The sequence below is a fragment of the Bos mutus genome, chromosome 12 (genome assembly GCF_027580195.1).
Source record: "Bos mutus isolate GX-2022 chromosome 12, NWIPB_WYAK_1.1, whole genome shotgun sequence".
NCBI lineage: Eukaryota > Metazoa > Chordata > Mammalia > Artiodactyla > Bovidae > Bos > Bos mutus.
The window spans coordinates 17,695,820-17,839,998 of NC_091628.1; the positions used below are offsets into that span (position 1 = coordinate 17,695,820).

Sequence of the window (144,179 nt, forward strand, 5' to 3'; positions counted from 1 at the left end):
CCCCTGCACTGGAAGGTGAAGTCTTATCCACTGGACTACCAGGGAAGACCCAATACTCCTCAGTCTTGAGGGAAACAGGTACTGAACGAGAAAGGGAAGAACATTTTGACAGAGAGAGTTACTCACAAACTCAAGAGAGGAAGTCAGTTTCAGGTGGGGAACTCAGTTTGAAAACAGAATGTATTCTCAGAGTCTGTGGTTGCCATGGAAATAATGCTCTCAGATGCCCTGCTATAAGGACATCTAGCCGCCCAGCTGCTGCACTCTGGAACTACCACCATTTTCCCCCAAAGCTGTAACCAAAATCTAAGTCCATGTGCCCGATGAGCAGTAAGGCCAAAGGATACCAAAACATTGGAGTCTGGAGTAGAGAACGGTTTATTGAGGGCCCCTGCAAAGAGATGGCTGGCTCCTGCCTGAAAAACTCTGAACTCCTAGAAAGCTTTCAGCAAAGCCCTTTTCTAGGAAAGGTGAGAGAGGGGCGTGGGTAGTTGTTGCAAACTTCTTGGGGTCAGATCCTGTGTTCTTGGGATCAGCTCATGATCAGATCACAATATTCCTATAAATCTTCACCAAACAAACGTTATTCTCTGTTCTGACAAGAGAGGGCAAGGTCCCAAGGCACAACTGTCACCCTCCAAGGTCCAGGCCTGGTTGAGAAGGGGGAGGGGAGGGTCCCTGCAGGGGTGGGTTACCTGACCCCAAGCTTTTACCCAACACCCAGTCTGGGTCCTCCCAGCAGTGCCCAGGCCTGGCTGAAGAGGCAGATCTCAGCTGCCGGCTCCCTTAGAGCCAAGGCCCCAGATCCGGTCCAGCTGTCATTGCTGAGGGAGGCAGGCGTCCAAGACCCAGATGGCCCTGAGGCTCCTTAGGCTGTGCTACAGCAGGGACCAGCGCAGACTGTGTCCCTGCAGAGGATCGCTGTCATTAGGTCACAGAGATGGGGATGGGGAGAGGGTCACAGCCGCTTCAAGGCCCAGGCTCGCCCAGTGGAGGTTCTTGGCGAGGGCTGGAGCCCTGCAGGTCACAGCCTCCAGCCTATTCCCAAGGTTCCTAACTCACCTGCTGGCCGGAGGCTGGCTCCAGGGAGAAGGCCAGGATCCTCCTCTTACCTCACTCTCCTCCTAATGACCACCACTCCGACGACAGTTCACTGAAAAGTCCACTAACGGTCCCTGCTTGACAGTTGGTGTCTTGGGGGAGCAGCTCACTGCAGCACCGACCAATGGCTGAGCACAACTACTAGCCGCTGCTCTAAACATCGTGCACCCCTAGTCTCGCGATAACCCTTCCCTGGTAACCGGCTAGGAGGGGTAGGGTGCAAGCTACCCGATCTATTACAAGGCCATAGGTTTCACCACTTCTCCCAGCCAACAACTGAGCACAGGGGGGCTACTGGTTGAAGACTAACTCGGGCTCCTTCCTGCGAGACATGGCACTCCTCCAACAGACACCTGGGCTTGAGGTTCCCCATAAACCTGACCAAACATTTGTATTGACTCTGCAGACTTCCCCCACCGCCCTCCTTCCTGATCTCTGTCTCAGGTGTTCAGCTTGCATGCTATATGAAGTCTGCTCTACTCCATGGCCCCTGCTCCCTCCCCCGTTAAATCTCTGTACAGCTATCCAGTCCTGGCTTCAGCTTCTCAACAGAGCAGAATTAAAGCAGGGGAAATGCCAAAAGCCGAACTCCAGTCTATGGCCTCAAATCTGTTTTTTCCCACCCCTCTCACAGGAGCTGCTGTACATAGGCAGAAACAAGTGGTCACCATAAAATAATTACAGATAATGAAACCCCACTCTCTCTCAGGTGTCAAGATAGAGGACAAGCTTATCCATAACAGAAAAAAAAAAAAAAAGCTAGATATGAAATTCATTTATTTATTTTTGGCTGCACCAGGTCTTCATTGCTGTGCACAGGCTTTTCTCTAGTTATGGTGAGGAGGGGCTACTCTAGTTTCAGTACATGGGCTTCTCATTGTGGTGGCATCTCTTGTTGCAGAGCACAGGCTCCAGGGCTCGAGGGCTCAGTAGTTGGGGTGCAAGGGCTTAGTTGCCCTGCAATAAGTGGAATCTTCCTGGACCAGGGATCAAACCAATGTCCCCTGCAATCTGCCCTGCAGGCAGATTCTTAACCACTGGACCACCAGAGAATTCCTGCAATTCATTTTTTAGGGGACCAGTTAAGAGATAATTTTTCTATTTCTCAAATTCTTTGACTCTTGGTGATATTGTTTTAAAGGATTGCTTTCTGCTGGTGTGTCTGAAATAAACAGTGACTTGCTTCTACTCTTCTGGCTTCCTGGTCAGTGGAAACTCTGCTCCTGCACTTGGTAATAGCAGGAGGGAAAGAAGCATCCTGTGATCTCCTTCCCAAGCTCTCCTCCCAAACTAGAAACTGTTGCAATAATCAAGTCCCAGTGTGGACACAGAAAAAAAAAAAAAAGGCAGATGTTAGGCATCCTCAGCCCCACTGCCAAAGTGAAAGTGAAAAAAGTGTTAGTCGCTGAGTTGTGTCTGATTCTTTGGGACCCCATGGACTGTAGCTGCCAGGCTCCTCCGTCCATGAAATTCTCCAGGCAAGAATACTGGAGTGGGTTGCCATGCCCTTTTCCAGGGGATCTTCCCAACCTAGCGATAGAACCTGGGTCTCCCACATTGCAGGCAGATTCTTTACCGTCTGAGCCACCAGGGAAGAGGCTCCGCCACTGTCAAGGTGGAGGTTAAAAAGTGTCTTTTAGACAAAGACCATTGGATTGCATCTCCCAACAGTTCAATGTAAGCCTGGTGAGAGCTCAGCTCCAAGAGACTTCAGAGACATAAGCCAGAAAACTCATGACCTTGTCACTTATCTCAGCAGTGTGAAAGACCTTAGGATGGAAAAAGAATCTTTTATTGGCCAACTGGCAACTACATTGAAGTGAGACATTTTCACTTGACAGTCCTTTCCGTAACACTCAACCGATAAAAGATATTTCTATATTACTAGGACTGCATGGGAGGCAAACTGAAGGTATTTATAACAAAACATCCATTTTTGAAAAAAAAAAAAAAGAAAAAACAAAACAAAATAAGAATCTAGAAGTCTTAGGAGAAAATCTTGATTGAAATCAAGAAACTTCCATCCATCCATTTTATGTAGCACGTATTTATTGAGTACTTCCTAAGTAAGTAGTTGTGTAAATCAAAAACTCTTTTCTTCAAAGAATTTATAACTCAAATAATGTGGGGCATGGTGAATGGAACTAACATTTATTAAATAAATAAGATACGTGTGTCAGACAAGACATATACATGTGAACGTTTCAACAGCAGTACAGCAAGAGAAGTCTCCAATTTTGAGATATTTACAAGCAGTGCAAAACACAAGGTACTGAGATTGAAGTTCCTCGAGTTGTAGTACTAGGCACGGTAGCAGTAGCATAGCTCTTGGAATTTAGAACACAAAATCACCAGCAGCACCCCATATCTCCTCCGTATTCGGAGGGTTAGGGCTCAAAATTCTGTTTTTGCAAACTTCCTGGGTAATTCTGATTCCCAGTAAAGTTTGAAAAACACTGATATAAATAAAAAGAGCTCTGACCCTCCAAGAAGGTGAGGGCAGAAGTGGTCAGAGAATACAACTTAGGATCTAAGTTAGACTTGGGAAATGAATCAGAGAAAAGGACCCCAACTCAAGGTAGAGTCAGAAAGTACACATGCTATTGAACCCCCGCCAGTGTTTTCTCCTGGATCTTAGAAAACTTGCTTTATTTTCATAACAAGGCAAATCGTTCATTTTTAGCTGTAAGGGTGGATTTGAGACACTTGAAGTATGGTTTTAAATCTTTTTTTTTTTTTACTGCGACAGGTCCTAGTTGCTACACACAGGATCTTCACCCACATGTAGGATCTTTAGTTGCAATACGCAAGTATGGTGGGATCTTTCCTTAGCTGAGGCACATGGGATCTAGTTCCCTGACCAGAGATCAAACCAAAGCCCCCTGCATTGGGAGGGCAGAGCATTAGCCACTGGACCCCCAGGGCAGTCTCTAAACTGTGGTTTTATTCAGTGGATAACTCAGTCTAGTCCTGGCCCCTGATACCTGATCCAATATAATCTCTCAGTGAAAGTAGTTGGAGCAGTTCTTAGCATCTTAACAAGATGACATTAATTCCTAACGCTGCAGATGAAAGGCTCTCCCAGCCAGCCCCTTTCAGGCTGGGATTATCTTGATTATCTTCCAAACTCTCTTCAGTCTCTTTTACTCTCCCCAATAGTGATTTTTTTTTTTTAAAGGAAAATACCATGAAGTACAGAAAACAGAGAGCATGAATTTCAATCTACCATCCCAGGGAGAATTACACATTTCAGAAGATTATTTAAAACTTGGATAGCAACTTGTTCTACAGTTGCAGCTGCAACTTAATAACCAATCACAGCAAGACACTGTGTGGGAACTTCCAGCACTTATGCAAATAGTTTTAAGGCTCATCAACCTGCTCCCCCAAAATGCCTCTCTTTTCCCAGCAAAATTTGCATTTCATCTGCCAATGTCCTACCCTCCTCCACACCCATATTTCTTTCTAGTCCTTCTCAAGGTCCCCTGTAGAGTGAGAACAAGTTACAGTTAAAACTGTATAGTTAAACTTATACAGTATGACAGGAATATGTTTTCCATTCCAAGTTACCCAGTGAAATGGGACAGAGGCCTCCTACATTAAGCAGAGCGCATTATAATTCTGCTTGTTTATTCATTCTATGAACACTTATGAATACCTCCTGTTCAGAGAGGCTATCCACCCCTAGTCCCAAGCATCCTGTTTGTTCTTGCTGAGTGTGCCAGACCACAAGTCTCTTCCCTCTCCTGACACTGAAGATGATGAAAGGGTAGCCAAGTGTAACTACCATGTAACTACCTATTCCCCCAGGGAAGGGAAGTAGCTTGTTTCTTGCTGCAATGTTCACTGCTTGCTCAAGAAGATGATCAGTCTTTGGCCCCGGGCACCTCAGTTGTGGTGTGTAGCACCCTTCCTCCTCATCACATGGCACAAGAGCCCTGGAGAACTGGTCCCATCTAGGTAATGCCCCTGCTGTTTCCCCACTATGAGTAATAAACCATATTGCACTGATCCCTGAAGTCTTGTCTACTTTTAGCACCCAGAGAGTGGCAGGAGGTTTGCTCCTTGCCATTTGCTATGAGACTGGGGATCCTCTGTGACATCTGCTCTGTGCCAGGACCTGTGATAGTCACTGTTTCTCCACATCCCGGCACAAAAGAACCATGGACCCTGTACCCTCGGCTGCACAAGGCACCGTAAGGGATGTTGGATGGGACTCAGACTGATGAGAACATCTTCCAGATCTTTTGGCAAGGCCTTATGACAACTGAGTCCAAAAGAAAGAGAATGAGGAGATGCAGTGGGGTCCATCCTTGCGGGAGACATGGAGATGGGTCACCCAGACTCTCCTTCGAGGAAAGGAGGGAAGTGCTGTCAGCACAGAGATTCCTGCTGTTTGTTCCTCCAGACCTGCTTGAGCTGCAGAGTCACCACAACCCCATCCCCACCCCTGAGACCATGTCCTCCCCCAGGCAGACCATACCCAGTGACTGAGCAGCACAGGGGTATAAATGACAAGCAATTGTAACCCAGTGTGGGACAATGGTGACGGAGAATTTTTAACATTAGGTTCCTGAAACCTGCTGTTATCCACTCGCCACTTAAACCCTAACATGTCCCCTCGACATGTTCAGTTACCCAATTGCTGCTCATCCTTCATTCATGCCCTTAATTTCTCTTCACCTTTCACCTCAGTTGACCTTAACAGTTCAGTATCCCCATCAAGAATCTACTAGAAAAGAGCCCTTCCAGCTTGACCCAGCTACCACAAGTCTCTTCAACATATTCACTCGTTCATATATTCATTCAATCGTTAAGCAGTAATGATTAAATGCCAGGCAGTGCAATAGACATACGGTAGATACAAGAGAAACAGGATTGCTTTCATGCGGTGGGAGGACAGAGAATGAATAAATCAAGAAGCAAAATAACTCTGAAGAATAATATGAAGAAACTAAGTAAGATACTATGAGAGATTATGATAGAAAATAAAAATAACTGGGACAAGGGACATTCGATCCTTTCTAAACAAGTGCGGTTCCTGGATGGTGGAAGCAATCCCAGACCTGTTGAGTCAGAATCTACATTTCAACAAAAAGCTATCAGAGACCTCCCTTGACCAGCACTCGGACTTACACGCCCTTAACTAATATAGAAACAAAGGAGGGCAAGAGGATTTTCAGGTGAAAGCTAGATCATGATCTTCGTTGTGAACAAATATGGAGCCCTGCCTCAGGAGGAGGGAGCCCAGAGTTGAAGCTGTAGATTTGGGAGCTAAAGTTTCTAGAAGGAATCAGGGTATGCCTTTCTGGTCTGCTCTTCAGTCATCTGCCAGTCAATCTGATGAACCGGTGGTTCTCAACTTTACCTGTACATTAGAACCATTTGAGAAGCTTTGAAAGATTCTGACTCTTGGGTCTTGCCCCCAAAGATTCCGATTTAAGCAGTCTGAAGTGGAGCCTAGGATTTTTTTAATATATATAATTTATCTGTTTTATTTTTGTTGTTTTTTTTTTTTTTTTTTTATTTTATTTTTAAACTTTACAATATTGTATTAGTTTTGCCAAATATCGAAATGAATCCACCACAGGTATACCTGTGTTCCCCATCCTGAACCCTCCTCCCTCCTCCCCTCCCCATACCCTCCCTCTGGGTCGTCCCAGTGCACCAGCCCCAAGCATCCAGTATCGTGCATCGAACCTGGACTGGCGACTCGTTTCACACATGATATTATACATATTTCAATGCCATTCTTCCAAATCTCCCCACCCTCTCCCTCTCCCACAGAGTCCATAAGACTGATCTATACATCAGCGTCTCTTTTGCTGTCCCGTACACAGGGTTATTGTTAGCATCTTTCTAAATTCCATATATATGCGTTAGTATACTGTATTGGTGTTTTTCTTTCTGGCTTACTTCACTCTGTATAATAGGTTCCAGTTTCATCCATCTCATTAGAACTGATTCAAATGTATTCTTTTTAATGGCTGAGTAATACTCCATTGTGTATATGTACCACTGCTTTCTTATCCATTCATCTGCTGATGGGCATCTAGGTTGCTTCCATGTCCTGGCTATTATAAACAGTGCTGCGATGAACACTGGGGTACACGTGTCTCTTTCCCTTCTGGTTTCCTCAGTGTGTATGCCCAGCAGTGGGATTGCTGGATCATAAGGCAGTTCTATTTCCAGTTTTTTAAGGAATCTCCACACTGTTCTCCATAGTGGCTGTACTAGTTTGCATTCCCACCAACAGTGTAAGAGGGTTCCCTTTTCTCCACACCCTCTCCAGCATTTATTATTTGAAGACTTTTGGATCGCAGCCATTCTGACTGGTGTGAAATGGTACCTCATAGTGGTTTTGATTTGCATTTCTCTGATAATGAGTGATGTTGAGCATCTTTTCATGTGTTTGTTAGCCCTCTGTATGTCTTCTTTGGAGAAATGTCTATTTAGTTCTTTGGCCCATTTTTTGATTGGGTCATTTATTTTTCTGGAGTTGAGCTGCAGGAGTTGCTTGTATATTTTTGAGATTAGTTGTTTGTCGGTTGCTTCATTTGCTATTATTTTCTCACATTCTGAAGGCTGTCTTTTCACCTTGCTAATAGTTTCCTTTGATGTGCAGAAGCTTTTAAGTTTAATTAGGTCCCATTTGTTTATTTTTGCTTTTATTTCCAATATTCTGGGAGGTGGGTCATAGAGGATCCTGCTGTGATGTATGTCAGAGAGTGTTTTGCCTATATTCTCCTCTAGGAGTTTTATAGTTTCTGGTCTTACATTGAGATCTTTAATCCATTTTGAGTTTATTTTTGTATATGGTGTTAGAAAGTGTTCTAGTTTCATTCTTTTACAAGTGGTTGACCAGATTTCCCAGCACCACTTGTTAAAGAGATTGTCTTTAATCCATTGTATATTCTTGCCTCCTTTGTCAAAGATAAGGTGTCCATATGTGCGTGGACTTATCTCTGGGCTTTCTATTTTGTCCAATTGATCTATATTTCTGTCTTTGTGCCAGTACCATACTGTCTTGATAGCTGTGGCTTTGTAGTAGAGCCTGAAGTCAGGTAGGTTGATTCCTCCAGTTCCATTCTTCTTTCTCAAGATCGCTTTGGCTATTCGAGGTTTTTTGTATTTCCATACAAATTGTGAAATTATTTGTTCTAGCTTTGTGAAGAATACTGTTGGTAGCTTGATAGGGATTGCGTTGAATCTATAAATTGCTTTGGGTAGTATACTCATTTTCACTATATTGATTCTTCCAATCCATGAACATGGTATATTTCTCCATCTATTAGTGTTCTCTTGGATTTCTTTCACCAGTGTTTTATAGTTTTCTATATATAGGTCTTTAGTTTCTTTAGGTAGATATATTCCTAAGTATTTTATTCTTTCCGTTGCAATGGTGAATGGAATTGTTTCCTTAATTTCTCTTTCTGTTTTCTCATTATTAGTGTATAGGAATGCAAGGGATTTCTGTGTGTTGATTTTATATCCTGCAACTTTACTATAGTCATTGATTAGCTCTAGTAATTTTCTGGTGGAGTCTTTAGGGTTTTCTATGTAGAGGATCATGTCATCTGCAAATAGTGAGAGTTTTACTTCTTCTTTTCCAATTTGATTCCTTTTATTTCTTTTTCTGCTCTGATTGCTGTGGCCAAAACTTCCAAAACTATGTTGAATAGTAATGGTGAAAGTGGGCACCCTTGTCTTGTTCCTGACTTTAGAGGAAATGTTTTCAATTTTTCACCATTGAGGATAATGTTTGCTGTGGGTTTGTCATATATAGCTTTTATTATGTTGAGGTATGTTCCTTCTATTCCTGCTTTCTGGAGAGTTTTTATCATAAATGGGTGTTGAATTTTGTCAAAGGCTTCCTCTGCATCTATTGAGATAATCATATGGTTTTTATTTTTCAATTTTTTAATGTGGTGTATTACATTGATTGATTTGCAGATATTGAAGAATCCTTGCATCCCTGGGATAAAGCCCACTTGGTCATGGTGTATGATCTTTTTAATGTGTTGTTGGATTCTGATTGCTAGAATTTTGTTAAGGATTTTTGCATCTATGTTCATCAGTGATATTGGCCTGTAGTTTTCTTTTTTTGTGTGGCATCTTTGTCAGGTTTTGGTATTAGAGTGATGGTGGCCTCATAGAATGAGTTTGGAAGTTTACCTTCCTCTGCAATTTTCTGGAAGAGTTTGAGCAGGATAGGTGTTAGCTCTTCTTTAAATTTTTGGTAGAATTCAGCTGTGAAGCCGTCTGGACCTGGGCTTTTGTTTGCTGGAAGATTTTTGATTACAGTTTCAATTTCCATGCTTGTGATGGGTCTGTTAAGATTTTCTACTTCTTCCTGGTCCAGTTTTGGAAAGTTGTACTTTTCTAAGAATTTGTCCATTTCTTCCATGTTGTCCATTTTATTGGCATATAATTGTTGATAGTAGTCTCTTATGATCCTTTGTATTTCTGTGTTGTCTGTTGTGATCTCTCCATTTTCATTTCTAATTTTATTGATTTGATTTTTCTCCCTTTGTTTCTTGATGAGTCTGGCTAATGGTTTGTCAATTTTATTTATCCTTTCAAAGAACCAGCTTTTGGCTTTGTTGATTTTTGCTATGCTCTCTTTTGTTTCTTTTGCATTTATTTCTGCCCTAATTTTTAAGATTTCTTTCCTTCTACTAACCCTGGGGTTCTTCATTTCTTCCTTTTCTAGTTGCTTTAGGTGTACGGTTAGGTTATTTATTTGACTTTTTTCTTGTTTCTTGAGGTATGCCTGCATTGCTATGAACTTTCCCCTTAGGACTGCTTTTACAGTGTCCCACAGGTTTTGGGTTGTTGTGTTTTCATTTTCATTCGTTTCTATGCAAATTTTGATTTCTTTTTTGATTTCTTCTGTGATTTGTTGGTTATTCAGCAGCGTGTTGTTCAGCCTCCATATGTTGGAATTTTTAATAGTTTTTCTCCTGTAATTGAGATCTAATCTTACTGCATTGTGGTCAGAAAAGATGCTTGGAATGATTTCTATTTTTTTGAATTTACCAAGGCTAGATTTATGGCCCAGGATGTGACCTATCCTGGAGAAGGTTCCATGTGCGCTTGAGAAAAAGGTGAAATTCATTGTTTTGGGATGAAATGTCCTATAGATATCAATTAGGTCTAACTGGTCTATTGTATTGTTTAACGTTTGTGTTTCCTTGTTAATTTTCTGTTTAGTTGATCTATCCATAGGTGTGAGTGGGGTATTAAAATCTCCCACTATTATTGTGTTATTGTTAATTTCTCTTTTCATATTTGTTAGCATTTGTCTTACATATTGTGGCGCTCCCATGTTGGGTGCATATATATTTATAATTGTTATATCTTCTTCTTGGATTGATCCTTTGATCATTATGTAGTGGCCATCTTTGTCTCTTTTCACAGCCTTTGTTTTAAAGTCTATTTTATCTGATATAAGTATTGCTACTCCTGCTTTCTTTTGGTCCCTGTTTGCATGGAAAATCTTTTTCCAGCTCTTCACTTTCAGTCTGTATGTGTCCCCTGTTTTGAGGTGGGTCTCTTGTAGACAACATATGTAGGGGTCTTGTTTTTGTATCCATTCAGCCAGTCTTTGTCTTTTGGTTGGGGCATTCAACCCATTTACGTTTAAGGTAATTACTGATAAGTATGACCCCGTTGCCATTTACTTCATTGTTTTGGGTTCGAGTTTATACACCGTTTTTGTGTTTCCTGTCTAGAGAATATCCTTTAGTATTTGTTGGAGAGCTGGTTTGGTGGTGCTGAATTCTCTCAGCTTTTGCTTGTCTGAGAAGCTTTTGATTTCTCCTTCATATTTGAATGAGATCCTTGCTGGGTACAATAATCTGGGCTGTAGGTTATTTTCTTTCATCACTTTAAGTATGTCTTGCCATTCCCTCCTGGCTTGAAGAGTTTCTATTGAAAGATCAGCTGTTATCCTTATGGGAATTCCCTTGTGTGTTATTTGTTGTTTTTCCCTTGCTGCTTTTAATATTTGTCCTTTGTGTTTGATCTTTGTTAATTTGATTAATATGTGTCTTGGGGTGTTTCGCCTTGGGTTTATCCTGTTTGGGACTCTCTGGGTTTCTTGGACTTGGGTGATTATTTCCTTCCCCATTTTAGGGAAGTTTTCAACTATTATCTCTTCAAGTATTTTCTCATGGTCTTTCTTTTGTCTTCTTCTTCTGGAACCCCTATGATTCGAATGTTGTAGCGTTTAATATTGTCCTGGAGGTCTCTGAGATTGTCCTCATTTCTTTTAATTCGTTTTTCTTTTATCCTCTCTGATTCATTTATTTCTACCATTCTATCTTCTAATTCACTGATCCTATCTTCTGCCTCTGTTATTCTACTATTTGTTGCCTCCAGAGTGTTTTTAATTTCATTTATTGCATTATTCATTATATATTGACTCTTTTTTATTTCTTCTATGTCCTTGTTAAACCTTTCTTGCATCTTCTCAATCTTTGTCTCCAGGCTATTTATTTGTGATTCCATTTTGATTTCAAGATTTTGGGTCAATTTCACTATCATTATTCGGAATTCCTTATCAGGTAGATTCCCTATCTCTTCCTCTTTTGTTTGGTTTGGTGGGCATTTATCCTGTTCCTTTATCTGCTGGGTATTCCTCTGTCTCTTCATCTTGTTTGAATTGCTGAGTTTGGGGTGTCCTTTCTGTATTCTGGCTGTTTGTGGAGTTCTCTTTATTGTGGTGTTTACTCGCTCTGTGTGGGTTTGCACAGGTGGCTTGTCAAGGTTTCTTGGTTAGGGAAGCTTGTGTCCGTGTTCTGGTGGGTGGAGCTGTATTTCTTCTCTCTGGAGTGCAATGAAATGTCCAGTAATGAGTTACAGGATGTCTATGGTTTTGGAGTGACTTTGGGCTGCCTGTATCTTGGAGCTCAGGGCTATGTTCCTTGCTGCTGGAGAATTTGCTTGGTATGTCTTGCCCTGAAACTTGTTTCACCCAGGGAGGTTTACAGCGTTATATGGAGAAGGGAAGAGTGAGGAGGGAGTTAGAGGTGACCCAAATGAGATGAGGTGGAATCAATAGAGGAGAGAGTGGGCTATTCAGTAATCTCTTCCTTATGTGCACTCCACAACTGGACCACTCAGAGTTGTTCACAGAGTTATACAGAGAAGAGAAGAAGGAAGAAGGTGGCAGAGGTGGCCAGGAGGATAAATGGGGGGAATGAAAAGGAGGGAGACAGATCCAGCCAGTAATCAGTTCCCTAAGTATTCTCCACCTTCTGGAACACACAGAAATTCACAGAGTTGGGTAGAGTAGAGAGGGGTTAGGGAGGAGACACAGGCGACCTGGTGGAGAAAAAGGAGAGTCCAAAGGGAGAGAGAGCAGTTAAGCCAGTAATCTCGCTCCCTAGTGAAAAATGGGTACTGAAGATTGGGTTCTTAAAGGTACAAAATTGGTAACAAATACATAAAAGCAAAAAATTAAAATCTAGAGTAGAGTTTGGAATTTCAAAAATATGATGTTAAAGAAAAGAAGAAGGAAAAGAAAGAGAGAAAAAACGAACAAACAAAAACAAACAAGGAAAAAAAAACAAACAAGGTTGCGAAAATTATAAAGGAAAATATAGGTACAAAATTGATAACTAATACCAAAAAGCAAAAGTTAAAAATCTAGAGTAGAGTTTGGAATTTCAAAAATACAATGTTAAAAAAGAAAGAAGAAAAAGAAAAAAAAAAAAAACAGAACAAAGTCCCATAAATTATAAAAAAAAAAAAAAAAAAATACAGGTACAAAATTGGTAACAAATACCAAAAAAGCATAAATTAAAAATCTAGAGTAGAGTTTGGAATTTCAGATATACAATGTTATTTAAAAAGAAGAAGAGAAAAAAACAGAAAAAAAGAAAAAAAAAAAATAAAAAAGGGTCACAGAAATTATTAAAAAAAAAAAAAAAACTATAGGTACAAAATTGATAACAAATACCAAAAAGCTAAAATTAAAAATCTAGAGTAGAGTTTGGAATTTGAAAAATATAATGTTAAAAAAAAGAAGGAAAAAAAAAAAGGTCAAAAAATTATAAAATATATATATATGTGAAGTTTGCTTTAAAAAAAAATAGGGTCTTCTTTTTTTTTTGCAAAAAAGTAATTGTTATAAAAGTGGAAAATTAAAGGAATAACAGAGGACTTTAAAAAATTTTTTAATTAAAAATAATAATTAAAAAAAAAAAAGAAAGAAAGAATGATTGTACAAATAGTAAAAATATATCTAGGACTTTCTCTGGTTTTATTGTGAGTATTGTGGGTTCAGTTCATTTTTGGCTAGTTCCTTGATCCGACTTATATGTCTCAAGATCTATAGGCCCCTTCCTATGTAGTTGGTAGTAACCACAGGGTTTTAATCTATTGCCTGTAGCTTCCAAGGCAGTTCCCTCTGTTATAGCTTCTTCTGTTTGCTGGTCTCTTCAGTGTCTGGTTTCCACCCTGACACAAAGGGGACCATGGAGGACACTTTTTTTTTTTTTTTAGGCTCACTTGTTCAGTCGCGCTGAGGGGAGGTAGGGAGGGATGCTGCAAACAAATAACACTGGCGTGTGCTCGCAGTGCCTCAGCCACACTGGGTCTGCACCCCACCCCACCCCCCCACCCCGCCAGTAACCATCCGTGGCCGGCCCTGGGCTGCCTGTACTTCCCAGGTCCAAACCGCTCAGGTTTGGGCACTCGGGTAGTCCTCAGAGGCGCAGACTCTCGTTTGGGCCTGCGTTTTGTGCCCTTCCCAGATCCGAGCAGCTCAGGTGATGAGGTGTTTGGCGCGCGCGATTGCTGCAACTTATCGCTTCCCCACCGCTCGGTTATCTAGGTGTGCACCGGCACACCTTCTCAGGCAGATGTTGACCGTCCAGACCCCCGAGAAGTTTTAGTTAGCAAAGAAGCCTGCTTACAGTTTTATAGACAATGTCTCTCTGGGACTGCAATTGTCCCCTTCCGGCTCTGGCTGCCTATTACCGGAGGGGGATGGTCTGCCGCCGGCTATCTCTGTTCAGTCCTTTGTTTCGTGCGCGGGCCTGGCAGTGTCATAGGTTAGGGCTGGCTTTTCGCCTGGTAGATATCCCACAGTCTGGTTTGCTAGCCCAAATTATTTCGCTCAGATAGCGCTCAGGGTATTCAGGCCAGATTCTTGCGATGCAGCCCGCGCCGCGCCTCCCTGCCCACGCCGCGCCTCCCTGCCCAGCCCCCACTTGCTAATGGCGGATGCAGGCGTCTGTGCTGCTTCTCCGCTAGGGGAGTTACCGTAGGGCTCGCAATGTGCGAGTTTTAATTGTTTATTTATTTTTCCTCCCTGTTATGTTGCCCTCTGTGCTTCCAAGGCTCAGCACAGATTCGGCAGTGAGAAGGTTTCCTAGTGTTCGGAAACTTCTCTCTTTTTAAGACTCCCTTCCTGGGACAGAACTCCGTCCCTCCCTCTTTTGTCCCTTTTTTTGTCTTTTATATTTTTTCCTACCTCCTTTTGAAGACTTGGGTTGCTTTTCTGGGTGCCTGATGTCCTCTGCCGGCATTCAGAAGTTGTTTTGTGGAATTTACTCGGCGTTTAAATGTTCTTTTGATGAATTTGTGGGGGAGAAAGTGTTCTCCCCGTCCTACTCCTCTGCCATCTTAGCTCCTCCCTCCTCTGTTTTATTTTTGGCTGCGCTGGGCCTTCGTGGCTTTGCACAGGCTTTCTCTAGTTGCAGCAAGCAGGGGCTATTCTTCACTGTGGTGCGTGGGCTTCTCATTGCGGTGGCTTCTCTTGTTGTGGAGCACAACTTCTAGAGCAAAGGCTCAGTAGTTGTGGCCCACAGGCTTATTTGCTTCATGGCATGTGGGATTTTCCTGGACCAGGGATGGAACCCATGCCCCCTGCTTTGGCAGGTGGATTCTTTTCCACTGTACCACCAAGTAAGTCCTGAGGCTGGGGATTTTTAAAGGTCCCCAAGTGACTTTGATTTGAAGAGAAGATTGACAGACACTGTAAATCAACAATAACGACAAAAATGGGCCCATGCTCAGCATTTGAGACCTGCGGTAAGCCTCTCCTGGTAGGAAATTGCTCTACACGATTTTTACTGTCATCTGTGGAGCACACTAATCTGAATAATGTTAATTTCAGTTGCCCAGTCCACAAATATCTCTTCCTTGAAGTCACATAACAGAAGAATTATTCAGAAGGTTATTGAAAAACCCCTTTCCAGGAAAGTAGCCACTGCTGCTGCTAAATCGCTTCAGTCGTGTCCGACTGTGCGACCCCATAGACGGCAGCCCACCAGGGTCCCCCGTCCCTGGGATTCTCCAGGCAAGAACACTGGAGTGGGTTGCCATTTCCTTCTCCAATGCATGAAAGTGAAAAGTTAAAGTGAAATCGCTCAGTCACAGGTAATCATATTTTAACTAATGTTCTCCACAAACATGGTCATTAAATAAGCAAGGAAGTAAATTAATAAGTTCTTGTCATTTGGTGCAAAGTGATGAACCGTGAAAAGATCAAGTGATTTTTACAACTTGAAATTATGTTGCTTTTGGTCAAGAATTTATGTAATTGGTTCTTTTCACTTCAAAGCAGCATGTCAAATTTTAGCCTGGCATGAAAATAACATCACCCAAAAGGCCTACGGCAGTGTGGTCCCCCATAGCACTACTTAAGCAACCAAGCAGTCTGAAGCTAGAATTCTAAATTAACCTTCAATATTGAAAGTGAAAGTGAATGTCACTCAGTCGTGTCTGACTCTTTGCGACCCCATGGTCCATGGAATTCTCCAGGCCAGAATACTGGAGTGGGTAGCCTTTCCCTTCTCCAGCAGATCTTCCCAACCCAGGACCTTCTAAATCTTGGTTGAGAATAGCCCTCCAAAATTGAAATCTATCTTAAGTTATCCATGAGTAACTTTTAGTGACTTAAGTCCTTCAGTCATTCAAAACTCTTCATTGTAGTTTTTGGTTTCTGTTTTTGTTTTTTAACTCATCAACATAGTATACAAGGGATGATATTTGAAGGAGAAAATCCAAACAATTTATGTGGACGCTTGTACTTCTGGGCTTCTCAAGACCCTTTCTAATGTGGGGATGGGGGACAACACACAAATGGAAGACAGCTCTGCATCCTCCTCAAAGACAGAGGGATATGCACTCTTTCAGAAACCTGGCCCCAACGGCTCAGCCAATCAGATGCTCCCACCTGAGACCTCCAATCTTAAGGGAGTGACTCAAAGGCTCAGGGTTGATGAAATGTGATGAAGCCAAGGGAACCCTGAGATGGTTTTGGCTGGTTGAAGCCTGAGAATTGGAGAACTATAGTTATCCAATTCTTCATTTTTTTCTTCCCATACATCCCTTAGGCTGGTGGTGCCCCAAGTGTGACGGGGCTACATTTGGTTTTCTGGCTATGATAAAGCTCCAGAAGCAATGGATAAATATATATATAATATTGAAAGTCTTCAGTATTTGAACTTCATAAGTCTAGGTTTTATTGACATTCAGTTACTCTCTCAGTTGATGTGATGTTTTTCCTGTGATCATTAACAGAGCTCTATTGTTTAAAAAAGGAATTAGCAAACAGAAGTACTGACACAGTTAAAGTTTAACCTGCAAAGTCTTTTTTTAGGGAATCTCTGTGTTACCAAATGAGGCCTGTGATTTTGCAATCACAGGCAAACAGAATTTCCAACACTATCTATGTCTAAAATGGATTCACACAGGAAGGAACAAAGAGAGAAGGAATAATGGAAGGAAGGAAAGGAGAAAAGGGAGGGACAGAAAGAGGGAGGGAGGAAGAGAGGGACAGTCAAAGTCAAAATAGTCATTTATAATGCATGAATAACAGCAGCCATTAAAAATATATATAAATATATATATGTATATATCAGAGTCATAAGGTTCAGCTCCTTTTATTCCTGCCACCACTAAAGCAATCTCCTCTACTTGCACATAGAGGTTCCTAAGAGAAAGAAAAGCTTCCCTTTAAGCCAGAAAAGCTCTCTCCTGGGTCCTGGCACCTCTCTGTCAAAAAGGCAGCATCTTCTGAATCTGGAATCTATTCAATTTAAAGGTATCATGTGTTATAATCACAGAGTCACCCTCGGGTATCACCCAGGAGTGAGCGGTGGAATAAGGAGAAAGGGCAATGGTGACATTCAGAACCCAAACAGGGTCTAGCCAGGGGCGTGTGTGTGTGTGTGTGCATGTGTGTGTGTGTGTGTGTGTGTGTGTGTGTGGTGGGGAAGGGGAGGTGTCAATTTAAAAGTCTAGGCTTGTGTTCCACTATAGAACCATACTTCTGGGAATATTTTTAAATTTTAACTTATTTATTAAATTTATAGTCCATGCTCATAATATCAAAATTTAGAAAGCTCTAGTGGCACCCCCCTCCAGTACTCTTGCCTGGAAAATCCCATGGATCGAGGAGCCTGGTAGGCTGCAGTCCATGGGGTTGCTAAGAGTCGGACACGACTGAGCGACTTCACTTTCACTTTTCACTTTCATGCATTGGAGAAGGAAATGGCAACCCACTCCAGTGTTCTTGCCTGGAGAATCCCAGGGACAGGGAGCCTGCTGGTCTGCCATCTATGGGGTTATACAGAGTCGGACACGACTGAAGCGACTCAGCAGCAGCAGCAGCAGTGAAGCTTACTAGAAAGCTCTAGTAAAGGCTTCCCCAGTGGCTAAGCAGTAAAAAATCCACCTGCAATGCAGAAGACTCGCAGGTGATGTGGGTTCAGTTCCTGGGTTGGCAAGATCCCCTGGGGAAGGAAATGGCAACGTACTTCAGTATTCTTGCCTGGAGAATCCCAGGGACAGAGGAGCCTGGCAGGCTACAGTCCATGGGTTCACAAAGAGTTGGACACAACTGAACAATTAAACAACAACAAAGTGCAGTCGTAAACAATAGGTCTCCTCATTTCTGTCTCCTAGTAAATCCACTGCTTTCCCAAGAGAGTTTGTAAACTTCGGGGATATTTTATACATCCGCAGGCAAACCGTGTGTGTGTGTTGGGGGTATTACACATGTGGAATATACTCTTAAAGTGGAAACATACTATACAGATTGTTCTGCACGTTGGTATTTTTCTTCCTGTTTTACTGAGATGTAATTGACATACAGCACTGTATAAGTTTGAGGTGTGCAGCATAATGGTTTGACTTACACACATTGTGGAATGATTTTTATCTTTCCTTAACAAAATATTTTGGAGTTAATTCCATACCAATATATAAAGATATATGCTTCATTTTTTTCTTTTTTTAAACTCTTTATTTGTATTGGAGTATAGCCAATTAACAGTTTCAGGTGGACAGCAAAGGGACTCAGCCATATATATATATGTATCTATTCTCCCCCAAATTTCTCTCCCATCCAGGCTGCCATATAACACTGTGCAGAGTTCCCTGTGCTATGCCGTAGGACCTTGTTGGTTATCCATTTTAAATACAGCAGTGTGTACCTGTCCATCCCAAACTCCTTGATTATTACCTCCCCGCACCCTTCCCCCCTGGCAACCATAAGTTCAATTCTCTGTGAGTCTATTTCTGTTTTGTAAACAAGTTCATTTGCATAATTTCTTTTTAGATTCTGCATAAAATGACATGCTTCATTTTTAATGGCTGCAAAATATACCATTGTGCACATTTGTAATATTTGTTTTAATCCATCCCTTCTTGATAGACATTTAAATGGCTTACGTATTCTCTGAGGCTTCCCTGGTGGCTCAGAAGGTAAAGAATCTGCCTGCAATATGGGAGACCTGGGCTCAATCCCTGGGTTGGGAAGATCTCCTGGAGAAGGGAAAGGCTACCCACTCCAGTATTCTTTCCTGAAGATTACACATTGGTAATATTTGCTTTAATCTATCCCCTCTTGAAAGATATTTAAATGATTCAAATATTCTCTACCATGCTGCAATGAAGGATTGCCTACATCTGTCACTTTACACTTGCATGAGCGTAACTGTAGGATAAAGCTCTAGGAGTGGCATATGCAGGCCGGAAGGCGCATGCATTTGTAATGTATATCCATGTTAGCAAATTGGTATCCAAGGAGTTTGTACTCCCACCATCAATCTGTAAGAATGCTTATTTCCCACACCCTCTTTAACTGACACTATCAAAACAGTTTTATATTTCCTAATTTAACAGGGGAAAACGGTGTCCTAGAATTCACCTTGCATTTTCTTACTAGGAGTAAAAAGGCATTGGGCATTTGTGTATATGTTTGAACCATTTCTATTGCCTTAAACTGTCAACTTATATCCTTTGACCATTTTACTATGGGCTTGTTGCTCTCTTGTTAAATTATAGGGGCTTTGAATATGTTAGGGAAATCAGTGCTCAGTCTATGATATGAGTTATTCTCATCTGTTTGTCTTTTGATTTTGATTATACAGGACTTTGCCTTGCAGAAATTTTATGCTTTTATATATTTAAGTTTATCAACAATATCTTTTCTGCTTCTGGGTTTTTTGTCACATTTTAAAGTCTTTCCCCACTAGGAAAATTTTTTAAATTCTTCTGTAGTTTTTCTGAGTACCTTTAATGGTCAAGTTTAAATATTTGCTCCACTGTGAACTGATTTATGGTGTAATGGTGTATCTCAACATACTAGTCATTGCATCATCTATCTCCACTGATTAGAACCAAATTATAAAAAACTATAATGTTTTATTAATTTTATAATAAGTATTATCTTCAGTTCAGTTCAGTCGCTCAGTCGTGTCCAACTCTTTGCGACCCCATGAATCGCAGCATGCCAGGCCTCGCTGTCCATCACCAACTCCCAGAATTCACTCAGACTCACGTCCATCGAGTCAGTGATGCCATCCAGCCATCTCATCCTCTGTCGTCTCCTTCTCCTCCTGCCCCCAATCCCTCCCAGCATCAGAGTCTTTTCCAATGAGTTAACTCTTCTCATGAGGTGGCCAAAGTACTGGAGTTACATTCCAAAGTACTTTAGCATCATTCCTTCCAAAGAAATCCCAGGGCTGATCTCCTTCAGAATGGACTGGTTGGATCTCCTTGCAGTCCAAGGGACTCTCAAGAGTCTGCTCCAACACCACACTTCAAAAGCATCAATTCTTCAGCCCTCAGCCTTCTTCACAGTCCAACTCTCACATCCATACATGACCACAGGAAAAACCATAGCCTTGACTACCCGGACCTTTGTTGGCAAAGTAATGTCCCTGCTTTTCAATATGCTATCTAGGTTGGTCATAACTTTCCTTCCAAGGAGTAAGCATCTTTTAATTTCATGGCTGCAGTCACCATATACAGTGATTTTGGAGCCCAAAAAAATAAAGTCTGACACTGTTTCCACTGTTTCCCCATCTATTTGCCATGAAGTGATGGGACCGGATGCCATGATCTTCAGTTTCTGAATGTTGAGCTTTAAGCCAGTTTTTTCACTCTCCACTTTCACTTTCATCAAGAGGCTTTTTAGTTCCTCTTCACTTTCTGCCATAAGGGTGGTGTTATCTGCATATCTGAGGTTATTGATATTTCTCCCGGCAATCTTGATTCCAGCTTGTGTTTCTTCCAGTCCAGCGTTTCTCATGATGTACTCTGCATATAAGTTAAATAAGCAGGGTGACAATATACAGCCTTGATGTACTCCTTTTCCTATTTCTTTTCCTATTATCTTAGGACTAAAACAACTATACTTACATGTGTTAAAGTATTTTATTATTAAATGTAAATGTGTGAATTCTACCACAACTTTTAAGATCCTATCTTGGCAAGTCTTCACTTTTAAAGATGCTCTAGCAGGACTTTGGGCTTTCCTGGGGGCTCCTTGGTAAAGAACCTGCCCGTCGATGCAGGAGATGTGTAAGTTTGATCCTGCAGTCAGGAAGATCCCCTGGAGAAAAAAATGGCAACCCACTCCAGTATTCTTTCCTGGGAAATTCCATGGACAGAGGAGCCTGGCAGGCTATAGTTCATGGGGTCCAAAGAGTCAGACATGACTTAGTGACTCACCACCAACAACAAGCAGGACTTCCCTTGTGATCCAGTAGTTAAGAATCCACCTTGCAACATGGGGGACTTGGGTTTGATCCCTGGTCGGGGAACTAAGATCCCACACGCTGTGGAGAAACTAAACCCAAGAGCCACAGTCTGTGTGCTGCAATGAAAGATCCCATGTAACACAACTACAACCCAACATAGTCAAGTAAATAAATAAAAATAAATAAAGACTCCCTAGGCACCTCAAACGGAGCTGTGCAAGACTTTGCTTCACTGCTGAGGGACCCTGGAAACATAATCAGTTCCCTTGAAGTGCCACCTATAGTAATATCCATTTAGTTCGTCTTCTCTCTTCTCCTTCCACCAGCTCAGAAACGTAGAGGAAGAGTCCAACTGTCTTAGAGAAGAAAGTGTTGCTTCTAGAGACTGTTAAACAAAGATCTAGATATTCATGTCACCAAGGTGACAGCTGTGGTGACTCAGAGCCCATGATGGCAAGAGATGATGACATGCAGAAGATGGGAGGGGCCAACAAAAGCATGTGAACTGCTAACTATTATACCCACCACTAGGTAGTCTTCAGAAGTCACTGACAGCAGAACAGCAAGGAGAAGATTCTGACAAGCAGGAGAGAATTTGACAAGGGAGGTGTTCCAGTCCCTCCCTGGTTCTGGGCTACAACAGTCCCCCAACACAGCACATGTCCCAAATGAGAAAAGTGTGTATATTTGTGAGTACATGTGTGTGTGTGTGTGTGTGTGTGTGTGTGTTGGGGTTGGAAGGCACCTGTTTTTGTTTGTTTGGAGGTGGTTTGTACTCTGGGGCAGATTTGGGGGTTGGATTTAAGTTTTGCTGTTTGTTCCACACCGTGGGTTCTGCACCTGAATGTCTTTCTTTTCACCCTGACTTGTTTTGACTGCTTCACAAGATGCTTTCCTCAGGGGAAATTTTGGTAAGGAGCTCAGAATAGTTAAATTGGATCTAGTTCTCCTGATTATTAAATAGCAGAGACAGGATAATATAAACTCGCTTTTTACTTTTTGCTCTCTTGAATCTGAAACAAGTTTACTGCCGGAAATGGCTGCAGATAAAAATACATTCAAGTGACTGGGACTTGGAGTTGGCCACAGAAAAGGTTCTCCTATTTAATGTCAGAATGCAAAACAAGCAAGATATTGGGGTTTTTGGAATAAATGTTCAGCAATGATGTCCATTCCCCTTGGAGGCAGGCAGGTAAAGGAGGCAGGTAAATACTCCAGTCCTCGCTCCAGGAGAAGTTAACATATAAAAGACTGGTGAACAAAAACAGATAGTGCTCTGACCTCCTCTAGCTTACAGTCCAGAGACTGTTAGGCCAGCAGCAGAGAGAAGAGAAGGCCTTCATTTCTCATAGTACAATAACTAGAGTATCTATTTGGATCCCTCATTTTTACAGACAAGGAAGGTACAACCATCTCCAAATAGTTCATCACCCCTCACCAGGCCCTCACCACCATGGAGTAGACTGCAGTTAGGCTCATTTTCAGAAAGATTCAGTCACGAGGTTAACTAATGAATGAATGGATGAAGAATTCTAATGCATTCACTCTGCTGTCATGCGGCTGTCCTATTCTTCCTCCAGGAGCTGTCTCAACAGGTCATCTTTCCCTCATGGAGCCTGATCCTCTTCCGGGTTCCCTGTCTCTGTGAATAGCCCACCAAGGCCCACGGGCACAAGCCAGAAACCTGGGCGTCTCCTTAACCCCTCCCCTCTGACACCCTTGAGAGTCCTTCGCCAAGTCCTGCTAGCCTCCTCTCTCAGAATCTCCTGAATGCATCCACAGCTGTCCACCTCCACCACCTCACCCTTGTCCAAGCTGCCACCATCTCTCACCTGATGACAGCAGCCACCTCCTAACAGGATTCCCCCCTCCCATGGACTCTGGGCTCCCTTCAGTTGTCCTTCCACATTATAGCAAGGGTGCCCTTTGCAAAAGACAAATGTCTTCATTCTTTTCCTTTTTCTTTACCTTTCTCTCCTACACAGTTCAGGAGCAAAGCCACTAGGGGGACATATCAAAGCAGGCATCCCAGCTTGAGATCTAAGAAGCTGCTGAAAATGAGACTCTCAGGAGGCAACCTATGGTAATACAGGTACATAGGACCCAAACAAGCTCCACTCAGCTCTTTAACCCCTGGGACTGGGGATTAAAATCAAGAATTTACATAGTTATGGAATCTGCTGACATACTCTAGTGGGACGAGAGACTGAAGAACCCAGCAACTAAGCAAAGTGCTCAACACCGGCTTCTCAGCCTCTAGGTACTGAAGTCACCCACAGCTCCCCATCTTGTGCTCTCCCGTGTTCCCCTTCTTGCCCTTCCCACTGAGCCCTTCGCCAATAGCTTTGCCATACGTGGGCTTCCCAGGTGGCTCAGTGGTAAAGAATCTGCCTGCCAATGCAGGAGACACAGGGGACGTGGGTTTGATCCCTGGGTTGGGAAGATCCTCTGAAGAAGGAAATGGCAACCCACTCTTGTATTCTCACTTGAAAAATCCGATGGACAGAGGAGCCTGGCAGGCTACAGTCCATGGGGTCACAAAGAGTCAGACATGACTTAGAATGTAGGCACTTGGTTTTAGAGGCTTCCCTCGTGGCTCAGAAGGTAAAGAATCTGCCTGCAGTGTGGGAGACTGGGTTCAATCCCTGGGTTGGGAAGATCCCCTGGAGAAGGGAATAGCTATCCATTCCAATATTCTTGCCATAGAGAATCTCATGTACTGCAGAGCCTGGTGGGCTACAGTTCATGGGATCTCAAAGAGTCAGACATGACTGAGTCGCTAACACTTTGCCATATTCCCTGGTGGCTCAGATGGTAAAGAATCTGCCTGTAATGTAGGAGACCTGGGTTTGATCTCTGGGTCAGGAAGATCCCCTAAGAAGGAAATGGAAATCCATTCCAGTATTCTTGCCTGGGAAATCCCACAGACAGAGGAGCCTGGCAGGCTATAGTTCGTGGGGTTGTAAAGAGTCAGATATGACTGCATGACTAACTCTTTCTTTCTCTGCCATACATGTTAACTCATCAGAAGGCTGTCAAAGCTCATAGTAGTATCAACACCAGACTGCCCCCAAGCACAGATATTAGAAGATTGCTAAGTTAACACTTAATATGGTCTTCCCTGGTGTTCCAGTGGTTAAGAATCTGCCTTCCAATGCAGGGAACACAGGTTCAATCCCTGGTCAGGGAACTAGGATCCCACATGGCGCAGGGCAACAGCCTGCGTGCCTCAAGTACGAGCTGACATGACGCAGCCAAATAAGTATTTAAAAAACAAACAAAAAACACTGAGCAGTACATAGTTTACATTCTCAAGGCCTTCGTGTTAGGTGTGGGCTAGGCAATAATATACTCTCTTTTACATTTAAAAATACTAAAGTATTATCTGGAGGGAGGCACAGGAAGCTGGTGACAATGGGTGCCTCATAGAATAGAACTACTCTGCTGGAAACAGGAACTTGGAATCTGTGTCTGCCATTGTTTGCACTTCAAGCAACAAAAACAACGCTGGCTGATTTAAGTCGGAAGCGAGTCTTTCAGAAGGATATCGGAAGGCTTAGATACTTTCCGGCTCAGGCATAGGGGACTAAAAAGTCAGAAAGATTTCCCTAAATCAATTCCACCTTTTGTGTGAGAAGCAGGCTTTGCCTCAAAAATAAGAATCCTCCAACGGAGCTGAGTGACTAAGAATCTAAGCAAACAAATCACAACCCAGCAGTTACACTTACAAGTATATAGCTGAAGAATCAAAAGCAGGAGCTCAAACAGATATTTACACCAATGTTCACAGCAGCATTATCACACTAGCTAAAAGGTGGAGACAATGCAAATATCCATCAACAGGAGAATAGGTAAACAAAATGTGGAATATACACACCACGGAATGTTATTTAGCCTTAAAAAGCAATGAAATTTTGATACATGTTAGAACATGGACGAACCTTTAAGGCATGCACAGTGAAACAAGTCAGTCACAGAAAGACAAATAGTGTATGGCTCCACTTCTATGAGGAGTCAAATTCTTGAACACAGAAAGTAGAAGAGTGGTCACCGAGGACTGCAGGGAGGAAGGGGAAATTATTGTTTCATGGGTACAGAGATTTTATTGGGGATATAATGGAAAAGTTGTGGATATTGATTGTGGTGGGGCTTCCCAGGGGGCGCTAGTGGTAAAGAACCCGCCTGCCAATGCAGGAGACATATGAGATGTGAGTTTGATCCCTGGGTTGGGAAGATCCTCTGGAGGAGGGGAGGGCATGGCAACCCACTCCAGTAATCACGCCTGGAGAATCCCCATGGACAGCCTTACAGTCCATAGGGTCGCAAAGAGTTGGACACGACTGAAGCGACTTAGCACACATCCAAGCACACGTTGACAATGGTGATGATTATACAACCTTATGAATGTACTTAACCACTGAACTGTATACTTACAAATGGTTAAAATGATAAATATGTATTTTTACCAGAATAATAAAAAGAATTGCAAGTACCCACGACACAATTTTTATTGCATATTCTTCCATACTTTCATATCATAGGCATGCATTACCTATTTAAAGCACATTTTTTAAATCAAGGAATTAACTTTTATATATTTACAGGAGATGCTTTCAACGATGAAAAAGTATAGTTCCACTTTATCTTAGAAACGGAAAATTATTGAGAAAAAAATCCTAAGAATGCAAAGCTACATTTGTGTGTAAATATATTCATCAATGTAAATAAATTCATCCATCGCTACTGTTCCCTGCAGGAGCAAAGTACAAACTCTCCCCTCTTTCCTCTCTTCACAGCCCAACCCCAGCTTCCTGTCACACACCTCGAGAATTTCACAACGCTAGCTACCTCTCATCCAAAAAAAGGTCCTTGGCACAAGATTCATCACTCCCCCAAATCACAATGCAAATTACATTTTGGATGCTTAGCATATTAATTTGAGAAGGTGAGCAATAATTGCAGGAGTGTCACACACAAAAAAAAGACTTTCAGTCTTTTTTTCTAAAATAGAGAACAATGGAGGATGTTGGAGCTGTGACTGGCCAGGAGAGTGCAGGCAACCAAAATGGGTTTCCAGCAGCATTAAATGAACCATGAAGGAATGAGCTAGTCAGCCTCTGTTTCTTCCCTGACACTTTGCACCATGATACTACAGCTTTCATCTAAAATATTGGAAATACGCATGTTGAAATAACTTATCAACGCACCTTTAAGAACCTAATAGATGCCCAGCAAAGTAACTTCAAGTCTTTATCCTACCACATCTATGGTGTCAAATGGAAAAGAGAAAATTTTCCAGCTCTGCCATGTTCTATGTTGAACTTGACAACAGAACCTGTTTTGTTCACTGTTCAATCCCCGACAACAGGAGGTGCTTGAAATATGTCTGAAATGTTGAATGACTGAAGAAAGGAAGGTCCGGAGCCCTTGCCTCATAGGTCTGCGTGCCAACCATCGGTGGCTTCACCTTCAACACTCAGACCACAGCAAGCAGATCATTAGGTCAAGTCGAGCTGTGACCTTGCTGAGTGGTGGGTAATTAAGGATTTCACTCATCCCAGAAGCACCTACTGAAAACCTAGTCTGTTCCAGATACTGTACTCAATCCTAAGGGCACAAAGGAAATGAAATGCCCCTGAGCTTTGGATGCTGATAATCTAGGAGCAGAGACCTGAATGGGAGCCTACAATTACAGTAAGTCCCTTACATAAGAATGAGTTCTGTTCTGAGAGCTCGTTTGTTAGTCTGACTTGTTCGTAAGTCCAACAAAGTTAGCCTAAGTACCTAACTAAGACGATTAGCTATATAGTACTGTACTATAATGGGTTTATAATGCTTTCACATGATAATATTTACTTAAACACAAAAAATATGGAAAACATTTTAAATCTTTCAGTACAGTACCTTGCAAAGTACAGTAGTACAGAACAATAGCTGGCATACAGGGGGCAGGCACACCTATTCACATCTTTGAAAACTTGTGACTTGAAAGCTCAAATGTAGGGGACTTACTGTAAGCTGCAGGATGAGAAATGCCACAGAGCAGGGGAGAGCACAGGGCCCTGGGAGCAACGGGCGTGGACACCCCTGAAGAGTCCCATATTTCAAGCAGGTCCAGCCCACCTGTGGTGGGGCAGGGACTATCAGGAGGAAAGGGCCCGCAAGCGGCCTAGAGGGGACGTCACAGGAACGGGGAGCTGGGCAGGAGGGAGAGAGAGCATGAGACCTGCAGGTGCTGAGGAGGGAAACAAATGAATGCCAAGGCTGTGGGTGGGTAGCTAAAGACAAACTTAACTTTCCCTGTGTGTTTCCCGTGGAAGAGCCTAAAAAGAGGCTGGAAAAGGCCTAAGAGGAGGCTGGGAGGAGTGGCTTGGTGTTGGGGGGAGCACCCCAGCAGTGAGTGACGGCTGAGTTGGGGAGGCCACACCTGGAGTCGAGAGGAGCTCTGTGTTATTAGAAAGGAGCTGGATATCATTGCCCTCCTGTCCGTGGGACACGGTGTCACTCTGAGGAAGTTTCTGACTGACCGGCCTCCATCCTCATGGAAGCAGGTAGGGCCTGTAACTCCAGCCTGGACTGGAGCCAAATGCAGCTGGGGTTGTGGGGAAAAGAAGTTGGGATTCCCTATTGTTTCAATCCAGATTTTTCCAGTTTCCCTTTTTGAATTCAGGCTCCTTATCTGTAAACTGGGTGTTTAAACACCATTCCATACAACATTGTAGAGCAATTTTTCTCCAAGTAAAAATAAATTAAAAAGAAATACTAAAAATATAAAGTCCATTCCAATCCTAATAGGCTCTGACTCTCAGATTTGGTATCCATCACATATATGGTGCCATGGACTGAATTGCATCCTCTCCAAGTACAAATGTTAAACTTATAACTCCTGGTACCTCAGATGGTGACTGCATTTAGAGATGAGCTTTAAAAAGGTAATTAAGGTTAGATGAGTCACATGGATGGTCCCTAATCCAGTCTGATGGTGTTCTTATAAAAGGAAATTTGAACACACAGAGAGACACCAGGGATGCACAGAGAAAAGGCCATTCAAGGACATGGGAGGAAGGCAGCCATCTGCAAGCCAGGGAGAGGCCTCAGGAGAAACCAAACCCGCCAACACCTTGATCTTGGACTTCCGGCCTCCAGGACCATGAGACAGAAAATCCCTCTTGTGTAAGCCACCAGTTTGTGCATTTCGTTCTGGAAGCCTTAGCAAATGAATACATACAGTAACAGAACAGTCACTAAAAACTTTAAATCGTCCAAGAGAAACTGCCTCAAGCCAAACAGCTTCTGGTTCTTCTGACCTTCAGCCAGTTCACCTGGGGCTCTGTGCCATGACTAATGAGACGCAGCTCAAGACGACAAGCATGGACTGAATACCAGTCAGTGAGAGGCGCTGCGACACATCTAATCCTCCAAGGTCCACTGGAGGGGATTGGGCAGGGAGGGACGAAGGACAGGCCCATCAGAAGTCTAACACCAGGCAGCAACATGGATGGGCCTAGAGATCATCATACTAAGTGAAGGGGTCAAACAAAGACAAATATGATGTCACTTCTGTGTGGAATCTAAAATATGATACAGATGAGTTTATTTACAAAACAGACTTTCAGACATAGAAAACAAACCTGTTTGCTAAAGCGGAAAGGGGGAGGGAATAATTAGGAGATTGGGATCAAAATATACACACTATCATCTATTTAAATATACACACTAGTATATATAAATAGATAACCAAAAGGACCTACTATGTAGCACAGGGACCTATATTCAATATCTTGTAATAACCTATAATGGAAAAGGAATCTGAAAAAGAATACATATATAGGGCTTCCCCGGTGGCTCAGCAGTAAAGAATCTGCCTGCAATGCAGGAGATGCAAGAGACACAGGTTCAATCCCTGGGTCAGAAAGATCCCCTGGAGAAGGAAATGGCAATCCACTCCAGTATTCTTGCCCAGAGAATGCCATGGGCAGAGGAGCCTGGCAGGCTACAGACCAGGGGATTGCAGAGTTGGACATGACTGAGCAACTGAACACACACACATATAGACATATATACACACACTTAACTGAATCACTTTGCTGTACACCTGAAACTAATACAACATTGTAGATCAATGATATTTCAATAAAATTTTTTTTAATGATAAATTTTTCGAAATCTAACACTAGCCAAAACACTCAAATCCCTCCCTCCTTCAATGTGTGACCAGAGTCGCAAACAACTGATGGATTCTCCATGCTCAGGACTAGCCCGGTTTCTCCCAGACGTGCTGATAAGCTACAAGTACGAAAAGGAAGAATGTATAGACATGCATAAACTCGGAATAGCCATCTGGACAAGGGAAGCTGGGGCTGCTCCCCATGAGGGATTCTCCATCTCAAAGTGAGAAGGCAATTCAGGAAAGGTAAAGACTTATGACAGCTTCCCAGTGTTTATCATCAGAGGGGCTTATTTCACTAAGGTGGGAATTCACTGACTGGGAAACAATCATTCAGAAAACCCCTAGATCATTTTCTCAAGATATGCCCAGAATGTGATGAAGAAAGAAATTTCACATCAGACCTCTTTCTTTAGATAAAAATATGACGAAACAGAGACAAAGAGGACTGGAAAATGGCAAGAAGGAAAGAAAGATCTGGGATTTGTTCTATTCTTATAATTAATGTCCTGCCAGAGATGAGCATCTTCAGAAGCCATTCTATTATCACAAAATTTTCAGCCATCAACAGTGTTAAGATGAAATCACAGAGGTTAAACATTCTATCTCAATATCCTAAACATCAGAGTCCCACACATGCCCCTGAAAGTCACACCCAGCAGGAACCTGGGCTCCAAGATCTCAAGAAGGTGACCTCTCATCTCTTGCTTTTCAGTGACAAAGATCTAAGCTCAATTCTAGGAGCCTGGTCCTAGCAGAAGAGCATAGAATAAAGATTTTTTTCTAAATGTTCCTCTTGAAACTCTCGGTCTTTATTTATATCTTTTCCTAGCAGAGAAAGACAGCTGCGGTCCTTCTGGGGACCTCTCTCATTTTTCTAGGGAAACTGACAGTCACTTCCAAGACCTGGTCTGTACTTCTAGAACATAGCCTCGCCCCACAGTTCAGGCCAGGACCATCAGCCAAATCAGCAATCCCAGGCACTCAGCAACCCCAGGACAAACCAAGGTAGCCACCCACCCATCACTGGCCTGTAGCCTCGAGCATGAAGTCTTCGTTTGCCTGAACCTGGGCAGTAGCAAGCGGGCATGGGAGGCCCTGTGGACAAACCTCTTAGAGAATCAGAAATAGGGTCTGGAATTTGTATAAATGCAAAGGTGGTGGTTGGGCCTGAAAGAAATCAAATTGCTAACGAAATATATAACAGGTAGGAATCCTTTCTTGCAGGATTTACTGCTGAAACTAGGTACTTCCCTGTCTGTTCACCCAGAATCATATCAAGCTTCATCATCCCCTCCCACACTGAGAACGGAATTAATTCCACTGGAGCTCCTTCCTGGCCTGGCCTGGATGGGGTACATCCCTTCTCTGGACCTTGGTTTTCTCACAGAGTGAGGGGCCCCTGCTTTACCCTGCCTGATAGTTTTTCTTTTTCTTTCTTTCTTCCTTTAGAGAAGAGCCTCTGATGCTTCTCTCTTTTATTTTATTTTCTTATTTGGCTGTACTGGTCTTCAGATCAGATCAGATCAGATCAGTCACTCAGTCATGTCCGACTCTTTGCGACCCCATGAATCGCAGCACACCAGGCCTCCCTGTCCATCACCAACTCCTGGAGTTCACCCAGACTCACATCCATCGAGTCAGTGATGCCATCCAACCATCTCATCCTCTGTCGTCCCCTTCTCCTCTTGCCCCCAATCCCTCCCAGCATCAGAGTCTTTTCCAACGAGTCAACTCTTCGAATGAGGTGGCCAAAGTACTGGAGTTTCAGCTTTAGCATCATTCCTTCCAAAGAAATCCCAGGGCTGATCTCCTTCAGAATGGACTGGTTGGATCTCCTTGCAGTCCAAGGGACTCTCAAGAGTCTTCTCCAACACCACAGTTCAAAAGCATCAATTCTTCGGCGCTCAGCCTTCTTCACAGTCCAATTCTCACATCCATACATGACCACTGGAAAAACCATAGCCTTGACTAGATGAACCTTTGTTGGCAAAGTAATGTCTCTGCTTTTGAATATGCTGTCTAGGTTGGTCATAACTTTCCTTCCAAGGAGTAAGCGTCTTTTAATTTCATGGCTGCAGTCACCATCTGCAGTGATTTTGGAGCCCAGAAAAATAAAGTCTGACACTGTTTCCACTGTTTCCCCAACTACTTGCCAGTAAGTGATGGGACCAGATGCCATGATCTTCGTTTTCTGAATGTTGAGGTTTAAGCCAACTTTTTCACTCTCCTCTTTCACTTTCATCAAGAGGCTTTTTAGTTCCTCTTCACTTTCTGCCATAAGAGTGGTGTCATCTGCATATCTGAGGTTATTGATATTTCTCCTGGCAATCTTGATTCCAGCTTGTGTTTCTTCCAGTCCAGCGTTTCTCATGATGTACTCTGCATAGAAGTTAAATAAGCAGGGTGACAATATACAGCCTTGACGAACTCATTTTCTTATTTGGAACCAGTCTGTTGTCCCATGTCCAGTTCTAACTGTTGCTTCCTGACCTGCAAACAGATTTCTCAAGAGGCAGATCAGGTGATCTGGTATTCACATCTCTTTCAGAATTTTTCACAGTTTATTGTGATCCACACAGTCAAAGGCTTTGGCATAGTCAATAAAGCAGAAATAGATGTTTTTCTGGAACTCTCTTCCTTTTTCCATGATCCAGCAGATGTTGGCAATTTGATCTCTGGTTCCTCTGCCTTTTCTAAAACCAGCTTGAACATCAGGAAGTTCACGGTTCACATATTGCTGAAGCCTGGCTTGGAGAATTTTGAGCATTACTTTACTAGCGTGTGAGATGAGTGCAGTTGTGCAGTAGTTCGAGCATTCTTTGGCATTGCCTTTCTTTGGGATTGGAATGAAAACTGACCTTTTCCAGTCCTGTGGCCACTGCTGAGTTTTCCAAATTTGCTGGCATATTGAATGCAGCACTTTCACAGCATCATCTTCCAGGATTTGAAATAGCTCAACTGGAATGCCATCACCTCCACTAGCTTTGTTCGTAGTGATGCTTTCTAGGGCCCACTTGACTTCACATTCCAGGATGTCTGGCTCTAGGTCAGTGATCACACCATCATGATTATCTGGGTCGTGAAGATCTTTTTTGTACAGTTCTTCTGTGTATTCTTGCCATCTCTTCTTAATATCTTCTGCTTCTGTTAAGTCCATACTATTCCTGTCCTTTATCAAGCCCATCTTTGCATGAAATGTTCCTTTGGTATCTCTGATTTTCTTGAAGAGATCCCTAGTGTTTCCCATTCTGTTGTTTTCCTCTATTTCTTTGCATTGATCGCTGAAGAAGGCTTTCTTATCTCTTCTTGCTATTCTTTGGAACTCTGCATTCAGATGTTTATATCTTTCCTTTTCTCCTTTGCTTTTCGCTTCTCTTCTTTTCACAGCTATTTGTAAGGCCTCCCCAGACAGCCATTTTGCTTTTTGGCATTTCTTTTCCATGGAAATGGTCTTGATCTTTGTTGCAGCAAATGGGATTTTTGTTGCAGTATTCAGGATCTGCAGCATGTGGGATCTAGCTCCCTAACAAGGGATCGAATCCAGGCCCCCTTCATTGGGAGCACAGAGCCTTAACTGCTGAGCCACCAGGGAAGTCCCCACCCTGCCTGACCTTTGAGGCTGAGTTGCTTCTGACACCCTTGCAAGTTCCCACAGACCTTCCAGTTAAGCCACCATTTAACTCTTGGTTACTTCCCTTCCTCATCCCTCCCCAAGCTCTGGGCTGGGATGTATCATGAGGAAGTTGAGAGTTCTCAGGCTCAAGGAGGCAAAGACTCAGAGCCCAAGGTTTTAAAGAGCCTCAGGGAAACTGTCTGAATCTACTGAAGCAAAACAGAAGCTAATTCCATAACCTAGTGATTCTACTTTCCCACATCTGTTCGCTCATCTGCAAAGTGTGGATAATAATACCTAACTCATGTACTGGGGCTTCCCAGGTGGCACAGTGGTAAAGAATCTGCCTGTCAATGCAGGAGACGCAGGAGACCTGGGTTCAATCCCTGGGTCAGGAAGATCCCCTGGAGAAGGAAATGACCACCCATGCCAGTATTCTTGCCTGGGAAATCCCATGGACAGAGGAGCCTGGCAGCCTGGCAGTTTATAGTCCATGGGGCCACAAAGAGTCGAACGTGACTGAGCACTCATGCATGGTTTATTGAGAAGATGAAGCAAGAAGGAATATGTAAAGTACTTAGTACACCACCTAACATACTCAAGAGCAGAAGAGGTCTAATCTTATTCTGAAATCAAAGCCATCAAAGAGGACTAAGAGTACCTTGCATATACTGAGTTGTTTTGCTGAAGTAGAGGTTTTCATGTGCTATGCAGCCTGCTAAATTAATGGCATTTCACCGGGGCATCTCATGCTCTCAAAAATTTGTTTTCAAAAAAAATAACATGTAAGATACTTTAGTGCTTATTGCAAAGAAGTAAGAGGCTAAGAGTGTAATGTGCTGCAGGTACCCAAGCTAACTCCTCCCTACAAAGCAGATAGCAGCAAACTTCATCCTTAGGCTGTTTGGATTTGTTGAATGATAAGTGTGGACAGTTATCAGTGATAAGATATAAGAAAGAAAGTTCTGAAGAGACCAAAAAGCTTCTCAGACTATGTAGAGACTTTGTGGTTGTCAGGAGAGGCAGGTGGGAAATATTCCTTTCTTTTTCTCTCTTTTCATAGAGCAAAGGGAACCATTTCTTACTTTAGAAATCCTGAACAATTTCCTTCTAGGGCCGATTTAACATCTTGAACATTGGCTTCATGTTATCAATATCAAGGTGCTATTTTCAGAAAACAAAGACAGCAAATAATTGACATTGAACACAACATGTCAGGGCTTTGAGAAAGTGTCTGTTAAGAGAAAAGGCCAGTTTCTTAGAGTTTATCAGTTTGACATATCGTGGTTTAGAATTCCCAGCACAATCAATAACTAACTTCTTGCTCACATCAGGATCTGCAATAATCCCCATTCTCTAAGAAGGCCAGAGAAATCATTCCATCTACAGTTGTTCAATTGCTCAGTTGTGTCCGGCTTTTTGCAACCCCATGGACTGCAGCATGCCAGCTTCCCTGTCCTTCACCATCTCCCAGAGCTTGCTCAAACTCATGTTCATTGAGTCAGTAAAAGGCATAGGAACCAGAGATCAACTTGCCAAAATCTGCTGGATCATCGAAAAAGCAAGAGAGTTCCAGAAAAAACATCTACTTCTGCTTTATTGACTATATCAAAGCCACAACAAACACTGGAAAGTTCTTAAAGAGATGAGGATACCAGACCACCTGACCTGGCTTTTGAGAAATCTGTATGCAGGTCAGGAAGCAACAGTTGGAACTGGACATGGAACAACAGACTGGTTCCAAATAGGAAAAGGAGTACATCAAGGTTGTATATTGTCACCCTGTTTATTTAACTTATATGCAGAGTACATCATGAAAAATGCTGGACAGGATGAAGCACAAGCTGGAATCGAGATTGCTGGGAGAAATATCAATAACCTTAGATATGCAGATGACACCACCCTTATGGCAGAAAGTGAAGAAAAACTAAAGAGCCTCTTGATGAAAGTGAAAGAGGAAAGGGGAAAAGCTGGCTTAAAGCTCAACATTCAGAAAATGAAGATCATGGCATCTGGTCCCATCACTTACTGGTAAGTAGATGGGGAAACAGTGGAAACAGTGACAGACTTTATTTTGGGGGGCTTGAAAATCACTGCACATGGTGATTGCAGCCATGAAATTAAAAGTCACTTGCTCCTTGGAAGGAAAGTTATGACCAACATAGATAGTATATTAAAAAGCAGAGACATTACTTTGCCAACAAAGGTCCGTCTAGTCAAGGCTATGGTTTTTCCAGTGGTCATGTATGGATGTGAGAGTTGGACTGTGAAGAAAGCTGAGTGCCTATGAATTGATGCTTTTGAACTGTGGTGTTGGAGAAGACTCTTGAGAGTCCCTTGGACTGCAAGGAGATCCAACCAGTCCATTCTGAAGGAGATCAGTCATGGGTGTTCATTGGAAGGACTGATGCTGAAGCTGAAACTCCAATACTTTGGCCACCTGATTTGAAGAGCTGGCTCATTTGACCCTGATGCTGGGAAAGACTGAAGGCAGGAGGAGAAGGGGACAACAGAGGATGAGATGGTTGGATGGCATCACTGACTCAATGGGCATGAGTTTGAGTAAACTCCAGGAGTTGGCAATGGACAGGGAAGCCTGGTGTGCTGCAGTCCATGGGGGTCACAAAGAGTCAGACATGACTGAGTGACTGAACTGACTGAACTGAATGCCATCTGAGGCCATCCGAGGCCACTCCATCTATAGAGTTTGCTGGAAACTGGTACATGTGCATCTATGTTATTTCCATTTAGAGTAGAATTTTCTTTACAAAAGCTTATATACAACCTACACATATTAACATTTTATATTGAATAGTTTTCCCTTGAGTAAACGAGGAATGTATCCACAACCTAAAATTCTAGCCCATATTTTATGATGTGAAAGGACTTAAGTCTTCTCTAAGTTAACCATTTTAAACTGAAAAAGCGAGAATTTCCTCTTTTGTTGTTGTTTAGTTGCTAAGTCATGTCCAACTCTTTGTGACCCTAAGGACTATAGCTCGCCAGGCTCCTATGTCCATGGGATTTTCCAGGCAAGAATACAAGAGCGGGTTGACATTTTCTTCTCCAGGGGGTCCTCCTGATCCAAGGATCAAACCTGCGTCTCCTGCATGGGCCTCATCTCCTGCATTGGCAGACAGATTCTTTACTGCTGAGCCACAAGGGAAGCCCAATATTTCTTCTTTAGCATCATGAAAAACACAGTGTGTTCACATGGACACCCACCCAGCACAGGAAAACCCTTTACAAAAATCCTGCAAATGGTCATCTAGCTTCTCACTTAATGCTTTGAAATGACAGCAAGCTACTCACTAATTTTCAGGTATCCTTACAATTGTTTGCCATATTTATATTTATACCCCTTGACACTTATTATGCTTCTGAGGTCAAAAGAACCATTTCTGATGCTAACCCTCGGATTTAAAAGAGAAATATAGTTCAGTTACCAGCTTACCCAGAGGATTTGTTTCAAGGAAAGACACAGTTACAGAGACTGGTTTTGTAATCAACTTACAGATAATGCAGCTGACATAATCCTGCAAAAGATTTATAGTGAAAAGCATATTCCTGGAACTGGTCTTCAATTTTTGAAAAAAATGACTACCTCTCATAACAAAATACCCTTTCAAATACATGACAGTGGTCATCATGTCCACCCTATCTTTTCTATATCCAGCTAAACTTTTGAAGTACTCTCAGAGATTTTTTCCAGCCCCATGAACACCTGGAACATCTTCTATTTTGTCAGAATCTCTCTCTCTCTCTCTTTCTTTTTTTTTTTGATAAGTTGGCATATGGAATCTTAGTTCCCTGGTCTAGGATCAAACCCATGCCCCCTGCATTGGGAGTGTAGAGTCTTAACCACTGGATCACCAAGGAAATCCTATGAGCATCTCTATTGAATCTTCACATTAGGAACTGAACTGAATAACCCAGAACAAGACACAGAAGAACTTTCTGGCCATGGGATGTGGCCAGTGCCTTCCAAGGTGGTGTGAGCTTTTTTTGGAGATAATACCACACCATTGGCAACTACTTTAAAAATGTCAGAAAATGAACTGCTTTACTTTGAGATGTGAGATTTCACTTACAGTCTCACACATGATCTCCATTTTCTGTAAAGCTACATTTACTGAAGTAGTTATATTATAGGCTACCACTGACCTTGTTGCTGTTTAGTTGCTAAGTCATGTGCGACTCTTTGCAACCCCATGGACTGCAATACAACAGCTTCCATCCTTCACTGTCTCCCAGAGTTTGCTCAAACTCATGTCCATTGAGTCAGTGATGCCATCCAGCCATCTCATTCTCTGTCACTACCTTCTCTTCCTGCCCTCAATCTTTCTCAGCATCAAGGTCTTTTTAAATGAGTCAGCTCTTCCCCTCAGGTGGCCAAAGTATTAGAGTTTCAGCTTCAGCATCAGTCCTTCCAATGAATACCCAGAACTGATCTCCTTTAGGATGGACTGGTTGGATCTCCTTGCAGTCCAAGGGACTCTCAAGAGTCTTCTCCAACACCACAGTTCAAAAGCATCAATTCTTTGGTGCTCAGCTTTCTTTATAGTCCAACTCTCACATCCATACACAACCACTGGAAAAACCATAGCCTTGACTAGACGGACCTTTGTTGGCAAAGTAATGTCTCTGCTTTTGAATATGCTGTCTAGGTCGGTCATAACTTTCCTTCCAAGAAGTAAGCGTCTTTTAATTTCATGGCTGCAATCACCATCTGCAGTGATTTTGGAGCCCCCCAAAAATAAGGTCAGCCATTGTTTCCACTGTTTCCCCATCTATTTGCCATGAAGTGACCGGACCGGATGCCATGATCTTCGTTTTCTGAATGTTGAGCTTCAAGCCAACTTTTTCACTCTCATGATGTACAGAGTACATCATATACATATATGACCGCTGGAAAAACCATAGCTTGAACTATACAGACCTCTGTTGGCAAAGTGATGTCTCTGTTTTGACCTTAAACAAAATCAATTGTAAGAAGTTAATTGCTAATGCTGGACAGGAAATGGTTCTTTTGTTGGCAAGCAGAAAGGTCACTAGATGTCTTGCATAGAAGTAAACTAAAACTGTCTTTCAAATTGGTCGTTTTCTATGACACAGAGAAAGAATGAGAAATGATGTGTACAGCAACTTCCTAGACTGGAAGAAAAATAATGAGCCATGAAAAGCAGGAAAGTCATATAAAATGACACTCACTTTAATTAAGTGACACACTGTGCAAAGACTGGATAAAATAAAAGAGAAGGAAAAGCAACATACCATTTTTGATGCCAACCCCCTGATTTAAGAGGGACAGCTCAATCACTGGCTACCCCAGAGGATTCGCTTCAGGGGAAGATGCAGTTAGAGACATGGGTTTTTTAAGTCAACTAGTGGACAATGTGCCCGACAATAATCCTGCAAAAGATTTATAGTGAGAAGCATGTTCCTGGGAAGAGGGCTCCAATTTAAAAAAAAAAAAATTTAAAACATTCTAATTTCTCTTTTCTCTCTCTCTTTGAATATATCTCAACTATAGTTGTTAAAACTATAGGTTGAAGCAGGACAATTACTCTTTAAAGAAGGGTAGCTTACAAAACAAGAGCTGCTGCTGCTGCTAAGCCGCTTCAGTTGTGTCCGACTCTGTGCGACCCCATAGATAGCAGCCCACCAGGCCCCTGTCCCTGGGATTCTCCAGGCAAGAATACTGGAGTGGGTTGCCATTTCCTCCTCCAATGCATGAAGGTGAAAAGTGAAAGTGAAGTCGCTCAGTCGTGTTGGACTCTGAGCAACCCCATGGACTGCAGCCTACAGGGCTCCTCCATCCATGGGATTTTCCAGTCAAGAGTACTGGAGTGGGGTGCCATCGCCTTCTCCGCAAAACAAAAGCACATGGCATGAAAATGAGAATGATTATTGTTAAGCAAGGGTCAGACGCTATGTACTTTCTGACGAAGATGTTGACTGGATGTTCTATGTGTACTCAGTAGTGTCTGCCTCTTTGGGACCCTATGGACTATATAGCCTGCTAGGCTCCTCTGTTCATGGAATTTCCCAGGCAAGAATACTGGAGTGGATTGCCATTTCCTCCTCCAGAGGATCTTCCCATCTCAGGGGTAGAACCCGAAGTCTTCTGCCTCTCCTGCTTTGGCAGGCGGACTCTTTACCCCTGAATCACCTGTGAAGCCCTGACTGGATGTTTGTGTCCTCTCAAAATTCATATGTTGAAATCCTAACCCTCAAAATGATGGCATTTGGAAGCAGGGCCTTTGGGCGGGGCTTAGGTCATGAGGGTGGAACCACTATGAATGGGATTAGACACCCTGGAGCGTTTGCTCTGTGTCCTTGGGAAGACACAAAGAACCAAGAAGAAGATACCCTTACCAAGGTCCTCACCAGACAGTGAATCTGCCAGCATCTTGATCCTGGGCTCCCCAGCCTCCAGAACTGTGAGAAAGAAATGTTTGTTATTTAAGTTGCCAGTCTATGTTATTTTTGTCATAGCAGCCTGAGTTAAGGCATGATAACCAAGTGTGCTATGAAAATGTTCCAGAAGAGAACCATGAGTTAAGTACTCTAACCACAGCCACACCCTTCAGAAATAAAGATAAGTTTCTCACATTATCAGAGGAGCTTCCGTTTAGTATAACTTCATGTGAACTCCCTCTCCCCACAGGTACCCAAAACCACTTTTTTTAGCCTCCATGGATTATCTGAAGCTTAAGAAGAACATTTGTACCTGACTGATTTCAATAAGTGTAATTATAAAGCACACTATTTGACGTAGGTATTAAGCATGAAGTGTATGGTCTATATCCACTCTGAGAGTTCTTGGGCCACTCTTCTTTTTCCCATTATTTTCTCTCCCAAATATCACCATTTGATCACTTTCCACTAGCTCAAAATCACCTCCTGTCTGCTATGGGACTAATCTTCTGGTTGTATGCTTGTATCACAGCTTATTACATACTATTTCTGTTCTCTTGTGTACGTTAAGTGTTAAACAAGGATATTCCCAGTTACATCTCTGAAGTGATAGATTTCAGGCCTACCTGCACATTAGAATCACTTGGGAAGCTTTCTTATAATTAAAGTACCAGGGCTTCAACCTCAGAGATTCTAATTTAATGGAAAGCCCTGACACCAGTAATTCTTAAAAGCTTTTTGGGTAATTCTAATGTGAGCCAAGGTTAAGAATTACTGTGCTAAGGCTTTAACTTACCTGCAAGCTGTGATGTAAGCCATCAGTAAAAGGTTCTCATGACTTCAGTTACTTTAGGGCAGAGGGAGGGATATTCCTAGGATAGACAGTTTCCAACAGAGTCCCAGAACACCTTCAGAAATAAACAAAATCAAGAATGAAATGTCTCATAAAAGATGATCCTGAAAGGCACATGGGAAAATAAAGGCTAAGAAAACACTGACAAGGAAGAGTTCTGGGGAGGACTAGCTGATCAGATGTTAAAGCAAACTACAAAGCCTCTATAGTCAAATCAGTGTAGTATTGGTACATGAGTAGAAAACAAATCCAAGAAATGGAATGAAAAGCTCCCACACAGATTCAACTACATATAAAAATCAAGCACATGATAAAGACGGGATCTCAAATCACTAAAGCAAAGATAGTCACTTTTAATAAATGAGATTGGGACAATTGGATGGCCATTTGGGAAAAAATTAGATTCAATGCTTATACTAGATAAAAGAATAAATTTAAAAAGGATCAGAGACCCAAAAAAGTGAAACTACACAAGTAAGGGAAGAAAACATGAGTGAATCCTCTCTAACTTCGGAGCAGAGAAAGGTTTTCTAATTGTGACTCAAAATTCAGAGGCAATAAAAGAAAAGATTGGTAAATTTGACTACATAAAGAAAAGAATAAAAACTTTTGCATGGTCAAAAATACTGTAAACAGTCAAAAGACAAATGATAGATTGGGAGTAAATATCTGTAATATATATCAAAGCTAACATCCCCAATTTATCTTTTTAACTTTTTAAATTGAGGGGAAATGTCCAAAAATAAGTCAAATGGGCAAAAGACATGAACAGACAATTCATAAAGGGATTTTAACATAGACTTTGAATAAATGAAAAGATGTTCGCTTACAATAAGTGAAATGCAAAACTTTAAAACTTTACTGAGATAGCATTTATCACCTATCAGTTTGAAAAACAAAATAAAAATGTTGCAGTGCCCTCACTGGACAAGACTGTGGGGAAAACGGGCACTCCCACACATTGCTGATGGAAAAGTAAAGTGAAATAGTCCCCAAGGAGGGAAATTTGGAAATATCTTTAAAAAACTACATCAAACCAGTAATCCCATTTGTGGGAATTTATCCTAAAGATACACCCACAATAGTACCAACATATACGTGCACATGATTATTCATGACCGCATTACTTGTACCTGCAAAATATTGGAAACTTCCTAGATGTCTGAAACAAGGGAATTGGTTGCATACATTATTGTATGTACATCCAAGGGAGTACCATGTAAAGAAGAAAGAGCAATCTCCCTATGAACTGAAGCAATTTCCAAGAGACATGAAGTTACAAACACTTTTTGAGGAACTTCCCTGGTGGGCCAGTGGCTAAGACTCTGTGCTCCTGACGCAGAGGGCCTGAGTTCAATCCCTGGTCAGAGAAGTAGATTCTGCATGACACAATGAAAACCCAGAGTGGCCAGACAAATAAATAAAAGGAAGTATTAAATTTTTTAAAAATATGTTAGCCTTCATAGGTGAAAAGTAGAAGGGACTTTTCATTGTGCTGGCACTCAAGAACTGTTCGTATCCACTAGTTCACTTTCTATATTTATATTTGTGAGTCCAAGTGGTTACCAGTGAGGAGAGGGAAGGGAAGAGGAGCAGACAGGGGTGTGGGATTAAGAGGTACAAACTACTAATGTATAAAATAGATAAGCAACAAAGAAATATTGTACAGCAACAGGGAATATAGCCATTATTTTGTAATAACTTCAATGGACTATAAGAATATTGAATCGCTATGCTGTACACTTGAAACTAATATAATATCTTAAATCAACTATACTTCAATTTAAAAAAAGAGAGACATTAATAAACATCCTTTGAACTCTGGACTTTACAGGTTTCCAGGAAGCTCAGAGACCCATCAAGAAATTAGTATTAGTCAAATTTGTATTCCCTGTGCCTGCTGAAGAGTCTAGCATTTAACAAACGTTTGTTCAACTCAACTGAATTGCACGTCTTTGGTTATAAGTCACCCAAGTCCTTTTGCGGGATGAAGAGGATAAATAAATGGAAATGTGAAATTTTGTGGGTGAGAAAGAAGTAACTCTACTTCTCAGGAAAAGGAACAGTCCTTCTTAGAAATTCCCTTTTGTAAATCGTAGGTATCACAGTAGTGAAAAAAAGGACGGGGACTTTATCTGATAATGAACTGGCTGGTTTGACTTGTGGAAAATAAACCTCTAGTGCCATCTCTCTGGGTGACTGGGATTTTCACGTGAGAAAAAGCAGCTAATTATTCACTGCTTAATTATAGCACTGTCTTGCCTAGAAATGAGAAAAGTAATATATTGAGCTGTGTTGACCTAAGGCAAGAGCTTATAGGAACATTAAAGTCAATGTAAGGAACAAATCACATTCCCTATAAGTTATATATTGCCCAAACTTGTGTTCTTTGTTTCATCATGGCAGTAATGAGCTACTTGAGTTGTGTTGTTGCTGTTGTTTAGTCACTAAGTCATGTCCAACTCGTTTGCAACCCCATGGCCTGTAGCCTGCCAGGCTCTCTGTCCATGGGATTCTCCAGGCAATAATACTGGAGTGGGTAGCCATTTCCTTCTCTATGGGATCTTCCCGACCCAGGGATTGAACCCTCATCTCCTGTGTCTCCTGCATTGGAAGGCAGATTCTCTACCACTAAGCCAGCCACCTGGAAAGCCCAAGCTATTTGAGTTGTTTTTAGTCAGACACAGAAGAGATTTCTTATCCTTGAAAATTAAGGAGTGAAATGTTCATTTGATTTTGTCACCTCTGAGGAGTTCATCTCTCACTCCTTTTCACGAGGTCTGGTGTTCTTCCTATTCCTATACAGCATTAACAGCTTTTCTGGAATGTGATTATAAAGGCACCACACTCTTATACATTTGGTATCTGTGTTCTTAACTAATGCCCATTCTACCTCTGCTATAGTTTACCAAGTAGCCTATTTTCCTTTGGGTGAGTGTTTCTCAGTTTCTTAACTTGGAGCATAAAATCCAGTCCAAATATTGATACATTTCAATTTGATGAATTATGGAGTATGTTTATCTTTGCACCCCAGAGTGTGCAGGTTCAGGGGTTCTTAGAGTCTGTCCCCTGCTCCTGCCAATGATAGAATGCTATAGCTGTGAGGTCATCTACCTTTCCAGAATTTCCCTGGTGCCCGCCAATGCAGGAGACTTGAGTTTAAGCCCTGGGTCATGAAGATGCCCTGGAGGAGGAAACAGCAACCCACTCCAGTATTCTTGACTGCGATATCCCACGGACAGAGGAACCTAGCCTGGCCGGCTATAGTCCATGGGGTCACAAAGAGTTGAATATGACTGAGCAACTCAAGAAGAGCAACAACATCAACCATTCCAGTCTGAGAGATTTTAAAGCCTGAGCATCAGCAGAAGGGAAGAGCCAAAAAAAACAACAGACAGGAAAGATGGGCAAGCAGAAGGGAAGAGGGGAAAGGAAGAACTGAAACAGCACAAGGCTGGTGAGGGGTAGAGGAGTCCTACCAGGAATGGCCCCTGTATGAATTCTCCTATTCAGAAAGGGAATCTGAATTGACTTCTTCCAGCAACTACTATCAAATGACAGAATATTCTACACCCTAACACCACCTTCACTTTAAAACCAGCAACATATAGAGGAAGTGTGTGGAAATATAGTTTGGAAAAACTTGGAATTTGAAGCCAGAAGGCTGGGTTCAGTTCACATTGACCTGACCATGCAAAGATGCAATAGTAATATCAAGGGTTTGTTGGTGTTGTTCAGTTGCTAAGTAGTGTCTGACTCTTTGTGACCGCATGGACTGCAGCACACCAGGCCTCCCTGTCCCTCACTATCTCTTGGAGTTTGCCCAAGTTCATGTCCACTGAGTCAGTGATCCTATCCAACCATCATATCCTCTGCCACCCTCTTCTCCTCTTGACCCCGTGGACTGAAGCCTGCCAGGTTCTCTGTTCATGAGATTTCCCAGGCAAGAATACTGGAGTGGATTTCCATTTCCTCCTCCAGGGGATCTTTCCGACCCAGGGATTGAACCTGCCTCTCCTGCATTGGCAGGTGGATTCTTTACCACTGAGCCACCAAGGAAGAGGGAAAGGAACTATAACAGGCATCGAATGTCAGGAAAGCTGGGTCAGAGGAAGGTGTCAGATATGGCTCCTTATGTGATCTTCTTGGAAGAAAAGCATTAGATTAAAAAGATTCAGATTTATGTCTTCCCCCTTCACAAGAATCTTGGCCCACCAGACACAAAGTAACTCATCACTCAAACCAGTATTTCCATTTCTTGTCAGCCCACACAGTCTTATACATTTGGTGTTAAATATTACAGTTCTTTTCCTCTAGTAGAATCTGAATCATCAGAAAGAGGAAAGTTAAAATTTTCACAATAAACAGTGATGACTTTGACAGTAAATGACTGAAGGGAAATTCCTTTGCCTGTGACATCCTGTGCCATGGTTTCCTACCCCAAATAAAAATTAAATAAAGAGCATGTCTTTAAATGCTAGTTTCATATACACATACATATACATATATTTATGTATATGTGTACATATACATATATGCATGCTAAGTCACTTCAGTCGTGTCCGACTCTGTGCAACCCCATAGACGGCAGCCCACCAAGCTCCCCCATCCCTGGGATTCTCCAGGCAAGAGCACTGGAGTGGGTTGCCATTTCCTTCTCCAGTGCATGAAAGTGAAAAGTGAAAGTGAAGTCACTCAGTTGTGTCTGACCCTCAGCGACCCCATAGACTACAGCCTTCCAGGTTCCTCCGTCCATGGGATTTTCCAGGCAAGAGTACTGGAGTGGGGTGCCATCATACATGTACATAATATATACATACATATATATACATATATATACACATACATATATGCTGAACGCGGGAGACCTGGGTTCAATCCCTAGATCGGGAAGATCCCCTGGAGAAGGAAGTGGCAACCCACTCCAGTACTCATGCCTGGAAAATTCCATGGATGGAGAAGCCTGGTGGGCTACAGTCCATGGGGTCACAAAGAGTCGGACACGACTGAGCGACTTCACTTCACTTCACATATATACTGAGGCCATCATAGCTCAGTTGATAAAGAATCAGCCTGCAATGTAGGAGATCCCGGTTCGATTCCTGGGTTGGGAAGATTCACTGGAGAAGGGATAGACTACCCACTCCAGTATTCTTGGGCTTCCCCTTTGTGGCTCAGCCAGTAAAGAATCCACCTGCAATGTGGGAGGCTTGGGTTCAATCCCTGGGTTGGGAAGATCCCCTGCAGAAGGGAAAGGCTACCCACTCCAGTGTTCTGGCCTGGAGAATTCCAATGACTATACAGTCCATGGGGTTGCAAAGAGTTGGACACGACTGAGCGACTTTCGCTCACTTCATATACACACAAGAACACATAAGGAAGTTGGTATGTAAGAAAGACAACATTCCAAAATTGGTGAAATGGATGAAATAGTAAACAAACTGTGTTTGCAAAGTTGGCCAACAATTTAGGGGGAGTAAATATCTGCATTCATAACTCAAGTTCAGACCTTATACCAAAGAAATGAAATTATATTATAAATTAAGTCTTTCAAAATACGTCATGAAAAGCAGAAACCACAAAGACTGTACATTTGAGTATATTAAAAAGTACATATGAGAAAAATACTGTATGATTCCACTTATATGAGGTATCTAAAATAGTCAAACTCACAGGAACAGAGTAGAATTGTGGTTTTCCAGGGGCCGGGGTAGGGGACATGAGCTGCTGTTCAACAGGTGTCAAGTTTCAGTTATACAAGATGAACAAGTTCTAGAGGCTTGCTGAACAACAGGGTACCTACAGTTAAGAATACTATCTATGTATTTAAAATCTTGTTGAAAGGGTAGATTTCCTATTGTGTTCTCACAACAACTTAAAAAAACTACATATGATGAAACATTTGCAGTATATAACAAATGGCTAATCTCAAATATGCAAAAAGTTCTTAAATATCAGTAAGAATGAACAATCACTGGAAAAATAGTCAAGGAGCATGACGTGGAAGTCATATACACAAGCTTCTCCACAAAGGACTAGTAAACAGATGAAAGTCCAGCCAATATTAAACAGGAAGAATCTGGCTTTTGCCCATTTGGAGTTAGGAGCGCACTGTTGTTAAACCTTGGAAAAACCATATGCACTGCAAATGGGAGAGTAACCAGTACAGATTTTCTGCAAAGCAGCTCAGTAACTGCCATGAAAATATTACATAGAGTTATGCTTTGGGCCTTCCTTGGTGGCTCAGTCGGTAAAGAATCTGTCTCCAAGGCAGCAGACCCCAGTTTGATCCCTAGATTGGGAAGATCCCTAGAGAAGGAAATGGCAACCCACTCCAGTATTCTTGCCTGGAGAATCCCATGGACAGAGGAGCCTGGTGGGCTCCAGTCCAAAGGGTGGCAAGAGTTGGACCCGACTGAGAGACTAAACCACCACCAGTTATGCTTTTACACATCTATTCCACCTACAGGTTTTTATCTGAATTAACCACGTGATGAACATATGCACCAGAGCATTCACCTCTGTTATTTATAATGTTAAAACTGCAAACACTGGACTTCCCTCGTGGCTCAGTGGTAAAGAATCCGCTTGCCAATGCAGGAAACACAGGTTCCATTCCTGGTATGGGAAGATCCCATGTGCTGTGGAGCAACTAAACCCGTATGCCACAACTACTGAGTCAGAACTCTAGAGCCTGGGAGCCACAACTGCTGAAAGCCTGAGCACCCTAGGGTCCACGCTCTGAAAAGAGAAGCTACCGCAAAGAGAGGCCCACGCACCACAGCTAGAGGAAAGCTTGTGCAGCAATGAAGACCCAGCAGGGCCATAAATAAATAAATAAAATTATTTTTTAAATGTAGAAAGTAAATGTCAATAATACAAGACTAGGTTATGTAAAACGGTAGTATGTGTATTCTTTTGTGTGTGTAGCCATTGAAAGTGATGCAGACCTATATCGGACACCAGGGAAAGTGGCCTGTAAAAGTATGTAAAAGTATCGGAGAAGGCAATGGCACCCCACTCCAGTACTCTTGCCTGGAAAATCCCAGGGATGGAGGAGCCTGGTAGGCTGCAGTCTATGGGGTCGGTAAGAGTCGGACACGACTGAGCGACTTCACTTTCCCTTTTCACTTTCATGCATTGGAGAAGGAAATGGCAACCCACTCCAGTGTTCTTGCCTGGAGAATCCCAGGGACGGGGGAGCCTGGTGGGCTGCCATCTATGGGGTTGCACAGAGTTGGATACGACTGACGTGACTTAGCAGCATGTAAAAGTATATGTGTGTGTATGTGTGTGTGTACAAATGTTCATATGTAGAGAAGACCAGAGGTAAGTTTACCAAACTGTTAACAAGTCATCTCTGGGATCTGGCTTTGTCATTAATTTTTTACTTGTTTTATACTTTCTGTATTGTTGGGGGTTTTTGTTTTTACAATGAGTGTGTATCATTTTCACTAAACCAAAGGTCTCTTTTTGTAAGAAAATGCTAGTTTTGAAAGGTTGTTGTTGAATCACGTGAAGACACCGGGATTCTTGGCCCCCGGAGGAGAAGAATTCAATCCGGGGCCAGAGACGAGGCTTGATCGCTCAGAGCTTTTGTGTAATAAAGTTTTATTAAAGTATAAAGGAGATAGAGAAAGCTTCTGACAGAGGCATCAGAAGAGGGTAGAAAGAGTACCCGCTTGCTAGTGTTAACAATGAAGTTATATACTCTCCAGTGAATCCAAAGAATGTCTGGAGGTTGTAAAGACCTCATCAGACCTACTCCCATAATTTACATTTTAAGATAACACTGTCTTCAGGCAAGATACATCCTTGTAAAGACCAGGTCTACTCCCATAATTAACATTTTAAGATAACAGAAGGTTGAATCCAAAGACTGTCCTTAGGCAGGATACATTATTGTTATATAATCCTAAGGAATGAGGAGAAAGAAAAAAAGTTTGTCCTTTCTTCCTCCTTGAGAATTCCAGACCCCTCTCTCCTTGGGGACCCCTAGACTTCCTATCAACCTGCCTAGGAAATGACTCTCTCATTCCCCCCTTTTCTTTTAGGAGAATTATGTTGCCTAGGGAAAAGGGGCGTCGTTTTCGTTCCATAACTGTTTCCGAGCTGACAAGGGGCGTTGTCCCTAAATTGGTGAGGCAACATATTCTAATCCTCATATTGAGGATATCTGATCCAGGGGCCCCAAATAGTAGCTGGAGGAAGCTACAGCAGTAGCAGGAGTTTGAGCAACCATTTGTAACTTAAAAGCTTTCATGCAGCTAGAAACAAATCCAGTTATACAATTACAGATGCAGGGAGCAAACAGCAAAAACAAAACAACCAGAATTATTGTAATTAAGACAGTTGTCCACCATGGGGAACTAGTTAATGTCTCCCAAAGTGAGGCAATTGAGGAATCAAAATTAAAAGTCACATTATGTCCATAGTTAGAGTACAAAGTTGCACCAGTCCATTTTAGGGTTGGTAGATGTCATCAGATGAAGAAGAGGCATTGCATGTGATTGTTGTCGAAGGTTATTCACAGACTTGGAGAAAGTCTTTTTCTTGAAGTGGGGATGTCCACCACAGGAAGCCTTCCACTGACGAAGAGGGGAGCTCTCTGCAGACCCAGCAGTTAGACCAATTGTGGAATGCAGCATAGGAGTGAGCCCAGGACAGGAATATATTGTCTTGAGGATACAACAGCAGACTCAGGATATTTGGAGTCAGCAGAAGTAGACTCACATAGATTATCAGGCCCATCCGCTGCCCTTTGTCTAACTCTAGAGCTTGGGTCAGAGCCACAAGCTCCACTAACTGAGCACTGGTTCCTTGGGAGAGAGATTTTGCTTCCAAAACCTGTTCAGTAGTCACCACGGCATAACCTGCTTTACACTTTCCATCCTGAACAAAATAACTGCCATCTGTAAATATTTCCATGTCAGGATTGTCTAATGGGGTATCCTTTAGATCCTCCCGAGCTGCATAGTTTAAAGTTAGGACTTGAGAACAATCATGATCAGGTGTTTCATTTTCCTTCTCAGGAAGGAAAGTGGCAGGATTTAAATTTACACAAACTTTAAGCTTAGTTACTGGTCCTTCTAACAACAATGACTGATACTTAAGAAGCCTACTGTCTGTCATCCAAATATTAACCTTAGAATTTAAGATTCCACTCACATCATGAGAAGTCAGTACAGTAAGGTTTCGTCCATTAATTATTTTTAAAGCTTCAGACGCTAATAAAGCCGCTGCCCCAATTACTCTTAGGCAGTGGGGCCACCCACGTGAAACTACATCTAATTCTCTGCTTAGATAAGCAATAGGTTGCTGATGAGGCCCTCGGGGTTGTGTCAAAACTCCCAATGCCACATCTTTTCTTTCAGTGACAAACAAATCAAATTCTGACCCTGTGGGCAAGCTCAGAGCTGGAGCTAGCAGGAGAGCAGTCTGAAGAACCTTAAAAGCCTTTTGAGTTTCTGGAGACCAAACCAGTTTGTCGGTTTGGGCCTGCTGAGTTTCAGCTATAAGTTTATATAAAGGCCGGGCAAGTTCCCGGAATCCAAATTCGACAGTAACCTGTGATTCCCAAAAATCCTCTCAATTGTCTTAAAGTCATAGGTAGGGGGTGATTTAGTATAGGTTTAATTCTCTCAGGGCCTATGGCCCTAGTCCCTTCTGATATGATTAGGCCCAGATATCTAACCGATTGTTGACAAAGCTGAGCCTTTTCTCTTGATGCCTTGTAACCACAGCCTGCCAGAAAGTTTAAGAAATCTTCTGAGGCTCGCGAACAAGCTTCCTCTGTCTCAGCACAGAGCAAAATATCATCTACATATTGTAACACCACTGCTTCAGAGCTATTAAAATTTTGTAGATCCCGTGAGAAACTGTCCGAATAAGTGAGGACTGTCACGAAATCCCTGGGGCAAAACTGTCCAGGTTAACTGAGAAGCTGGCTGCGTAGGGTCTTCAAAGGCAAATAGGAATTGACTTTCTTCCGCCAAAGGCGCTGAATAGAAGGCATCCTTTAAATCAATTACTGAGAAATATTTGGCCCGTTCAGGAATTTCAGACAATAGAGTATAAGGATTAGGCACCACGGGGTGTAAAGGAACTACAGCCTCATTTATTATTCGTAAATCTTGAACTAGTCTCCATTTACCATTCGATTTCTTTATACCCAAAATAGGAGTGTTGCAAGGACTGTTACAGGGAATTAATAGTCCCTGCTCCTTTAAATTTTCGATGATGGGTTTTAACCCTTCTTTAACTTCAGGTTTCAGTGGATACTGCTTCTTATGTGGAAATACGTGTGGGTCTCTGAGCTTAACAACTACAGGAATAGCATTTTGTGCTCGACCCACAGATTTTCCATCAGCCCATACTCTAGGATTTACATTTTGTTCAACTAAAGGGAGAGAAAGGGAGGGCTCCATATTCATGAAAACAGAGGCATGGACCTTGCTCAGTATATCCCTTCCCAAAAGGGGTGAGGGAGATTCTGGCACGATCAGAAACTCGTGTGAAAACAGCACAGAATCCCAGTTGCAAGATAAAGAATAACTGAAATAATACCTTTTGGCTCGTCCAGACAGTCCCATTACGGAAGCGGATCGGGAAGAAAGTGGGCCAGGGGCTTCAGTAAGCACAGAATAAGTTGCCCCAGTATCTAAAAGGAAATCGACGGATTGGCCCCCCAAAACTATTAATACCCGGGGTTCCTCAGGTGTAATTAGGATGGGAGCTTGTGTGGGGACCCCCGGGCACCTTCAGTCCTGATTGTCTTGAGAGTCCAACCCGGGAGACCTACGCCTCTGGGGGCAGTCTCTCTTCCAGTGTGGTCCTTTGCAGACCAGACATGGAGCCGGGGGCGGCTTAGATGCCTGAGAGCAATCACGCCTGAGGTGCCCCTCCTTTCTACAGTAGTAGCAAGCCCATCCCTTTTCACCTGGGCCCCTCTGGGCATTTTTCTCAGGCTGTTTAAGAATTCCAGACCCCTCTCTCCTTGGGGACCCCTAGACTTCCTATCAACCTGCCTAGGAAATGACTCTCTCAGTTTCATCAAGCACATAATATCAAAAACAGAATGAAAGGATGCTTCCTGCTTTTGGAGTTCATCAGAGAAATAATCATGCAATATTCAAGGTTTGTCTCCAGTTTCCTTCGTATGAAACGTCCACCCCATCAACCTGGAGCATGCTGCCTGCACACGCAAGATCTCAAGTGGTGGTCAAGTAACTCCTACTAAAATGTTGATAATGTCAGGGCTCAGTTAGCATCATGAAACTCAGGGTACTCCTGGCCCTTTCATTGCATTCCCCTCTAATTCGCTAAACAGATAAATTTCTACATAAAAGTCAACTAAATTCTAGGGCATAAAGAAGTCATGTGGCTTTTTTGATGAATTGCAATTGCTTCAGAGATTTACAAAGCTATATCACAATGTTCACTAGAAACTATTCAGTTAAGCCTCTCAACCCTAGATGTTTGCTTACATCCTACTTCCAATTCGTGTGTTTACATTCTCACAAACTGGATGTGACTGAGCTTCTCTCAGTCCTACTGAAATTGTGATCTGTGTGGACTAATGCTGATCCATGAACAGTTCACAAACCTCAAAGGCAGAAGCAGATATTTTAGGGTAAGCATTTAGAAACCCTTATAACAATTTGAAAGAGCAATTTTATGCTGTTGAGTCAAAAATAAGTAAAAGATTCAGGGCTCATACTTTGCATGCTTTTTAAAATTTTATTTCTTTAGTAATAGTTTTTATTATTAATAGTGTGCTATAAAAGAATCAGTCCGTGATAGATTAAAAAGGTATAAATTTCTAATTTTTAAAAAAAGCTCCTTCACCTCAGTTTAAGGGGTGAAACTCATTTCCAGCAGTCTGAATATATTAGCATATAAATTTCCCATTGCTGCCATAACAAATGACCACCAATTTTAGCAGCTTAAAACAACACAAATTTATTATCTCCCAGTTCTATGGGTCAAAAGTCCCAGTGGGCTTTTCTGGTTTCTCTGCTCAGTCTCACAAAACTGAAATTAAGGTGTCAGCCAGCTACGTACACTTTCATTAGGAATGCATCCAACTGTTAGCAAAATCCAATTCCTTTTGCTGTGGACTGAGCCCTTTCCTCACGGACTGTCAGCTGAGGACCATCTTCAGTTAAAGGCTCCTCTCCAGTCCTTGTGCCCTGAATTCTTCTCATGTCTGGAATTCTCAGCTTCCCCTTTGAATGCATCTCTCTTGCTTCCAGTTGGAGGCCGTTCTCTGCTTTTAAGGGCTTGAGTGACTGGGCCTTGCTACGGATCGAGTATCTGTGCCCCCCAAAATTCATATACTGAAACTTAATGCCCAATATGATAGTCTTAGGAAGTGCTCCTAGGTCCTTAGGTCTTTAGGAGGTGCTCAGGTCTTCAGTGGAGAGCCCCTAGGAACTAAAGGATTAGTGCTCTTATAAAAGGAACCCCACAGAGCTCCCTCACCCCTTCCAACATGTGAGGACATGGGGAGAAGGTATCAACTAAGAACCAGGAAACAGGCTCTCACCAGACACTGAATCTACTGGTGCCTTGATCTTAGACTTCCCAGCTTCTAGAGCTGTGAGAAACACTTTTCTGTTGTTTATAAGCCACGTAGCCCATGGCATTTCACTATAGAAGCCTAAATGGACTAAAAGAGGCCCACAGGGATAATCCTGGATAATCTTCCTCTTTTAAAAGCCACAGCCTTAATCTCATCTGCAAAGTCCCTTTGTAATGTGACACAGGCACAGTTAGAGGGATTAGGATGTGGGCTTCTACGAGGGGCTATTGTTCTGCTGACCACAGACAGGGCAAGGTGAAGTCCAGGAGACCTCACATATTTGTTCTTGAAGCAGAGAACCAAAAGGCTAAAATGAAAGGAATAAAGTATAATGAAGGAATGACAGACAATGGAGGTGACTGTGGAGGACACATGGAACTCCTCCAGGAAGCTGACTGACCGGATCCTGACAAGCTGGACCCTAACAGTCTTGTGTCTCCAAGATGGCTGCTTACTGAGCAGTTTGCTGCCGCTGCACCATCAGTGGAATCGTCAAGTGAAGGAAGGCAAATGGGGGTGTCTCCCCTTGACTACCTTAAGGGCACACAGGACGCAGGAATACAGCAATGTACACACACGATTGAAACAAGTGAAAAATGGAAAGAAGCTGGTTATGCGTGAAGAAACAAAGAGTTGTCCATGATCTTACCTCCTTATGAGGCAAAGCTGTAAGAAAGCCCTTCAAAGTCTTCAGAGCAGAAAAAGATGCTGTCAGAGCCGGCTGTTTGAAAAGGAGAACAAAGACGGCCACAACCTCAATTCCGAGAACATTCAGACAGTAAGGCAAATCCTGGTGCTCAAGGACACTCGGCTTTATCTCGTTCTCTCCTGCATCACTGCAGACAAGCCTTCACTGCCCAGTTCTCTCCTCTCCAGGCTGTCACTTAGATGCCAACTTTTACATCATTATTATTTTATCCCTTCACGTTCACCACTTCGTTTTAAATCAAACATGAAACAAAAATTGATTTCGCAACCTTTCATCTTTCCTCATTTTATATTGCAAACCTCTAAATCTCATTTCAGGTTATCACCACACGATAAATTACATACATCTGAAAATTGATTTTTCCAAAGGTCTTTTCTCACCCTTTACGTTTCAACATGACCAAAGAGCATGATTCTAATTACAGCCCGGCACACCTGACCCATAGCCGACTAACATTTACGCCCATGATTTTTAACTTTTCTTTAAATAGAATTCTCAGCCAGGCAAAGGACTCACTAAACAGCTCACTAAAATGTGAATAGCTTCAATGTCCTGCTGGAGTTGTGAGTGTCGCTTCTCTCTTTTTGATTTTTGCTTGTTTTCTCCCTTAGCATGTGTGGGTTTTTTAAATCCCATCTGCTACAAAGCACCAGTATCTATCAAGCTTACTGCTCTAGATTCTATAGCTATAAACTTGATATAATCAAAATTGGCTATATTCTATGGAGAAACTGGAGAAGTTTATATGGTTCAGTTCAGTTCAGTTCAGTCACTCAGTCGTGTCCAACTCTTTGCGACCCCATGAATTGCAGCACACCAGGCCTCCCTCTCCATCAGCATCTCCTGGAGTTCACTCAAACTCACGTCCATCGAGTCGGAGATGCCATCCAGCCATCTCATCCTCTGTCGTCCCCTTCTCCTCCTGCTCCCAATCCCTCCCAGCATCAGAGTCTTTTCCAATGAGTCAACTCTTCACATGAGGCCAAAGCACTGAAGCTTTAGCATCATTCCTTCGAAAGAACACCCAGGGCTATCTCCTTGAGAATGGACTGGTTGGATCTCCTTGCAGCCCAAGGGACTCTCAAGAGTCTTCTCCAATACCACAGTTCAAAAGCATCAATTCTTCGGCGCTCAGATTTCTTTCTTTACAGTCCAACTCTCACATCCATACATAACCATTGGAAAAACCATAGCCTGGACTAGACGGACCTTTGTAGGCAATGTAATGTCTCTGCTTTTGAATATGCTATCTAGGTTGGTCATAACTTTCCTTCCAAGGAATAAGCGTCTTTTAATTTCATGGCTGCAATCACCATCTGCAGTGACTTTGGAGCCCAAAAAAATAGTCTGACACTGTTTCCACTGTTCCCCCATCTATTTCCCATAAAGTGATGGGACCAGATGCCATGATCTTCGTTTTCTGAATGTTGAGCTTTAAGCCAACTTTTAGATCCATATAATTGTAACTTAAAAGAATTCAAATATTAAGGTAGGTTTTCTTTCCACATGAAGCAAGTAGGGCTGTAGGGAAGGAAGCCTCAAGACTGAGTAGAGAACATTGATGAGTGTCACAGGCGCATCGCACTTAACTATACTTGACTTCATTGTGTTTCACAGAGTCCGTGAGTTTTACAAGTTTAAGGTTTGTGGCACCCGTGCCTATGGGTGCCATTTTTCCAACAGCATTCGCTCCCTTAGCATCTCTGTGTCACATTATGGAATTCTTGCAATATATCAAACTCTTTCATTTTTATTATATGTCTTAATGATCTGTGATCAGTGATCTTTGAAGTCACTAATATGACTCATGGAGGGCTCAGATAATGGTCTGTATTTTTTAGCAATAAAAATTTGTTGTTTTTATTAATTTTTTGATGTGGACCCTTTTTAAAGTCTTTATTAAATTTGTTACAATATTGCTTCTGTTTCATGTTTTGGTTTTTTGGCCACGAGGCATGTGGGATCTTAGCTCCCCAGTTCAGTTCAGTCGCTCAGTCATATCCGACTCTTTGCAACCCCATGAACCACAGCACACCAGGCCTCCCTATCCATCACCAACTCCCGGAGTCCACCCAAACCCATGTCCATTGAGTCAGTGATGCCATCCAGCCATCTCATCCTCTGTCCTCCCCTTCTCCTCCTGCCCTCAATCTTTCCCAGCATCAGGGTCTTTTCAAATGAGTCAGCTCTTTGCATCAGGTGGCCAAAGTATTGGAGTTTCAGATCAAACCCACACCCCCTGAAATGGAAGGTGAAGTATTAACCACTGGACCACCAGGGAAGTCCCTGCAGTAAAAGTTTCTTAAATGAAGGTATGTACGTTGGTTTTTAGACATAATGCTATTGCACACATAAAACCACAGCATATCTTGGGAAAACAAAAAATTAGTATGACTCCCTTTATTAGATATTGGCTTTATTGCAGTATTCTAGAACCAAACCCACATTATCTCCAAGGTGTGCCTGTATGTGTGCTTGGGGGATGAGGAAGGAGGGTGTATAAGTAGACACCAGTCAGTTATCTCCACTCTCTCTTCTCCACAGAACTGACTTCTTTCCCCACCATTACATTATAATCATTCTTATCAAGATTAGTTATAGCCTGCCGATTCAATCCCACTAGTTTTTGTCCGGTTACCTGACTTCTCAGCTGTAACTGATACTATCAGTGTCCACCATTCAAGCAGGGTTTGAACATTAGCAGCCAAGGCACTCTCCTCTCAGTGGTCCAAGCCTCAGAACTCTTCCAAGATCCTAGATGCTGGCCGCACTCACCTTCTGTGATGGCCCACACTGTCTGTAGAATGTTCTTCTCTCTGAATAAATCCACTTCTTACCTGTCAAAAAAAAAAAAAAAGAAAGATCCTAGATGCTCATTACATCTCAGTCTGAGCAGCTATGGATCTCTGAACTCAGCATCCACGGTTTGCTTTCAGTACCCAGCATACATTGTGATTTAAAATATGTCAACAAACTCCTTGATATTTCCCTCTTCAAGAATGGAGATGAATTCCCTTCTTGTAGACTGAACTTAGTGATTCTTTTTTTCTTAAGGTCTTTTAAAAAATATATATTTATTTATTTAGCTGTGCTGGGTCTTGGTTGCAGCACCCGGAATCTGTTAATCTTTGTTGCGACATGCGTGTGGCATGAGAACTTAGTTGTGACGTGTGGGATCTAGTTCCCTAACCGGGGATGGAACCTGGAGCCCCTGTGTTGGAAGCTCAGAGTCTTAGCCATTGACCACCAGGGAAATCTCTGGACTTACTGATTCATTTCTAATGGTGTGTCACAGAAGAGACAATGAGATGAGAACACAAATATCTGAGGTTAGAACACAAAAGGCAGGGCAACTTCCTTCTTGTTCCCTTGGATCACACACTCCGGAGGCGGCCAGCTGCCCTGTCACAAGGACAGTCAAGCAGCCCCGAAGACAGGCTGACACGGGGAGAAATGGAGGCCAACGGCCATGAGCGGGGGCCATCGTGGAAGCAGTCCTCAAACCTGCAAGGAAGTGCATCACCAGGACCACCACCCAGATAAACTATTTCCAAATTTCTGACACATACAAACTGTGAGGTTAAAATTTTGTTATTTGAAAATCACTAGTTTGGGGACAATCTATTATGCAAGAATAGATAAGAAAAAACTAGTATTACCAGGAGCCTGTATTACATCCTCTCTGACATACCAAGCAGTCTTTAATTCCTGACTAGACCCAACCAAAACAAATGTCAGTATTTTCTGAGCTAATCACTGGCTGGCGTTTTTTGGAATGATTTCTTTTTTTAATTAAAAGCTAAAGGCTTTGGACTTTTAATTATAACTATCACAATTCTAAATGGTTCAATGGCTCTGATTTAGTCTTTTAATGTACGGCTGGGAAGACAGACCATATGATATAGGTGGTTTGAACATATGTATATTTCATGTTCTCCCTATATAACTGCCCCCCTTCCTCTCTTTGCCTCTATCTCCCTCTCCCCACTAAGTAATTCTAGTGAGGATGAGAAAGGGGCTAAGGAAATTGAGGTACACTGAAATTTAGAAACTTGACCAGCTTATATAGCTAGTAAGTAGTGGAAGCAAGATTCACACCAGATAGTCTACTTTCAAATTCTGTGCTCCCTCATTGTGCTATGCTGCCTCTCATGTGTGTGTGATCACATTTCAAGAAATAGGTAGAAGTTCTCAAATTCACCAGTATGTTTACATACAGAGTCTACTCCTTGGCTGATATTTCCTCCCATGGTACTTAACCTGTTAATAGTTAAATTATCAACTGTCCTATGCAATGAAGATGGACATCTACACACACACACACACACACACACACACACACACACACACACACGTATGAACTGGGACACCAAGGACAGCGTAGGCTTTTCTGGAGAAGAGCACCAGATGGCACACACATAAACAGTGGAATTCAAGTGAAGTATCTTTAGACTGCTTTATTATATGCAAGTATCATTCCTAGTACACAATCTACAAGTCAGTTCCTCAGAGGTATTTAGTGCAATGATAAACATATCACTTTTTACTGTGTTTACTTAAAAAGGAAAAAAAAATTAATCCAAATCACATTGGGAGATCTTTATTAATTTAAATTGACATTGTTAATTTTGTCTGCCAAGTCCTTAGTAAATATACCTTTACTTGATACAGACTTCCAGGTTCTCAATAACACAGGATCATCATGAGGACTAGCAGTTATCAAGAGTTTTGTAATGATTAAAACAATGTTCAAATAATTCATAAGTTACTTCACTGAAATACGTAAAAGAATATTCTGGGGAGTGTTTGAAAGATCTGCTTATAAATAGCGACTGATATACTTAGTTAAGTATTTGGTGCTGAAGATAAACCCTTCTTATATAAAACATTGTTTTAATACATTGTTCTACTGATGAAACTAGTTTATTAGATATAATACATTTCTAACACTAAAGAATAAAGTTTTATCTTCATATTTATTTTATTCATAAGACTCTTTATCAATGAAGAATGCTGTACCCAACAATAATAAACTGGCATACTGCAATAATAAACTGGCATATTCTGTAAAAGTGAAAAAGAAAGCTGCAACAGAACAAACTAGATAACTGCCTTACACATTCTTTATACAAACAGCCCCTTTTGAATAGAAATAAACGCGGACCAAACGCTTTTAGTTTTTATGCCCAGGTGGTAATTACAAAGCTTCACACGCTGAAGAGAAAAGGAACAATAGTAATACAGAACACAGTATTTTTAACAATTATAACACATTTAACATCCTCAGTTGACCACTGGATTCTCAGATCAGATTGGCAACTGAAATTTCACATCCACCTGGGCTTGCTTGGCTAAGGTCACTATCTCAGAGAGCTTTACAACCTGAAAGGAAAAGAAAACAATCTTTGTCTCTATTTTCACCAAAACATAGAATCAGAACAATTGGTCAATGCGAAATTAACTGCATCTTCAATCCTTTTCATTTAAAACATCTGGGCTATTCTGACATTGGTATAAACCACTTCACAGTCTCAGAAGCATTTGCCACTCTGGCATGCATTCATGCTAGGTTGTTTCAGTCGTGTCCAATGGTTTGCGACCCTATGGACTGCAGCCTGCCAGGCTCCCCTATCTGTGGGATTCTCCAAGCAAGAATACTGGAGTGGGTTGCTGTGCCCTCCTCCAGGGGATCTTCCCAACCCAGGGATCGATCCCACATCTCTTACCTCTCCTGCGCTGACAGGAGGGTTCTTTACCACTAGTGCCACATGGGAAGCCCTTGCCACTCCTAGAAGGACAGTCAAATCTAATACTTCATAACCTGCATATTATAACCCACACTACATTTTATTCACATATATAAAATCAGAAGGTATTAAATGGATACATGTCTGATATATGTATATACCTCTTTTTCATTGCCCTATTTATATCTATCTTTATTTTTTTCCTCTTTTAAAATTGAATTTTAGTTGATTTACAATGTTGTGTTAGTTTCAGGTACACAGCAAAGTGATTCAGTTATTCATATATAGATTCTTTTCCCTTATAGATATTGACTATAGTTCCCTGTGCTATACAGTAGGTCCTTGCTGATTATCTATTTTATATATAATAGTGGATATATGTTAATCCCAAACTCTTAATTTATTCCCCTCCCCCTCCCTTTCACCTTCGGTAACCCTACGCTTGTTTCCTATGTCTGTGTCAGTTTCTCTTTTGTAAGTAAGTTCATTCGTGACATATTTTAAACTCCACATGTAAGTGGTATCATATGGTATTTGTCTTTCTCTGACTTACTTCACTTAGTATGATGACCTCTAGGTCCATCCATGTTGCTGCAAATGGCATTATTTCATTCTTTTTTATGGCTGAGTAGTATTCAATTGAATGTGTGTGTGTGTGTATACATATATACATATATATATGCATCGTCTTTATCCATTTGTGTGTTGATGGACATTTAGGTTGCTTCCATGTCTTGGCTATTGTAAATTTGCTCTATGAATACAGAGGTGCATTTATCTTTTCCAATTACAGTTTTCTGCAGATATATCCAAGAGTAGGACTGCTGAATCATATGGTAGTTCTATTTTTAGTTTTTTGAGGAACCTCCATACTGTTTTCCATAGTGATTTCACCAATTTACATTCCCACCAAAAAACTGTAGTACATTTCCCTTCTCTCCACACCTTCTTCATCATTTGTTATTTATAGACATTTTAGTGATGGCCATTCTGACTGGTGTGAGGTAATACCTCATTGTAGTTTTGCATTTCTCTAATAATTAGCGATGTTGAGCATTTTTTCATGTGCATGGTAGCCATCAATCTGTATGTTTTCTTTGGAGAAATGTCTATTTACATCTGCTGCCCTTAACTATCAGAGAAGGCGATGGCACCCCACTCCAGTACTCTTGCCTGGAAAACCCCATGGGCAGAGGAGCCTGGTGGGCTGCAGCCCATGGGGTCACGAAGAGTCAGACACGACTGAGCGACTTCACTTTCACTTTTCACTTTCATGCATTGGAGAAGGAAATGGCAACCCACTCCAGTGTTCTTGCCTGGAGAATCCCAGGGACGGGGGAACCTGGTGGCTGCCATCTCTGGGGTCGCACAGAGTTGGAAACGACTGAAGTGACTTAGCAGCAACAGCAGCCCTTAACTATCTTTGACGACAGAAATAGTGACTGTCTTGGCTGGATACTACACAACGCAAAGCACATCTAAATAAAAGTTTGGGGAATTCCCTGGTGGTCCAGTGGTTAGGACTTATAGTTTTCACTGCCAGGGCCCAAGTTCAATCCCTGGTCAGAGAACTAAGATCTTGCAAGCCACATAGCATGGCCATAAATAAATAAATAAGAGCTGATTTTAAAAATATGTATATAATCCTAGAATGTTGGGATAGGGGCTTGAATCTAGAAGTTACTATTTTACTTTCTGTCAGTAAGTTAACAATTATCAACCTGAATTCCAATGTTCTCTCTATAAATCTATCTGAGAATATTCAGCTGGTACCATATAAAATATACAAATTAAACATATCTAAAACCAAACAACAAATTTAGCTTCTCTCCTCTCCAGCAGAATAGTTAAGAGAAAGTTTTAAAGTTAGACACCTTGAGTTCAGGTCCCACTCTGATGTTTACAACATGTGATCCTGAATAAGATTAATGTATCGAGCTTTTGTTTCTTCATCTATAAAAGTGGATATTATATCACCAAACTTATATTAAGTCAGGTAATAGTGGAAGGGGAAAAAAAGGCTTAGCATTGCATGCATAATAAATTATAAATGGTAGCAATTGCTAATATTATCACCATATTATTAATACTGTCACGACTTCCATAACCTCTTATTCACTAGAAAAACACTACAGATACAACTTAAATCAACTGTTCACTTTTATCTTTCACGGTCTATTTGATCAAGCACCTACTGACTCTTATCCTTTCTCTCTATGTCCAAAAAGCTTTTCCTAATTCAGGCTCTCACTGCAAACAAGCATATTTTCAGAGAAAAGTTCTAACCTATTCATTCCCTTCACCTCACGTCACATCTAATTACTGAACTAGCCAGACTCCTACTATCCCTCAAGTCTATAGATTGAATTACCAGTTTACAGGAAGTATAGGAGCAAAGGAACATGTTAACGCATTACTGACCAGGGGATTTTTTGCAGAAACTAACGCCTGTGACCAGCAATATGTTATGTAAGTTAATACTGAAACATTCCAGTATAGTGAAACATTATAATAGTGAAACATTCCAGAATAGTGCTCAGGTAACAATGTATTAACACACCTCTGGTCAATAAATTGTTAAATGACACCCCATAGATAAAATCATTATCTATAAAATCATTAAAATCCAGACTACAGGAGACACTACTAGCCCATCAGCCTGTTTTGTTTTCAACAAATGAACTTAAAAAGTGGGGTGGGGGATGGGCAAGGGGGAATCTATAAGGAGAAATTTAGTGATATATTAACCAATTGCAAGCATAGATTTATTTTGATCCTAAATCTAACAAAGATTATAGGCAAAATATATTTAAGAAAATCAGAGATGTTTCAACACTGACTCGATTTTTTTTCATAAAATATAAACATAATACCACTATCCCATCTGAAATAACAATAATTCCTTTATATCATCAATACTTTTATCTTTTATAGGTACATGATGGTATGTATGAAATGATATAGTGTCTGGGATTTGCTTCCAAATAATCATGGGCAATGGAAGGAAGTAGGTAAAAATTAGATGAGACAAGGTTGGGCATGAGTTGGTAACTGTTTAGGATGTTGGGATATGGGATATGATAGTATATGGGATTCAATACTCCTAGTATTTAAGTGAAACACTAATTATTAGCAGTATTAGCTGTTCACTTTAGAATCTAAGTGCCTATAAACTTTCAGACACTGCAAATTTTTCCTTCGATCAACATAACCCGTTTACCATTTTAGCAGCTTCATCCAAGTCATCACAAGCAAGGATTTTAAGTCCACTGTCCGCTATCAGTGCCTTAGCATCATCAACTCGTGTACCTGGAAATGATTTATGCAAATATAAAGGTGCTTTAAATACATACACAAAATCATTTAAAATGTTTGTCACAATATACCACAAATATAAAATTTCAACCAACTTCTGTCATTTAATACAAATGCTTCTAAACCAAAGAAAATATTGTAAAAACCTGGAGCCATCTTGTAAAATACTTTGCCTTATCACATTAATGGTAATTCAGACAAGTCAGAATTCAAGACAAAACATACCAAATAATGTATCAACTTATACCAAACAAAACTATCAACAATTTTGTCCCAATGTTAAGATTTTTTTTAACTCACATTTAAAAAATTCTCTATTATACACTCTCATTTTAAAAATATAGCTATTTAAAACTAAATCTAAATAAACCCCTTGGGATTATGAACTTTTAATAATGATCTTTTAAAAGTTTAAATAAAAGTTTAATTATGAACTTTTAACTTTTAGAGTTAGTCAAACAATTACAAGATACCTTTTACACTCACCTTGTAACCGTACCACAATAGGTATTTTAATTTCCAAATCCTTTACTGCCATGACTATACCCTGTGCAATAACGTCACACCGCATGATTCCTCCAAAAATGTTGACCAAAATAGATAGTACCTGTCAATAAAATGTTTTGGGAGATTAAAATTTTAAAGGAATGACTCTTTTTCCTTCCTTCTCAGGAGCGCACTCGTATCTGGGCCTTGTGTGTGTGCTCAGTCACTTCACTGGTGTCTGACTCTCTGCAACCCTAGGACGACAGCCCACCAGATCCTCCGTCCGTGGGATTCTCCTAACAGGAATACCGGAGTGGGCAGCCGTGCCCTCCTCCAGGGCATCTTCTCCACCCAGAGACTGAACCTGCGTCTCCTGTGTCTTCTGCATCACAGGCAGATTCTCTACCACTGAGCCACTGGGGAAGCCCTACCTGTGCCTTATAGAAGTTAACCCCACAGAAACATTTTCAGACCAAACAGCCATACTCTGCATGCAGCTCTCACCACTGAAGTCTGGCAGTCCACCACCCACCAAAATTTCCTTCCCCTCGTTGGGTAATTTCAACACCTAGTTCATAGTTTTTTCTCTCCTGTTCCATATTAACAAGACCTCCCTCCCGATTCTGTTTACTTGCTTCCTATTAAGCAGAGCCATTACCCCAGGCCATGTGGTAAGACAACGTTATATGCAAGATCTCCAGCTTAGTCCTTACTATCGTTTCTTCATTCTTCCCCATCAACTCTACCACTTTCCACAAACACAAGGTCCCCCAAAGCACTCAACAAGTGTGACCACTCCTGAATACATGCCACATCCAAACCTCAGGGCTTATTTGGGTCAGCATTCTCTCTTCATCACAGTCAGGCCATGCTGATTCTCCCAATTTATCAGCCCTGTCTTCTGTTCTTCTATAGCACTACATTCATTAGCCTCAACACACTATAAAAGGCCTTGAAGGAAAAAACCATGTGTTCCAAAATCCAAGCCCAGTGTCCAATACAAAGGGACATATGTATACAGCTACTTCAATGCTATCCACATTGTCACCCCCCGGCTCCTGGCCTGCTTCTAACTCCAACGCCCCAGCACAGGAACTTTTCACATGCTTTTCTCCATTCTTGCACACAGGCCTAAAAAGCCATGCTTAGAAATAGAATATGAACTCTAGTTCATATTATTGGGAATCCCTGGTGGCTCAGACAAGTAGTCAACAGTTAGGTAATTAAATAATGCTCTGCTTTTAGAGTTTTTGCCAAAGGAAACTATAGGAATATAGTTCCAATAAAATTTATTTTAAAAAGAATAATTATAAAACAAAAGAAACAAAGCATATTTTGTATCTCATTTTAGTTTAATGCTTTTTATAAAGTTAAATATGGAAAATAAGTCCACAGACTCAAAGGGAAAGAGCAATAAAATAAAAAATTGTATTAAACAATTCTAGAATCTAACACCAAGAAAAAATACAGAGCACCATCAATAACAAATATTTATTAATGACCTATGTATGCTCAACAAGTAAAACTATGTACTCTACTAATTAATCAAGTTACTTCTTACCATTCAAATCTAAAACATAGGTTCTGCCCTTACCTTTTTATCTGAAGTGATAAGTTTAAACGCTTCTGTTACTTGATGGACTGTGGCACCACCACCAACATCAAGAAAGTTGGCTGGAGTCCCTCCATGGAGTTTTATTATATCCATTGTAGCCATAGCCAAACCAGCACCATTCACTATCAAGAGAGGAAAATGATTTGTGTAAGCGACAAACATAAAGAAAATAAGATTAACCAATCCAACTCTAACACAAGAACACGTGGTACCTAGACAGCCGATATTTCCGTCAAGGCCAATGTAGTTGAGATCTGCCTTAGCTGCATCTTTGTCCCTTTCATCTTCCTGGGTCCAGTCCTGCAGGTCAAAGATTTTCTTCTGACGATAAGCTGAATTAGAATCAAAATTGATCTTTGCATCCATACACAGCACTTTAAAGGAAAAAAAGAAAGCGATTTTAATTTCAAGATAGACCAAAAAAAAAACTATACAATAATCAAATGTTTTTTTACTTTAGGGGAAAAACACATTTGGTTACTTACTGAAAGTATTTCAACTCATGTTCACAACTGATTCAAACTATCTCCTGAATAAGAATATGTGAGAATTTAAAACTGTCCCATTAAAGTTACTGCTTCTACATCTGTCCTAAGCAACAGATAAAGAAGAAAGAAAAACCTCAGAAGCGCATTTAATGTTCTTTTTAATTACCAAGAAAAAACAGTCCATGCTCTTAGCTAATTCCATTGCTTGGGTTCTGGGTCCCAACTCAAGGGCACTGTCACAGCAATTCTGCTTTTCCAGCACCATAAATTCCACTCCATTTTTCCATGGGCTAAATTAAACTGGCTTGCAAAAAAAGCTATCCTTTCCCCCACCTAATAAAAAGAAAGAAGAAACTCTTTTACCCGCTACCTCCTCGCTTACTCTCCTCTTCCTATACAGCACCATTCACAGAAAAAGTTATCTGTTTAAACCTGGGGTCAGCAAACTATGGCCCGTGGGCTAACAAAGGGTTTTACATTTTTATGAATAAATAGTTATCAAGAAGAAAAAAGAAAGGGTAAATGAAGGAGAAAAACAGCAGCAACTGAGACTATACATGGCCCACAAAGCCTGAAATACTTATTATCTGCCAATACCTGCGCTTAACTCACTGTACCAAGTTTTCCTCCTGCCATTCTCTTTTAAATTCACTCTCATCAGGCTTTTACCTGCAGCACTCTACCAAAACGGTCCTTACGAAGGCTAATTCTCTGACTTCATCTTTCAGTGTTTTATCCCTTCCTTGCTCCAATCTAACTACAACATTCTCCTTACTCCTAAACAGACAGAGGTGAAAAGAACCAAGCAGTTTCAGCTGCTGCCCAAAACAAGAGACAAAGTTTGGAGTCAGCCAAGTTAACTAACAACAACAAAAGCCAACCATTCTTTCAGAGGAAGACAGAATTCAGCCTCCCAAAATGTCCATATAAAAATTCCTAGATCTCTTAAGAAACAGGAAAATGTAACAAATGGTAAAAAGGAAAAGCAGTCAAAAGAAACAAAACCCAAGATGACTAAAATTTTAAATTATCAGAGAACTGTGAAACAGCTTTTTTAAACATGTTTAAAACGACTTAAAGGAAAATATGTTCGTAATAAAGCACTAGGTAAGAAATATCAGCAGATAATAAAACTATGAAATGAAACATATTGAAAATCTAAACTGAAAAGTACAGTATATGAAATCACTGGTGAATGATAATATATATGTTTCTTAGACTGTAATGCTTCAGATCCCTTGTATTTTCATAATCACTTACAAATTTATAAATTGTGGCATATCTATATATGACAGGATTATAAACATTAAAGTAAATGTTTTAGAAGAATATTTCAGTAAACACAAAAAGTGCTCAAGATACATCCCCCCAAAAATCTGCATAAAACTTTATATAGTCAGCCCTCCATATCTGTAGCTTTGCATCCACAGATTCAACCAACTACAGACTGTGTAATACTGATGTACAGTTACTGGAAAAAAAGAAATCTGCATATAAGTGGACCCTCACAATTCAAATACAAGTTTTTCAATGATCAACTGTGTATCTATTTTTTAAAAATGAGGATTACATGGATTACATTACTAAGGAACCAATCCTTAGTAGGCTTCCGAGGCATACAGACTCAAGATCAAGACAGGTTCACTCAGTTGAGGGTGATTCTCCAATAAAAACAACCTGGGGTGAAATACCTAGGAAGCACATTTCCTAGGCCTGAGCTCTGTAACAGTCAGCAGAACCAGCCACTGACAACTCTGCTAACTAAGCAAGGGTGTGTGTAATACCAGTAAACAGAGCCCACACTCAATTCATAGTGTTCAAAAGAGGGAAAGCTTTTAAGAGATGTACATATTTGGTTTTTCACCCCTATAAATCACAAGTGCCAAATTAATTGCCAAAATGACTGCTAAGTCACTTGAGTCATGTCCAACTCTGTGCAACCCCATAGACGGCAGCCCACCAGGCTCCCCCGTCCCCGGGATTCTCCAGGCAAGAACACTGGAGTGGGTTGCCATTTCCTTCTCCAATGCATGAAAGTGAAAAGTCAAAGTGAAGTCACTCAGTCGTGTCCGACTCTAGCGACCCCACGGACTTCAGCCCACCAGGCTCCTCCGTCCATGGGACTTTCCAGGCAAGAGTGCTGGAGTGGGGTGCCGTTACTAGGCCAAAATTAATTTGCTGCTCAGAGATTTCTCTCAACTGATTTGAAGTCCACAAGTAAAATAATCACCGGCGTCCTGGTGAGACTAAAATCAATCCACTCTCCTTTATTCAGCTTTCACTGAGTTTCTGCCACGTGCTGTGCTGTGCTTAGTCACTTAGTCATGTCCACTCTGCAACCCCATGGACTGTAGCCCACTGGGTTCCTTTGTCCATGTGGATTTTCCAGGCATGAATACCAGAGTGGGTTGCCATGCCCTCCTTCAGGGAATCTTCCCAACCCAGGGACTGAACCCAGGTCTCTCCACATTACAGGCAGATTCTTTATTGTCTGAGCCACCAAGGAAGCCTGAGTTTCTGCCATGACCCTTCATAAAATGAAGTACATGGTTCTGAGAAATAACTGTGCCTGAGATCACTGTTCCTGGCAGTGGGAATGGCCTGGGTTTGGTGGTGGTGTTTTTTTTTTTCCAAATTTGGTAACAGAGGGTCAAAGCTGTGATAAACTTATATGTATTATTAACCTTTTGTACACCATTAGAATTGAGGCCCATAAGAGATCTGAAATTCAAATAATGCAACTTCTGAGACTACAGAGAATATTCCTACGAAAAAAAAAAATCCAAACTGCCCTGGCTGAAAGAATTTAAACTGTATCTAGAATTCACAACCTCTTGTTCAATGAAAATAGTTAAGAAATTACTAAGAACATTAATTTCTTTGAATTTCTAACTCAGATAAAAGAATCTGACTTGGGACTTCAGTTCTCTAGGTCCTTTGGACTTTATCACATTTGTGTCTTTATGTCTCAGGTGTGTCTTTATGCAGTTTACTATTAAAGTATTTCAGAGAATTTTAATGCTATATAATCTAATCTCACCCATGAACTTCTGATACTCCAATAGATGACTGGACATAATCTGGAGTCAGAAACAGAAAAGAGTAAATTTCCAGAATTAAGCCTAACACCTTCTTAAAAGGCTGACACTGGTATACTGTTCTGACCCATTTTGGAAATTTCCGGAGGTAAAAATTCAAACTACCTATCGGTGTGCCCATAACATTCAAAGGAACAACGGCTGGGACTAGAATGACAGCCTCAAAAGCAGAACAAGACTATGCAAACAGATAGCTAATCTCTGTCCCTCAAAACTTCCACATCCACCCTGATAGATCACAGGCTTGATGGCTGAGCTCAGTGGGTAAAGAAAATACTGTGGAATGTTTGGGAGCAGCTGAGCAAATCCCCAACTCTGGATGTTTCCTTTCACATCCAAAGGGCTCACTTAGTGTAACATCTGTGTCCTCACTGTCTCTTTACTTACTTCTTCCCAGAGGAAGGGAAGTAAATTAACTATCTAGTTAATCTAGACATTGTAAAACCAGACATGCATAATTTAGCTCAAACTTTCTTCCTTTTGGGAGTAAGCTTCCCACAGGGAACAAGCATGTCCAACTGCTATTCCCAAGGCATAGCCTATCCCTGAAACGACTGCCCTGTTAAAGCCTCATATGTGAATAGATTTATTAAGTCTGTCTAATTGTAATTTAGCTGTCAGATCCATTTTAATTAGAACTCAGGCAGGGAAGACGGGTAGTCACTGGAAGATCTCTCAGAAACCCCAACAATGGTATGACAAGCTATTTAAGCAATTCTATTCAAATACATATGTATATTTTAATATTACCCTATGTTTTCAGAGCATTACTAGGAAAGTAAGTCTACGGTCTACAAGCTTGCCTCTTAAAATTATTCAAACAATTAAACCAGTAAAAATTAACAGGTATACTTCAATTCTGTGCAGCAGATATGTTCCAAAAGAACTGTGCACAAAGGAAATAATTCCAAATTTAGTCATTCAAAATGTCCTTAACTACTATTTTAAGGAATACGATGATAATTTCCCCAAATGTATATACTATCTTGTCATATGGTAACTTAGTACAAAAGGAGATAATATTTCCTATTTTTTAAATATTACTTTCAAAACTCAATATGTACCTCATAAATAAAACATATCAATTTGTAGATGTTTAGAACTACCCAGAGTACACTGATCTGAAGCCTCCATTCAAAATACATAAAAGAAGGTACTATGAGAAATGTAGATGCGTTGACAGAGCCTGAGCTTGAACTCATCTGTAAAATAAACCCTTCTCCTCTCCATTCCCACTGCCTCTGTTGCCTTCTGTTTGGACTACTACTAAGCTTCTTAGCCTAAAAGACTGCTGTTGCTGTTTAGTTGAGAGGTCATGCAACCCCATGGATTTTAGCCTGTCAGGCTCCTCTGTCCATGTAATTTCCCAGGCAAGAATACTGGAGTGTATTGCCATTTCCTTCTTCAGGGGATCTTTCTGACCCAGGAATTGAACCTGGCCTCCTGGCTCAATGGTAAAAAATCTGCCTGCCAATGCAGAAGACTCAGGAGATGCGGGTTCAATCCCTTGGTCAAGAAGATCCCCTGGAGAAGGAAATGGCAACCCACTCCAGTATTCTTGCCTGGGAAATCCCATGGACAGGAGAGCCTGATGGGGGGCTACACAGTCCATGGGGTCACAAAGAATTGGACTGAGCACACAGCACACACATCCTCCCACATTGGTAGGCAGATTCTTTACCACTGAGCCACCAGGGAAGTCCCAGACTAAAAGATTACCCTAACAGCTAATCCCTTACTTCTCCAATACTGCTGATAGACTCATCTCTACCCAAAATACCCCCGTCATACAACTGTGTCATATCTAAGAGTACAAGTTCTGCAGTGGACTACCTGGACTCACAGTCCAGCTCTACCATTAGCCATGTGTCCCTGGCTAAGTCACTTAAACCTCTTGATAACTCAGTTTCCTACCCTATAAAGTAAGGATAGTAATAGGACCTACCCTCACAGAACTGTTATAAATATCTAATGAACTACAGGGTTTATATTTGAAAAGCTCTTACAACAGTGCCTGGCACAAAGTATTTGCTATGTTTTTGTTTATAGAGGGAAATATTTTAAAAAAAGAAAAAACTTTACTGTAGGAAACCAAAGTATACATAAAATGTCTCTTTTGTACAGTCAAAATTCAAAACTATGTACTATGAAAGAAGAAACTGAAAACAAACCCAAACATGGGAGGGAGACAAGCTGAAACATAGTAGAGATACTTTTCAGACTAAGGAAAACAAATATAATGACAGAATTAAAATCAACAAATAAAGAACAAAATCAAAAGTCTCTGTACAGCGGCAATAAACAGTAAGAAAATACAATGGCAGAAAAAATCCTATTCAAAATAGCAACAAAAAATATATTTCTACAAATATATCTAAAAAGAAATATCTTCCAAAAGATGCCTTATTTTAAAAAATATAAATGGAAAAAAACTGTATTTCTAGTTGGAAAACCTGACTTCTAGAAATATGTCAATTTTCCCCCAACAATTTATAGGGATGATACAATTCCAATAAAATTCCAGCATGACTGGTTTTGAAACATGAAAAAAAGATTCTAAAGGTTGCCTAGCAATAGGAATTAGTAATGTGACATCCAAGTACCAAACGCAGGACTAAAGGCTTTAAGGAAGCTGAGGATTTCTAAACCACATCCAACTTTAGACTTCCACAGTGCATGTGCACACGCACCCGTGGCAACACTGGTGATTCCTTGGTGAGTGTTACTTGCTTTCATACCATTTTCACTGCATTTCTTAAAATTTGTCCTTGACCCACAACAGGTTAAGTAATGTCAATCTAAAAGAATAAATAGGTTAAGAACTGCCTCCCTTAAAAAAAAAAAAAAAAAAAGGAAAAAACAAAGTTTTATACAGATTAATTCTCCTACACAAATTATTAAAATTTCACTTTTAGAATGTGTTTCAGCCCTCACTCTTTAAAAAATTTAATTAATTTTAGTTTTATAAACTACCTCTATAATCACAAGAGAATTTACTCCTTTGTCTTTACACTACCTTATAAATGACCACCTAAAAATTGATTTCTACAATAACAACTCATTAGAAGTACAAAAGTGAAAGAGTTCTACAAATGCTTAAGGAGATTAGAAATGCCCAAAGAAATGTGAAACAAAATCTAACAAATCACAGCAAAAGAAGCAATTAATGTGAAATACCAAGAAAAACTTAGGCTACAATAAAGCAGCTTATATTTTTAGAATATCTATACAGGGAAGGGATGATAATTCAAAATCTGACTTACCTTTTAAACACATATAAAAGGAAAGCTGTCAAAGTGATAAGCTAATCTTTTTTCCCTAATATTAAAAGGATTCCAGTATCAAAATGGACGGCGGAGCCTGGTAGGCTTCAGTCCATGGGGTCGCTAAGAGTCGGACATGACTGAGCGACTTCACTTTCACTTTTCACTTTCATGCATTGGAGAAGGAAATGGCAACCCACTCCAGTGTTCCTGCCTGGAGAATCCCAGGGACAGGGGAGCCTGGTGGGCTTCCGTCTACGGGGTCGCACAGAGTCGGACACGACTGAAGTGACTTAGCAGCAGCAGCAGCAGTATCAAAATATACTCTTTGTACAAAAACAATCATGTCTCTAAAGTCTGAAACCTGGGGAGATTAAAATGGCTAATTTTCCCAAACTATAACTATCCACTACCGTGCTAAATACTCTAACAAAACACTCCCCAGCAGAACTTTTTGCAAGAATGAAATTGTTCTGTGTGTGTGCTAATGCACTAACCACATGGGGCTACAGAGCACCTGAAATGTAACTAGTGCAACTGAGAAATAGTTTAATCTTATACCATTTCAATTCATTTTAACTGCCACATGTGATTGTTAGCTGCCATACAGTACAGCTTTAATCCCTCTGTGTGTAAATATATAAAGTGTTCGTTTAATGTGTCTCTTTGTTCACATTCACTCTTTTCAAACGTTCACATTCACTCTTTTCATTATAAAACAAGTTTCTACATAGCAATGAGTTCACTTCCTTATGAGTTCAATTCCTCAGTGAAGCATATGATAGGGGCTAAACAGATAATCAATGTCTGATGAAAGAAGATACTTTACCAGCTCCATCTGAATCCTCTACCATTGGATTTATTTCTACCATGGTTGCATCGTATTTCAGAAAAAGGTCATAAAGCTTGATCATGTTTTCTGCTGCAGAATCCACAATACTGGCTGGAAATCCCATCTTCTGTGCAAGCTGAAAGCAATATGTCTCTTTGTTACAAGAATGCTGCATAACATCCAATCAACATTAAATTGTTGCAAATAAATAACCTTGTAGTTTATCATTTAAATAATAAGCATGAATCATTTATGATCAAATATTAATCATTATTATCAATAAATGGTTAAACAAAACTATGCAAAATCCTCACAAAGCAGGTAATATGCCCATTTTACAAAGAAAGAGATTCTGAGAGGTCAAATGACTTGCCATTCACCTCAATTTCTGTTCTCATGTTTATCCCATACCCTCCATACTGCCACTGAGTCTTATAGCCAACCTAAACTGAAAAAAAAGAGGCTAATATTTTATTAAAACTACATAGAAAAGGTAGACTACTAATCCCACTGGTCTAAAAACAATGGCCAAAATACTAACCCTATTTTACCTTTTAGGTAATTTATGAAGAGTGTCTACATTCAGTAAAATGACTAGTAAAATGAGTATCATCCTATTCATTCAAAAATCTACTGCTGCTGCTGCTAAGTTGCGTCAGTCATGTCCGACTCTGTGTGTCCCCACAGACGGCAGCCCACCAGGCCCCCCCGTCCATGGGATTTTCCAGGCAAGAGTACTGAGCACCTAATAAATGCTAGATTCAAAAGATACCTTAAGGTGCCTCGGCTAGTAAAGAATCCACCTGCAATATGGGAGACCTGGGTTCAATCCCTGAATTGGGAAGATCCCCTGGAGAAGGGAAAGATTACCCACTCCAGTATTATGGCCTGGAGAATTCCATGGACTATATATAGTCCATGGGGTCACAAAGAGTCAGACATGACTGAGCGACTTTCACTTTCAAGCTTCCAATCTAGTAGAAGAGTTCACAGTCTTGAGCAAAGATTTCTTGCTAAATATACCTGAAGAGCTTTTTAAAAAATACATACACCAAGGTCTCAACCCAGAGGCTATGGTTCACAAGTTCTATAGGTGATCAAAAATCTATAATTTTTTAAAGTTTTATAAGCAATTTTGAACCTACAGAAGAAGCTACATGTATGGAAGTTACATGTCTCTTTTTTTAATCCTAACTGCCACAGCTGCTCAGGAACCCTCTGGAGGAGTTTTCTCCTGTTTTCCAATTGTTATCTAATACTACAATACATTTAACTTTAACAATAGAAAATATTAAATTCTTTGAAAGTGAATGTGATTTCTGTAAGAATTCAAATGCAAACAATTAAATAAAGTGGATGATCTAATTGAGAAATGCCATTTGGGGTTAAGACATTTCAGAAAAAAGAATAAGAAGAATTAAAAGTACCATTTCATTTAGAAATTTTTCAGAAGTCACAATCTACTGTTTTAAATTTAAACATCTGAGAATTGCAAAAGAATTCTGATCAGCCCAGTATGACATCAGTTTGTCTCGCATTATACTGAGTAGTATTTCCGTTCATCCATCACTCAAAAAGCTACAAACTTAGTACATTCTTCCTTCAAATATTGTTGTAAATCAAGTGTTTTCTCTCTCATCTAAATTCAAGACTCTAGTTACCACTCTCATATAACTATCTAATGAGTCAAATCTCTGTCCCCTTTAAACATTTATACCACTCACTTGCCTAAATGACTTGCTTCACGCTTTATCAGGGAGGTCTCTGTATCAGTCAAAATTCCTGCTCTACTGTACTTCAATACCATTAGCTTCGTTTGACAGTTTCCTGATAAGAGATGTTAATTTCATTCAAACTTTAATACTCAAACTTCTTTTTAAGATGGGTCACTTATTTTTTATATATAAACAATTTAATAGCAATATTACAAACATTACCAAGCAACTCTCACACACCATAATTAACTTCATACTTAAGTTTTTGTCTTGGAGAGCTCTTTTTGAGGGGGGAATGTAATGAGAGGCAGAGGCACACAAGAAGGATGGTACAGAAAACTAGTGAAATTGCAGGCAAAATGTACTGTGCATGTGAATACACTGAAAGCCCACAGCTTTAATCAGCATCTTTAAAGCACCCATAAGACCCCCAAAATAAAATCACTGATCTATCATACGGATATATGAGACAGTGTCACTACCATTCCATACAGTGTTTAGGAAATAAAGGGGGGACAGGAACACATTAAATGCCACCATGCAGATGTAAAATCCAGAGTATGAAAAACAAAGTATCACTCCAGATTCTTCAACAAATGAAAGAAAATGGATGAAGAAAGTGAAGAAAAGGAAACCTATAAGCTATTAACAGAAGGAGACCTATGAGACCTATTAACCAACTGCAATGAAGGAACTTATGTGGATCCCAACTCAAACAGATTCTAAAAGAAAAAAAAACATGAGACAACTAGGGAACGGGAATGACTGGGTAAGTGAAGATACTGATTTTACTAGGTATGGCTATGGTATGTATAGTGGCTCTTTTAAAAGAATCCTTATCTTTTAAAAATACATATTAAAATATTTATGGAGGATATGAAGTAAAATGCTGTACATACTTCTAAAAAGTTTCCATTTCAAACAAGATTTAACATACCTGACACTCAAAAAAAATGTTTTCAGAAGTTTTATCAAGCACTTCACTTACATAAAGTTAATTCTCTTTAAGTGTTGCAATAATCCAATTAAAAGCTAGAAATGTTTCAAAACACAACATACCCGGACAGCTTGTTCCTTTTTGATGCCTTCTACGATATCGATAGGCTCTTTAACTATGGCCTCGGGAGTCTCAGCAGCAACATCTTCAATGTTGACACCACCGTGAGAACTTCCTATTAATACAGGACCCTAGCAGGAAGGGAAACAGAAAAAACATCTAGATTTTATTTTGGACCCATCAATAAAATCTTAAAATCTATTCATGCATACTATTAAACTTATACATCTGTCACTTCCCACTATTTTTAAACCCCCTTGAGAATTTGTCCTTGCATCTCCTACAGTGTTCTTCTAAACATTCAACTGAAATAATGGAAAAGGAGGAGGAAGACACTGTCTTACCAGTGAGGGGAAAAGGATTAAAAATATACACAAAATGTATACCAAACAATATAAATATACACGTATATGTGAAATATAACCTCTACATTTCTCACAAGAACTGAAGGTTCATTAAAGTATTGTTTAAAGAACATTTAAAAAAATAATAGAAACAGTTTACTGGTACTTAAAACGGAAAATCTAATGAACAAATGTTCAGATTTATAATCTCTAGGCTACTGGAGGTCAGTGAAAAAGAAAGCTGCTGCTACTGCTGCTAAGTCACTTCAGTCGTGTCCGACTCTGTGCAACCCCATAGACGGCAGCCCACCAGGCTCCGCCATCCCTGGGATTCTCCAAGCAAGAACACTGAAGTGGGTTGCCATTGCCTTCTCTGAAGAAGAAAGCTATCTACCTTCAAAGAAGAGCTCCAGCTATTATCATGAATATAATGAGACATAAATACTAATCAATTAAGTTAACTTTTAAGTCTCCTAAGCATCACTACGAACAAAGCTAGTGGAGGTGATGGAATTCCAGCTGAGCTATTTCAAATCCTGAAAGATGATGCCGTGAAAGTGCTGCACTCAATATGCCAGCAAATTTGGGAAACTCAGCAGTGGCCACAGGACTGGAAAAGGTCAGTTTTCATTCCAATCCCAAAGAAAAGCAATGCCAAAGAATGCTCAAACTACCGCACAATTGCACTCATCTCACACGCTAGCAAAGTAATGCTCAAAATTCTCCAAGCCAGGCTTCAGCAATACGTGAACTGTGAACTTCCTGATGTTCAAGCTGGTTTTAGAAAAGGCAGAGGAACCAGAGATCAAATTGCCAACATCTGCTGGATCATGGAAAAAGCAAGAGAGTTCCAGAAAAAACACCTATTTCTGCTTTATTGACTATGCCAAAGCCTTTGACTGTGTGGATCACAATAAACTGTGGAAAATTCTGAAAGAGATGGGAATACCAGACCATCTGACCTGCCTCTTGAGAAATCTGTATGCAGGTCAGGAAGCAACAGTTAGAACTGGACATGGAACAACAGACTGGTTCCAAACAGGAAAAGGAGTACGTCAAGGCTGTATATTGTCACCCTGCTTCTTTAATTTATATGCAGAGTACATCATGAGAAACGCTGGACTGGAAGAAGCACAAGCTGGAATCAAGATTGCCAGAAGAAATATCAATAACCTCAGATATGCATATGACACCACCCTTATGGCAGAAACTAAAGAGGAACTAAAAAGCCTCTTGATGAAAGTGAAAGTGGAGAGTGAAAAAGTTGGCTTAAAGCTCAACATTCAGAAAGCTAAGATCATGGCATCCGGTCCCATCACTTCATGGGAAATAGATGGGGAAACAGTGGAAACAGTGTCAGACTTTATTTTTTGGGCTCCAAAATCACTGCAGATGGTGACTGCAGCCATGAAATTAAAAGACGCTTACTCCTTGGAAGGAAAGTTATGACCAACCTAGATAGCATATTCAAAAGCAGAGACATTACTTTGCCAACAAAGGTCCGTGTAAGTCAAGGCTATGGTTTTTCCTGTGGTCATGTATGGATGTGAGAGTTGGACTGTGAAGAAGGCTGAGGGCCGAAGAATTGATGCTTTTGAACTGTGGTGTTGGAGAAGACTCTTGAGAGTCCCTTGGACTGCAAGGAGATCCAACCAGTCCATTCTCAAGGAGATCAGCCCTGGGATTTCTTTGGAAGGAATGATGCTAAAGCTGAAACTCCAGTACTTTGGCCACCTCATGCGAAGAGTTGACTCATTGGAAAAGACTCTGATGCTGGGAGGGATTGGGGGCAGGAGGAGAAGTGGACGACAGAGGATGAAATGCTTGGATGGCATCACTGACTGAGTCTGAGTGACTCATGTGACTCTGGGAGTTGGTGATGGACAGGGAGGCCTGGCGTGCTGTGATTCATGGGGTCGCAAAGAGTCGGACACGACTGAGCGACTGAACTGAACTGAAGATCAGTTAAGGAAAAAACCTTGAAGCAAAATTATCTAACAGATTTGCCAATCTATGCACAAAACTGGAAATAATCTTAATATGCAAAAACAGGAAACGGTAAAAACATTCTACTGAAGATTATTTAATGCTTCTGGAACGGAAAATGATTCAGTAGTATAATATGGAGAAAAAAAGGTACAAAACCCTTGATTCTATACTCAAATTTTTTTTAACATAAAGTGTGTTTAAACGTGCACCCTCCCACTATTCACAGACACACAAAAAAGATAAGAAGTAAAACATTAAATAAGACTTCTATTATTTTACTTTGTTGTGTCACTATTTGGCGATGAGCAACAACATTTTCTGAAGAAAAAAAAAAAATAACTTCTACAGTGAATATACGATTCTTAATTCAGGAAAGAAAAAAAAAAAACCTAAAGACTAATTTCACTCTTCTACCCCAGCATCTAAATGTTTCAGTAACAAATTCATTTCAAGATATAAAGTAAAGAAATAATATTATTGAGTTGGCCAAAATCTTCATCCGGTTTTTTAAGTAAAAATAAAAGCCACATTTTGGAGAAGGCAATGGCACCCCACTGCAGTACTCTTGCCGGAAAATCCCATGGATGGAGGAGCCTGGTGGGCTACAGTCCATGGGGTCGCAAAGAGTCAGACACGACTGAGCGACTTCACTTTCACTTTTCACTTTCTTGCATTGGAGAAGGAAATGGCAACCCACTCCAGTGTTCTTGCCTGGAGAATCCCAGGGACGGTGGAGCCTGGTGGGCTGCCGTCTATGGGGTCACACAGAGTCGGACACAACTGATGCGACTTAGCAGCAGCAGCAGCAAAAGGCATAATTGATCTCTATCAACTTCAACTGGTCTACTCGACCGAGCAGCATTGTCCAATGAAAAATATCCAGCACAAAACTTCACAAACCAATTCTGACAAATTCACTCAGTCACAGCACCTTATGCATACACTGCACAAGTCTTTTTTGGGTATTTCAGTTGCATTTTTACTTTCTTGAAACAATAAAACACAATATGCCAAAAACACTGCTTTTTTCTTCCATCTTCAATATTAAAATGGCTATACAAAAATTCACCAATTGTGATGTCCTTTTTTTTTTAAAGCTCACTGATCTGACAGCTGTCACAACACAAATCTAACAAAAGTGTTTCAAATGAAATTAAAAACAACTAAGCACTACTATAGCTGTCTTAATGGTAAAAACTGAATGAACCTTTTGGCCAAACCAAAACATTCAGTACTGTTTGGAAAACAATACAGTGTTTCAAATCCTCAAAATACAGCAATAGCCAAAGAGATGAGGCTGGGAGTATTTATTTATTTATTTTTTTTAAAGAGAATTATTATACTTAGGCAAAAAAAGATTTTTAAAAAGTATCAGTCTTCAAGGAAAAAAAACTGTGTGGTAGAGGAATAAGGGTGGGTGGAAGATTTATATTTCCCTGTACATCTTTGTACCTTTTAAATGTAATATTACATGACTAGATTTCAATATTGTTGTTACTGTTCAGTGGCTAAGTTGTGTCCAACTCTTTGCGACCCCATGGACTGTAGCATGCCAGGCTTCCCTGTTTTCACTATCTCCAGGAGGCTGCTCAAGCTCATGTCTACTGAGTTGATGATGCCATCCAACCATCTCATTCCTTGTCATCCCCTTCTCCTCATGCCCTCAATCTTATCCAGCATCAAGGTCTTTTCCAATAAATCGGTTCATTGCATCAGGTGTCCAAAGTACTGGAGCTTCAGCTTCAGCATCAGTCCTTCCAATGAATATCCAGGGTTGATTTCCTTCAGGACTGACTGGTTTGATCTCCTTGCTGTGCAAAGGACTCGAAAGAGTCTTCTCCAACACCACAATTCGAAAGCATCAATTCTTCTGCGCTCAGCCTTCTTTATAGTCCAACTCTCACATCCATACATGAATACTGGAAAAACCACAGCTTTGACTATATGGACCTTTGTCGGAAAAGTGATGTCTCTGCTTTTCAATACACTCTCTAGGTTTGTCATTGCTTTTCTTCCAAGGAGCAAGAGTCTTAATTTCACGGCTGCAGTCACCATCCATAGTGTTTTGCAGCCCAAGAAAATAAAGTCTGTCACTGTTTTCATTTTCCCCCCTTTATTTGCCATGAAGTGATGGGACCAGATCTTAGGTATGATACACATAAAAGCAGTTGAAGACAGTAAATTTCATATTCTATGTTTCTGACCACAACTTTAAAAAAATGACAGCTCTAGACCACAAGTTCAGTGAGCTTCTGAGGTTGCACAATACTCTGCATGTTGTCACATATCAGTATGTAAGGAAGGGGACACAACCCTGAAGCAAATGAAAACTTTATGTGTGGGACTCTCCCAGACCATGCCCTGTGCATCTCCATTTCGCTGGTTCTGGCTTTTATCCTTTGGCTATAATAAAACTGTAATCACAAATACAGGGGTACTCTTTCTGCCCCCTTCTGATGCCTATGTCAGAAGCTTTCTCTATCTCCTTTATACTTTAATAAAACTTTATTACACACACACACACAAAAAAACAAATACAGTATTTTCCTAAGGTCTGTGAGTCATTCTAGCAAATTATGAACCTGAGGGATACTAGGAATCCCTAAATTTGTTGCCAGTTAGTCAGAAGTGAGGGTGACCTGGGGACGCTAAACTTGCAACTGATATCTGAACTGAGGGCAGTCATGCAGAGGAATGTGCCCTGAACCTGTGAAGTCTGGCTCAACTCTGGGTATCCTGGTGTCAGAACTCACTGCAACACACACACACACACACAATTTAACATAAGAATTCACTGTTGCTTTCTGAAACTAAAGAAGAAAACAGACGCAAGCCCAAGTAAAGGGAAATGTTTGAAATTAAAAGTATAATTTTTACTTTCTCTACTGTCAGGAAGCATTTAACAGGAGGCTTCCTGTGTGCTGTTTTGGATCTGTCAGGAATTCTGTTCCTTATTAATTCCTGAATATTCAGGAATTAAGAGGAGAGGCAAGCCTCTTCCAGGGACTGAGGAATCCAGGCATTTCTTTCCTTAGTTTTTCTATACGGTGATAAGTACCCTCTTCCTTCTTGTGAACCATATGGTAAAAGTGATTATTTACAACTCTCTATTATGGATCGCCTATGTCTTGTAAGTCTGGAATGTTAATCTTTATCTTTGCTGAGAATAACTACAGTATACATGCCCACACCATGTTGATTAAAACCCCTCTGCTCCATCAGAGCTCTGGTCCCCGTGTCTTGCTTTCTCTTTCTCCTTATCTTTCTCTCTCTCTCTCCCTCCCTCTTTCCCTCTCAGGCTATTTCTTTGGAGCACAGAGGCTCTCTGAGTTCACTTTCCTGCCCGGGCTTCTAAGACCCACTCGAGAAGGTGCTCTGTGCCTTCACCCCATCAAGAGGGTGCCTGAGGCCTCCATGAACAGAGCAAGGCCGGTGCCAGGGACTTCACTGGCTTTCTGCGTAAACCAAGGAATATCAGCCTCTTTCTCTCTCCTTTACTTTCTTATCGGTCCACTCTGGACCACCAGGTTCCGGTCCATTAAAGGACCTCAACAAGTGGCGCCCAGAACAGGGACTTGGTACATGTATGCACATTCGGACGGAGTGACCCCAGGGCCTATTGAGGCCGGTAAGTATTAAGACATGGGTAAAACGGCTGGAAAGCCCCATCACTTTTCTACTTTACTTCATCACTTATTTAAAGTTCAGGGACTTAATGAAAGGTATGCTGATTTTTTAGCTAGATTACAAACTGCTATTTCCCATACTGTAATTGAAGAAGCAGCCAAAAGGCAACTAGAGAAATTACTTGCTTATGAAAATGCAAATCAGGAATGTCAAAAAGCTATAGCTCCAATTCATGAGACAGGGACTATTATTGATTATTTGAAGGCTTGTCGCAATCTAGGATTAGAAATTCAAAAGATGCAAATGGTAGCTGAAACAATAGCTACTGCCTTAAGAAAGGGAAATAAAGGATGTTTTACATGTGGAAATAAGAACCATTTAAAAAGGGACGGCCCTAAGAAAGCTTAAAAAAAAAGAAAAAAATATGAAAATATAAAAATAAAAACCTCCAAAAATCTGCCCTCACTGCCATAGAGAAATGCATTGGGCCAAAGATTGTAAGTCTAAATTTGACACTGAAAGAAAACCTATTCCAGGAAACTCCAAGCAGAGGACCCCCCAGGTCCCCTTCAACAAAAACCTGGGGCAAATTCCATCTTTTCTCTCAAACCCTCAACATCCGGCAGTGCTGCCCTCGATATACCAGCTTTGTTTTTAGATAATATGAAGTTAATGAGCTCTATTTAAATTCAAATTCACGTGAACTGAAAAATATTAAATATAATGTTTAAATATAAATATAATTTAAATATAATTGTTTGCTAATCTAATTAAGACATGTCTTAAGTCATCAACATTATATAATACTTTTATTATGCCTAGGTTTAAGGTAAACTAAATTTGTCAACAAAAAGGTAACTCTTTATATATATATATATATAAAAATATATAAACGAGATGAAAACTTTTAGATAAACTCTATTAAAAATAATTATATTTTAATAGAATAATCTATTATTATAATCTATTATTATAATAATCTCTTTAGTTTAGTTCAGTTGCTCAGTTGTGTCCAACTCTTTGTGACCCCATGAATCGCAGCATGCCAGGCCTCCCAGTCCATCACCAACTCCTGGAGTTCACTCAAACTCACGTCCATCCAGTCGGTGATGCCATCCAGCTATCTCATCCTCTGTCGATCCCTTCTCCTCCTGCCCCCAATCCCTCCCAGCGTCAGAGTCTTTTCCAATGAGTCAACTCTTCGCATGAGGTGGCCAAAGTACTGGAGTTTCAGCTTTAGCATCATTCCTTCCAAAGAAATCCCAGGGCTGATCTCCTTTAGAATGGACTGGTTGGATCTCCTCGCAGTCCAAGGGACTCTCAAGAGTCTTCTCCAACACCACAGTTCAAAAGCATCAATTCTTCGGCACTCAGCTTTCTTCACAGTCCAACTCTCACATCCATACATGACTACTGGAAAAACCATAGCCTTGACTAGACAGACCTTTGTTAGCAAAGTAATGTCTCTGCTTTTGAACATGCTATCTAGGTTGGTCATAACTTTCCTTCCAAGGACTAAGCGTCTTTTAATTTCATGGCTACAATCACCATCTGCAGTGATTCTGAAGCCCAAAAAAATAATCTCTTAAGACTGGGATAACTTAAATTTCTAGAGTTGTACTAAACTAAATAATAAAAGTTTATTAAATAACTAGGTCATTTCCAAATAAAATAAGATTTTAAAACATTAATTACTGAACATTAACTTCCTCTTACAAAAAGTTTTTCTTACAGAAAAACTAAAGAGATTTAAACTATTAATAAATATATTATATAATGTATTATATATAAATATATTTATATATACTAAATATATATAATATAATAAATATATTCACCAATCTATAAAATGCTAATATATGACACTTCATAGTTGCTAAGGAAAAGCTAAATATATGCTTTTAATAAAAAGATATAAGATATGGCAAACTCAGATATACATTCCACATTTTTCCTGGGGGCCACTGCTCATTTAACAAACAATATAATTATTAAAATAACTTGGAAGTATGACAAGCCTATTTGGACAGAGCAGTGGCCCCTCATGAAAGAGAAATTACAGGCAGCTAAGGAACTTATAGATACACAACTAGAATTAAAGCATATTGAGGAATCTTGTTCTCCTTGGAACTCTCCTATTTTTGTTATAAAAAAGAAATCTAACAAATGGCGTCTCTTAACAGACCTCTACCCATCACACAAGGTATTAAGCTTTTATTTGGGCCACACCTCTTCGTGGTGAGGCTATACAACATGTTATAACTCACTTATTAGCTTGTTTTGCTGTAATGGGAACTCCTAGTTCTATAAAAATAGACAATGGCCCTGCCTGTATTTCTGGACACTTTAAACAATTTTTACAATCTTCTTCTATTAAACATATTACAGGTATTGCTTATAATCCACAGGTACAAGGTATAGTCAAACGAGCACATCACACACTAAAATTGCAAATAAAAAAATTAAAAAAGGGGGAATACACAGGAACCATACGGTAAAAGTGATTATTTACAACTCTCTGTCTCTTTATTATGGATCGCCTATGTTTTATAAGTCTGGAATTTTAATCTTTATCTTTGCTGAGAATAACTACAGTATATATGCCCACACCATGTTGATTAAAACACCTCTGCTCCATTAGAGCTTTGGTCCCCGTGTCTGTCTTTCTCTCTCTCTCTCAGGCTATTTCTTTGGAGCGCAGAGGCTCTCTGAGTTCACTTTCCTGCCCAAGCTTCTAAAACCCTCTTGAGAAGGTGCTCTGCACATTCACCCCACTGAGAGGGCGCCTGAGGCCTCTGTAAACAGAGCAAGCCCCATGCCAGGGGCTTTATTGGCTTTCTGCGTAAACCAAATAATATCAGCCTCTTTCTCTCTACTTTCTTTTCGGTCGACTTCGGACCACCAGGTTCCGGTCCATTAAAGGACCTCAACACTCTACAAACTTCAAATGAAAAGGTATTCTTCATTTCCTCCCTAGAAAGGCAATTCATAATTATAAGCTTTTACAGAGATCTAAAGAGAGAGGAAAAAATTCAGATTTAAGAGTCTATCTACTACTGTCCTCCTACTGAAGTATAATATAGATGAATTAATCTACAGATTAATATTATTTTATTCAAAAGAAGAGGTAGAATAAATAAACTTTTAGAGTTTATTTGAACATTTTATTTTAGTTTTACAGTCCTTTTCTTCTCATATCTACTAATAAGAGAAGTGAAGAGCCACATAAAATGCAGCGCTACTGGGGGAAAATAGTTAATATTAAATTCTCACTAAAGTAATGATTAGATCTCTAAGAGTTGGCTATAAGTTAGAGAAAAATCTTAAAAAATACAGAAGAAATTAAATATAGAAACTGAACTGCTTATAAACTGAACTGAAAGTGAACTGCTCTTTGTACTAATTCCCTGACTAGAAAGAAACCCTCAAATTTGTAGTCAACTGTTCAGAAGAAAGCTTACATAGGAAAATAAGAAAGAGATCTGTTAAAACAATGGCTGTAGTTTTGCATATGGTCATGCCTGTTGAATGAATTGGTAGTTCAAATAATCTGCATTTCAACTCTGAAATTTCAGTGATAAACTTTCAGAACAGTAAGTTCTAGCAAAGAATTATAATTTCAAATAAATTAATAATGCTATTTTCACATTCTTAGCCTAAATTTCTCTTTTCTTGTCAGTCTTACGAAAGGTTTTGCCCTAAAATGGAACTGAATTTAAAATTATATGACAAAGAAGCCACTTCATATATCTCTTTTTAAAGAAATAAAAGTATAGAAAATAAAATTTGGAATTCTTGCAGCACATTTTATATCTAATCCAAGAAAGTAAAAAAAAAAAAAACTGACAGAGTTAAATGTACCATTCATTTACAGCAGCCTGCAATGTTTTACTAGAAAAATTAAGTAGCAAATATGATTTGTTAAATTAGATTTGTCTCAGCCCAAAAGTACCCAATGGGTACTAGGCAAATGTTAAGAAATTTTAAAGTGCCAAAATACTGAAGAGGAACTTAAAATCAATTTTGGGGGGCACATCAACCCTATGGTACATATCTGCTCAGGCTTCCTTATGTGATACACACTGAAGAAGACCAGTAGAGTTTATGATTCATCTCCTAGAAACAGATAAGCAACCAAATCAATTTTTAAAGAGCAATTAACTCAGAAGCATTTGACTTTAATTCAATCAAAATGTGCTTTTCTTTTTAATTTAAATGGCTGACTTATTTTTTGTTGTTTAATAAGCAACTGTCCACAGGGATTCCCAAAATAGTTCACTGTACCCCCAAAAGTAACACCAACCAACTCCACATTGGTCTAACATGATAGTATCAAACTACATTATAATGTCTTTGGCTGAATGGTTCAACTAGTACTACTGAATTTTCAGCATGAATTACTACAACTATGTATTACTTGTACAAATGAAATAAAAACAGTTTTCCTTAATAAGACTCTGAGTTCTCTGAAAATTCAAGTTCTTAAAATGAATTCAAATTTGATCATTTTCTCTATTGCTTTAACATATCTTTAATAAAACATATTCACAGTGTTATAGCTGTATCTTTAAAACACATTCAGTTTGCTACATTTATTCCCATAAAAATGAGCTACTCTGAATGTGCAATATAACAGGACTCATTATTTCAAACTGTTTAGGCACATGTATCCTGTTCCTGGCTATAACAAAAAGTAAAAACATAATAACTAACAGAATGATAGATGTTGATATATAACATCACTGAAAAGGAAAAGAAAATGTAGAAAAACATAAATGAATTTGTAAAAACATAATTTTTATAAATGTTTGTAATATACAAGATTACTGTCATGGGATTTCTAAGGCAACTTACAAAAGCAAATTCTATCACATGAAGAAACCTAGAGGTAAAGACATCACTTCCAAACAAAACAATGCTTTTTATCTTATATCCTGAGCGGGTTTTTACTACCATCTAGTGTTATACCTTAAAAAATACTTTCTTATAAAAATTAAAAGTTACAAAAGACATTTTATAATATCATTCAAAAATTATTAGAAGACTTAATTAAATGTTAAAAAAAACACAGTATGGAAAACAGCTATTTTTTTAAAAGACATTTTATATAAGAAAATAGTTTCATGACTCTTAAAATTTATGTCATATTACCAATTATATAATTTAGTGATGTTCTACATCAAATCTTGACCAGGGCTACCAAATATGAACCCAGTCTTCAAAAGACAAGGTAGTTAGCACACAGATTCAGCTCATAAAACTTAACCAATGCACTCAGAAAGCCAGATAATTATACTATAAAATGACTCAACACCCTCTCCAAGCACAGGATCTACGCAAGAAATTTCTCTTCCCATGATGCCTTAAATTCATTGCTAGCATATTAAGTTCCACAAAGAAAGCAAGGCAGAATAAGGTTATGTTTTTTAGAAGCATACTGTTTGCTACTGAATGTCTTCCTTGAACTTATCCAGTAGCAGGTCATCATGAAACAAACCTCAAAGTATAAAAATACCAAAAAGCTGAAAAAGACAAAGATGAAGCCAGGGGTACACATTCTCTTAGTGGATACAGAGACTTTCTCTTTGGTTAGACTATTTTACTGTGCTAGAAGTTATTTTCTCAGTTTATGGAATCTAAAGGTGAATCAGAGATGATTTAAGCTGCTCTTATCAAATTAACAATTTAGAAATTCTGTGGGTTTTATTTCAGCATGGTTTTACCTACAATTTTTATTACAAGATTCTATTAAGTTTTACGGCATTAATCATGTTGTTTTTTTAAACAAAAACATTGTTCTCCTGACATACACAAATAGATTATGGACCATACCTTTTTAATCTTTCCCATACAAATAGAAATAATGATCAGCTTTTGAAACTGAATGTAATAAGATCATCCTAAATGTATCATGTCTACAATTACTCACTTGAAATGACCTTTCCATTGTGATTGCAAAGTAGTATTCTCTCCTGGGATATCTTCGTTCACAAACCAATACTTGATTGCATATCCTGCCCTTTTCTCCTGTTTGCTTGGTAAACAACTTTTTCCCAATCATTTGTGAGGAAACAGCTTTTGCTTCTTCTGGACTAAAATAAGAAAAAGAACTCAAACTCTTTTCTCCTCCAAGTGAGATAAATATAAGCACATGACAGCCAAAACCTTATCTCGCCTACTACTTATCAATTCAATAAGGGCATCTTTTATAATATTCATTATTTCTTTAATAGTGATGATTTAAAAAAAAAAAACTTACGAGAAAACTATCTTCACTCCTCCTTTGAGGCCACTTTCAAATGTTCCTTTTCCTCTGCCACCAGCCAAAACTTGCGCCTTTATCACAACATCTTTTGAACCTAGAAGAAAAACACTTCTATTAGATACGAAGCATGGAGCAGCACACAACACACAATACTTTGCTATTAAACATACATATTTAGCAACCTTACTAAACGTAGTAAATTAAAGATCCATTTACCCACAATGTTGAAAAATGAGGCACTCCATGTACATAGATTTTCTAGATTAGGACACTAAAATATTCACCACCTAAAGATTCACAAACTTAAAAAAATCAGCCACTCATTAAACCATTTCTTAAGCATACTGAAAACAAGTTTACCTTTATCTGGTACTTTAAATATTAATTACTCTGCAAGGTACTAAATTTACAAAATTGAGAGTCAAATACCTTCCTAACAGTTTCCTCCCTCCCTGCTGCTACTGCTGCTAAGTAGCTTCAGTCGTGTCCGACTCTGTGAGACCCCCTAGACAGCAGCCCACCAGGCTCCCCCATCCCTGGGATTCTCCAGGCATGAACACTGGAGTGGGTTGCCATTTCCTCCTCCAATGCATGAAAGTGAAAAGTCAAAGTGAAGTCGCTTAGTCGTGTCCGACTCTTAGCGACCCCATGGACTGCAGCCTACCAGGCTCCTCCGCCCATGGGATTTTCCAGGCAAGAGTACTGGAGTGGGGTGCCATTGCCTTCTCCATCCTCCCTCCCTATTGATATGTAACCTTGCTATCCTATGAAACTTTGAGGTATAAATGCTGCTTTGAGTAGAAATGTACCATGACTTTGAGGGCAAGTTCCACTACTGATACCAGCTCACATCATCCCACTGACACTCTCCAGCTGTACTGTTGTGAGGGAGGTGACAGGAATTAAGGCATGTTAACCCAAAGATTCCAGAATGTTATGCTTCCAAGTCTTTAAGACATTTTTTTCAGCAAATAATTGAATTTTTCTTCTTTAACAGGTAAACTGATCTCTTTTCTTTCCTTTTCTAACATGATGAAGAAAATTATCAAACTAGCTATTTAGCTTAGGTACTACTCTTCATGATTCAGAGCAACACTTTTTAGAGGTGCATTCTGTCTCCCAAGACAGGTAGAATTTCAGAGCCTCCTCATTTCACGTCTCAGAGTATTTTGCCCATACTCAGGTGGTGCAGTGTTACCGCCTGAATCTGCAGAATCCACCTGCCAGTGCAGAAGACAAGGGTTTGATCCCTGGGTGGGGAAGAGCCCCTGGAGGAAGAAATGGCAACCACTCCAGTATTCTCGCCTGGAAAAATCCACGGACAGAGGAACCCGGTGGGCTACAGTCCATAGGGTCTCAAAGTCATGACTGAGCACAGATGCATGCTCAGTTACACTGTTAAACTGTTACAGCAGTGTAACATCACTATTACATTACGAAAAACAATTACCCTTTGAGGTCAGGATTAAGGACATTGTTATATTATTTGTTGTATCCTCAGCAGGAAGAGGTCCCTGGGAAGTAACGACCACTCCATAAATGTGTATCTGAATAGGCTAAAGATGGGAATTCTACCACCAGGAAAGGCCATCTCTAACATGCATATACCAAGCCAAATGAGAGGGCACCCTCACCTGATCAAGGAGGTAACAAATACAGATTGTGATCAAATAAGAAATGATCAAAAGTAACTTCCCTGGGAGTTACAGGCAGAGTCCTTACAATGGCCTCAAGGCTCCGTGTAATCCCCTAGAACCCCTGCCCCTTGTATTACATCCCCCTCGCTGTTCACACACCAGCTACTCTAGTCTCTCTGGTCCTGAGCATGTTCCTCTCTTCCTTCAGGATCTGGCTCCCAGCAACCTCTCTCCCTGGAATACTCTGCATACAGGTATCCATTTAGGAGAGGTACCCATTCCTTTTCAGTTTTTCTTTAAGTCTAAATTGTCCATGAGGTTCAGGTTCACCCTGATCACTCTACTTAACACTCTGACTGCCCACCACCAATCCGCCTTACCCTGATCTTTTTTTTTTTTTTTAATAGAAGCCATTGCCTTCAAACATAATTTCTCGTGTTTATTATTTTTGTTTTGTTCCCTCACTAGAATGTAGACTCCAGAAGGGCAGAATCTTGTTCAGTGATATTTACAAGATCCTGGGAGAGTTCCTAGTACACAATATATTCTGAATGATGAATAAAAGAACAGTTACAAATCAAGAGAATTCTTATGAATCCAGATTTTCCACTGTTCTTGAAAAATCTGAATTGGAAATCCTGGGCCCTACACCCAGAAATGACTAAAAGTGTTTTGTTTACATAAGACATTATTTCAATTTGCCACAGTCCCCACCATTCCCAAATGTAACAACTAATTTTAGATAAAGATTAGAGAAAGTTGAGAAATTTCCTTAAAACTGACAATCATTTCCTTATTGAGAAGACAACAGGTAGCCTCAGGGACTACAGCAAATTAGAGTGCATGCCCAAATTATTGATAAAAGCAGCAGCCACTAGTCATTTTACCTGTTTCTGATTACCTGTTGAGTCAGTTTTCCAGTACTTAAATATTCATTTAAATCCAAAGAGGATATCTGTAATCCAAACAGTATAAATGTAATATAAAAATGGACAACAGTTAAACTGGTGCTTTGCTGGGCTAAATTCAAACATTCCTATTCATCAAGCTGGGAACTTAACATACTGATCTATTAAGTAAGAGTAATGAAGTTCTATTTCTTCAAAAACATTTTACAAAACAGAAAGCTCTTCCCCCAAAGTGTCAATTTTTGTTTTCTTAGGAAAATAAACTCCTTAAGGGCACAAAAGATTCTTCAAAAGTTACTTGTAAATAAGTCCTTCACAACAGAAGAAGAGAGAAAAAAAAAAAACACACACACAAGTAATGACATACAATCTCATCATCTAGCAAAAGAGGGAGAATAAGAAGATAAATCTGAGGACAAATGATTGAAAGATTTTATTCAATTCCATTAATTCAATCAACAGTTACATCTACATACGAGATAACTGTGCTAGAGTTCTTGATACAACAATGAGCAGAGAGCTCAGTCTTACTGGATTTGGCCCTTTCTCTAGTCAGACAAGAGCAAAATTTGTGTGTCTAAGATTATTTTTAAAGTATATTCACCATCCCTCCTAGCTTTTGACATTGACATTGACAAGTCGCTCAGTTGTGCCCGAGTCTTTGAGACCCTATGGACTGTAGCCTACCAGGCTCTTCTGTCCATGGGATTTTCCAGACAAGAGTACTGGAGTGGGTTGCCATTTCCTTCTCCAAGGGATCTTCCTGACCCAAGGATTGAACCCGGGTCTCCCACATTGTAGCCAGACGCTTTACCATCTGAGCCATGAGGGAATCTAATCACTCACAAATGTTGTTAAGCACTCCTCATATACAGTCATCTAGTAAGACATCGGTAAAAGGAAAAGGAGGCAAAGTCCTGTTGCATGCCAAAAGAAATCTGCCTCCAAGCAGACATTCACTAATCGGCACCCTCCGCATGTTTATTTATCCAGAGAGAAATTCTATCTCAACTATACTAGAATCCAAACTATGTTTCTACAATCAACAGGGAAATCATAAGAATTCTACCAAATGCCTTAGTGAAATCATGTTTTCTTAAAGCAGTAACTGTAAGGAGGAGATGGGAACCTGCTCTTAGAACTGACCCCAAATGATAACTATTTCTCTGTACTTAACAACCCTTTGATAATCCATTCCAGAAATGCCTCCATTATCTTCCAACTCATCACCCTTCATTGTATGGACTCCTATGAGTCTTAAAATACTGGAATTAGATTTCTTTCCAACCATTCTCCTATCCCTAACTTCAATTATTCACAATAGGTAAAACTTGTCCCTAGGGCAGTGTTTTCAAACTTTTATCACAATCATGCCAGAAAATGATAGAATTTGTAGGGAATACTGGGGAAAGAGGTCAGAGCTCTTTTGGAAGGAGTTACCAGCTACAGGGCTCAGTGGTCCCAGGCCTCATGCTAACCAGACTTCTCTTGCCACCCACAGGACTGAAGGGAAGCAATACTTTGTCACATCTGTAACACATTTTTGCCCTAAGTTTATCAGTTGGTGAGGTAAGACTTTAAAAAAAAAAAAAAAAGGGAATTAACATTTTATGAATTTTGGAGTAACTGAGAAGCAAAAATCAGCCAAAATCAGCACTGAAAATTGCTAGCTAGATGGAAAGAATCAGGTGTATTTCTAGCATACCTCATAACACAACTTGTAAAATTACATCCCATAATCGGTATCTTCTGATATTAATGACTCACCACAAAAAACAAAATTGTTTCAACATTCTTCAAACAGCTATGAAATGCATCTTTTAAAATGTAGTGTTTCTGATTCTTTAGATTTAAAGGTCCTGTTTGTCACTAATCCTGCTCCATATGACAATCATCATTTGCAGCCTTCTTTGACAAAAGCACACTTTCTAGATAAACATGATGCCTTCTGTTCCAAGGGCCTCAAAATCAGAGCTGCTTATCTGCTCCTTACTACTTCTAAGTCCTGGATCCAGAGAACTTGCCAGAAATTTCACAGCTATAATATATCCTACATATTAACTATTGTTTCTTCCACAGCTAGAAATCATTAAAGATTTTTACAGTGAGTAAATAAATCGAGAGACTGGCATCTGAATAAATCCTGCTTGTTTTATGAAAAAGTCTGTACATAGATTTTTTTTTTTGACAACACAGTGAAATTTGACTAAGTGAGAAAATATACAGAAAACTAAGAAAACCAATTATAATAATTTGGAAGCAGAAAAAAGAAACACTAGCTTTAACTGACTTCATTAAATCTGGCCCTTTTATCACATAAAGTGTATGGAAAACACTTTATGCCTTCAGCTTTATGAAGAAGGAAAGAACTAGTAAACAAAAAATGAATCACTCAAAAAATTAACAAAATTAAAAGAAGAAAATCAAGTGTCTGAAATTCATCCTTAAGTACAGAAGGGTAGAATAAGAAAAACTTTTGCTTCCTAGTTATCTGGGTTTTCTTTAGAAATTAACATTTAGGTCACATATCTAAGACTGAATCTCAAGAGGGTAGTTATTAAAAAGTGCCTTTGCAAGAAATACTACAGAAATATAATCATGAGTTTTCTTTAAGCCGTGACCCTTAAAAGCCCCTAATATACATAATGTTTTAAAGGTTAAAATGAGGTACATCTTTTACCATGGACAAATTCAAACTTCAGGTTACCATTAATTAACAAAAATTTCCCCCAAATTAGTATGAATTTACATCAGACTTTTACTAATAAAAAGAAGTTTGTTTGTAATCTGAATAAAAAGAAGTTTTTCTGATTAAGAATAAACTGCAAATTAAAAATCATACTTCCAAGACAAGGAAATCAAGAGTGCCCCATTCAAAAACATATCATATGATATATGACAACCTTCTAGTCTTCTACATGCTTTCACTTTTGAAACAAAAACCCATCCTAGAAACAAGTAAGTATAAATAGAGACAAAAACTTTTACAATTTTCAACAGTTTAAAATGTTCCACATCTTTCCTAAAAAAAATAATAAAAGCAAAGTCTTCACCAAAGCACACTGAAAAGCATATTAATCAAATGTACATACAAGAGAGATTATGATAATTATTAATACATAAAAATGGTGTGATTTTAAATACTACTAAAAGAAAATGCAGTGTATAGCTAGTACATTACTCATTAACATGTTCTCTTATTAGATCCTTAAAAATATAAAGCATACTTTCCAAACTCCAAATTTATTTTTTAATTGAGATTAACATAAATTCAAATTAATCAAAGCTACTAAGGTTTCTATTATCAATAAAAGAATCTAATAAACATGGGGAACTATTTAATTCATTTAAAAATATTAACATTTATATTGATTACCTAAGTGTCAGGCCGTCTTCTAAGAGATTGGGGTCTATCAGTGAATAAAAGACAAAGAAACCCTGCTCTCATAGAGCTTACATTCTAATGCTAAACTTCTTTTTTTCTCCTTCTGATTCTCTATTTTTCATGTCCAAAAAAAAGATGGGGAAACACTGTACCTCTCTTTGTGTTCTCAGTCATTCAGTCATATCTGACTCTTTGTGACCACATGGACTGCAGCCTGCCAGGCTCCTCTGTCTGGGGAATTTTCCAAGAAAGAATACTGGAGCCGGTTGCCATTTCCTACTCCAGGGGATCTTCTCGACCGAGTCTCTTGGGTCTCCTGCACTGGCAGGCAGATTCTTTACCACTGTGCCACCTGGGAAGCCCCAGACTTCTCTTTACAAATACATAAACAGCTAAGATCTTTCACCATTCCCTGAAGAATCGACACAGCCAGAATTTCCTTCCCTAAAGGACTTCAGCTCAAAAAACTAAAAACAGGACTTCAACTTCTTGAAGGTTTGATTCTTAAGTTATGGGCACTATGGGAGCTCAGAAAATCTCAATAATTTTAGCATGTCAACAATTGTCTTCTCTTTTACATTAATAAAACTTATTTTTAAAAATATAAAAGAAAAGCCAAAAGTTGTTATTAAGCCAGAAGTAAAGTTCGTATCTTATCTGAGAACCTATTTCTTAATTTAGTACCTAATTTTTTGGCAATTGCATAAGCTTCATCTGGTGACTTAGCCACATGTCCTTTGGGAATGGAGACGCCAGCTTCCTGCAACAATTCCATACTCAGGTATTCATGCAGCGAGAGATTCCTTTGCTGTTGATGCTGTATTTGGACTCCATGGTTGTTAAACAATCCAGAGCTTCCCAGGACCTAGAGAAATTGGGGACATATTTATATAAAGAGTGATTTAGCAGGAATTCTTGTTAAAAACACTTTAAAATACTTTAGAGTACTTGATTCTTCAAAACTATAACAAAATTGTCATAGTAAAACATCAAAATATCATATTCAGAGTAAATTACAGCACAAAACTAACAACTAAATCTACTAGCTAAATGTCAAAAGTGACCCTTATAGTTTTAACTTTTTCCTCATTATCTCTAGTTTTTAACTTTCATTTGAGCTTTACTACCATATCCCTAATGATCTACAGAGCATTTCTACCTCAAAGCCAAATTCTGCAGATCTAAAACCAATCTCCTATTTCCACCAAATCAAAAATCCTTCCCATCTTTCTTCTCTCCATCATTCCTCCAGGACCTAACAAATTGCCTGACACGAGAGATGAGGCACCTGTATGATGTGGTACCATCAATCTTTCATACATTCAAAATTCAAACCCCGACTTCATCAGCACTGCACATCGTGGTGTGCCACCCAGATCCCCCCTCAGGACCAAGGCATTCATAGCCCCAGCTGCTGGGAGGGCTGGCAGCTGACAGGCCTCAGCTGAGTCTGCTCATTGGAGCCTTTCTGCCCAAAGTCATACTCCTTTCCCACTGTCAGCCTATAGCCAACGACTGGCCAATGAGAGTTAAGGTAGGGATGTAAAAACCTCGTGTGCGTGTGCATGCTCAGTGGCTCAGTCAGTCGGGTCCGACTCTTTGTGACCCTATGAACTGAGGCCGCCAGGATCCTCTGTCCATGGGACTCTACAGGCAAGAATACTCGAAAAACTGGGTTGCCATGCCCTCTCCAGGGAATCTTCCAGACCCAGGGATCGAATCCACGTCTCTTATGTCTCCTGCATTAGCAGGTGAGTTCTTTACCGCTAAGGCACCAGGGAAGCCCAAATACCTGGCACCTCACCCCAATTTGGGACAATTCAGGATCATCCTATTGCAGACCTCCCACAGGAAGAGCAGAGGTCCCACTGCACTGCACTGGAGTTGCGGTCAATCCTCCTTCCTTCACTCTCCCACAGGTATAGATCCTGAGATCACTTTTAATAAACTTCCTCCATGAAACTCTCCATTGAATACTCGGCAAATTACAATCTGCAATATCATCTTTAACGCATTCCTTCTAAACTACTCCCTTTATAAACCCCTTCAGGTGTACATGCTTCACAAACAGTCAAAGCTTCTAAGAAAGAAATGACCCACCAACCTCCTTTTCAATCTATGTAAAACATTCATTCACTCAAAAACTCACTGAGCACACTGGAAATAGAGAGGTCAACCCAACAAAACCCTTGCATCTAAAGCTTACAGTCTAGTATGTATTTGTATGTCGGGGGTTGGGGGAGGCATAAACAATAAAGAAAGAATATATGCCAAACAGCAGTAAGAGTAAAAAACATAGAAAATTAAAAAATAAGAAGTGCTATTTTATACAGTTGCAGGAGTTTTCTCCACTAAAACATCCCTCGGGGCGGGAGCGGCGGGGGGAGGGGGGGAGGGGACGCTGAGTTAAGAATTATCTTTTCAAAAACAAATAAGTAGGAAACAGAAATAAGATATTCCTCTACAAGCTGAATAAGTCACTGTTGAAAGACAAAGGAGTATGAGAGTTGTCAGCGTCTGGTTGCAGGGCCACAACAATGAGAAGTACTGAAAGAAGGATGCAATCAGAAAGATCTTGAGCATCTATGGGTCCCAAAACTCCCCCCTAAGTTCCTAGTCTTAAACCATCAACACCACACAGAAACACTTCTCAACCTTTTTCCAGACTACTCAGTTCTATCAACTTTATATGGCAGAACAAATTAAGTGCTACTGGAATCACACATTTAAACGTTATCCATCCGTACATTTCTATTATCGCCACACAGAATGCTGAAACATTGCTCATATGAAACACAGAATATGTTTAAGAAATGAATTTAAAGGAATCTCACAGAAAATCAGTTCAGTTCAGTCGCTCAGTCATGTCCGACTCTTTGCGACCCCATGAATCGCAGCACGCCAGGCCTCTCTGTCCATCACCAACTTCCGGAGTTCACTCAGACTCACGTCCATCGAGTCAGTGATGCCATCCAGCCATCTCATCCTCTGTCGTCCCCTTCTCCTCTTGCCCCCAATCCCTCCCAGCATCAGCGTCTTTTCCAATGAGTCAACTCTTCGCATGAGGTGGCCAAAGTACTGGAGTTTCAGCTTTAGCATCATTCCTTCCAAAGAAATCCCAGGGCTGATCTCCTTCAGAAGGGACTGGTTGGATCTCCTTGCAGTCCAAGGGACTCTCAAGAGTCTTTTCCAACACCACAGTTCAAAAGCATCAATTCTTCGGCGCTCAGCTTTCTTCACAGTCCAACTCTCACATCCATACATGACTACTGGAAAAACCATAGCCTCATAGAAAATAGTCTGCTTCTTAAAGAGGGTTCATGAACCACCTGCATCAAGATTCCCTAGGAATGCCTCCAAAATGCAGATTCCAAGGCCCTACTCTCATTTATAAAAGCAGAATCTCTGGACTGTGCCTCAAAAAATCTGCATTTGTAAAGTTATTCAGTTGATTCTTAAGCTCTCTACAGTTTGAGAACGAATAGTCTAACAAATCAATCATATAGAATAGCAAGCTATTTCTGATTCATTTGGTAAGCTAAAACCCTGGATAAAATTTCTCTTGGTAGCTCAATCCCCTGATTTAGTTTCACTTTAGTATTAAAAACTAACAACCTCCTAAACTTCAGTGTACATCTACCTTGTGAAATCCCACTCTTGGGTAAAGCCTCAAGAGAAATGAGTGCTTAGTCTATCAAAAGGCATATATAGCAGGCTTATTCATAACAGACAAAAAAATGGAAACGACCCAACTGCTCATCAGCAGAAGAATGGGTAGGAACTTCCTTGGTGCTCCAGTGGTTAAGAATCCACCGTTCAATGCAAGGAACATGGGTTTAATAATATCTGGTAGGAGAAATAAGATCCTACATGCCTTGGGGCAACTAAGCACCACAGTGAAGACCCAGCACAGCCAAAACAGAAAAACAAATAATTTAAATTGTTTTAAAAATAGAAGAATGGGTACAATGTACTATATCAATAGAAAAATCAAGAGCAAAAAAGGAAAAACGTACTGCTCACACAACAATGGATTCATCTCACAAGTACAATTTTAAGGGAAAGAAGCCAGACACAACAACACAAACTTACATGATTTTTTAAAATATAGTTCAAACTCAGAATTAACATACAGTGATGGAAGTCAAAATAAGTGGTTGGTCACCTTCTGTTGGTGAGTACTGATAAAGAGAGTGCCTTCTGAAGACTAAAAACACTATACACACACACACACCACAATTTGAACGGCAGCTACACAGATGGATCCATACATACAAATTAATCTAGCTACTCACATGGGATCACAAAGAGTAGAATACAACTTAGCAACTGAACAGCAAAAACTGAAGTTAGACATAAATTATGTACTTTGCTGTACAGAAATTATACCTCAAAATAATAAAAATAAGGGGGCCAAGGGAGAGTACCTAGCATAAGCTTGGTAAAAATAGTCATACACTGAAACATTTTTTGGATGCCTATATACCAGACACTGTACTCAGTTCAGTTCAGTCGTTCAGTTGTGTCCGACTCTTTGTGACCCCAATCGCAGCACACCAGGCCTCCCTGTCCATCACCAACTCCTGGAGTCCACCCAAACCTATGTCCATCGAGTCGGTGACACCATCCAACCATCTCATCCTCTGTCGTCCCCTTCTCCTCCTGCCTTCAATCTTCCCCAGCATCAGGGTCTTTTCAAATGAGTCAGCTCTTCGCATCAGGTGGCCAAACTATTGGAGTTTCAGCTTCAACATCAGTCCTTCCAATGAACACCCAGGACTGATCTTTAGGATGGACTGGTTGGATCTCCTTGCAGTCCAAGGGACTCTCAAGAGTCTTCTCCAACACCACAGTTCCAAAGCATCAATTCTTCGGCGCTCAGCTTTTTTTATAGACCAACTACTAGGAACACTAAAAGAATGAGATCAACTTGGTCCCAACCACAGAGTTCACAGATGTATAAATAAACAGCTGCAACAAGTCTAAGAGAGAGCATAATCACCAGGTAGTACGTAATTATCTAGACAGACCAGAAAAAAAATACTACAGAGGCTTGATCCCAGTTTAAAAAAAAAAAAAAACCTAACAGCTAAAAAGGACATTTTGGGGACAACTGGGGAAATACGAATCTGCCCTATAAATTAGGTATTAGTATTATGGCAATTTTATATTTCTAAAGTATGATAACTATATTGTGGTTATTTGTGTCTCTCATTCTTAAGAGACATACGTTGCAATATCTAAGGATGAAGTGCCATGATAGCTGTAACTTATTCTCAAATACTTCAACAAAAATATATGAATGTAATTTATACATACACGCATATGTACATCGGAGAAGGCAATGGCACCCCACTCCAGTACTCTTGCCTGGAAAATCCATGGACGGAGGAGCCTGGTAGGCTGCAGTCCATGGGGTCACTAAGAGTCGGACAGGACTGATCGACTTCACTTTCACTTTTTACTTTCATGCATTGGAGAAGGAAATGGCAACCCACTCCAGTGTTCTTGCCTGGAGAATCCCAGGGACAGGGGAGCCTAACGGGCTGCTGTCTATGGGGTCGCACAGAGTTGGACACGACTGAAGCGACTTAGCAGCAGCAGCAGCAGCAGCATGTGTATATAAGTTATATATATTATATACATAATATTTTTAATTTATATAATATTTTAAATGATATAATTTTTGTAAATTATAAATTATATAAATTGAATAACATAAATTTTTAAAGAAAATGTGGCAGAATGTTAAATGAAGGTGAGGGTAGTACGGGTGTTCAATGTATAGTTGAAACATACCTATCAGTTTGCAATTTTTCCAAAAAAGCTTGGTGATAAATCCATGACACAAAACTTTATTTTTATGGTTTCTTTCAAATGTCTAAAAGAATTAGTAGTACTCATAAGGTGTTGCTGACAGCTTTTCAGACCATATTAAGGTTTTTTTAAAATATCAGAAATATTTTGATAATCCTTTCCTTGTGCCACTAGAAGCTATAACTTGAAATACCATCAGCTGGGAATCATGATGGTAATACAAATCCCTGCATAATCACAAAGATTCCCCACACTGATGCATTTTTCTTTCCTGATACATCACTTAGAAGATTCCTCCTGCCAAAAGGCCACCAACTCCTGGCCAAACACCTCCACCACCACCTCTCCAACCCATACTGAGTGTAAGTAATACTTATTCAAAAGTGGGGAAGTGTAGTTACTAGGGAGAAGATATCTTAAATTGTTTAATATGCTAGTAACTTGAACTATTTTTATCAAATATACACTAGACAAAAGATACACAGAAACAAGAAGAGGGTCAGAGCACTGAACAAAATGTTTAAGCAAATTTGCTAAACCTAATGGGTGACCTTGAACAAGATTCCTTAAGCTCTGCACCTCTATGTCCCCATCTACAAAAGCAAGGGGTTAGACCCAATGTTCTTGATAGTATTATTTACAATAGCCAAGATAACGGAAGCAACCTAAATGTCCACTGTCAGAGGACTGGATAAAGAAGATGTGGTACATCTTTACAATAGAATACTACTCAGTCATAAATGAATGAGATAATGCCATTTGCATGAACATGGGTGAATCTCAAGATAATTATACTAAGAAAGATAAATATATGATATCACTTACATGCAGAATAAAAAAGATACAAATGAATTTATTTACAAAACAGAAACAGACTCACAGACTTCAAAAACAGTGTTATCAAAGGGGAAACTTGGGGAGGAAGGATAAATCAGGACAATGGTCTCCAACCTCCAGTATCTAACGCCTGATGATCTGAGGTGGAGCTGATGTAATAATAATAGAAATAAAGTATACAATAAATATAATACACCTGAATAATCCCAAAACCATCCCCGCCCCCAGCCCATGGAAAAACTGTCTTCCACAAAACTGGTCCTTGGTGCCAGAAAGGTTGGGGAACACTTAATTAGGAGTTTGGGATTAACACATACACACTACTATATATAAAATAGGTAATTAGTAAGGACCTATTCTATAGCACAAGAAACTCTACTCAATATTCTGTAATAATCTAGATGGGAAAAGAGTCTGAAAAAGAATGAATATATATATGTATACCACACACATATATATCCGTATATAACTGATATATTAAATATAACTGAGTATAATACATATATATATAATTGAATCACTAAGCTGTACCTGAAACACAACATTATAGATCAACTGTACTCCAATACAAATTAAAGATTAAATTAAAAATAAAAGCAAGGGGTTAGACTAAGGTGAATTCAAATTCCAAAGCTGTATTTCTTAATGTGAGGGTGGAAGAGATGTTTAAGACAATATATCAGGCATCTCTATAAGAAGAAATAAAGACTTTTAAAGGAATTTCCAAAAGTATAAAGACAATGATTAGAAGGGAAATAGATCTGTTCACCAAAATCTCATTTTCTAAAAACCAGACAGCACCCTTTAAGACCCAAAAGAAGGAAGTTCAAGGCTAAAAAAAAAAAAAAATCACTTCTCCTATTAGGAAGCAAATTCACTGAATTCACTAGATTGAAAGAATGAATAGCTTTAAAAAGAAAAAAAAAAAAATCTAAATTCATTTACAGCATGTCTGAGGTTACTTCAGAACACAACCAAAAGCTCTAGAAATGACTTATGAAGCCAATCATACCCTTCCACAAGTTTATTAGTGTCAACATATATTGGGAAGAATTGTCTAATTCTTATGTTCTAGAAAAAGACTGTAGAGCAGATTCAAACACAGACTTTGGAGCTACATGCTTCCAGAATGAAGGCTCAGTTCTGATCTCAACTGCTTGGTGATCTAGACCAAATTACTCCTTCTCTCAGCCAGAGTTTCTCCATCAGTGATATGGAGATTAAGGACTTCCTTACAGTGTTGCTCAAGAGCCTAATGAAAGACTACATGTACAATGCTTGGCACAGTTCCTGGCATACAGCAAATGCTCCAACACACAGGAAACCAAGGCCTCCTACCACCAAATTCCCTTACCGAATTGATGATTAATCTCTTTACCCAAAACTTTATCCCCTTTCTTGTCCCCCGCTACCTCAATCCTGTGCTATCTGAACACTAATCAACCAGAGTCTGATGACTAAACTGCTGTGTTGATGACATCATTAATGTCCTAAACCGGCTACTGAAGATACTATTAGTAAAGAACAAACTCAGGCTGCTTCTCCAGGGCAAGATGAGCTAATAGGCCCTAAGCCTTGGACCATTTGATCAGAGAATCGTACATCATAGACAACTCAACTCCCTGATACTAGAATCAGAAATGTCACAGAAATTACACAAGCCAAAGATTACTCCCAGCTTCTTTGTTCTCCCCCTTTAAAAAACAACTCCTTAAAAAAAAAAAAAAAAAAACGAACTCCTAACTGAAAGATCAAGTTGCAGTGGATCTGTGAATTGCCTGGCGCCCTGCAAATAAACCCTTATTTTACTGCAAACAACCCGTCAGAATTTGGCTTTCTATGCCACGGACACTCAAGCCCTTGCTCCATTACTTTTACTTACACACACACAAACTTAAACTGAGGCTATGATGTTATGGTGTATGCAGGGAAAAAAAAGTGATCCACAAGATTATTTTATTTCCCCAATTGATAAGTTGGTGAACATCATCTCATTCTCACTATTAAACAACTATCTGGGGAAGCTTCCCGACCTCATCTCAAGAAAGGCGAGCAGCAAGCAGTACTGGTTCTGCGAAGCATCCAAGAGACACAAAAGTGTATCTGAAGGGCATGTCCTCCTCCTCAAAGAGCCGCGGAAGCCTCGGCTCACCGCAACGGAGGCAGGAGCAAGCAGGAGAAGGTACCCAGCCCCCGCCTCTCCTTTCGGAGGCCACCCCCCGAAAGGGCTCCAAAAAGAGGGCTCCCCGCCGCCGCCGCCGCCCTCTCAGTAACAAGGTGAGCAGCCCTAGCCAGACAGCCGGAGCTCCTCGCAGATTTCAGGCTGCAGCAAAAAGGCGCAAACATGAGCCCGTTCGCAGGCCTGGCGGGCAGCACTCCCGGGCAAGACGCCCGCCACTCCGGCGGGGCACCCCCCTGTCACCCAATGTCACCGACTGCGGAGTGACCCGGAGCCGGGCCCCGGGCCCCCTCAGACCTCGCCCACAGGAGCCAGCCCTCCACCTCGCCCTTTCTCCTGCCAACCCTCAAAGCGAGAGCGGGCAGGGCCTCAATACCTGGGCGGCGGCCGGCAGCGCCGTTCGGGGTCGGTGGCTCCTCAGGGTGGCGGCAGCCAAGAGCCGGCTGTAGAACACGGAGGCCGCCATGTCTCAGTCCGACCAAGTCCCCCGGGCGCCGCGCGCAGGCGCAGAACCTCGAGACGACCGGAGACGCGGCGGCTCCCTACGCGCGCACCGCCCCTAGCCCCGCCCATGGGGCGGAGCCTCGGATTAACTCTGCGGCTGTGGCCCTGGGCGAGTGCCGCAGGCGTTACTGTTGATAGGCTCGCGTAGGCGGACAGAGAGCAAACTTTAACCTTGGTAACTGGACACCGCAGCCTGAACATCAGACCTGAGGTCGGCGCTCAGAAACCCGGAGCTTTCCTAGTGAAATGTAATGGAGATGATCAACGCCACTACCTGTGTGATCTTAACATCTCTGAGTCTCAGGTGCCTCAGCTGTAAAACGGGGTTCCTTCAGAAAACAAGAACTTGCATTCCTGTTTTTGTGCCAAATACTGCCTTTGGGATACAGCAGTATCCCAAATCCAATATCCAGTACTTTGTCCCAAAATATCCCATACTTTGTCCAGTATCCCAAAGTATCCAATACTTGGGCCACCTGATGCAGGGAACTGACTCTGGAAAAAGACCCTGATGCTGGGAAAGATCAAAGGCGGGACAAAAGGGGACAACAGAGGATGAGATGGTTGGGTGGCATCACCGAGTGGATGAACATGAGTTTGAGTAAACTCGGAGAGTTGGTGATGGACAGGGAAGCCTGGCCGGGCTGCAGTCCATGGGGTCACAAAGAGTGGAACAGGGCTGAGCGACTAAACTGACTGAATACGTACAACAGAATGATTCTGTCCTCAAAGGGAAGATGATCAAACACTAGTTACTGAGGACCCTAGCCAGGACATAACTTCTCAGATAGCTCTGAGGAACTGCTCCCAAAAGGTAAAGAGGAGCCAGGATGTACAGGACTTTTTTTGCTGGGGGAAAAGAACATGTAGTTAAACATAAAACAGTCACTGCTAATTAAAGAACAGACATCTCAAGTTAATGATTTTAGAGCTTTTCTAGGTATAGGAAGATATAAGGATCTCGGTTTATTGAAATTATTCCTCAGAAATGCATATTAACTATCTGTACATACAGTCCATGGAATTTTCCAGGCCAGAATATTGGAGTGGGTAGCCTTTCCCTTCTCCACAGGGGAATCTTCCGGACCCAGGGATCAAATCCAGGTCTCCCGCATTGCAAGCAGATTCTTTACCAGCTGAGCCACAGGGGAAGCCCAAGAATACTGGAGTGGGTAGCCTATCCCTTCTCCAGGGGATCTTCCCAACCCAGGAACTGAAGGGGGTGTGGGTGGAGGTGGGGGGGTTCTCCTTCATTGCAGGTGGATTCTTTACCAACTGAGCTATCAGGGAAGCCCCTTAACTATCTAGAGCCAGTATCCAGAGCACAGAATATTTTTTGCCATCCTGATTTCCCCTCAGGGCACACCAAGGAGAGGAGGTGTGTGTGCTTGTGCAAGGCTGCAGTGGTTTAGGATAGCCTGATCCTTTAGAAGTGGAATCAGGGGGTGACATTCCACATTATCAACCCAGAGGGTATACCAGAATCACCTGGAAAGCTTTTTTTTTTTTTTTTTGATGGGGACCATTTTAAAAGTCTTTATTGAATTTGTTACAGTATTCCTTCTGTTTTGGTTTTTTGGCCCCAGGCATGTGAAATCTTAGCTTCTGACCAGGGCTTGAATCTGCACCCCGTGCATTGGAAGGTGAAGTCCTATGGACCACCAAGCAAGTCCCTGGGGACTTCCGTGAAAAACACCTTCACCAGAACCCATCTATGGAGCGGGGTCAGAAGTGAATCCAAAACAAGGAGACTATCGATTTAGAGAATGGAGAGGAGCTTTTTGCATCCCTCAAAGCTCTTAAGTTCTTAAAGGCAGGAAAGGTCTTAAGGACTTCATTGTTTCACTGACACTCATGGGGGACTGACCTCAAGGCTCAGCATTAACTGATATTCTTTGCAATTAGAAACAGGGAAACGGAAAACAGACATTAGTACTTCAGATGTCTCTTGCTCCTCCTTTCTACTGCCCAATCTAACCAATCAAATAAAATCTGGATAACCAGTCCCCCAAATCGGCATTGAGACCTGCCAGTTTCTGTTAGGAACACGTATCCCATTAGATATGAATATAGCATATTTATTGGGGCTTCCCCAGTGGCTCAGCGGTAAAGAATCCACCTACAGTGCAGGAGTCACAGGAGACACAGGTTCTGTCCCTGGGTCTGGAAGATCCCCTGGAGGAGGGCAGGGCAACCCGCTCAAGTATTCTTGCCTGGAGAATCCCATGGACAGAGGAACCTGGCGGGCTACAGTTCATGGGGTCGCAAAGAGTCAGACACGACTGAAGTGACTTCGCACATTGTCAAACCAGCTTTTTAACTCTTAGTAGACACAGAAGTTGAGCTACCAAGTACCACCCACCGTCTGAGCCCAAGGCCAGTTATTTAAAGGGCACCCGGGGAAAACCAGAATAAGACAGCATACTAAAATAAGATGTAATGCTATAGCCCTGTTAGGATCCTGACTGGGTTAACTTTGCTTCACAAGCTTCAAGTCGGTCATAGTTGATTCATTAAAGGAAATCTCTCCACTGCCATGCCCTCTGTAATACTGGCTCAAAAGCAAGAACAGCAACAGCAGAAGTACCCAATAGGAGCAGGAGTGAGAAAGAGAACATGCAGGTCCCCTGGGGTCCAGCTCTTTTGGAAGCCTACACAAGGCAGGGGGAGGGGGCAGATTCCTCCCACAGCACTTCTTGGCTCTGCTCAGAGCTCTCTACCTCTGGATACGTCCTTAAAGAACTGAGTAGGTAACGTGATGGTGGGCCTCCTACCTAAGTGCTTCATCACCACACAACCAGCCTTAAAAAATGAAATCACTTTACCAAGAAACTACTTTTTGCCCAGCAAAAACTTTTGCAGTCCTTATTTGCAAGGATTTTAGAAACTAGTAGGCATGGGTTTGATCCCTGGGTGGTGAAGATCCCCTAGAGGAGGGCATGGCAATCCACTCCAGTATTCCTGCCTGGAGAATCCCATGGACAGAGGAACCTGGTGGGCTACAGTCCATAGCGTCGCTAAGAGTTGGACACGACTGAAGCGACTTAGCACGCACACAGTGGGCAGTAAAGGATAGCAGAATACAATTAAGTAAAAATAGACGCTAAGGGGTTTTGGTTTGCTTTTTTTTAACTTGGGGGAGGTAGGAGGAAGACTATTTGAGGAACAGGGGAAAGAAAGAATTGTTCTTCAGGTACAGTGGCATTCGAATCCTCCACATTTATTTATTTTTTTTGTTCGTCAAGTGCCGGGGTCCAGCCCCGGTGGATCCAGGGAATTCGAAGCGGGGACGGCGTCGGCGACCTATTTATTTAAATATTTTATCAAAGATATAAAGAGTAATAGGATGAGGATAGCTCAGTAGGAAAATTCAGTGGAGAAAAGAGGCTGAGTAGCTTGGTTTACGCGGGAGACCAATAAAACTTCAAGACAAGAAGTTTGCACCACTTACGTAGGCCGCAGGCGTCCTTCCTTTCTCCTGAAGGAGAGGAGACACTGAGGCCTCCCCGGTCGGATCTTAGAAGCCCAGGCATAGTTAGCAAGCATGGCGGGTTCCGCGCTCCAGATGGAGACTCAGCCAGAATTTGGGAGAGAGAGCGACATGGGGAGACCAAATTTGGGTGAACAAGGCCCGCACTTTATTTTCCAAAGTAGTTTTTATACCTTAAGTTATGCATAGAGGATAATGGGGGAAGGGGTAGAGTCATGCAGCAAACCAGGCTTTCTTCCTGCAAACTTATCATATGCAAAAGCTTAGGTGATTTGCATCATCTTCTGGCCCGGAGGCCTGTTAACATTTTAAGACCCTTTCTTCAGAAAACTTATTTTTCTCTAAAGGTGATTGGTCAGGAGCCACCCTCCAAAAAGCATTAGATAAAGTTGCATTCCTACAGAGCAAAGGTGTGGTGGGCTATAACAAGAAAAAGAATTAACTCAAGGGTCCCAGATTACAAACATTAAAGCTACTATTTACCCCAATTATATTAATCAATACACTGCCAGAGACACAGCAGGTAAGGGATATGGAGACTCAGCAGCAAACATTGGCCCAACAAGTGAAAAACCCTTCACCAATACAATTTCTAATCAATCTTTTAACTACTCAAAAGAATCTGTGTTTAGACAGTTTAGAACATCTCCTGCCTCTCACAGTTGGGAGGCTCTGAACAATCACATGTGGCCGGAAAAACCTATTCAGGCAGGCTAGAGGACTTCCAAAGGAGTTTGTAGGTTGAAACACTGTCACACCCAGGAATTATTAACTGGAGCTGTAAGCTAACTCTTTTTTCAGAGAGAGGTAGTGGGGGACAGCCCCCTGTAAAGTCAGAGGTGTAGGTGAAAGCACAAAGCAGAAAGTAGGCAGACTCCGGTTTTGGGGGTAGATGGGGGACTCCTGAGGCTCGATCCCGCCTTTGCGTATGCTGAGCCTCCTTCCTCATGACCTTTGTCATGGGCAGAGTTCCTCACGCTGGCTCCCGGCAGTGATAGAATTCCAGTTGAGCTATTCCAGATCCTGAAAGATGATGCTGTGGAAAGTGCTGCACTCAATATGCAATATGCAATATGCCGGCTCCCGGCAGTCAAGGCTGTATATTGTCACCCTGCTTATTTAACTTCTATGCAGAGTACATCATGAGAAACGCTGGACTAGAAGAAACACAAGCTGGAATCAAGATTGCCGGGAGAAATATCAATAACCTCAGATAAGCAGATGACACCACCCTTATGGCAGAAAGTGAAGAGGAACTCAAAAGCCTCTTGATGAAAGTGAAAGTGGAGAGTGAAAAAGTTGGCTTGAAGCTCAACATTCAGAAAAGGAAGATCATGGCATCCGGTCCCACCACTTCATGGGAAATAGATGGGGAAACAGTGGAAACAGTGTCAGACTTTATTTTTCTGGGCTCCAAAATCACTACAGATGGTGACTGCAGCCATGGAATTAAAAGACGCTTACTCCTTGGAAGGAAAGTTATGACCAACCTAGATAGCATATTCAAAAGCAGAGACATCACTTTGCCAACAAAGGTTTGTCTAGTCAAGGCTATGGTTTTTCCTGTGGTCATGTATGGATGTGAGTTGGACTGTGAAGAAGGCTGAGTGCCGAAGAATTGATGCTTTTGAACTGTGGTGTTGGATAAGACTTTTGAGAGTCCCTTGGACTGCAAGGAGATCCAACCAGTCCATTCTGAAGGAGATCAGCCCTGGGATTTCTTTGGAAGGAATGATGCTAAAGCTGAAACTCCAGTACTTTGGCCACCTCATGCGAAGAGTTGACTCATTGGAAAAGACTCTGATGCTGGGAGGGATTGGGGGCAGGAGGAGAAGGGGATGACAGAGGATGAGATGGCTGGATGGCATCACTGACTCGATGGACGTGAGTCTGAGTGAACTCCGGGAGTCGGTGATGGACAGGGAGGCCTGGCGTGCTGTGATTCATGGGGTTGCAAAGAGTCGGACACGACTGAGCGACTGATCTGATCTGATGATTGTATTGGTTTTGCCATACATCAACATGCATCCGCCACAGGTGTACACGTGTTCCCCATCCTGAACCCCCCTCCTACCTCCCTCCCCATACCATCCCTCTGGGTCATCCCAGTGCACCAGCCCCAAGCTCCCTGTATCCTGCATCAAACCTGGACTGGCGATTCGTTTCTTATATGATATTATACATGTTTTAATGCTATTCTCCCAAATCTTCCCCCCTCCCTCTCCCACAGAGTCCAAAGACTGTTCTATACATCTGTGTCTCTTTTGCTGTCTCGCATACAGGGTTGTCGTTACCATCTTTCTAAATTCCCTACATATGTGTTAGTATACTGTATTGGTGTTTTTCTTTCTGGCTTACTTCACTGTGTATAATACGCTCCAGTTTCATCCACCTCATTAGAACTGATTTCCTCCACGTTTAGTCTCCCACTTTGTCTGTCTCTTTTTTCTACTAGGAAATTAATGGTAGGATGGTATGCAGGGGAAAAAAAGGGAAAAGAAATTTTCTGAAAAAGTGTCTTTAATCTTTTAATATTTCTTTAAAAACATTAAAGTTATATACCCTCCACATTTTGATGCCCAGAGCAAAGCCTTGGCTAAACTGTTGTATGTTAACTATAGAAGTAATAGAATTACAAAGTGCCATAGAAACAACTTGCAATATATCTGCTTACCTCAACCCAAACTTCTGAGGGCTGAGATGAATAAAAGCCATCTACTGAACACTTGGCTCAGATGTTAAAGTGTCTGCCTGCAATGCGGAAGACCCAGGTTCGATCCCTAGGTCAGGAAGATCCCTTGGAGAAAGAAATGGCAACCCACTCCAGTACTCTTGCCTGGAAAATCCCTGGTAGGCTACAGTCCATGAGGTCACAAAGAGGAGTCAGACACGACTGAGCGACTTCACTTTCACTGAACACTTAAAGCCAGATCTTTTGTTGTTGTTCCCTGACCAGAGATGGAACCCATGGCCCCTGCAGTGTTAGCCGGAATCTTAACCATGGGATCACCAGGTAAGTCCCTAATGCCAGATTCTTTTACATATTTTCTTTCTCTTTTTTCTCCTATCCTTCATTTTGCCATGAGACATTTCCAGAATTCTCTGGTTTTCATCTTACTCCATTTTACCCGTCCAGGCTCTGCAAGAGAAAGAAACTAACCAGATATATACAGTCTCTTGAACTAAAGTCTGGGGATGAAGGAAGATCAGTAACACAACATGAGACAGTTGGATGTTTACACAAGGTTTCTCTTAGTTCTCTTGAAGTCTCAGAAATGTTAGAAGGAGGAACACTCATCTAGACCACCTTTGAATGGCAATGCCAACAGAGCAAGATACATATATTTGCACATTCTCACAACAAATCCTGCATTTTGCAGAAGGGAAAATTAAGGCTCAGAAACAATAAGAAACTTGTCCAGTGTCATAGCTTTTACTCAGCTGTTCCAGCACAATATTCAAACCCAATTCTCGGTGGCAGGATGAGTATTTGAGAGAACAACTGAGATTTATACCCTCCTATTTTCTTCAATCCTTTACTACTTACACTATTTAGCTAAAAGTATTCATCATCTAAAGAAAAGGATGATAATGCACATCAGCAGAGGATAGGTTTTGAACTGCAAGTTCAAGAGCTTTGAAATGCAAGAGACTGAACTTTAACTCAAAGTCCAGTAGGACTCAGGGAAAGTTTATGCCTCAGAAATGGAATTGGAAGGATCCTGCCCCCCAAGAAAATGGAGACGAACGTAGAAGGAAAGAAAGACACTCTCTGGTGGTTCCTTAAGGAAGGTCCCCTTGCTGTGTACTTGCCAAGGCCATCATCTCCAGGCCAAAACTTAATTCTACCCCCACAGAGATTCAGGAATCTAAAACAAGGAGCAATAGAAGGAGACTGAAAATCCTTGACTCCAGGGATAGCACGAGGGTGGGAACCTCTGGCAGGCTAGTGCCTCCCTGCAGATGCAGCTGAATCATATTCTCAGTATTTGGGAGAGTCTGCCAGGGCTTTCTGAACCCTTTTCCAGCTTCCAGTGGATGCTAGCTCTCCTTAGCCTGTAGCCATGTGACTTCAACCTCTGCCTCCTTCTCTTCAATCCGTGTCAAATCTCCTTCTGCTCTTTTTCTTACAAGGATACAGGTACACTGAGAACCAACCATAGTCCAAGATGATCTCATCACAAAACCCTAGTTTAATCAGATTGGCCAAGTACTTTTTGCTGTGTAAGGTAAAAAAAAAAAAAAAAAAGTAAGGTAAAGGTAATTAGGGGCAAACTAAAACAAATATGTGAAAGTTCCTTTAAAATGTTAGACAAATATTGTACAACCTGTAATCGTTATTGCCAGTTTCCATGACTTGGCTTTTAAAACCCCCTGGGACGTGTGCTGTGCCCCTGGCAACCTCCCAGCTCCTCTCCTGGGATATCTTCCCTGGAGGTCGAACCAGCATCACCCCACATCTATAGTCTCCTATGGAATTAGAAAGCAAAGTGATCCCATCCTCAGGACACTTCGCTTCTGCCTGTTGGAAAATTAACAAAATACATACTACCATCTCTCAAAGACTTGTAAGAGGAATTAAGCAAATAGTGAATATATTAAAAATCGTGGGATCCAGGTTTTTCTCTATCAAAGAAGGAAGTTAAAATATAGAAGGAAAGAGTTTTCTCTCAATTGGAGTTAATTGTTAGCATAAACTCATGGTTGTCGATATACAGATATATAAATAAGTATAAATATGTGTTAGGAGTATATACTGTTAGGAGTCTCCAGAGAAACAGAACCAATAGGATATGAATAGAGAGAGAGAGATTCATTTTGGTAAATTGAAAGTGTTAGTCACTCAGTCGTGTCGGACTCTCTGAGACCCCATGGACTGTAGCCCACCAGTCTCCTCTGTCCATGGAATTCTCTAGGCAAGAATATTGGAGTGGGTAGCCTTTCCCTTTTCCAGGGCATCTTCCCAACACAGAGATAGAACCCAGGTCTCCCGCATTGCAGGCAGGTTCTTTACCATTTGAGCTAGCTCATTCAATAATGGAGCTAGATTCTGGATTTGACCAGAATCTACAGAGTGAGTCATCAGGCAGGAAACCGTAGGAAGAGCTGATGCAGTGATTCAAGTTCAAAGGCCAGCAGACAGCAGACGCATGAAAGAGATGTTTCGTTCAAGTCCAAAGTCCATCAAGTTGGAGAATTTCCGTTTTCTCGGAAGTGGTGAGTCTTTTGTTCTAGTCACGCCTTTAGATGATGGGGTAAGGCCCACCCACTCTATGGAGGACAGTCTGCTTTTCTCAAAGTCCACTGAGTTAAATGTATATCTCATACAAAAACACCCTCATAGACACATCTAGAATAGTGGTTGACCAAGTATCTGGGCACCATTGCCCAGGCAAATTGACACATAGGACTGACCATCACAGATATAAATATGTATGTGTGCTCTGTTCACGGAGAAGACCTGGGAGCAGCAACCACCAATACCAGCAAGCACATCTAGTGCCCATGTATAACCACCCTTCTCCAGTGGAAGGAACTCGGAGTTCTTAGAGAAATGGCTGCTTAAGGATTGAGCAGGGAAAGTATATGATGAGCCTGGAATATTTTGTTAGCCCAGAAAGTTAGGGTGTATTCAAAGAATGATGGAAATGCATCAGAAATATACAGGGGCCAGTATGAAGGGTCTCCCAGTGGCCAGTTATGAGACAATTTGAACAACAAAATAAATAACAGTGGGGAATATGGAGTGCAAGTACTTTTCCTATTCTCCCCAATTAGTTCAACTAAAAACTGTAGGCATTATATATAAAACAATCAAAACAAGACTCTGAGAGCAGGAGAGAAGACAAGCCAGCCAGGGATCCCTAGAACCAAGGAACAACATGGCGGTGAGTTCTCTGGATTTTCTTCTCTGTCCTGTATATCCCAAATCAGTGCCAAAGAAGCTAGCAAGCCAGAAATGCCATTGGGTACAGACCAAAATTAAAAAGTACCCCCACCAAAGTCTGTTCTCTGTAACTAAAAAGCAGTGTACAGCCTAACAAGATAGAAAATTTTCAGACAACAACATTCTGCTCTGGCCAAACACCACAAGAAAAACCGTGGCCCCACATCCACCAATGCCAACAAAGTCTGAGGAGACCCTCAAGAATTCCATCCTTGGGACTTTCCTGGCCATCCAGTGGCTAAGACTCCACCATGCTCCTAATGCAGGGGGCCTGGGTTCGATCCCACATGCTGCAACTAAGACCTGGCCCAGCCAACTAAATAAATAAATATGGCGGGGGGCGGGGCGGGGGGGAGTGGAGGATTCCATCCTTGCAAACTACAGCTAGGGTGGTGTCAGAAAAGAACACTGAGTACCGCACTTTCACTGACACTGAGCCCCCTCACCCCTCAGTTTCAGTGGAGATCATATGGGGAAGCTGGTCTTCTGCCCCAACCCAAAAGTATTGAGGTTCTTCCCTCCTTCCCCACTGGGGTGGTGTCAGAAGAGACCCGACAGAGAGTCAGTACTTTCATCCTTGTAGAGTGGTAATAAAACTGCCTCCTCCCTGGTGCTGGTGGAAATCAGGACTCCCATTCCCACCCAGCAATAATAAGGAGCTCCCCACCTTGGGGGTCAGTGAAGGCCAAGAGGAGAATCTGGTCTTCTCCCTTTACCTGGCAGTATCTAGGCAGCACCCCCTTTTCCTTGACCGAGCAGTGTCAAAAAAAAAAACAGGTGAACAGGTTTTAATAAAATCCCGAATCTCATAATATCATACAAAATGTCCAGATTTCCATCTGAAGGCATCCATTCTATGAAGAACCACACAATCTCAAACTGAATGAATAAAAGACAATTAATACATACCAACACAGAGTTGATACTGACATTAGATTACCTGACAAAGATTTTAAAGCAGCCATGATAAAAAATGCTTCAGTGAGCAACTATAGACATGCTCGAAACAGACGAAAAAAATCAAAACCCTCAGCAAACCATTGGCGATATAAGGAGGAACCAAATGGAAACTTTAGGAATGAAAAATACAGTAACTGAAATAAGGAAGTTCGGTGGTAGGCTCAACAGCAGAATGGGAGCAGAACAAAGACTCTGTGAACTGGAAGAACTGGCCTCCCCGCTCCATTTTTGTCTGCCTGCACTGTGATGACTCCATGGTAATTTCAGTTTGTCTTCTGAACATGCACCTTCGTCAGTGCTTTAATTACACACGTGTGATATAATGAAAAGAATACATCGATACAGTGCATCTATCACGTGGATAAGAGTATGGGATGTAGAGCTAGACTGCCTGGACCCAAATCCTGGCTGTATGATTTGCTTGCTCTATAACTTTGAGAAATTTCTTCAACTGTTCATGCCTCAGTTTCTCTAGTGTTTATTCATTTATTCTGCCCATGTGGCATGGGGAATCCTAGTTTCCTGACCAGGAATTAAACCTGTGAGTCCTGCACGAGAGCATGGAGTCCTAACCACTGGACTGCCAGGGAAGTCCAATTTCCCTGCCTTTGAAATAGATGTACATCAAAACCAGGCCTAAAGTCATCATGCGTACAAAGTGAGTTAAATTGTATAAAAGTGCTTGAAACAGTGGCTGGAATAAGTGCTCGACAAATGTTAGCCCAAATTGTGAAGGAACATAAAGAAAATATGAAGCTAATAGTTCTGGAATCCAGATTTATTTCAATTAGGATGGTTTCCATTGAAAAATGGATTATATTTTAGTTCCTCCCCCAAAACAGAAGACTGGTATGGTACCAGGATACTACAAGATTGAACAATGCTGTGTTTCTCTGTGTTTGGTTATTAAGTGGAGCTGCCTGTCACAAACAACTCTACTCCCATTGTCTTGAGAGCTCTTTGCCCTTCCCCTAGGCAGTACTAAGAGCAATTTAATTTGGGGTTTCCTATAATAGAGAAACCCAAGGAGCCAGGTGACTAGTAAAACCAGAAATGTAAGTTCGTGGTGAAGAACAAACAATACCAAAAATTACCAAGAAGGAAGTAAACAGGGAATCTAGTCTCCCTCCTCTCCAACCCCTCCCCAACACACACACACACATACACACACACACATACATATTCATACAAGGTAAATGGTAGAAGTCACAGCAAGAAGTCCAGGGGTCGGACTCAGATACAGCTTAGCAACTGAACAACAATAGCAGCAAGAAGTCGCTGTCTTTCCTCCATTCCCCACCCTAATATAATGAGGGTGTTTCTTTAGAAAGAGGCTGAAACTAGGAGAGTGCAGTGGTGTGTTAGAAGAATTTCCTTGTCAGAGATACACAGTATTTAGAACAGTGCCTGGTACATGGCTCTCAAAATATATTTCTTATTACTGTTGTCATTATTCTCATTTATAGTTCTTCAGTTTCCAAATAAATACCCCATTTAGGAATTATATGATTATACTTAGAATACAGAATATAAGCATAAGAATTTTGTCTTTTTCATTACGCTGGGACCTTTAACAGGGCTTCTCAAGTGGTGCAGTGGTAAAGAAACTGCCTGCCAAGCAGGAGATGCAGGTTCGATCCTTGGGCTGGGAAGATCCCCTGGAGAAGGAAATGGCTACCCACTCCAGTATTCTTGTTTGGGAAATCCCATGAACCGAGAAACTTGGCAGGCTACAGTCCATGGGGTAGCAAAGAGTGGGACACAACTGAGCAACTGAGCACACCTGCTGCACAAAGGACCTTTAACAGTCAATTACATATTTTAGACACTCAATAAATGTTCACTGAATAAGTCAATGACTTAATTAATGAAATTAATCTAGACAGCAGGTTAGCCAGGTTGCATGGGTAATTTTCAGATTGTTGACTTGAATGTAAAGATCAATTTTGAGTTTAAGAATTTTATCATGAAACCGGTAACGGAAATTTGTCATTTTAATTTCTTGTCTTTTTATTATCTAATCAAGAATTTTATAAAGCTTATTCCGATAAGTAGTAGGACATTTCGGCATGGGGATGTTGACCTGATAGCTCAGTTGGTAAAAAATCTGCCTGCAGTGCAGGAGATCCTGGTTCAATTCCCGGGTCAGGAAGATCCACTGGAGAAGGGATAGGCTACCCACTCCAGTATTCTTGGGCTTCCCTTGTGGCTCAGCTGGTAAAGAATCTGCCTGCAATGAGAGAGACCTGGGTTTGATCCCTGGGTTGGGAAGATCCCCTGGAGAAGGGAAAGGCTACCCACTCCAGCATTCTGGCCTGGAGAATTCCATGGGCTGTATAGTCCATGGGATCAAAGAGTCAGACACGACTGAGCAAATTTCACTTTCAGCATGGAATTACAAAACCTTGGGCAAGTGCATTATAACCAAAGTATTTCAGAGTGTGATCCAAGCATTGTGAAAAACTGTTAAGAAATGGTTTGCAGCCATCCTATACATTGTTCAAGAACTGATCATAGAATTTATGCAACAAATGAAACAGAAGTATCATTTCTATGACAAATCTACACAAGATAGTATACGCCTGAATTAACTGTTACATCTCCTGTGTTACTTTTCTGAGGTTGTATCTAACTTGATAAATGAATTAACTTGTCTCCTGTACAGTTGATATCAGCAGGCATTTGAAAATAAATCCATTCAGACCTTAAATTTAATTATTGTAGATTGACCTGTAGAAACATAACACATTTATATTACAAACTATAAAGGTACTTATGTGACAATTAGCAATATTATAGTTAATTAATGCACTAAAAGAAAAAGACAACTCAGTTGAAAAATGGACAAAAGAGGTTTACTTAATTCTCAATGGAGTATAGGATATTAAAATTGTACATATATCCCATTCTAAATGAGCCTTTAAATTAATTCTGTTTAGGAAACTTTATCTAAAATTGCTTCATAAGACAATTCCAAATAGTTTGAAGATCTGAAATCCATCTCTTCAACATGAAGAATGGCTTCCCTTTGGCTCCTGGTCATGATCAAGTGCTGTTGTATTCTTCGGTCCACCGCACCCTAGGACGTGAAGGATACAGAAGTAAAGGCAGTCTCTAGTGTCCACTCTGTCGCCTATGAATAGTAACAGAGCCAGCTGGTGTAAGCCCTAACTCTTTGGCTCTGGTCCTGATGAGAACTAAGAATTCCAAAGGAGATAAGTTTACAATCATTATAAGAATCTAGGCTAGCTATGCAAAGCAGACAAAACCAGCAGTTCTCAAACTTTCTGGTCTCAAAATGCTTTTATACCCTGAGACTTGTTGAGGATCCCAAAGAATTTTTGTTTCTGTGGTTTTATCTCTCAATGTTGTGTACCATCTTAATTTGAATTGAGAAAATTTAAATTTATTTAAAAATAACTAAAATAACCTATCACATGTTAACATAAATAGTATGCTTTTATGAAAAATAATTATTTCCAAAATAAAAAGCATTAATGAGAAGAGTGGCAATGTTTTACATTTTTACAAAGCTCTTGTACATGTTAAACAGTAAGATTCTCATATATATTTCTGCATTCAATCTACTGCAACATGTGTTTTGGTTCAAGTGTGTGAAGAAAACATGTACAGATATGTAATTGGGGGGAAAGGGGAGTACTTTGTTATTTTTATTATTTTCAGATAATTATGGATATTTGTCTTTGACACTACCCTGAAACTCAAAGGATGATAGTTCCTTAAAGATGTGCTGCAATGTAGAATCTGCAACTATATCAGTGAATTTCTCAGCCTGTTATTTTGAAATCCATTGATCTATTGTGAATGTTGAATGAATATTTACCTATGCATGATTTTGTACCGGCATGTATTGATCATTTGAAAAAAAGTACTGGTTCACTGAGTTATGGAGCATTTGCCACATCCAAAACTTAGCTCCTGGGTTTCTTTCCCAAGCCTGCTCCTCCTGAAAGTTAATGTCAAGTATACTTTTCTAGTTGCTCACATCCCACATTTTCTTGCATATCCAATCCATCAGCAAATTCTATAGACTCCCCCTTCGAAATACATCTAGAATCCCACCACTTCTCAATCCTTCCATTAATACCACTGTTGGGCTTCTCTGGTATCAAGTGGTAAAGAATCTACCTGCCAATGCAGGAGACACAGGTTCGATCCCCGGTCTGGGAAAATTCCACATGCCATGGGGCAACTAAGCCCATGCGCCACAACTACTGAGCGAACACTCTAGAGCCCAGGGGGCCGCAACTACTGAGTCCATAGTGCCACAACTCCTGGAGCCCAAATGCTTTAGAGCGTGTGCTTTGCCACAAAAGAAGCGCCACAATGAAGAGTCTGCACACCGCAACTAGAGAGTATCCCCCGCTTGCTGCAACTAGAGAAAAGTCAATGCAGCAACAAAGACCCAGCACAAATAACTAAAATTAAAAAAAGAAATACCACTGTTGTCCAAGTCACCATCATCTCTTACCTGCATTATTGCAACAGCCTCTTGACTAATAACCCAGCTCTACCCTTGCTCCCAGCAGCCAAAGTGGTCCTATGAAAATACAAGTTAGATGGTGCCACTTTGCGCGTCTTAGGGTAAAAGCCAGACTTCTTCGAAATGACCTGCAAAGCCATGGTCCAGACCTACTAACCACTAAGACTGAATCTCCCGTTACTCTCCCTTGTTTTTTCCACTCCAAGCATGCCAGCCTCCATGCTCTTTCTGAAACACATCAGGCATGTTTCTGCCTTGACCTTTAGACAGCTGTCATTCCTTCCTCCGAGAATGTTCTTCACCCATAAGCTGCCTGACTCACCCTCTCACCTTAAAGTGAAACGTAAACAGAGGAGTGAAAAGGTCAACATTTGGGTCAAGAATAGCACTGAAAGTATGTTGACAATAATGATCCCTATTAAGAATGGACCCAAAGCAGATCCCTAAGCCTTTCTGTACGCAACTAGTGAATTATGTAATTTAATTGCAGATACATAAATAGGTCATTGTTCAGGACCTTTACATCTGATATTAAGATCAGGCAAGAGTTTCTTACACAGGGATCACCGTGTAAGGTCACATGGGACATAATGGAAAACATATTTTTTCAGTTCTATTGAGAAATAGATATACATCACTGTATAAGTTAAAGTGTAGAGCATGATGGTTTGATTTATGTATATTGTGAAATGATATCACAAAAGGTCTAGCTAACATCCATCATCTCATATAGATACCATAGAAAGAAAAAACTCTCCCTGTAATGAGAACCCTTAAGATCTACCCTCTTGATGACTTTCCTATATACCATACAGCAGGCTTAACTATACTCATCATATTGTGTATTACAGCCCTAGTACTTATTTAACATTAACTGGAAGTTTGTAGCTTTCAACCACCTTCCTCCAATTCCCCCTACCCCGGCTCTCTACCACTGCTCACCTCTGAAAATTACAAAATTGATCTCTTTTTCTATGAGTTCGGTGTGTATATGTGTGTGAACTGGGGGGTTGGTTGTTGTTAGTTTCTGAAAATCATTTTTTACAATATCCTTAGAGTAAGTAAAAAAAAAAGCAAAATGGCTATCTGAGGAGGCATTACAAATAGCTGTGAAAAGAAGAGACGTAAAAGGCAAAGGAGAAAAGGAAAGATATACTTATTTGAATGCAGAGTTCCAAAGAATACAAAGGAGAAGTAAGAAAGCCTTCCTCAGCAATCAAAGAAATAAGAGGAAAACAATAGAATGGGAAAGACTAGAGATATCTTCAAGAAAATTACAGATACCAAGGGAACATTTCATGCAAAGATGGGCTCAATAAAGGACAGAAATGGTATGGATCCAACAGAAGCAGAAGATATTAAGAAGAGGCGGCAAGAATACACAGAACTATACAAAACAGATTTTCACAACCCAGATAATCATGATGGTGTGATCACTCACCTTGAGCCAGACATCCTGGAATGCGAAGTCAAGTGGGCCTTAGAGGCATCACTACAAACAAAGCTAGTGGAGGTGATGGAATTCCAGCTGAGCTATTTCAAATCCTAAAAGATGATGCTGTGAAATCACACTCAATATGCCTGCAAATTTGGAGAACTCATCAGTGGCCACAGGACTGGAAAAGGTCAGTTTTCATTCCAATCCCGAAGAAAGGCAATGCCAAAGAATGCTCAAACTACCACACAGTTGCACTCATCTCACACGCTAGTAAAGTAATGCTCAAAGTTCTCCAAGCCAGGCTTCAACAGTACATGAACCATGAACTTCCAGATGTTCAAGCTGGTTTTAGAAAAGGCAGAGGAACCAGAGATCAAATTGCCAACATCTGCTGGATCATAGAAAAAACAAGAGTTCCAGAAAAACATCCATTTCTGCTTTACTGACTATGCCAAAGCCTTTGACTGTGTGCACCACCATAAACTGTGGAAAATTCTGAAAGAGATGGGAATACCAGACCACCTGACCTGCCTCCTGAGAAATCTGTATGCAGGTCAAGAGGCAACAGTTAGAACTGGACATGGAACAACAGACTGGTTTAAAATAGGGAAAGGAGTACATCAAGGATGTATATTGTCACCCTGCTTATTTAACTTCTATGCAGAGTACATCATGAGAAATGCTGGGCTGGATGAAGCACAAGCTGGAATCAAGATTGCTGGGAGAAATATCAATAACCTCAGATATACTGATGAAACCACTCTTATGGCAGAAAGCAAAGAACTAAAGAGCCTCTTGATGAAAGTGAAAGAGGAGAGTGAAAAAGTTGGCTTAAAGCTCAACATTCAGGAAACTAAGATCAAGGCATCTGGCCCCATCATTTCATGGCAAATAGATGGGGAATCAATGGAAACAGTGACAGACTTTTATTTTGGGGGGCTCCAAAATCACTGCAGATGGTGACTGCAGCCATGAAATTAAAAGACGCTTACTCCTTCGAAGAAAAGTTATGACCAACCTAGACAGCATATTAAAAAGCAGAGACACTACTTTGCCAACAAAGGTCTGTCTAGTCAAGGCTATGGTTTTTCCAGTGGTCATGTATGGATGTGAGAGTTGGACTATAAAGAAACTGAGCACCAAAGAACTGATGCTTTTGAACTGTGGTGTTGGAGGAGACTCTTGAGAGTCCCTCGGACTGCAAGGAGATCCAACCATCCATCCTAAAGGAAATCAGTCCTGAATATTCATTGGCAGGACTGATGCTGAAGCTGAAACTCCAATACTTTGGCCACCTGATGCAAAGAACTGACTCATTTGAAAAGACCCTGATGCTGGGAAAGATTGAAGGCAGGAGGAGAAGGGGACAACAGAGGATGAGATGGTTGGATGGAATCACCAACTCAACGAACATGAATCTGAGTAAACTCCGGTAGTTGGTGATGGACAGGGAGGCCTGGCGTGCTGCAGTCCCTGGGGTCGTAAAGAGTCGGATATGACTGAGCGACTGAACTGAACTAGAGTAAGTGTAGTGTTAATACTCCCTAGAGCTGTTTCATGTAGCCCTCAATTCAAAGGTCAATTTAGCTTAAGAAATCAAAACAGAACAAAAAATAAATAGACATTGGAGAGGTGGGGAGAATAATACACTGATAACCCAAATACCCAGGCTAGTACAGAGATATACTTTGAAGCCTGGATTAGGAGGTGAACTGAATGTAGGTCTTTTTATCTCTTGACCTGGAACATCATTTATTTCTCATTTAAGGTTTTAATACATCTTAAAAGATGGCAAGCTGAAGATTTAACTGTGACCTTGAAAGAAGCTAGTCTGATGTTGCCAGTTAAAGGTCAATTTAGGGCTTCCCTCGTGGTCCAGTGGCTAAGACTTCATGCTCCCAAAGCAGGGGACCCACGTTCCATCCCTGGTCAAGGAATGATTAAGAGATCAAACAGGCCACAACTGAGTTCTCATGTCACAACCAACTAAGACAGGGCACAGTCACATACATAAATAAATTTGAAAAGAAGAGGAACCCAAAAGGTGTCTCCAGATTCTCCCAGTCACTCTTCAGTCCATCCTCCACAGAGGAGTAATCAATGCAGATGTTGTTGTTGTTGTTTAGTTGCTAAGTCGTGTCTGACTCTTTTTTGATGCCATGGACTGTAGCCCAACAAACTCCTCTGTCCATGGGATTTCCCAGGCAAGAATACTGAAGCGGGTTGCCATTTCACTCTCCAGGCGATCGTCTCAACCCAGGGATTGAACCTGTGTCTCCTGCTTGGCAGGCAGATTCCTTACCACTGAGCCACCTAGGAAGCCCAAATATAGCAAATACAGCATCACAATGAGAGAGTCATTTCCGAGGCAGGTTGATAAGGAGTCTAGGGGTCCCCAAGGAGAGAGGGGTCTGGAATTCTCAAGGAGGAAGAAAGGACAAACTTTTTTTCCTTCTCTATATTCCTTAGGATTATATAACAATAATGTATCCTGCCTGAGGACAGTCTCTGGATTAAGGACAGTCTCTGGATTAAAGCTTCTGGCTGTTATCCTAAAATGTAAATTATGGGAGTAGATCTGGTCTTTACAAGGATTATATAACAATAATGTATCCTGCCTGAGGACAGTCTCTGGATTAAACCTTCTGGCTAATTCTGTTATCTTAAAATGTAAATTATGGGAGTAGGTGTGGTGAGGTTTTTACAACCTCCAGACATTCTTTGGATTCACTGGAGAGTATATAACTTCATTGTTAACACTAGCAAGCGGGTACTCTTTCTGCCCTCTTCTGATGCCTATGTCAGAAGCTTTCTCTATCTCCTTTATACTTTAATAAAACTTTATTACACAAAAGCTCTGAGCGATCAAGCCTCGTCTCTGGCCCCGGATTGAATTCTTCTCCTCCGGGGGCCAAGAATCCCGGAGTCTTCTCGTGATTCAACAACAACCTTTCAACAATAGCTTTAGAGGTGCAGTTGTGCTTCCAAGTATAAAGACCATCAGTGGTTCCTTGGCATTCCAAATCTCTTCATGTCCCAGCTCCTTCCACGTTCTTACACAGTCTGGAGACTCACTGAACTCCTTACAGTTAGAGGTCTTTTGCAATTAAAGGTCATGGCCCTGGGGCCAGTGTACATGCTGTTGCCTGCCTTCCTCATCACTCGCTGGGCAACTGCCACCTCGTTGGCTCTTAGGACTCAACACAGTAGGTACCTCTTCTTGGAACCCTTTCTCAACTGCCTTTATCTGCCTTTTCTCACTCTCCACTCCCATCCAGGCTGAAGTTGAAGCCTGTGTATGACTTTTCATGGTACATATCACATTATATTGAAATCACTCAAGGGTTTGATCTTTTTTCCTCACTGAACTTGAGTTCTTGGAGGCAAGGCAAATTTTTATCTTTGGTGCTTAATTCAGTGCCTGGAAGCTGGTCAAAAATTAAGTATTGAAAAAAAAATTAAGTATTGAATGGATGAAGGAATTCAACACAAAATATCTATTGATTGAAGGTCAACTCTGTTCAAGCAGCTGTGGATCTGGGCACCTGGGAAGACAATGGAAAGCAAAAACTTAACACAGAAATGACCTTTCATATGGCTTATACTCCATTGGAGGAGCAGGCATGAGCTAAATACCCACAGTAATGAATACATAACTGAAACTAAAATGTGTCTTTTAAAGATGAGGAACACAGTTTAATGAGAGCAGTTAAAAAGGACCGTGATCTAGACTATTATGCTCTGTTCATATTTGTTTGTATGGTTTTAGATGGAAAAGATGTGAGTATATTTAGATTGGATGGGAACAATTCAGCTGAGTGAAAGAGGTTAAATAATATACAGGAGAGAAGACAATTAAATAACATCACACTTCTGGAGAGGGTATCTTACAACCCTCATGGGAGGACTGGCCTCTTCTGAAGCCATAAGAGGGAGCATTGAGAGAGTGGATATGGAAGTAGCAGGGTGGCAGGTTTTGTACCAGAAAACTGAATAAGGTTTGATCCAAAAGCTTGGATTTTCTGAGGGAGAGGAGTCACAGCTGTCTACTGGAAAAAAAGGCAGAAGGTGAGAAAGTCAGAGATCTGAAGAGACTGGAGAGGCTTTGAAGCTTTCATCATGGACTGTAGGAAAGCAAGTCAAGTGAGAAGCCCCAGGATGGCTGGGCTGTGTTAAGAAGAACCCATTTGAAGGAGGTGATGCTGACTATATACTGACAACAGTCTGCCTATTGTGTCATTTTCTCCAGCAGACACGGAGGCTCAGGGGCAACCACAGAGACAGCACACAGGTGGTTCCACTCCAGGCTGGGTTTTTGCCAGATGAGAAAGTGTGAGTGGGTGAAGGGAGTTTAGTATAATGTTAAGAATGTTATGGAACTAAGAAACCATGGAACCCAAGACAAGAAGCCTGATGGATTAGAAAGTGGGAGGGTTGTCAGTGGACCAGAGGTCCCAAGGAGGAGGAAGAACAACTACAGAGAGAGCGGCTGAACAGAAGACAGGAAGGAAGGATGGGCCAGAGCTGGAAGACGGTGGGATGGGGCAGCTACCCTTCATCACATCCTCCAAACATAGAACCTCTTCCACCAAACACAGATACTAAGAGATAATGAAACACTGCTAGAGGAACCAGCATGAAAACGAGGCAGAGGACCAAGCCATTAATAAAGTGGTTAAGAGCTGAACTTATTTAGCTTCGATTTTGCTTCTCTGTCAACCAGAGCATGATAAGCCCCAGACCTCAGCCCACACACTACCCTCTCCCGGGGTTCTTCTCCCCAGTGTTGAACCTGACTAGGCTGCTAAAGAGGGAAGGACACAATTACAGGTCCTTACACATTTTATCAGGGGGCTTCCTGGTGGCTCAGTGGTAAAGAATCTGCTGGCAATGCAGGATTTGCAGAAAACCCAGTTTCAATCCCTGGGTCAGGAAGATTGCCTGGAGGAGGGCATGGCAACCCACTCCAGTATTCTTGCCTGGAGAATCCCATGGACAGAGGAGCCTGGTGTTGGACACGGCTGAAGTGACTTAGCATGCACACATTTATCAGTGCTTAAATTTGTTACTTTGGAAATAGTTTCAAATGATGTAAGATTTGGGGTGTGGCTATAGGAGCTTGTGACAGAAGTGGAGAAAAGGCCACTGAAAATGAAGCGAGTCTTGGAGGGTCATCCGTGGAGGGGGATGGCACATGTGGTAGATAAGGCTGTGAGTTGAGCATCAAAGTCTTCACTGAATGACAGAGTACAACCACAAGGTGGGCATACGACAGGGACCTGAAGACAGATGGGAGAGCAGATCAAAAGGCCTGAACCTTAGTAAAGGAGAATTTTTTTTGCAGGAGCGTGAGGGAGTAATGGTCTGGAAGAGGCAGTGAACAGAAGGCAGACAGAAACTTAGTCACTCAGTGGGTCCAACTCTTTGCGACCCCATGAACCATAGCCCACCTGGCTCCTCTGTCCACGGGATTCTCCAGGCAAGAATACTGGAGTGGGGTGCCATTTCCTTCTCCAGGGATCGAACCAGGGATCTTATTGAACCAGTGTCTCCTGCATTGGCAGGTGGATTCTTTAGCACTGGGAATGCTGATTCCTGAGGCCAGTGGAGTATAAGGGCATAAACAGCCAACATTTAATCTAGGCAAAGGGACACATAAGAAGAATCATTCCATAAACTGTGACCCAGTGGACTGTATCAGCCCAAAAGGCATGGCGTTCAGGTCTGCCGAATGCAACCTCCAGGTTCATTGTGATCTTGGCTGGGAAAGTGCTAACCTAAGGAAGAGTCAGATTTCAGTTAAGACAAGGAGATGGAAGGGATGGCAGAGAAACGCTGATTAGGGTTTAGCCCAGGGTACAGTCTAATAAATAGTCACTCACTCACTTAAGAGAAAACTTAGAGCTAAGGTTTTATCTCTCGATTGAAACCTGGATGGACAGGCTGCATCTTGTTAACCACAGGGCCCAGCACTATCTCTAGCAGATAGCAAGTTCCTGAAATATGTTTGTTAAAAGTAGGAAGGAATTTCCTGTTACTACAGTTGTAGTATGGAAGGGAATGGGGGACTTCCCTGGTGGTCCAGTGGCTAAGACTCCAAGCTCCCAACCCAGGAGGCCCGGGATTTGATCCCTGGTCGGGGAACTAGCTCCCACATGCCACAGCTAAGAGTTCATGTGCCACAGCTCAAGATCCCTTGTGCCACAAAGAAGACCCAGCTCAGCCAAACAAACAAAAATTTAAAAAAGGAAGGGAAATGGGTGAGCAAAAGTAGTGACGCGCACGTTACACCTCCATCAGTAGAAATAAGGTGTGCATATAGAGCGCAAAGGAAATGCAAAGTCTCTGCCCTCAAGAGAAGCTCCGCCAAGTGCCCTTGTTCCAAGCCAAAAGCATTGTTCCAGAAGTGGGCTGTACCCCGGGATACCTCCACCCAAGATGAGTTTTCAAGTACTACAGTAGAGGCGGGGCAGTAGCTAAAGTGGGGGAGAGGGAGGGAGGGTGAAGAGAAAAGGAGAGAGAGTTGGCTCTATTAGAAGAGGGTGTATTCAAGCCCCAATTGATTTTACCGTTTTATATGAAGGAAGGAGAATAGATAGATAAGATGCTTATTAATTTTCCAGTGGTGTCTTAGGAGAGGAACTGGAGATATACAGCATAAATGCTAACCATCGTCATCTCTGGCTGGTAGATTTGGTTTTCCTCTTTGTACATTTCTTCATGGCTACATTTTCTATATTGAATATACCTGACTGATTTTTTTTTTTTAGAAAAACTCTAGAAAAATATTATGTCTCTTCTAAATTTCTCACAGGCTCAGACTATCTACTCTTAGGGCAAAATTGGCTGCAAACTAAAGGGATTATAAGACTTCAAAGGAAATAATCTCTAGTCATTTCAGCAGTGGTGCAATTGTGAAGAATAGATACCCACTTAATAAAATGAAATGTGTTAGAAAAGTAAACAACTTGCAAAACACCAGCTGTGTGGCTTAATATTGCTATTGATCTACAGTATAGAAGAAGGAAAATTCAAGGCTACAAGAAAGTTTGCTACTTTAATAGGAGAAAGACACATTTTTAGTTAATCTCAGGCAATGACAAGTTACCCAAGGGAAAATAAACTATTATTATAAATAGTCTGAGTGACACAAGTTTGAAACTAGATGAGAAATTCTGAAATTAAACAGAATTTTTTCTTACTTGAAGTATCTACAAGGATACACCCTTTATTCCAACTAAGAACAAGAAATACGTACTTGATTTCGCTAGATCATGCTGCAGAAACAAACAGCCCCGCAAATCTCAATGGCTTACAACAAGTGTATTTCTCATTCATATTACATGCGAAGGGCTGCAGGTCGGCTATGGCTCTCATCCATTTTGCTTCTCATTCTATGACTGGCGCCGAAGGAATAGTCTTTATCCGGACCTGACATTCTCATGGCAGAGGACAATATTAAGTGAGTTAGTAGAAAACAGCAATGGTTCTTAAAGTTTCTCCTAAGAACTAGCACATTATAATCTCCTTTTGGTTTGGTTTCAGTTTTGGTGGAGTTTTGTTTTGTTGTTAAAGAAAGTGACATGGCTAAGCCTAGTGACAGGGCAGACTTATACTCCTTCCAGGGGATGCAGTGCAGTAGACAGGAGTGTATAATCATTTTACAAGGAAGGGATCTGTGGATATTTGGGAATAACAATACAACCTCTTACAAAACGTAGTCACTTACACATGCCATGAACACGCAAACATTCTTGTACCTTAGGAGCACAAGGCACAGCTACATAAGAGTGCCTGCTGTAGGGCATTTGTTGTTGATGCTGAGTTGCTAAGTCATGTGTGAGTCTTTCCAACCCCAAGGGTTGCAGCCCGGCAAGCTCCTCTGTCCATGGGATTTCCCAGGCAAGAATACCGGCGTGGGTTGCCATTTCCTTCTCCAGGGGATCTCTCCGACCCAGGGATTGAACCCGCGTTTCCTGCAATGGCAGGGGGTAATTCTTTACCCCTGAGCTACCAGGGAAGCCCCACTGTGAGGCATATACCACAGCAGACCCTCTACTCACTGTGTCCTATGTAAGTTTTTCAATAACCCTTTCAGCTGTCATAGGCACTCATTATTCTCATTTTACTTTAGAGTAAGCTGGAGTTGGCTAACTCTACCAAGGTCTCTCTGGTAGATTATGAAAATGGCCAGTCTTCTGGCATCCACACCTCGCAGTGTCAGTTGGCAGACGTTCCCACTGAGGAGCCGAGGCTATTTTCTCCATTCTTAAATCAGGTTGGCCAGCCACGTGGCTGGCTTTGGCACATGAAACGTTAATAAATGTAACGAGCTTGAAAAGTGCTTATGTGCTGGGACTTGCCTTTTTGCTGCTCTTGAATCACTCACCATGAGAACAAGTCCAGGCTGCCCTTCTGAATGATGAGTGACACGTGACTCACTCCTCCTCTTATCCCAACCACAGCCTGCTAATCACAAGGAAGGGAGGCCACCCCACATCATCTAGTCACCAGACAAACCACCGCCTGATGACAGACACACGAAGTGGATACAGAGATTGAGTTGGGAGTGCTGAAGCTTTATTGATGCTTCTTAAGAAACAGTGAGGGAAAAAGATTGAGCAGGGAAGCCATCAAACAATAACCTGACCACAAGACTGCTAACCCAGCAGGGAGCTCTGGAGCAAAAACGGCCTGTTAGATAAATTCGATGTGGGATAAAAGTGCCTTGTACCTCTGCCTCTAACTGTGATCTCAGTCACTGGCTGAGGAACACCACAAGGTGACCTCAGTCGAAACACTGAGGGTGGGAGGATCTGAAGGAGCTAATAGCTGGACAATGCTGGTTAACCACACAAGGGTTTATATCTTGGTTCTCTGTTCTATTCCTTTGGTCTACGCATGTGTGCAAAGTGCTTCAGTAGTGTTCGACTCTTTGCAACCCTATGGACCATACCCCGCCGGGCTCCTCTGTCCATGGAATTCTCCAGGAAAGCGTACTGGAGTGGGTTGCCATGCCTTCCTTCTCCAGGGGATCTTTCTGACCCATGGATTGAACCTGGGTCTCCTGCATTGCAGGCAGATTCTTTACCATCTGAGCCACTGGGGAAGATCAGATAACCTTCTGGTAAAAAGCTGACTCAATTATAATAAATAGAAAATGTATGGAAAATAAACAGACTTTCATTAAAATAACGATGTATTGAAGTTGGACAAAATAGTCAGTCTGGGGGATTTCCAGCACCCTCCATGGTGGGTATTCAATATTTTTGCCTGGATGGGTGGGAGGAGAAGTGTGCCCTCCCAAGAAGTCCTGGAACTGGGCATGGGAGTCCCCCGTGCCTGAGAGCCTTACCCTTCAGCTGAGAATCTAGGTAAACTAAGAAGAGACCCAGTGCTAAGATGTGTCAGGTTCTAATGCTGCAGTAACTATTGGTATGCCCTGTTCAATGGGTTGGCAGTCCTGCAGAAAGGAATTGTGCTATGTGGATTGTCTAATTAGAGTAAGCAACATCCATGCGGGCTGATTTACACTTCTCTTGTAGGATCCCTAAACATCAGGTCGGTGCCTTTTCCCTTTTATAACCATTTGTATTGCATGTCAATCAGCATAAAGATTTTGAGAAAAATTTTTTTTCTAGTTTCCTTAAACGATAATGTGGACAATAGCTTTTGTTCAAGTATCCAAGTATATAAATGTGTTAAGTACAGCTCCGAGTACATAGTGCAGTGAGATCAAAGACTGATCAAATGGCTTTGACATTTGATGCTCTCTCAAAGCTCTCCGGCCTGATGCCCTTCTTTTTCCTTTATTCCTTCATAGGAGGGTAAACTCAGGCCCATCCTAACTCTTCAAGGCAAGTTAAGACCAGGCTGTAATGTATAACCAGATTTTATTGAAGGCTTCAGGATAGTAAAACGAAATTACAGCACAGTAAGGGAAAACTTCAGGCTTCCCAGGCAGCACAGTGGTAAAGAATCCGCCTGCCAATGCAGGATACAAAAGAGCCGTTCAATCCCTGGGTCAGGAAGATCCCCTGGAGGAGGAAATGACAACCCACTCCAGCATTCTTGCCTGGACAGTTCCATGGACAGAGAAGCCAGGCAGGCAGGCTATAGTCTATGGGGCTGCAAAGAGCTGGACACAACTGGGCACAGAATAAAGGAAAACTTCAAACTGGCTACTAAATGCGACTTCTTCTGAATCTCCTTATCTACACTCCTATTAGCCCCAGACTTCCTACTGTGTTTTAGGAGTAGGCTACCCTCCTTACCAAGAAGGGCTGTGACCATGAACATCACCCACCAGAGCTCAGGCTCCCTGAATCTTCTAAGGCCCAGTGAGCGGAGGAAACTGCCTCCCCTTATCTCCAGCGTAACGCTAGCTTTCCAGGAGATGTCATCACTTCCACAACTCCACCCACAAGGATGACAACTTCAGGTATTGTTAATAGAGCAGTTTAGCTCTGAAATGTCTCTCTCTTTTTTTTTTTTTTTTTTGGCTAAGCCGCCAGCATCTGGGATCTTAGTTCTCCGACCAGGGATCAAACCCATGCCCCTTGCATTGGAAGTGCAGAGTTAATCACCAGGGAAGTCCCAAGCTCTGTAAGATCTTGAATCTTACCATTGCTAAACTGCATCTTGACTTTTCCTTTCTTCGACTTCCCTGGTGGCTCAGACGGTAAAGCGTCTGTCTACAATGAGGGAGACCCGGGTTTGAGCCCTGGGTTGGGAAGATCACCTGGAGAAGGAAATGGCAATCCACTCCAGTACTATTGCCTGGAAAATCCCATGGACAGAGGAACCTGGTAGGCTACAGTCTATAGGGTCGCAAAAAGTCAGACATGACTGAGTGACTTCACTTCACTTTTCCAAGTCCAAAGTGCACTCTGCTTTTTTTTTAAGTCAGATTTAATGAGATTTAATGTACATAAAATAAAATTCACCTATTTTAGTGTATAGTTCTGAGCTTTGACAAATACATAGCCATGTTACCACCACCACAATCAGTTCCAGGACAGTTGCTGCACTCCCCAAAATCCCTCAGGTCCTGTTGTGCTCAAGCTCTTTACACCCTCAGCCTCAGGCAAGAGTGGCCTGTTTTATGTGTCTGTAGCCTTGCCTCTTTCAGAGTGTCATATAAATGGATCCAAACAGCAGGTAGCTTTTTATATATGATTTTTTTCACCTGAGACCCATCCATGTTGGTTGTTCCTTGTATTACTGAGTCATTTTCCATTGTATGAGCATATTATAGTAGATTTATCCATTCACAGTTGAAGAACATTTGAGTTATTTCCAGTTTTTGATGATTATGAATAAAGCTTCTGTAACATTTGCATACAAGTCTTTGAATGAACATAAGTTTTCATTTCTCTTGGGTATACATCAAAGAATGGAACTTCTGGGTTGTGTGATAAGCATATGCTCAACATTATATGAAATAATAAGTTATCTGCCAAACTGTTCGTACTATTTTGCATTCCTACCAACAATGTATGAGAGGTCTAATTAGCCTGTATGCTTACCAGTACTTGGTAATACCAGGGTTTTTTTGTATTTTTTTTTTAATCTTATTCATTGTAATATGTACAGGTACTTCAGTGTAGTTTAGTTTTTAATGACGAGCATCTTTTCATGTGCTTATGTGCTACCCATATTTCTTTTTGGTGAAATATTTTCAATTCTTTTCAAATATTTCAAATATTTTCAATTCTTTTTACTATTTACTTATTGACTTGTTTGCTTTATTGTTGGGTTTTGAGGATTCCTTACATATTCTTATTCCAGTCCTTTAGTAGAAATATGCTTTGCAAATATTTTCTCCGAAGCCTATATTTTGTCTTCTCGTTTTCTTAAACAATTTGTATTAGCAGATCAACCTCTATAATCAAATATCATAGACTGGGTGGTTTAAACGGCAGACAGTTATTTCTCACAATTCTGGAGCCTGAAAAGTCCAAGATGGGGATGCCAGCGGATTCAGTATCTGGTGAGAGCTCTCTTTCTGGCTTGCAGACTGCCACCTTCTGGTTGTGTCTGCACATGGTGTGGAGAGAGAGCTCAAGCTCTCTGGTGGCCTTGCTGCAGCTGTCTCTTCAGTCGTGTCTACCCCATAGACGGCAGCCCATTTACATAAAGGTACTAATCCCATCATGAAGATCCCACCTTTATGACCTCATCTAAGCCTCCTAAGTGAGTGAATGATAGTCACTCAGTCATGTACCGACTTTTTTCAACCCCATGGACTTGCAGGCTGCCAGGCTCCTCTGTCCGTGGAATTCTCCAGGCAAGACTACTGGAGTGGGGTGCCATTTCTTCCGCCAGAGGATCTTCCTCACCCAGGGGTTGAATCTAGGTCTCCAGCATTGCAGGCGGATTCTTTACCATCTGAGTTACCAGGGAATCCAAGCCTCCTAAAGCCTCCACAATCAGATAATTGAGGGGGCGAGCCTCCAATATATGTCTGTGGGAAAATACAATTCAGTCCATAGCAATGTCTCGCAGAGTAAATTTTAAAGTTTAATGAAGTCCAAATTAACAATTTTTCTTTTATGGATCATGTCTTTGGTGTCACATCTAAGAAGTTTATGCCTAGTTCAAAATCACAAAAATTTTCTCATATTTTCTTCTAGAAAGTTTATACTTTCAGCTGTTTTTATGTAGATCTAATCCATTTTGTTATGTGTGCTTAGTCGCTCAGTAGTGTCCAACTCTTTACGACCCCATGAACTGCAGCACGCCAGGCTCCTCTGTTGATGGGATTCTCCAGGCAAGAATACTGGAGTGGGTGGCCATGGCCTCCTCCAGGGGATCTTCCTGACCCAGGGATCAAACCCAGGTCTCCTGCATTGCGGCGGATTCTTTACAGAATGAGCTACCAGGGAAACCCAAGTATACAGGAGTGGGTAGCCTTTCCCTTCTCCGGGGGGAACTTCCTGATCCAGGAATCCAACCAGGGTCTCCTGCATTGCAGGGGGATTCTTTACCAGATGAGCTACCAGGGAAGCCCTGGTATGACTTGTTAGATATGGTGCCAGATATAGATCAAGGCTCTTTCTTTTAACATTTGTATGTCACATTGTTCTACCAGCATTTATTATTATTGTTTTTTAATATCTTGTCTGGGGCTTCCCTAGTGGTCCAATGGGTAAGACTAAGGATCCCAACACAGGGCACCCGGGCTTAACCCCTCGTCAGGAAACTAGATCCCACCTGCCACAACTAAAAGATCCTGCATGCTGTCACAACCAAATAAATAAATATTAAAAAAAAAAAACTCATATAAAAGTTATCATCTTAACCATTTTTAAGCATATAGTTCAGTAAGTGGCACTCTTTTAATGGTTCCCGTTTGCTTGTTTCTTAAATCTTGAATGAGTACTGAACTTTATCAGATATTTTCCTGCATCTATTAAGATGACTATATTTGTTTCCTTTTTCCCTTTTTTAGAATGGTGAATTACATTGAGTTTTCAAATATTAAGCCTGACTTGTATTTCTGGAAATAACCCCATTTAGCCGTGATATATCAATAGTCTCCTTTTCATATGTTGCCAATTTTTATTTGGGAAAATATCATGGAGTATCTTTATGGACAAAACATACTGAAGGCTGCTGAGTTTCTGGGTGGAAGAAGAGATACTTTAAAAATGTTTAATCAGTTCATTTACCATAACATGCAGTGTAAACATACTACTCAAAAATATGTAAGCAAGTGTCAGAAAGAACAGCTCAGAATTGAAAGTGAATGGAAGCAGGAGTAGAAAATGAGGTTATTCTTCCACTGTTTGCACCACCTGTTAAAATTATGTGCACATTACTTTAGAAGTAAAACAATTTAAATTAAATTTAAGAAAAAGATCCTCCCCAACCAGAAACCAAACAACTCTGATTCAGCTGGGATTTTTTTGTTGGTGCATGCCATGCAAACTGGAAAGATAAATAGAAAACTAATTTGTCCCAGCGTAACTGATTAATTAGTCCTTAATTTTCTTCCCATGATTTGTTAATACTCTTGTATCACGGTGTTTCTGTACTATTTGTCCTTGCTCGGATACTACACTGATTAGAGATACCGTAGCATGAGTGTGGGCTTCCGTGATGGCTCAGACAGTAAAAGAATCCGTCTGCAGTGTGGGAGACTGGGTTCGACCTCTGGGTTGGGAAGATCCCGTGGAGGAGGGCATGCCAACCCACTCCAGTATTCTTCCCTTGAACAGGGCTACAGTCCAGGGGTCGCAGAGTCGAACACGACTGAGCGATTGAACATACCATGAGTTAACTGTAGTGAACCTCATTTTACAAAAAATAAAAAAAGGATGTGCAAAGGCACAGAGGTTTATAAAAAAGTAGGTGGCTAGTAAGCGCGTGGAGGAATCTGAATACATAAATAATGAACGTTGAAACATCCACAGTAAACGGCACTCGTTTAAACGAAAAACTCCGGCCGCGCAGTTCCCTGGGAGGAAACAAACATCACAATTTGACAGCCGTAAGTGAAGCAGAGACGTAGAGACTCAGACCACCAAGGCCAGGTTTGCAGGCCCTCACCTGCTCAGGCTGATTGGCAGCGGCTGCGGGGGCGGGGCGAGCCGAACGTCACTTCCCGTCGCGGCCGGCCTGGTCCTCTCGCGCGATGACGGCCAGCGTGGAGCCGCGGGGGCGGCGCCCGGGGGTCGGAGTGGGCGTCGTGGTGACCAGCGGCAGGCATCCTCGCTGCGTCCTCCTGGGGAAGAGGAAAGGGTCGTTCGGAGCCGGCAGTTTCCAGCTTCCCGGGGGCCACTTGGAGTTCGGGTAAGCAGCCGCCTGGCTGACTGGGAAAACGGAACGGGCGCGCAGAGGACGACGTCGCCGCCTGCGCGCATCCGTGCGTGAGTGCGCGCTGACGCTGCGTCGTTTCTCGCGCGTTTGTCTTTCTCGCCTGAGGCCGGCAGGGGGCGCTGTTCTGGGCGAGGCGGGAGCAGGAGTCGCCACGTCCGCGTGCGAGCTGCCCTCGAGGGGTCAGCTCCTCTCGAGCCCTGACGCGGCTGGGCGCTGTGAGTTGTCTTTTTCCTGCTGCTTGCGCTTGAAAGGCCGGAAGTGCGTATTTACAGGCCTCGAGTAGTGTAGTTGTCCCTTCAAATGTTTGCACGGTTTGCTGGCTATTTAAACGCAGGCAGTATAATATTTTCCTGCTCCCGTACGTCTTCGTAGCGCTCCAACCAAGCGAATGGTTAACGGAAACCCTGGGCCTCTACCTCCCTCGTTAAAACGGGGAAATCCTCCGAAGTACTCCCTAAGGTCTCCCTCTCTGCTTTGACTTTCTGTGAATTGAGGTGTCAGACCGACAGAGAAAGTTTAGTTGTACACAAGGGTGAATGAAGAAAGGCTGAGAGTGACCTAGAAGGTGGGTTCACCCAGGCTCTTGGACTCTTTAATCGATAGAAATTGGTAAGATGCCAGAGGAGGAATTTAGGCAGAGGTTTGTCGGGGCTCGTGCTGTAGCCGAAGGGAGGGAGCGAGAACAAGAAACAGGTGCCCTTGCTCGCTCTCCTGGAGCGGGAGGTGGTGGTGAGCTGGTTTCTTAAATGGAGTGGGGCGTAGGTATGGATCTGCGGGTTGCGCAGAAGGTGCGGCTTAAGTGATCCGCCTGCTCCTTTGGTGGTTCTGTGTGCGGAAATCATGCCTGGTAACCCTGCTTCGCTCTGAGCAACTCACAAATGGCTGTAGGTTTGTGGCTTTTTTTGTAGTTTGTCTTTAATTGCCCCAACTGTGCATGCGTTATTTTTAGTCTCTAACTTTGTCCAGGTGCGAGCATCCCGGAAAGGGTCCCATCCTATCTCATAGTGAGAATAAGGATGACCTCTGCAGCAGATAAACAGCATCAGAAACGTTCAAGGGGCTTCCCAGGTGCCGCAGTGGTAAAGAATCCGCCTGCCAATGCAGGAGATATAACAGAAGCAGGTCGGGAAGATCTCATTAAGGAGGAAATGGCAACCCACTCCAGTATTCATGCCTGGAGAATCCCATGGACAGAGGGAGCCTGGCGGGCTACAGTCCATAGGGTCGCACAGAGTCGGACACAACTGAAGCGACTTAGCAGCAGCAGCAAGCTATCGCTTAATAAATAATAAAATTACTAGATTAAAAATCAAATTGCACAGACAAGCACACCCCTTGATGGTGCTGAGTGCAGAAATCATGTGAGGTACCCTGCTTTTGCTCCTGGCAGCTCACAAGTGGCAGTTGGGTTTTTGAATCTTGTTCATAATTTGTGCCAGCTGTGCGTGGCAGCTGTGCTCTGGTCTACTTATTTTGGGTCCCTCATTGTTTCTTTTTGTTCTGCCGGATAGAGGAGAGGAGACATAAGGGTCCCAGGTCTCAGCCTGTCCCACCATCAACGGGATGGAGGGAGGGGGGATGTACAATTATGGCTGATGGCATTGTTGTGTGGCAGAAACCAACACAACATCGTAAAAATTAAGAAAAATAAAAGTAGTATTTTGGTATTCTGGTCCTCTTCCAGGCGTTTGTGTTTCCTTTGTGGTGGGGAGAGGAGGTGCGGGCCCATGTTTTGCTCTCTCTCTCTGCCACCTCCTCTTCTCAGTGTTTCTGATTTCTTTATCCCGAGAGTGCCGAGGTCGGAGGGGAGGGCGCAGAGCGTTCCCTGGGTGGTGCTGCTGCGCTCCAGGTGCCCTCTGGGTGCAGTATTCACGTGTGCGCTCTTTCTGAGGGTGTGTTTGGTGGCTGGTTGGAAGTCCTCCAATCCTACAAGGATTTCTGCACTGCACAGTTCCCTAACACAGGTGACCAAAAACTTCTTGTGATGCTGGCCGCCAGCTCCTGGTGCTAGCTAGCACACCGCGCTACATTTTCTTTCTGCCGGGTTCCCCGGTAGTCTCACAGCATCTGCTTGGCCCGGAGAAAACACGATGCTCTCACCGCCGCTTATTTTCTCTGCTCAGCCATCGTGGGCTGCTTTTGCCAGTCCCCTACCGTCCAAATGCCTAAAGTGGGGATGAGCTGCTGTGTTCACGTGCATCCCTGACACCTCGGGACGCGCTTCAGACTTCCACAGCTCGTTCCCTGCTGGTCCTCTGCTCTGAGGCACCGGGCAGCCCTGTATGCTTCCACAGCTCAGCCCTTTAAGTGGGGGTAACGCACCGGTGCCTCCTTGAGAGTCAGTGGTCACCCGTCTCCCTGACCATTTATTTCTCTTGGAGCGCCTCTTGGTTTGGGGGCAGAGTTGGCCCCCCATCAGGAAGAAAGGGAACATTCCTACAGCCTGAAAACTCACAACTTTCCTCCTTCCACAAAGATCTGTCTAATGGATAGAGTGAGGGTAGATTAGATAATTAGAGAAATAGTCAAGGTAGAAAAAATAGAGAAACAGTATTCTTTTTTGCTGAATATCTCACATACTAAAGTGCTTCATAAATATAAGGAAATTTAATCTAAAAGTCACTGAACCACACAGATTTCTTTTCATACTTGTTTTCACTTGATACTCACATACTTTATCTGACTATAAAATTCCATTTGGAACCATTTCTAAAGGGGGATACTGTATATTTTTAATCTTGTTTCATGTATGATAACTGTACAGTGAAATGTTTTAATTTATATGCAGGTTTTGGTAACTTTTAGAGTATCAGTTCTTGTCAATATCTAGTTATTATGGATCATATTGAAGGTGAACTAATCACCTAAGTGTATTTTAATATTTTATGAATGCCTTTTGTTCTCAATTTTGAGGCATAAACTGAAATTCTGAACCTACTGGAAAAGACTTTACTTACTTCTTGATACACTTACAACAAGCCTGTGAGAAAGTAGCATTATGTTTTTACTTATCCAAAGTGGAAAGGAATGGACTTTGAACTCAAACCTAGGTCTAGTTAACTATGAGGCCTGCGCTCTTAACTGATACATCAGACCACCTGGTTGCATGCTGCTTCCGGGCAAGCAAACTAGTGCTGGATTGGCTAAATGTTCGTTTTTTGTTGTTCAATATGAAGTCCTTTTGGTCTTCAGATAACTAGATACAGGATAAACAGTATCTAAGGGTTGTTGATTTATTGTTTTAAAGCATGGATCAATTACAGCTCTTTTGGGTTACACTGGAAATTTCTAGCCAGAAATTTCATGGCTAAAAAAAAAAATGAATAAATAGAATCGAATATGGTGGTGTGTTTCTGTTTTCCAGTGAAACCTGGGAAGAATGTGCTCAAAGGGAAACCTGGGAAGAAGCAGCTCTTCACCTGAAAAATGTTCGCTTTGCCTCGGTTGTGAATTCTTTCATTGAGAAAGAGAATTACCATTATGTCACTATTTTAATGAAAGGAGAGGTGGACCTGACTCATGATTCAGAACCAAAGAATGTAGAGCCTGAAAAGAATGAAAGTAAGAGAATTACATACAATAGTGTGTTTTCTACGAGAGCATGTCTGAAGGAAGATTATGTCACCATATGAAGAGAGTTAGAACGTAATTATACTTTAATTAGAGCTTAAATCTACTTAAGTTCTGAAGACATAAGGATAGAACAGGAAAGAGAATGGGTCTAGAGCCAGACTGCTTGGTTCTTCCGCTTAGAGATTTGTGACCTCCAGCCAAGTTCTTTAGGTCTCTGGGCCTCTTTTCTCATTTGTTATAATAGTAGCTACCTCAGATGGGTTGTTGTAAGGATGAAATGAGTTATTACCTACAGTGGGCGGTCCTAATGAACACAGTAAGTACTCAGTGTTAGTTTTATTGCTAGTGTTTAATTTTGTTTCAAACTGACTTTTTTAAGCAAAACATTTAATGTGCCTTCCTCAGTTTTCTCACCTGTGCAAGAGAGATAGTAACTTTCTTTTATAGAAAATGATTAACTTGCAAAACACCTAATCTGTTGCCTTCTGTGTTGAATTGAGTGCTCTGAAAGCTTTAATGACAGTAATTGATATCCTTTTATTTACTGTGTACTACACTTTGTCCCTGGGGCTTCCCTGCTGGCTCAAAGGTAAAGAATCCACCTGCCAGTGCGGGAGATGGGGGTTCGATCTGTGGGTCAGGAAGATCCCCTGGAGGGGAAATGGCAACCCACTCCAATATTCTTGCCTGGATAATCCCATGGACAGAGAAGCCTGATGGGCTACAGCCCATGGGGTCGCAAAAGAGTCAGGGTTTAAACAACACGGCAAGGTGTGGGGGCGGGGGCATGGATGCACCACCCTCCCAGCAGCTTGACGTGTTCAACTCTGAAGCTTTCTGAACCCAGTTGTGTGGAGTTTTTATGAAGGATCATTACATTATGGGATTATTATTATTGTGATTGAGTAAACCATTGCCCATTGATTAACTCAAACCTCCAGCCCCTGTCCCCCTCCCTAAGGTGGAGTGTGGGGGTCAGCGGTGGGCTGAAAGTTCCAACCCTGTGATGATGCCTCTGTCTTTCTAGTCAGCACCCACTTCCCGAAACTGTGTGGGAGCCACCAGCCATCTCATTAACATTAACTCAGCCTTGGTTGAAAGGGGCTTATTATGGAAAACAAAAAGATGCTCCTCTGATCCCTGTCACTCAGGAAATTATTAATACAAAGGTTTCAGGAATCCTGCCAGGAAACAGAGATGAAGACCAAATACATATTTCTTATTTAATGATATCACATGAAGAAAAACACAAGAAGGATCCAAAGGCCTTCAGCTGGACTAGGGTACAAAAAAAATGATTCACACCTTAAGAATGGGAAGGCAGGATTGTACCAAATTCACTAGGGGAGCTGATACCTGGCCAAGGTACAGTGGCTCGGGGTCTTTATTTATAATACAGGCATGCGCTCTGCCCCGTGTTCATCGGGCCCTGGATCTGAACAGCCTACTTCAGTCCTCTAGTCACTGCATCTTTCCTCCGGCCGTCAGAGTATAATTAGAGGGATTACCCAGATGCTTCCTTCTCTAGGAGGCGCAGCTAACTGAGCATCTTGCAACACGTGGTTAGTGTGTGCCTCCCCTCTTCGTCCCCCACCTCTCCTCGCCCCCACCCCCATACTGTGTGGTCACAGGTACTGAGCAGCCCTTCCAGAGCTTGTTCCAGGTTCATGGATTCTTTGTCCCCTTCCTTCCCAGAGTGAAACTACATATCTGTATTTTATAGGCAGAGAAATGCTTAATGAAAGAAACAGTAATTACACATAGATATATACATGTAATCATAAACTAATTTAGAACATAGAATTCTTAATAATCATTGTATTTTTGTTGTTAATATCATAATATTTAAACATTCACCTGTCGTGAGCATCTGTACACACTCAGTCATATCTCTTTGCAACCCCATGGACTGTAGCCCACCAGGCTCCTCTGTCCATGAGATTATCCAGGCAAGAATACTGGAGTGGGTTGCCATGCCCTCCAGGGAATCTTCCTGACCCACAGCTCCTGCCACATACCCGCATCACAGGCAGATTCTTTACTGCTGAGCCACTGAAAATCATGTTTGTATAGCCAAGATAATGTGTAGCATCACTCTTGCGCTTCATTTTATTAGTAGCAAATCACTTTTTAATTTTTCTTAGTACAGGTTAACTAGCCAAAATGAATATGCTTTGTTTCAACTGAAGAAATTGCTTTAATGTCTTTCTTTTCTAGGTTGGGAGTGGGTTCCTTGGGAAGAATTTCCTCCCCTGGACCAGCTTTTCTGGGGACTACGTTGTTTAAAAGAACAAGGCTACGATCCTTTTAAAGAAGATTTGGATCATCTGGTAGGATATAAAGGAAGTCACCTAGAGGTGAACAAGGAGATTCACTGAGTTGGTTTTTTTTTTTTAATGGGTTGGCCAAAAAGTTCAGTTAGATTTTTTTTGTACGATGCCTATAGTCTTGCTTGGTTGTCTCTAACTTCATTTAAAACAATTTTGTGAGATTGTATTATGACACCTGTCACAGCAATGTGCATTTTTTAAAAGAAACTTATCAAAATTGGTGAATTTGGGGGGTAGCCATTTTAATATTGAAGATGGAAGAAAAAAGGCAACAATTTCGGCATATTATGCTTGATTATTTCAAGAAAGGTAAAAATGCAACGGATACAAAAAAAAAGATTTGTGCAGAGTATGGAGAAGGTGCTGTGACTGAGCGAACATGTCAAAAGTGGTTTGCAAAGTTTCGTGCTGGAGATTTCTCTCTGTATGATGCTCCACGGTCAGGTAGACCAGTTGAAGTGGATAGCAATCAAATTGAGACATTAATTGAGAGCAATCAACATTATACCACACGAGAGATAGCCGACATACTCAAAATATCCAAATCGAGCGTTGAAAACCATTTGCACCAGCTTGGTTATGTTAATCGCTTTGATGTTTGGGTTCCACTTAAGTTAAGCCAGAAAAACCTTCTTGATCGTATTTCCACTTGTGATTCTCTACTGAAACGTAATGAAAGTGTTCCGTTTTTAAAACAAATTGTGACAGGCAATGAGAAATGGATACTGTTCAATAATGTGGAACGGAAGAGATCATGGGACAAGCGAAATGAACCACCGCCAGCCATGCCAAAGGCGGTCTTCATCCAAAGAGGGTGATGTTGTGTATATGGTGGGATTGGATGGGAGTCCTTTATTATGAGCTCCTTCCAGAAAACCAATCCATCAATTCCAAGAAGTACTGCTCCCAGTTGGACCAGCTGAAAGCAGCACTCAATGAAAAGCGTCCAGAATCAGCCGACAGAAAGTGCATAATCTTTCATCAGGATAATGCAAGACCACATGTTTCTTTGATGACCAGACAAAAATTGTTACAGCTTGGCTGGGAAGTTCTGATTCCTCCACCATATTCCCCAGACATTGCACCTTCAGATTACCATTTATTTCGGTCTTTACAAAATTCTCTCAATGGAAAAAATTTCAGTTCCCTGGAAGACTGCAAAAGGCACCTGGAACAGTTCTTTGCTCAAAAAGATAAAAAGTTTTGGGAAGATGGAATTATGAAGTTGCCTGAAAAATGGCAGAAGGTAGTGGAACAAAACGGTGAATACATTGTTCAGTTCAGTTCTTGGTGAAAGTGAAAAATGTGGTTTTTATTTTTGCTTAAAAATCAAAAGAGCTTTTGGGCCAACCCAATACATAAAAGGCAAAATAAGGTCCTGTTAAAGAATAAAAAATATCTACATTTCAGAACAACTCCATTTTACCTGAGAAGTCCCACGTGATGGACAGTTTATTTGTAGTCTCTTAATATACCCAACACCTTTTCATTCAGTACTTGTGAAGAATTTTCAGAGATTGTGTCATGAACTGTGCTTCAGATTCAGAACACGTGACAATTGGTGATGTTATAAGTGGTAATTCCGCTTTCTGTATTGCTCTGGTATTAATGTGTCACTACCAGTGTGTGTGGAGGAGAGTGCAGTGGAATTCGTCTTAGTGTTTCAGTTCTAGTAGAGATCCTAATTCAAGTGCTACCACAGAATTTATCACACTTGTTGGTTTTCCTTTCCTGTTCTGTTGTTGTTAATATATTTTGACAGTTCCTACCACTAGAGCAGACAGGACAGGTCGTTAGGCTGTATTTCTGATTGGGAATGTAAACCTAGGGAAGCGAGTTAAACCATCCAGGATCTGTATCCCATTGTTAACAGGCCTTACCATTTTGGATCTCAGTTGATCTCTCTCGAGATTCAACTTCCTTGTATGTGAAATGTAATTAGACTAGGGCGGCAGTTCTCAGTATGGTCCGGAGAAGTCCTCAAGGCCCTTTCAAAGGTCCTCGGGGTCAGAGTCGCTTTTGTCACATCCACAGAGGAGTTTTCCAGAAACTGCGTGTTATAGGTTACTCTAGTAGAGTGACTGCAAAGCAGAGAAGAAAATCTAGCTCTCTCCTAGTAAGCTAGATGTGGAAGAAATGGACAAAAAAATGTAAAACAATGCCATGCATCTCACTTTTTTTTTTTTTAAGAAAAACATCTATATTTTTTATAAAAATTATGTTAACATACAAGTTTTGTGTTATGGGTTTTTGTTATTTGTAAATAAATAAAAGAATTCTTAGAATTTATCAGTTTTAGTTGCTAGTATGATACTATTACTAGATAACATCCTACAAAAACTCTTTGGGGCCTCAGTTTTTGTTTGTTTGTTTGTTTGTTTTTTATGAAGTATAGTTGTTTACAACGTAGTGTTAGTTTCAGGTATGTACCAGAGTGATTTAGATAGGTATTAATGCACACACATTTTCAGATTCTTTTCCATTACAGACTGTTGTAAGATAAATATAGTTCCATGTATTATACAGTATGTCCTTATTGTTTATCTGTTTTATACACATAAAGTGTGTATTTGTTAATCCCAAACTCCTAATTTGTCCCTCCCCATCTCCTTTCCCTTCTGGTAATCATGCCTTTTCCCTGCATCTGTGAGTCTGTTTTGTAAATAAGTTCCTTTGTATCATTTTTTTAGAGTCCGTGTATTAGTGATGTCATGATATTTGTCTTTCTCTGCCTGCCTGCCTGTGTCTGGGTCCACCCGTGTTGCTGCAGGTGGCGTTATTTCATTGTTTTTGTGGCTGAGTAATACTCCATTGTGTATATGTGCCATTCTTTATCCATTCATCTGTTGATGGACGCTTAGGTCGTTTTCACGTCTCAGCTATTGTAAATAGTGCTGCTGTGAACGTTGGGTGTGTTAATTTTTTCAAATTCGTCTTCATCTTTTCCGAGTATCTGCCCAGAAGGGGGATTTCTGGATTGTATGGCATCTTAGTTTTTTTAGGGAACCTCCTTCCTGACCTCTTCAGTGGCCGCACAGTGTACATTCCCACCAACAGTGTAGTAGGGTTCCATTGTCTTCCCCACCCTCCTCAGCATTTACTTGTAGACTTTTCAATGATGACTGTTCTGACTGGTATGAAGTAGTACCTCATCATAGTTTTGATTTGTGATATTGAGCATCTTTTCTTATGGCTCTTGGCCACCTGTATGTCTTTGGAGAAATGATGTTTAGGTCTTCTCACTTTTATGATTTTGGGGTTTTTTTTTGATGTTGAGCTGCATGTCGGTTGCATAATTTGCAGATATTCTCTCCCATTCTGTAGGTTGTCATTTTGTTTTGTTTATGGTTTCCCTTGCTGTGCAAAAGCTTACAAGTTTGACTAAGTCCCATTTGTTTATTTTTGCTTTTATTTCTTTGGCCTTGGGAAACTGACCTAAGAAAACATTGGTACAATTTTATGTCAGAGTTTTGCCTGTGTTCTTTTCTAGAAGTTTTATAATGTCATGTCTTATTGAAGTCTTTAAGCCATTTTGAGTTTATTTTTGTGTATAGTAAAAGGGAGAAAAAAAATAAAAGGGAGTGTTCTAACTTCACTGATTTTGATGCAACTTTCAAACTTTTCCAACACCACTTGCTGAAGAGACTGTCTTCTCTCCATTTTTTTCTCTCTTTTGTCAAAGATTAACTGGTGTGGGTTTATTTCTGGGCTCTCTCTTCTGTTCCATTGATCCGGATGTCTGTTTTCGTTACTAGTATCACGCTGTTTTGATACCCTAGTGTTGTCAGAAGTCTGGGAGGGTTATACCTCCAGCTTTGCTCTTTTTCCTTAGAATTGCTTTGGCAATTCTGGGTTTTCTGTGGCTCCATATACATTTTAGGATCATTTTTTTCTGGTTCTGTGAAAAATGTTTGGGTAATTTGATAGAGATTGCATTAAATATGTAATTTGCTTTGGATAATATGGCCACATTAATAATATTCTTCCAGTCTGGGAGCATGGGATAGCTTTACATTTTTTAAAAAATCATCAATTTCCTTTATCAATGTTTTATAGTTGTCAGCATATAAGTCTTTCTCCTCCTAGCTCAGGTTTTTTCCTAAGTGTGTGTTTTGGTTTTTTTTTAATGTGATTTTAAAAGGGATTATTTTTCACTTTCTGATACTGTTTTTAGTGTAAAGAAATATAATAGATTTATGTAATTCATCTTGTATCCTGCTACCTTGCTAAATTCATTTATCAGTTCTAATATTTTTTGTTTAATGACAACCCACTGCAGTATTCTTGCCTGGGAAACCCCATGGACGGAGCCTGGCAGGCTGCAGTCCATGGGGTCACAAGGAGTTGGACATGCCTGAGCACGCACATATGCACCTTATTAAGTTTGTTTATCAGTTAGAAAAAGATTTTCTTTTAATCTTTAGGTCCTCAGTAATTTTTCAGAGTGTAATAAGATTCAAAACCAAAGTTGGAGAACTGCTGAATTAGACCATAAACTCATCTTTTTTCATCATGAACCCATTTCTATAAAATCCCTTGCTTCTCCTAGAG

At 41.1% G+C, this 144,179-nt stretch overlaps 2 protein-coding genes and 1 long non-coding RNA gene across 3 annotated transcripts; 1 reads left to right on the top strand and 2 right to left on the bottom strand.

The window, feature by feature from the left end:
- Positions 1 to 35,219: 35,219 nt before the first annotated feature.
- On the bottom strand, positions 35,220 to 57,789 carry LOC138990180 (uncharacterized). Its single transcript, XR_011466278.1, has 3 exons — positions 56,231 to 57,789; positions 40,107 to 40,218; positions 35,220 to 39,331 (listed from the first exon to the last, which is right to left on the bottom strand). It is a non-coding gene; the product is annotated as an uncharacterized lncRNA (long non-coding RNA).
- A 108-nt stretch (positions 57,790 to 57,897) lies between these two features.
- SUCLA2 (succinate-CoA ligase ADP-forming subunit beta) lies at positions 57,898 to 102,586 on the bottom strand. The gene is made up of 11 exons (XM_005908144.3): positions 102,436 to 102,586; positions 93,911 to 94,091; positions 87,291 to 87,390; positions 86,961 to 87,123; positions 75,074 to 75,202; positions 72,297 to 72,435; positions 64,831 to 64,992; positions 64,598 to 64,740; positions 63,004 to 63,124; positions 62,423 to 62,511; positions 57,898 to 58,837 (listed from the first exon to the last, which is right to left on the bottom strand). The coding sequence occupies exons 1-11, from the start codon at positions 102,523 to 102,525 to the stop codon at positions 58,763 to 58,765; spliced, it is 1,392 nt and encodes a 463-aa protein (XP_005908206.2). The 5' UTR covers positions 102,526 to 102,586; the 3' UTR covers positions 57,898 to 58,762.
- Positions 102,587 to 133,540: 30,954 nt separating this feature from the next.
- Positions 133,541 to 141,917, top strand: NUDT15 (nudix hydrolase 15). The gene is made up of 3 exons (XM_005908145.3): positions 133,541 to 133,698; positions 137,090 to 137,286; positions 139,516 to 141,917. Exons 1-3 carry the CDS (start codon positions 133,541 to 133,543, stop codon positions 139,674 to 139,676), a joined length of 516 nt encoding a protein of 171 aa, XP_005908207.1. The 3' UTR covers positions 139,677 to 141,917.
- The last annotated feature ends 2,262 nt before the right edge of the window (positions 141,918 to 144,179 follow it).

Coding starts and splice junctions, on each gene's coding strand:
- SUCLA2 (XM_005908144.3), bottom strand. CDS start 102,525: ATGGCGGCCTCCGTGTTCTACAGCCGGCTCTTGGCTGCCGCCACCCTG. Junction 63,125..64,597: donor TTATCACTTCAGATAAAAAG/GTAAGGGCAGAA, acceptor TTTTATTGACAG/GTACTATCTATTTTGGTCAA. Junction 62,512..63,003: donor TATTGTGGTACGGTTACAAG/GTGAGTGTAAAA, acceptor AATCATTTCCAG/GTACACGAGTTGATGATGCT.
- NUDT15 (XM_005908145.3), top strand. CDS start 133,541: ATGACGGCCAGCGTGGAGCCGCGGGGGCGGCGCCCGGGGGTCGGAGTG. Junction 133,699..137,089: donor GGGGGCCACTTGGAGTTCGG/GTAAGCAGCCGC, acceptor TCTGTTTTCCAG/TGAAACCTGGGAAGAATGTG. Junction 137,287..139,515: donor AGAGCCTGAAAAGAATGAAA/GTAAGAGAATTA, acceptor TTTCTTTTCTAG/GTTGGGAGTGGGTTCCTTGG.